This window comes from Numenius arquata, chromosome 5, assembly GCF_964106895.1.
Source record: "Numenius arquata chromosome 5, bNumArq3.hap1.1, whole genome shotgun sequence".
Lineage (NCBI taxonomy): Eukaryota > Metazoa > Chordata > Aves > Charadriiformes > Scolopacidae > Numenius > Numenius arquata.
The window spans coordinates 70,517,966-70,662,144 of record NC_133580.1 but is presented as its reverse complement, the minus strand read 5'-3'; the positions used below and the strand labels follow the sequence as shown (position 1 = coordinate 70,662,144).

The 144,179-nt window shown below is 45.4% G+C and overlaps 3 protein-coding genes across 4 annotated transcripts; all 3 read right to left on the bottom strand.

The window, feature by feature from the left end:
- Positions 1-3,820: 3,820 nt before the first annotated feature.
- On the bottom strand, positions 3,821-9,655 carry AREG (amphiregulin). The gene is made up of 5 exons (XM_074148209.1): positions 9,613-9,655; positions 9,297-9,464; positions 6,276-6,459; positions 5,667-5,825; positions 3,821-3,908 (listed from the first exon to the last, which is right to left on the bottom strand). The coding sequence occupies exons 1-5, from the start codon at positions 9,653-9,655 to the stop codon at positions 3,821-3,823; spliced, it is 642 nt and encodes a 213-aa protein (XP_074004310.1).
- Positions 9,656-26,059: 16,404 nt separating this feature from the next.
- MTHFD2L (methylenetetrahydrofolate dehydrogenase (NADP+ dependent) 2 like) lies at positions 26,060-103,592 on the bottom strand. 2 transcript variants are annotated; one of them, XM_074147331.1, is made up of 11 exons: positions 103,432-103,568; positions 97,190-97,374; positions 95,936-96,058; positions 90,475-90,627; positions 89,601-89,708; positions 84,425-84,517; positions 78,455-78,580; positions 28,296-28,379; positions 27,749-27,872; positions 27,050-27,196; positions 26,060-26,120 (listed from the first exon to the last, which is right to left on the bottom strand). In XM_074147331.1, exons 1-11 carry the CDS (start codon positions 103,566-103,568, stop codon positions 26,060-26,062), a joined length of 1,341 nt encoding a protein of 446 aa, XP_074003432.1. The 2 variants fall into 2 exon arrangements, with proteins under 2 accessions (XP_074003432.1, XP_074003433.1); XM_074147332.1 differs by lacking the exons at positions 26,060-26,120; positions 27,050-27,196; positions 27,749-27,872; positions 28,296-28,379 and adding an exon at positions 68,798-70,541 and having other exon boundaries at positions 103,432-103,592.
- Positions 59,161-66,835, bottom strand: EPGN (epithelial mitogen). The gene is made up of 5 exons (XM_074147333.1): positions 66,799-66,835; positions 66,223-66,312; positions 60,447-60,567; positions 59,523-59,675; positions 59,161-59,215 (listed from the first exon to the last, which is right to left on the bottom strand). Exons 1-5 carry the CDS (start codon positions 66,833-66,835, stop codon positions 59,161-59,163), a joined length of 456 nt encoding a protein of 151 aa, XP_074003434.1.
- Positions 103,593-144,179: the final 40,587 nt, after the last annotated feature.

Below are 144,179 nucleotides of genomic sequence, written 5' to 3'. Positions count from 1 at the left end.
ACCCTTAGAGAAGAACAAGTCTTCTACAAAGTCTGTCCTCCACTTCAGGTAAGGAGACTCAGCAACGATTTCCCTTCCTCGTTACTGACACAAGTTCAAGTCCAAGCCAGGACAATGCCAGCTGACACTCAATTTTTCAAGAGTCCGACCTCCCAGCAATAGCTCAGTTGGGCCTCTCCAGTTCCTAACTGCCTGTTTTTTGGAAAATCCCCTCCTGTCCATTCAGCAGTCAGAGCACAAAAACTACACAAGAGATGGAATTTACAAGTTACACTAGTAGCTTCACTCCTGCTAGGATTTCAAACCAGAAAACTGAGCTGTTTTCCCTCTTCCTATGGTAGCATTGGTTTAGCCTACCAAGTAGAAAACCTGGTATTTACTCCAGAAAGTTGACTAGAGATAGAAGAGTTTCTGCAAGAAGAGTCCCACGGCTTTCAAATGGGAGCTGTAATCCATCCCCAGTCTCACTGGGCTATGGCTCAGTTACCACTGAGATTGAGCTTGTTTACTCCAAAGCAAAAAGCTTGGCAAGACTGACAGAAACAGCTTTTCTTGCCAGAGCTCTAATAGCAAATGTCTGTGGAAAAGCCGCTCAGGGAAGCGCTGTTTACTTTGGTAATGAAGCAAGTTCCCTGGAATGAAGTCCTGCAATCTTCCCAACAGATGTTGCAACACCTTTACCTGTACCTCAGCTCCATACCGTGCAGGCTGCTCTCCGAGTTGGTCTGAGAGCTACCTGGCTAAGTCAGGAGGCCAAGGGAAGCGCATCTCAGCTGCTCTGGACAGAACTAGGCTCTACTCCGACACTGGGTAGACAACTTGGGTCCTCGCTGAAACCGGTTGCTCTTTTTTTCCTCGCCTCTGCTTCAAGCTAAGCCACAGCCAGCAACACCTCTAGAAGATGCTTTTGTAAAAAAGGGCCTCAAAACAAGATTCTCAATCATTATCTTTATAACTGTCTCTAAAGCCAAACTCACCCCCTTAACGCTTTTTGCGGGCAACTCTGAATTCAGACCCCACTCACTGCTAGAAGCATTTAGAAGGAACATCAGCACACAGTTGGACTAATAACTACCTGTGGAAGAAAAGAAACTCAAGGCAGGCTGCAGAGGCCAAGGCTGCCTTTCTATTGAGAGAGTCACTGGCCTGAAGCTATTCTGCTTTTCCTCATTTAAGACCAAGTTTCAAGCCGCTGTCCAAATTCCCTCTGACCACATAGAGATGAAAGACTTTTCCCTCTTCAATATTCCCAGCTCTTTAGTCCAGTGCAAAGGGCTACTTGTTTGCTCCGACTTCAGTTGCAGATTTTGCTTCCAACAAGATGGCTCACATAACCCCTCCCTAATCCAGTAACTAAGAGATTCCTTTGTAGTTGAATTAAATGGACTTCCTACTGAAACAGGTACTTGCATTTGCACATTGTTTACAAACAACTTGCACTCCTGTGAGAGCACGAAGCACATACTTCACATATGGCTATAGTTCTTCACAGCCATATTTTGTGCTCTTAAGTGTTGAAATTCCTGCTTTGAGGACAAACCAAGCTCTAATTTCAAGTGTTTACATGTACTCCTGAGAGCAAGAAAAAATCTTACCATCATTAGGTTATGTAAAAAGTTTAATTATAAAATAAATAAGTTTGTTATGGAAACATTAAATATTAAATACAGTAATAAATATTTACACATTTACAGATATGACTTGACAATTAATGGTGTTTCTCTGCTACCAGAAGAATTCTGCTCTGTTTATACAGAACACATTCACTCTTCCAAGAAGAAACTGAACTCAAATAATACTCTGTGCTCAAGACTGCATGGACAGTTCAAGAAACCAAGGACACTTGGGTCAGAAAAGTTTGAGGTAAGTTGAGTTCTTCACGCCAGAAGGCAGAGCACAAGAGACCACTGCTTGCAGAGTGTCAGTGCATGAATTTAATTCTTCAAAGGAACAGGTTCTTGGTCAAGTTCAACTGATTGGATCTGATGTGAAGCATTTTATACTTTAAGGGCTGCTTAGAGCAGCATCAAGTATCTGGGTAACAGAAGCAGCTCTGTGTTTCTAACAGATGAGTCCAGGCTTATCAGCTGGTTTGAGCATGGATCTTTTCCTTCAGATACAGAGCTTCAGAACTTGCATTTACTGTCTCAGCATCCTGAGGAGACTAATTTGAACTCAGGCTAGCACACAAGCAAATGGATAGCTCCACTCACACAACAAGTCCTACTCAATTCAGAGGTATTACTTTCCACACATACAGTAACAGAACCCAGGTGTGGCTGACAAAGATCTGTCACCAACGCCCTGCAAGTCAGAACTAGAGATGAAGTTCTTTGAAGCTGATATCAACAGGGAGCACAGTGACAGCAGAATGAGGTTTTTCATCCACTGGGGTCTAGGGAGAGAAGCCATACAGAGTTTTTCCCTTTTTAACTTCGGGAGAGGGAACGGATTTGTCTTCCCTCCATCCATTCCTGAAAGCCACAACAAGCTCTCTCCCTTCAGGTTAGAGCTGCCAAAGGAGACTTGTTAACAGGAGAAAGTCCATCCACAGCACAGCAGAGACTGGAGCTCCAGCACCATAGAGAGAGGGCCCAGTAGCAGTAGTCTCTAGTAGATCTTGATAGCAGGTCCTCCCCCCCACAGCGGCAGCTCCTTCCACATCATTGTGCCAAGATGTAGCAGTAACTGTCCTCCCCAGCAAGCGATTCAGTAGCAAGTGGCATGTTGACATCTCCTTGCAGCAGCCTCTGTCTTGATGAATCAGGGCTTAGTGGTAACAGCTCCAGCCCACAGTGTCCAGGTGGATGTGTCAGGTAGCCAGAGGTACCCTGCAGCTTGGCAGTGGCCACATCAGAATTGTTCTGTAAGGGGCAGACCAGGCACGTTAATCACCACCCAAGACACAAGCACTCAGTGCTAGAACCGCACCAAACCTACATCTGAGGCAGGCAGGTTAAGTACATGCACACACCTGAGGACACTTTGCTAGATACTCTTCAGCTTCAAGTAAGCTTTGAGCAAAACATTCCAGTTGTCACTGGACAAAGCCTGGACAAGGTCTGTAGCTGACATGTGGCAAAGCAAAACTCCTGAGTTCCACCAGAACTTCTCAGGACTATCCTTTATAGCTTCCTCCTTCAGCCTGTGGTATAACTCCTGTCCAATAAGGGTCCTTGAGTCTGCTGTTAGGTACACTTTTGCTCAGATGAGACCAACTTGCTTGCTCATTGAAATACACTATGATCCACCTAGGCCAAGGAGCTTCAGCACTCAGTTGCTATGACAGTATGAAACTTGACTGAGAGGCCATGGTGCTCACAGAACTGGCAGCTTTGTCTTGGTCTACAGCCTCTAAGCACCAGAAGCTTCCTGATGCCTTGCAGAGGAGACATGAAAAAGCTCAGTACTTCTCTTACAAGGGTAGATGATCCACTTGGTTGATGCACCATCTTTCACGATTGAAGTCTACCATGGTTTCTTGCACTAAACCTGCCTTTGCACAGATATTAGGGTTTGGGTTTTTCTCCCTTCAGAAGTCCACTTATCACAGTACAGCTTCCTATCCTCAATTTTTCTTCAAGACAGGAGCAAGAAATCTAACAGCACTGCTGAGGAACTCAGCACAACTCAGGTGGCTTTGGGACACCAGAAAACAAATCCAGTCACTCACATGCAAGCTATTTTGGTTAAAGGCACTTCAAGTGTTAGAAGCAAACGCTAACTTTGCAAAATATGCATGCAATTCTTATATGGTAACTCCAGCCTGGAAGGAGGGAAAGGTGTTTCAAATCAGCTTTCATACCTGCTTTCTCCTCATTTACACACCAACATGGCCATTTCTGTTTTCTTGTCGAAGTTTTTTCCTTTCTTCTTTCTCATCATACTGAGGACACTTTTTCCTGACCCTGTGGAATTACAGCATGTTAGAGGTCAGTTTGAACCCCAGCATACATCCTCTTGTTACCAGCCCCCACGTCCTCTGCAACATTTAGACTCATGTCCTTTGAATCCTCAAGCAGCTCCTCAGTACCGGGAAGAAGTTTTAAGCAAGACAGTTTTTAAACATTTAGTATCAAGCAGTATCAGCCTACATCAAGAAGCAGCCAAGTTAGGCACTGGCAGTTTTGCCTCACAGCATCAGGGCTTCCTGTCTTAAGCCCAAATAGGCAGCAAGATGAAGTGGGTTTATTGCTGGAACTGAGCAAAGCACCAGGAGCCTTTCTGGGGAACGGATTTCCTGGTGGCTTTAGCAAGCAGCTGCAGGGACCAGATTGCCTTCCTCCTCCCCACAGCACAGCCCTGTGGACTTCCAGTATTTGAAGTCCCTGTCCCCTTGATGCATCCCTTGAACACATCATAAACAAGCTGCTTTTTGATTTTCTCTCAATTTCTCAGTCTGTTGTAGTAACTGTTCCAAACAGACCATCTAGCCTCTCTGGATGAAGGTACAGATTAACAAACTTCATGCTTCAAGCCTGTGAAGGTTCAGAGCATGAAACAAATGAAGTCTTAGTCCATGGCTTGCTCCAGAAACTAACAATGATCATTTGCTCCTTCAGCACTACAGAAGTGGTTCTCTCTCCTAGCAGAGAGGAATGAGGCAGCATTCAGAGAAGTGTTCATCCCAGCATTCCTCAAGTTCAGATCTAAATATGAAGCAACAGTGACAAATGCACACCTTGTTTCCTGAATTGCAGGAAAGGGTACAGCACGTACCCAATATAGTTGACATACTTCATGAAGATCTAAAATTAGACTGAACTTTTGAGTTTCACCTACAATATCCCAAGCCCTACTGCAGCGAAGCTGCAGTGTCAGAACTTGAGGACTGCTCCAATACTCAGGGAACATTGGAGTCAGGCTCCCCATGCTGAGTATCTAACCACAGCACAAACTCCTGGCAAGACACAGAGGCACAGACAGGCATACGCTGCTGCATACTGCTTGTTAGCAGGTACAAAGAAGGGTTTGATATATGGCCCAAAACATGTACCCAGAAAAGCTCTTATTCACAGGAATAAATTAAACAGGACCCCAGATTCTAATTACCCACCACACAGACCTGTCAGCAGTTGGTTAGGCTGCAACAGTTGTTCCCTCCATCTGACCAGCAAGCACTACAGTATCTGGGACCGACAGAAAATTGTTCTCCCATTTGCTTCCCCCCAGTGTAATTAAAGCCCAACAACCTTCATTAATAAATGGACCATTGGAACACCATTTCCTCCCCTCCAGCTGTGTACCCATCTGGTGGATAACACCCATGCATGAGGCTGTTACATGACTGCTTGCAGGTTCTCCACAAGGATTAGGAAGACACTGCTGTGTCAGTATTAATGCTCCTCCTCCATTTCCTGCTGATGTTCTGCAGCACTGAAACTATCCTGGTTGCGGCAAGAGCAGAAAGACTCTTGTTTTAAAATATAAGGGTCTCAGGCTGCCCATAGCCAAGAGTGAGAGAGGGTAAGTGAACACTCAGTCACTTAGGAATTTCTCAGATCTTGCTTCTGCCCTCAAGACATATCCAAGCTGGGATAAGAACTCAGTCCTTTTGCATGTCTTCCACACAGGTAATTTAGATGAACTATGCACATTTCAGGGCTACTGGACACAAGCCCCACGCATACTTAAGCTAGACAGACACCAAGGAGTATAATACTTACTGCACTATCACTATGATAAGTACAGTAATGAAGCTGATGCTTGAGAGCAGGACAGCTACCACAACCAACACAGTCTTCGAGTAGTCTGCCACATCATTCTTCCTTTGAGTCTTCATGAACTGTTCACCACAGCGCTCACCAAAAAAATCCTGATGACACCTGCAAGTAAACATTAACACAAGTTCTTATCAGCTCCAGTGCTGTCTGGAGCCAAGGACACCCACACACATTCAAACCTGACTTAGACATCTTCTGAGTTTCCCATGAATCTCAAGATGCTCCCTTTAGAGCATGTTCATGAAATGCAGTCATGGCTCTAGCACAAGGTTTGTCAGCATTTCAACAAGTCGAGATTAGTTTGGGCGTGATGTTCCAGGAAGACACGCCTTTTCATTCTTTTGGTTTGAGTTTATGACCAACTGATGAGTTCAGTGGCTTGTTATGCATCTCAGATTCCATCATCACTTAATTTACATGGCAGAAAGATTCTCAGTCAAAATATGGCAGAAGATGGGTCTATGCCAGGTTGACACTGATTTTTCCTCTGAGCCCTCATACGCCACCGGCCCATGCCAATCACACCTCACTCACAAGGTACAAGTGACTTACTTGCAGGTCACCATCTGGAGATGTTCTAGGTATATGCATTCACCATGGATGCAAAAGTTTTTGTATTCCATTTCACAAGGAGTCCCTTTCTTTTTGTTTTTCCCTTTGTTTTTTTTCCTTCTTGATTTGCCAGCATTCTTCTCACCCCCCCTCTTTGTTGGCTTGGGTTTGACCACAGGTTCAACTGAAAAAAGGATAAGATGACTCAGTCTAGCAACACTAAAAAGCTAGATTCTGTGAAAATTGAATTACAGACTTTGGTGAGGGGTATGGGGATGGCCACTGCAGAAGAATCTGTGACCAAGAAGCATACGATGCAAGTGAGCATGCAGCTGAGTATTTCACACCCAAAAGAAAGGCACAAGCTTAGAAGCTCATTAGGTGCAACTCTGCCACCATTAAGTCCTGTGCAATGCAGACCAAAAGCAGTACAAGCTGAAGATCAGAGTTGAAGGACTGTGGCATCTCACTAGGTAAGCTACTCGAGTGAAACTATACAGGTTCAAGCAAAGACCTGTAAAGCACATGGAGTGCACACAGAGCTGAGCCATCCACCAGTTTATCGACTCAGATACAAGGCTAACAGCCTCCATTCCTCTAAACCCTCTATTTGCATCAGTGATGAAAGGCATTACAACTCACTAGATAGTTCTGGGCACTTGCAGAGGCAAGACAGCTTGCTATCCCAGTTAGCATACTTGTTTCTCCCAAATAACCTGCAGTGCTGTCTTCAGCAGAAGATAGTTCACTTCCAGTTCTCCTACTTTGAGGGAGATGCCGAGTGCACCAAAGGAGTGAAAGCAGTATAGTCCGCAAGAGTCAGGTTATTTGTTCTGCCGCTTACTGTCGCCCCTTGTTATCTCAATTAAGACAAACCTCTAGAAGAATGTGGTTTAATATGCTGGTGACTTAGTAGCCTTTGGGTTTAAGCAAGGGCAATCACCTTCCTTTCACTGGGGAGAACAAGCTAAAGTCAGCCACTGACTAAGGGTAATAAGCTCTGCAGCTGCTCCATGCAGCAGTCAGAGCTCAATAGCATTGTTTTAGAGCAAACTGGTAAAACACTGGTTCTCTGAAGAAGCCATCCCCTTACTGCTAACCATAAAGAAGGTCTTCAGTTCAACACTGCTTTTTCAGGAGTAACAGTTAACCAGGTGAGTTTGAACAGGTCTTAAGTGTAGAGCTATTTACAATACTCTTGAATTTCTCCATTGCGCTCTGTAGACCTAATGAAAATAACTTTTGGAGTATTAATGTTTTACCCAGAGCACTATGCATATAGGCAATCACCACAATAGCACACAACTTGATCCAACTACTTCCTAACCCTGTATTTCTAGTGACGAGAAGAGAGCCTGCACAAAGAAACAAGGTGTAGTTTACTGTTGTCTAGACAGCTGATCATTTTAACTTCTAGAGCAACAAGCCTGGCTTGAAGTTACTTAAAAGCAAAAATGCCTTCAGCAACCAGAAGTCTGATTCAAATGGCATAAGCTATATTAATATGTAAATGAGGAACACTGTTCCTGCAGCAAGGTTTCCTGTCCCTAGAAGTGTGAGCTTACTACTGGCAGCTGAGGCCCCTGCTCTGTCCAGTTTGACTTGATATTTAGGTTCACACTTTGATAATTGAGGCCGTTTCCATCCCTCCCTCTTCAAGGCTCAGCTTGTCAGTTTGATCTGTGTCCCTGTCTGCAAACTGCACAGCCAGGAAAGCCATCCACAGTTGAATCATAACAGCTTGAAGGCTCCACAGATAAACCTCATGCCAAGTAGAAAAGCTGGTCTACAAACCAACCACCTTTGGTAACAAATCTGGTTTCTGTGCAGTTATACAACACTTAAGTCACCAGGCCAGTAGTTTTACAGGCCAAACTGCTCAATAACTCTGACATTCCTGTTTCCCCTGGAGGTCTTCAGCTCATGAAAAATTCCAAAGGTCCACAAATTTCCCAGACTGAGCATGGTCCCCCTTCACCTAAAAAGATCCTTTTAATTTCATTCAAGTCTTAGAGTGTTTCCACAGGGAAAATAATAGCCAGATCCCTCGAGGTTAACAGCACCAGCCTACTAACATCTGCTGAGGTACAAATCACTTGCAGGTACTTGGCTTGTGTTATTGTATTAGGCCAGAATCAACAAAGTCCTTCCAGCCCCATAGTCAGGTGGGCTATTCACATCTACTCACAGCTTACAAGCGGACTAATGACAATAAATTCACACAATAGCTATTGACACTGAAGTATTGCCTGAAAGATGCTCAAACTTCCCCACAGCCACTTCATAGGTTTAAGTGATTGCTTTCCCTGGACATTTTAGTGAACTCCAACACAAATAAACCATCATGAGAAAACACCCAGGAAATCCTTGGAGCAAGACAGACAACCTGATGTTAAAACCCACCTTTAGGGCCAAACAGCACACACAAACCCCACCAAGCCTTCCATGGTTAAGTAGGTGGTAGCTGCCCCTTCACATCCCTCCTGTCAGGTTTACCAGAGGAAAGCAGCACAGCAGGCAATCGGCTAACGTGCAGCTCCCACACAGCCCAGTCGCACTCACACTAAGTTTTCACTGCTGACAGCTTATTTTTAATGCAACACTTTCAAGCAAAAGCATGGGTTTGCTCCAGACTCTACAAGCAAAGTGCAGCTGCCTAACAAGAGAGGCAAGCCAGAATACAGCAGAGAGCTCCAGGCCCACCACTGCCGAGCTGATGAGCCCACCTCACCACACCTGGCCCTGGCTCACCTCAGATCAAGCCATCCAGGATACACCGGTGGATGGGCAGTGCCTCCTCATACTAACCTGCCACTTCCACAGAGTCCAGCTGCACTCATGCTAAGTTTTCATCCCTGACAGCCTATTTTCAACACAACACTTTCAAACATAAGCGCTTTTGCTCTGCACTCTACAAGCTAGGCACACCAGCCTGACAAGAGGGGTCAGTCAGAAAGAAGCGGAGAGCCCTCAGGCCCACCGCTGCCGAGCCCACCTCGCCACACCTGGCCCCCGGCTCACCTCGGATCAAGTCGTCCACGATGTACTGGTGGACGGGCATCGCCTCCTCGTACTCCTCATCCTCCTCGTAGTCGGGACCCGTCACGGCCTCGCTCTCCCGCTGTCCGTGTCCCCCGTGCCGCTGGGGCTGGGTGGCGTTGGGCGAGTCGCCGGCGGCGGGCCGGCTGGCTGTGAGGGGGGAAACGGCGCCGTGGGCGGGAGGGCAACGCCAACCGCCGCCGCGCGAGACAACCCCGGCCCCCCCCCCTCACCGCCCGCCCTGCGCGCGTGCCCCCTCAGCCGCCCCGCTCCCCTCCCGCCGGGCCCCGCCACGCACCTGCCAGCAGGGCCAGCGCGGCGATCAACGCCACAGCGCGCATCGGCGGTGCCGAGACGGTCGGGCAACGGTGGGGAAAGACGGACGGGCGGCGGCGGCGGGTCTCAGCGCTCCACGAGGAGCCGCCCGCCGCCGCCGCCCGCTTTATAGGCGGCGGCGGCTCGCGCGCCCGGCCGCCGCGCGGCGTCAGCGGGGTGGGGCGGGGCGGGGCGGGAAGGGGGCGGCGCAGGCGCACCTGCCGCGGCGCAGGGATCCCGGCGGGGGGGTGAGGCGGCTGTGGGTTGCCATGGGGACGGCGGGGACGGCGCACACACACACGCAGACGGGGGTTTATTGCGCGGGCACACCTGTCTGGGCGCTCCGCTCTTTGCTCCGCCGGAGGGACGGCAGAAATGTCCTTCGGCAATAAAGGCGGTGATCGCCCTTCGCCTCGGCCCCTCTACCCCTGCCCGGGCGGCGCATGAGTAACGGCTGAGTAACGGTGGGGAGGCGGCAAGTCTCCGGGATCACCGTGTCCTGGCCGCGGCCGCCTCTCCTCTCACGGCTGTTGCGTAAGAAATCCCGAGGTACTTTTGGGGAAGAAAAACCCGGGCAGCGGGCTGGAAGGTGCTGGGGTGGGGTGGGAAGCCGGAGGAGCCCTGGCAACAGCTGCTGCGGTCCCCACAAAGGCCCTGTGTGCCACGGCGGGGCAGGGGGGCAGCCAGGGCCTCACACCTCCGCACACAAGCCAGTGGCGATGCTGCTGAGCATTGGGAAAGGGGCATCTGGCCCACCTTTTTCTAACAGAGGGGCTGGGATGCTGCTCACAGCTCTGGAAGCTGATGGAGCCTTGGGTCGCGGTGGCTGGGATCCAAGTTGCTCAGTCATTAAACCTTCTCCCCTCTGCCACACAGGCTGAAGGAGGACACGCAGCGGCGGGTGCCGTCTTTGTCCGGTGATGGCAAACCCAAGAAGCGATGCCCAAGAGCTCTGAAAAACAAGTTGCCAAATCGGTCGCTCAGACGTTAATCTGTGACAGGCAGGCCCGGCAAATCTCCGTCAGCCCCTTTGTTCGTAGTGCAATTAAAACCCATTGTCATTAGCTGACGGCTTTGTTGGGTTATTTTTATGGCTGTGTTTCGCCTTGTTCCCCGTGCCTTCTCCCATACTGTCTACAGCAGAGAGAAGGCAAATGCCGCTCAGCCGCCGCAGCCCTGGACAGAGAGCGCTGGGTCCATCGAGCAGCTCCTGGGCTGCAGCTCGGTCACCATTTGCGGGCAGCCGGGGGCTCCACAGGGCCCCCCTTTTCCCCTGCCCTTCCTGCAAGACCCCCATAAGGGCTTGGCATTAGCAGAGACTGAGTGTGTGTGAGCAGAGTTTCTCCAAAAGGAGAGATATTGGGGTTTGGGGCCTCTTCTGTTGAAATGTGGGGTCGGTTGTGTGAGAATGGAGTTTTGTTAATGGGGAGTTTTCCTTCCCCCCCCAACCTGCCATGCTCAAGGCCTGCTCTCTTAATGAGGCACCGCAGCTTCCCTCCTGAATTTCCTTTTTTGCAGCTGTTAAAATGAAATATACCTCCCAATTTTTTATCAGAGATCCACTGGAAATATTTTCAATTATTTTTTTTTTTAAAGTTCAGTGAGAGGAATATACCAAGCAGTTAAATTTTCACTCCTGTGCGCTACACTTGGCAAACTTCTGAAGAGCAGCTCAGCGGGGAAAGGCTGAATGACCCGAGAGCAATTGCCCGTGTTACCTGCGCTGTTTAGAGATCAAACACGGCATATCCAGCGCCTGACTCACGACGTTCCCTCTCACCTCCAACCTCCAGCCCATGGCTCTGCCTCACGGACTGGCAGCAGCCAGGAATTTGGCTCAGCATGCTTCAAATTTTGTCAGGTATTTCACCGACTTCCTCCTGCCACTTCTGAAGGAGAAGGAGCATCCCAGCATCAACCAGCACCGCTCCTCAGCCTGCAGAAAATGCATCAAGGTGGTGATGGCCACGGAGAGGTTCAGGTGGGACATCAGGGGAGCTCCTCCCAAACTGGTGATGTCCTGTAAAGCCCTGCTTGGCTGCTTCTCTGAGAGGACACCCCCCAGAGGCCACGAGTGTCAGGACATTTGGGGTGGGATCCTGCTGCAAGCCCCAGCTCTGCCGTGGGCTGTTGGGGAGGAGGCACTAAGCTTGGCCATGGCCTTCTTCCAGGGCTGGAAGGACACTTGGGCAAAGCTCCTGGAGGATGTCCCCAGGAGCAGTGAAAGGAGAAGCCTTGAGGAGGGGGCTGCAAGGCTCAACCCCTGTGAGCTGCCCCACTGCGGCTGGGCCGGTGGGGCAGGTTGCCGGGCCGGCTAGGGTAGGGCTCACTTTTGGGAAGGTGCTGGTTCCCTGTGGATGCAGAGTGCCACCTACTGAGCCACCGCTCCCGGCAGCACCTGGGGTTTTCTGGCTGGACACCCAGCCTGGAGTGGCTGCCCAAAGTGCCCTTGCCCACTCTGGCTGGTCCATCATGCCAGTCCCAGAGGTCACGGAGCTTCCCCAAAGGCTGGAGAGCCCAGTGGGGTGCCCCTTAGAGATCAGAAGGGAGTGTGTGCACAGAGCTGCACGCACGGGCACAGCCAGAGTCTCTCCTTGGCATCTGCCCTGCGCCAGACCTTGATTTCCACGGGCCGGTGGTGCAGCGGGAGGAGATGGGTCGGTGGTATGCTGCCCCGTTCTTGCTGGGGCAAACGAGTGCTTCAGGAACCAGGCTGGTCCTTCCCGTGCCTCAACCGTCTTTTTGCTAGCCCTGAAAACCTTCCGCACCCGGCATAGGTGGCGTTGGGGCCAACTTTTTTTCCCCTTGTGGTCTCCGGCCACATCTCTCTGGCCACGTCAGAGGGGAGGTTTCTGTCCATTGGTCTGCCTCTCTTCTCCCAGGCTCTTCTCCAGAAAACATCCCAGGGATGAAGACCGTGGCTGTGTTTCCTGCTGTGGAGCAGTGCATCACCTGACTACCTGCAGCCCTGGGGCCACAGGGCCACCCTGGCCAAGGACATGACGTTCTGAGTCAGTGGTACAGCATCTCCCACTCCGTGGCGGATCCCAGCAAATTTGGCTGACTTGACATTAATGCGCTCTCTCCTTTTGCTTGGCAGCTCCTGGGACCTGCTGTCCCCCTCACTGACTGTGGCCTGTCACCTTGAAGTGACTAAAAGGGAAGGATGTGCCCAGGATGTGAAATTGGACTTTGTCAGCTCTGGTTTGTGCTGGGAGCCCCCAGACTGGTAAAGTATTTGAATTATACTTCCTTCCGCTCTGACCCTGGGGACCAAGGTGAAAAGCCACCCTATTCTCACCCAGGACGGGGTGGCCAGCACAGCCTGTCCCGTCCCGAGCCGTGCTGTGACAATCCGGGGCGGGGGCGAAGGGACATGGATGCCGGCAGCTGCCTGGCCTTGGCGGAGCGTGCTCGGGCATCCTGTCTTCCAGAAGAGCCCGAGTGCCAACTGCGATCTCATTATTCACTCTCTTTACTCTTGATAAAACCCCCGAGAAGTGCGTGAAGGGAAACGAAGTATCTGAAATACCCGCCCATTAATTTTCTTCCCTGACATCAACGGTTTATTTTGCAAGGGCGGGCGCAGCTGACCCGGGTGTTTGAACATGAGTTATCCTTTCTCATCCCTCCTGCTGAGAACAGGTGGAAAAGGGCAGTGACTCAAGGCGGAGCGGTGTCTGTCGGGGCAGCTCACCAGACTTTCACTTGACTTGTGAGCTGCAGACACCAGTATCTTCTGCTATCAGCAGCTCCCTCACAGGCAGGCAGGGAGCTTTGAAGTGAGGCGTGTGTGACTCTGGTTCCTGCTGATGTAAACCAAGATTGCTGTAATAAAGAGGATGTAAATGTGTAGCTGGGGAGGAGGAGAGGGGCAAGGCCCAGATACTGCCTTTCTGGAGATCGGTACAGATTTTGCTGGCCCCTGAGACATGCAGACATTCAGACAGCCTTGCATCCCTGCCGGGAAAGCACTCAGTGGATAATTTTTTCCTAAGGTGGTGACGTTCTCCCTGTGCTCCACTCCTTCCCCTGAGACTTAGGCTGAAGCAGAGATTGCGTGAGAGAAACCTGTCCAGAAAGGGAATAACTTAAGCTGTCCACCCTGGGGGAGTCTGCCCAGTGGCACATGTTTTCAGTCACTCCCCATTTGACTGCAAAATCTTTTGGAGCACGTCAGAAGAGAAAACAAAAAAGGACAGAATCTGCTGACCCCTGCGATGACACGATCTGGATTTTTCTCTCATTTGTGTCAACACAAATGAATATAGCCCCCCTGAAAATCTGAGGGGAACCTTCTCAGCCAAAGGAAACTCCAGCAACCCCGAGTATCCCTGCTTCATCCGATGAAACGCCCAGTGGTGCTAAGGCGTTTAACACTACCAAATCACAGCCGGGGGATTTTACACTTGCTTTGCCCAGGCTTTCACGAATGGCAGGCAATGGGGAACAAGGCCCCATAATTTGCAGAGTATCGTGGGCCACGTTGTGGCTCTTGCTGTTTCCTGCTCACTGGCACTAGACAGAGCTGAGCAGGACAGGCTGGGCTGAGTTTTGCATGGGTGGTGGGGAACACATCGTATGCCTGTCCGGGGCAGCAGTCCTGCCACGTGCTGGGAGGATTTTTGGGAAGCTGCCGGCTGTTTACAGGCTGCCCTGGAGCTTCGAGTGCTCCGTTCTCCACACCGCACACACCGAGCAGCTCTCACTGGACCAAACATGTCCTCCAGTGCTCACCTACTCGCTTTTGTGTAATGGCTCAATTTGCAAATGCTGAGAGGCAGATCCTGGCCCCGGCAGTAATTGTAAGGGCCTGAAGCTGTGAGCTGGGTGAAGCAACACCGGATTTACAGTAGAACAGGCAGCTGTCCCCCAGCCAGCAATCTCCTTCTCTAATACCTCATCCTGCCATGCCGGAGACCACTGAAAAATGCTGCCCTTTCTTCCATTTCCTCTGGCAACTCACAGAAACTTCCCCCAGGACGCTCCGGCGAGGGCTGGCTCGCAGGCCTGCCCACGTTCCCCTGAGACAGGCTCCCCACAGCACCCCAGGGCAAAGACACCCTCCTGATGATGCTCGCCCAGCCCCACGGGACAGAACGGGGTAGGGGCTATAGATAGGAATCCTTAAAAAAATGAAGCCAGAACTCAGCTGTTGTAGTCAGTGCCATTACACTGATTTACCCGGCAACAGTGCTGTGGCCTTTGCCGTATGCCGTGTTTCCACCTGCACTGCACTGCACGTTACTTTATATATTCAGCATACCATTGTTAGATGGGCAAAATCATCACATCATCTCTCTTCTCTGGGACGTTTCTAGGATTGCAGCCCAGCATGGTCCCTACAGAGGAGAACACCCAGCTCATCGCTTTCCAAAGGTGTACATCGCTACTGGCTCACTTTGTAACTGCTCCAAAAGTACCCATTCTAAAAAGAAGATTAAAAAAAAACGTTTAAATGTGGAGCTGCACTCACTCAAGGTACAAAAAGCTACATGACTGCTGTTCATTAAGTTTTGGTGGTCTCCCAGTTCGGCCACAGAACACACTCAGCTTTGAGAATATGTGTAACCATGTGTGCAGTGTGGCTGTTGGAAAAGTGATGTCTATACTGGGGAAAATAGAGGCTTTTTTGCCTTTTGTCTCTTAGAGATTGAGCTGAAAACGAGCTGGACCAGAAATCTTTGTATTAAAAAAAGCCTCCACAAAATAAAATGCCACCAAATGGTGTTTTTTAAAAGCTAAAACATGTTTACCTTTAATACCTGGAAAGTTAGCTGTGAATTTACTGATTTCTTCATTTCATGCAACTTCTGGGCAACCACTTTTTTGCTTTTTTGTGACTTTCTGTAGGCACAAGTGCTTTTTGATTCTCACATGCTGAACGCAGCCTTCTTTCTAAGGAGCACTGGGCGCTACAATGAGGACAAACACAACAGCTAGTTTTAACCGTGTAGGAACAACCTTTTGTAGTCCCAAGGCAAACTTCCTTGAGATGGTCTCGTACAGGTGGAGCGGCAACAATTTGGGGTTACCTTTAAGGGTCCCCTAAGAGGATCCCGGCCATGCAAGTCCACCTGAACTAACGCCTGTTGGCACCAAAGAAAGTGGCAGTGGGAAGTTTGAACTGAGTTTGTGAAGTGGGGTGAATAATACATCCCTTTCCTCACCTCAGTGGCTTGGGTATGAAGTCACCTGGGAGATGTGTATCACGACTCATGTGGAAGCACACAGCCTGTGCATAAATTACATGGTGCTGCGCATTTTGAGGGACGGCGGCCGCACACGAGGGCTGGGAACATGTGACAGGAATAGCATGATGTTTTCCTTCTGTCTCGCATGTTATTTCCAGCCGTGTCTGCAGTAACAGAGAAATAAAGGACACGTGAGGATTGTTTGGGGATTTTCTCCTGGCAGTGCAGCCGAAGTCTTCGCTTTTCACTTTATGGTCTTCCTTGCACAGCAATTTTTCCAGCCTGGTTCCCAAGCGGAGGAGCTGGTGAGGCGGGTAAACACACGGAGATGAACACAGCGTGGACGTCCTCCTGCCTGAAAGGATTTAATCTCAGCAGGAACATGCTGTGAGCTGCCCGAATCTGTCGCCTGCGGGAACCCAGCAAAACCCCCTCGGCCAAGAGGGGTCCTGTCCCACCCAAACTGGACGTTTTTTCTCTCGGCACGAAAGAGAAGGCACACACAGCCCGTGGCGTGAGAGAGGGGCTGCCGTTTTGTTGCTGCAGGATATATGTCGCTGCCCCTCTCTCCTCTCCGCTGGGTTTGTTGGTGCTCAAGTCCTATCATCTGAGGTGAGAATCAAATGCAAATTTTAGAAATAACGACATGCCCCTGCTCCCATGTCCACTGTGGTCATTGGGGGTCACACAGCCCCTCCGTCTCCTGCCTGACAGCAAGCGGATCCAGAGCCCGACTCCCTCTGATCTTAGAGTAACAGGACGAGGCAAAGGTCAAATTCCAGCCCAGTGGGGACAGACTGAGCAGAAATGGTGCACGGAGAAGTTCTTGACCCCTCCCTGAGCCAAGAGGAGTTTTGTCTGGGGCTGATCACCTACTCCACCCAAAAAGCCGGGCTGTTGGAGGGACCCTTTACTGTTAGTCCAAGTGGGGCACGGGTTTGCTGAGCTCCCCGCGGCTGGAGCAGAGCAAAGGCTGTTTGGCATAAGGGAGACCCACAGTGTCCCCCTGATGTGAATGCTTTTCCTCCTGATTCATCCCACTGTCAGGAAGAGGAGGACACCTGGTACCGCCTTCCCACAGCTGAGATTTTGCCTAGTGCCTTCCCATCGGCGCATCAGGAGGTGAATTTTCTTTACCTATTTGAAGTCATTTCGTGTGTGAAGGAACAATGAATCACAAAGAGAAGCCTGCAGCAATTAGAAACTCCTTTCCTCTCACCTTTGCCAAAGCTAGATTTTTTCCCTATAACAAAGCCCAGGCGAGCCTTCCTACGCACAGTGGTGATTACGTAGGTCACTCTGGATTCTGGCTTTTTTTCACAGGCCGTGAGCAAGCAAAGAAGCTCGGGAGAACACTCCATTTCACCGGCATGTTTGTTATGCTCCCTTGGAAATCCCATTGTTTGCTGGTAGTGCCTGCTTTTTGGCTACAAGTGCTGAGCCCTCGTGACGTTGGCTGCCTCTAATCGTGCCAGGGTGCTGGCAAATAAGCACAAAGTTTGGCAAAGCGAAAAGCTGCCACTGGAATAAGTCAGTCCTGGTGGTTTGGGCATTCATTTGAAGAGGGATTGGTGAGTGAGTGCTTTGCTTCCCATCACACAGGTCCATGTGTCGGGGAAACAGGTGCAGGCAGCGCGCCCCGTGTCGCCTCGTGTCTTCCTCGCGTTGCTGCCCGTGTCCCCGTCGGGCTGGAGCGTGGGGCCAGCGCGTTCCCAGGAGCCGGCTGCTGAGACACACCGTATGAGTAAGGTCTCGTTTGCATGAAGACTGCACACTCACGCTGTCAAGGAGGTTTCCTAGGCTTTTCCTAGGCTTCCTAGGTTTCCTCATTTCCTTCTCCACGTAGCTTTTGCCTTGTGTAGGAAAAACCCTGTTCATGAAGCCCTGGGGCAGAAACCAGCATTGACATTGACAGGCCACAACACCGTCCTCCTGGCACGTTTGGGTCTGCCCAAGTCTGACTGCACAGAGGCACCCTCTGCCCATCAGAAGCAAAACCGAGCCTCCCCTCTGAGCTGGACTCAGGTACCCCGCTCACACGGGCCGTGCTTTGCTGACCAGAGGTCTCCTTCTGCTCCTGAAAGGCTTTTCATGCCACCAGTGTCTGCAGGGCTCCTCCTCTCCTTGTGGGCTTCACCCAGGAGGCTTCAGCGGGAGCAGAGGTCTGTTGAATGGGGAGGGAGGAACCCAGAGGTGGCAAATGCAGGGCTGAGCGCGTTGGTCCCCACCAGGCAAGGCTTTCCTCGAAGCCTAGAGCCCAGCTCTGTTCCCCGGCCACGGCGAGAGGTAACTCAGCAGCAGCAGCTGAAGCAAACTGGTTTTGGAGTAGTGCCGGAGAGCAGGTCCTGAGAGGAGACCATCTTGATGACAAATTTGCACCAAAATCAGCTGCCTGGCTGGGAAAGAGATCATCGTCTCTCTTCCCTCTCACCTGGGCGATGCTGTTCAGAGCTATGGAAGGGCAGGAGGGATTTATCTGCCCCAGGGACCCCTTTAATGTACAAGGTTTTGGTCACAGGATTTGTGCCCCTCTGCCCCTGCCCGGCGTCTGCTGAAATCTCTATTCAAGATTTTTCTGCTTCACTGATAATGCACTGGCTCATTCATTCTTAACTTTGGAAAGTTAGTCCCAAGCTTGCTGAAGTTGCCTGGAACTAATGTGTTTCTGTTTAAAAAGAGAGAGAAAATTCAATGGCATTTGACTACGCTTAAATTATTTTAGGATTTAAAGACACATTGTTTTAAGGTGCCCGAAACAGGTCACTAAGCATTGCAGCCAGAAAGCCATTTTTTCCCCCACATCAGCAAATGCCTAAGACTTTGTACGAAAGCTCAGCAATGGCCACACAGGGTCAATTCAAGAGTCACGTTTCAAGTGTCCTGACCCCTGCGAGCGCCAAACCCTCGGTGTCGCAGGTGTTACGCACCACACGTTAAGCGGCGCAGTAAGTAAACACAGTAAATGCTTTGGAAGAAACTGCGAGGGGGAGAGCCCAGGCTGCTCGGGGCCCCGCTGACCGACAACAACCAGCGGCCTCGCACTCAGCCTTAGAAATGCCTCCTGCCACGAACTGCCATTGCCTCGCCACCCACGGCTGCCAAATCGCCCCCCACCCCGGCAACCGGGGATCCTGCCATCCCGGGTGTCCCTCGGCGGGCTTAAAATCTGTCAGGGCTGAAGTCGCTGCAAGGTCCCCAGGAGGACACAGTGACTCTTGCGTTCTCAGACCGTGAGCCTGAGCAGCTGATTTGGAAGCCGACGGATTTGCAGGAAAGGCGGCTGCAGGGTGAATAAAATCCATTCCTATCACTTTTAACCCCTTCCAGCCGCCACCGAAGCGATGCCGAGGTTCAGGTACCCGCGGCTGCCAGGGACGAGGCTGCCAAAATGCTCTCGGTGGCTGCATTGCTCTTCGGCAGGATGGTGGTAGCCATCGGTTTGGGAAGAACGGAAGACTTTGCTGGTAAATGTCAGGAAAGCAAAGCTTGCAGCAGTGATTAACCGCTCCCAGGACACGCACAAGAACGATGAGAGCCTTCTAGAGATGCCGGGCATTTCAGATCAGGATTCACCAAAACCACATGAATGCCCCTTTGGGGAGATCTGGCTTTCCAGCTTCCACTTCCGTGCCAAAACAGGGCATTATGCCAAAAACATCGCAATTATTTTTCCCACCTTGGGGTTGGCAATGCTCCAAGTTTTCCATTAAGAAAGCACTGAAAGCCTCAATTTCCACTTTTTTGGATGCATGCAAACATACCGGTTTTTGTAACGTCAGAATGTTCTCTGCCGTTTCGAGGATGAGCACAAACCGCTGCTTTTCCACAGGAAATTTCCGAGCTAACTCCTCACGGCAGGGCTACTGCCACCCTCCATCCCTGCAGCACCGAGCCCCTTCCCTGAGCCCCAGACACACCGGAGCGGGGTGACGCTCAGGGTGTCCCACGCAAAGAAATGGGGATCTGGAAGCGGGGGATGTAGTCTCCCAGGTGACCACTAGGTGGGAATGAAACCGGTGCTGGAAATGCGATGGGGCACGGAACCCTGCAGGAACACCCACTGAGGAACGGATTTCTCTGCTTGACTGGAGCTCATCAGAACAAAACAGCTTGGATAAATTGGGAAAAATCAACCAGTTTTATATATTCCAGTTCAGTTACGCCAGCGGAAAGGAAGAGAAGTTTTCCCAGAGAAGCTGTGGCTGCCCCATCCCTGGAGGGGTTCAAGGCCAGGTTGGAGGGGGCTTGGAGCAAACTGGTCTGGTGGGAGATGTCCCTGCCCAGGGCAGGGGGTGGCACTGGGTGGGCTTTAAGGTCCCTTCCAACTCAAACCATGCTATGATTCTATGAAAACTAAATAGGTGAATACGTTGGGAGAAGAAGCAATCCCAAGTCAGACTATTTGCCTGTTTCAGAACCTGTATTTTCTGAAGCTGCTCCTTGCTCTGCTGTCTCAATGATGTTCTTGTCACGGGTGGGCTGAGCATGTGGACCTCCTGAATGAGCTCCAAATATCTGGGAGGCCCCTGGTGCACTGATTTTGCAAGGTACTGAGTTCTCCTGTTTCCTCCTGATTTCAGTATTGTGTCCTTTCTACAATCAAAAGTCTCACCCTCTTTCCTTGCCCTCATCTAAACCCTATTCCTTCCTGATTTTTCCATCCCCTTATTACGGCTCTTCAGTCTGATTCCTGCCGCCCCCTCTCAGCAGTGACCTGAAGGCATTTTCCCCTGTCGGTGTGTCCACCTCCCATCCTCTTCTCTCCTGATACTAACCTCTATTTCCTTGTCTCTACCGCCTAAATGATGGCAGTTCTGGGAGAGGCAGCTAAACTGGCTTCTCTTCCTCATTTGCGTGGCTTGTACAACCGCCTCGGCTTCCCGTTATAATGAAGGACATCGACAACCTGCCCGACCAACTGGAATGGAAGGAGCCACCACCACAGGACCACTGGGGACCACTGGCAAATGTCCACAGACAAACAGTGCTTCCCAGCTGGGGCCGGTGCATTACTGTTTGCATCTCATCGCCTGAATTCCTACTGGGTTTCCCTGTCAAGAGGCCGATGCCCTCTGGTGACTGGGTCAGAAGGATGAGAGTCCATCAGGGCAGGGCAGAGAGATTTCTCAATATTTTTTGATCAGTTGTTTTAATCTCCCAGTTTGCTGGAAAAGCTTTTAATCACACAGGATGGAATTATATAATGGGAGTACTGGAGTAATTTAGGTTTGGCACCGGCTTTATTAAAATAATGATGACTATTTGTGCAAGAGCAAACTTCTATGTTTACTGATGGAGCACCTGCCATTCATCTGTCCCTCCTTCCATCCATCCTTTCTTCCCTCCTTCCATCTGTTCATTGGCCCATCCATCCACCCACCCATCCCTCCATCCATCCATCCATCCGTCCTTCACCGTAAACACAAAGGAGAACTGCTACTGACCCAGCCCAGATTTGCAAGGAGTCATCTTTGCAAGCTCTCTAAGTCTTTCCAGCCCATTTCACCTCCTCTCTCCCCTCCCTGTGCTCACACCAGCCCTTCTCAGGAGCAGCCCCGAGATGAGGTGCCAGATGAGGTGCAATCCAAGCCTTGCCTCAGCCGTGGGGACGAGGACCAGTTGTCCAAACGTCCTCCGCCTCTCTGATGTAACCCTGGACTGTCACGGAGGCTTCCTCCGGCTCTCTTGTGACACGGCCGGCTGACGCACGCCGAGGAAACCCGCTGGGGGGGACACATGACTCACAGAGGCTGGAGGTTGCCAAAGCACCTCCAGTGACATTGCCACGAAGCACGCAACAGGCAAGACGGTATCTGGAGAGAGAAAGGTCACCCTCCCAAGTCGAACGCATCGCATCGCCGTGTGGGCCACCGATGGAGAGAGGTTTGGGTTTAACCCCCGCAGTAGCCACAGACATTGTGGTAACGGCAACTGCAGGGCTGGTAACAGCGGGCACACAACAGGCGCTGGAAAAGGGTCCCCATTGAGAAGCGATGAGGCGCTGGACGGCTGAAGGGACTGCGACTACTCCCATCCCCATCCCTTCGCAGTTTTGTGGCTGCTGCTTTGGGAAAGATTTTTCTGATGCCTTAAAAAAAAATCAGCTAAATTGTGCCCAGAGGAATTGTTCCCGCTGGTAACATCCGCACAAAACCCGGCATTTCCCAAAGCTTACAGTGAGCCTCACTTCACAGCAGCACCCTCCTTCCACTGAGCACCGGGTGAGGAGTCGCTGCCGTTGCTTCCTGGGCCAGACGGCCCCAGGCCTGAAAGCATCACTTGTCCTTCGCCTGAATCCCAAGGGGCTGGAATGGCTTTCGGATAAAATACACAGACTTGTTGGCCAGAACCCGACAAGGGGGTCACTGACGGGGCAGGTCTGGGATGGAGTGCGTTTTAAAACGAGAGGGAGGTGTCAAAGGGAGCAAAGGGAGCACCGCTGCGGCTGGTGGGAGCTGTGGGTGCTCAGGCCTCCAGAGAGCCACCGGCAGAGCCATACTTTGGTGGCCCCGAGGACACGCAGACGGCCGCGGTGTCAGGAGGGTCTCTCCAGCACCACTCTCTAGCCCCTGTCCCTGCCTGTTTCACGCACCTACTCTGCCACGACGCAGTGTGAGATGGAGGCGAAGGCGTTTGGTGAGGAAGGCTGAGGCAGGGCAGCCCCGGAGGAAAGGGAGCTGCAGCCAAAGGTGACTCCGAGAGTGGGCGGTGAGGGCGAGGAAGAGCCGCACCAGAGGGACTGGAGGTGGTGCCAGCAGAAACCATGGGAAGAATGAGGGAGGTTCGCTCTCCGAGGCAAATTACGCGGGGTGTGTCGGCAGGACCCGGCTGTGTGGTTGCCGGACTGGCAATCTACGTCCAGCCGGCACAAGCCGTTGAGGTGGCAGGCTGGTATGTGGCCCCAAGCTTTGCTGTTGCTCAATCGTGTGCAGGAGTGAGAAAAACACAGGGTCTGGAAGGGCTGTTCTGGGCTGGGAGTAAGATGAGCAACAGGGTAGGTGGAGAAAGCCCAAGCCGAATCTGGAGAGTCAGCTAAAAGTTAAGGAAGATACAAAAAAACCCCCAAACAAATCCTGCTCGGGCCTGGAAGTGGACTATTTCCCTTAGATTTGCCTGACCTAAGTAGCTCAACACGTGATAAACCCCAGGCTGCTGCTGATACTGCAATTTAAAGCTTCTGGAAGGGCAGCGATGGGCACGCGGACCCCAGGGCTGCAGCGGAGAGACGTGTCTTGGGCTGTCATGGCCGCTCGGGTGCAGGGGGGCACTGGAGCTCCAGTAACGGGGCCTCGAACACGGGGGGTCACCATTTACAAATGGATGGACCCCCCTTTTGTGATGCTCCTGCAAAGGAAAGGGCAGCGCGTGGAAGTCGGAGGGAAGGGGCTGAGTGTCTCCGGGCTGAGGCTCTGCGGGGAGCCCAGGAAACGCTTCTGGAGGATGAAGAGGGACCGGCCGGAGCAGCTCACGGACAGGCAGGGAAGCCCGAGGTGGGAAATGAAGATGTGTCACCACGTGTCCTAACTGGGTCACAGCAAGAAGGGAAGGAGGCTGCGAGAATTGGTTTTTGCCCCATCTTTCCACTGGGAAAGGCTGCGCTGCAAGGCGGCTGTGGCTGGGGTTGCCATTAGCTGTCACCAGTCACCCGGCAGAACAGGTTCCCCTGTGACAACTGGATTGCAGGAGAAGGAGAGAGGAAGTGAAAAGCTGAAGAGCAGCTAATCAGGGCCCTGTGACACAGAGTGAACACAATTAACCGGGAATGACCAACCATCCCCTTCTAACTCGAGCGTGAAGGGAGACATGAAGGACCAGGCAGAGCAGGGAAAAATTTGCACCATCCAGTGCAAACCTTAAACACTGACTGAGCCAGGCTGAGGGCTGGGTAAGGGCTGGGCTGTAGCACTGCCAAAAAGGAGTGCTTAAGTCATCTCAGAAGATGGCAGAAGGTAGCCACAGGAAACCTGCACAGAACCAGCACGTCGAGCCCCGTAAACCCTACAGGATAACCCAGAGTTTGAAAAAGATGGGCAGGAGGTCCCATGGTCAGGTCAACACAGGCTGTTCTGTGACAGGCCCCAAGTCACACAGCGAGAGCCACCTTGCCTGCAGCCGTGGAGACACGCAGAGGGGGTCCCTTCTACCCCTACATCGCCAAACTGGATCTGGAAGATTTTCTTGTCTTTGGCCAAAGGTACTTGGTCAAGCTTTCCTCCTGAGAAGTGGCCGTGAGCACAAAGCATCGCTCACGTTGGCTGAGCAGGTCTGGGTCTTGACTGGTTTCCCTGCAGGCAGAAATGATGTGGCGGCTGCGACCTTCAGAAGCTGGAGGTGCATCTGCCGGAGAAAGGAGGTCTGTGGCAACGCAGCAGAGTGAGCAGCACTGAAAGTAACTCAATCCCAGGCCGTGGCCTGGCAACCAGAGCTCGCATCCACCAGCCTGGGGCATCCGGGCTCTCCCGCTGCGCGCTGCTGGAGCAACCCATCATGTGTAACGTGGGTCTGCCCAAATGGCACCCTTGTTTAGCTCAGTAGACATCCCTCCCCATGGGGATGAAAACTGGCTGATTCTGGGCAAGGCCATGTCACACAGCCAGCGCAGGGCACTTGAGCAAGCCCTTCCCACCTCATGCCCCAGCCCCGACTGCAGGGACCCTCCTCCATTCCCGTTCACAGACCCCCTGCTCTCCGGACACGACACCAGTGACTACCTTCCCGAAGACCACTGCTGGCCAAACGGCTTGCCACAAGCAGCCTCCTCCTACCCCATGGCAGCGTGTGTGCGCGGAAGAGCTCGTGGGTTCCCTCTCACAGCAGGTCACGGCCGGGCCTTGCTCGACAGGACAACGCAAGGCAGAGTTAAGCCCCGTTCCCTACAAGCTCAGCTGAAAGTTGTCACAGGACAGCACAGAGCAGAAAAGCACGGAAAGTCACTTTTGAGAATAAGATCCCCCCTTTCATTTGCTTGGTCTCAGAGAATGCTGTGGGGTTGGAAGGGACCTCTGGAGATCATCTCCTCCAACCCCCTGCCGGAGCAGGCCCACCTAGAGCAGGTTGCACAAGAGCAACCTCAAGAGCATCCAATACAGGAGGGCCGTTTATGGAGAGAGGGAAAGAGCCAGTTTATTCCTCCACGAGGGCCTCTGGATGAGGCTTTTGAAAGAGCCCTTTGTGACGTCTCGGGTCCCACCACTCCTCCTCACAAAGACCCCGTGGCACAGGTCAAGAGACTGCAGGTCTTGGGCCCATGAACACCAGGCAACACAGGCCGACGCAGTGCACACCGGCCTCTGTGCTTTTTCTCACATCTTCTGAAAGCGTGGGAAGTGATGGGATTAACGGGGATGATTCGGATGCTGCAAGAATCCTTCCTGTCCATGGGGAGCCACACCCGGGGTGCAACCAAGCCCAGTGGGCTGTTCTATTGTTATTTTAGGCCAACGAGATACCTATGTTAAGCTCAAGCTCAAACCCTTTCCTTTTCCCAGCTGTACCAGACACTACGGCAGAAACAGAACGGGCAGGACTCGAGGGCTGGTGCTGGTTCGGAGGGAGTTTTCCTCCTGCAGCTGCACTCGGACCCTGAGCTGCCATTATCAGCCGCAGAGACCGATCAACCTTTGCTGCCGCCCCCTCGCTGAAATCCAAAGTATGTCCAGCACAACTTTCCCCAGGATATGGATGAGCTGAGATCCATGCTGCTGTCACGCAGCACGTCAGATTTCTTTAAGGCTTCCTCCAATTACGCCAGCTAATAGCTATCTTCGTTGGAACTAAGGCGCATGGATACCTACTGTTAGGGATGCTATGGTTCCTCTCTCCAGAAATACCCGCTGGGGCTTCAAACACCTTCCTCGGCCAAGTTTCGCTTCAATCAAACCACACAGACATTTTGACTTTGTCTAGAACTTTTATTTCAAGAGTAGCATTGTTTTGAGCATATTCACAAGAATAAATATAAAATTACTCTTCAGAGTAAGAAGATGAGCTTTTATAAAAATATATCTCTATCCCACAGAACCACTTAGGCGGGGTTCTCATTAGGAAATATTATTTAATAAAAAAATAAAACACTGAAAATAAAATGCTTGACCTATACTGATTGGATCACCAAACAATTGAAATTTTTAAAAGGATATAAATATTGTAAATATTGTTAATAAAAATAACATTTAAATAGATGGGAAGCCACTGAGTCCGCCCAGGTGAACAGAACACTGCAGGAAGCCGTTTCCTCTACAGGGTCCCAACTTCCTTGTATTCGCTGGCGTTGGTTTGTCTCTTCTTGCTTCGGTACCTGCAAGTCGAGGAGAGAAGCGTGAGTTGTGGAAAGCCCGTTGTTCCCAGCGGCTTTCTGGGGAGGGGGGAGAAGGAAGAAGAAGAAGAACTCTGCATGACCTCCTCAGGTTAGTTTTAAACCTCTAGCAGGTGGGCTCTGTCTGTGCTCATCTCCAGCTCTGGGATCACTTCCAGGCAGGGTCTCATTTCTCAGCTCTTCACTGAAGATTTCATATCTGCATTACGGTCTCGCTGCCAGTGCTAGGTTTGTCTTTGAGACATCCTGCTGGCTCCTTCCCTGCCACGGGGCTGGGCACCTAACCAACTAGGCCATCTTCTGCTCGAGATGACGCGCCAGCGAGTCTTCAGGCAGGGAAGAGGAATCACAGCAGGCACCATCGAGCCATCAGATCTGCCAAGCCCAGCTCTCCCTCTGGGGAATGTTCCACCTCCTCGGCTCCGAGAGCTGCCTACGATTAGTTATGAGCCTGAAGAATGATTCCTGCTGCCTGTGGGCCTGGTAGTGGAGAAGACTACTGTCCTCCCTGGTGAAGCTGATAAGGCAATGCTCGTGATATCACAGTCACCACAGTAACACAGCAGATAAACAAATTAGCTAGTGTTAAATTAGCTCTCCAGTTCCTAATGACTGGGGAAACGGCATTACCAAGAAAAGGAACTAGAATTTTCCTATTCCCTGTCTGCTCCCTCCTTTGTCTCAACACACCCTCTAAGGGAGACGTGAACTGACCTACACAGTCCTCCCTCAGGGTTAAAAGAGGGTACTGTTGCCTTGCCTGTAATTTGGGGTTTGCTACGTACTCAGCACACTTCCTTTTTTTGAACACTAAGTGCAGTCAAGTGAGTGGAGGTGTCCCGGTCCCTCTGGGATTGCCACACACACAGAGCTGACTTCCCTTCCCGAGCCACGAAGAAAACCTTTCTTACCTTCTGCAGATGTAGTAGCTTGTGAGAGAGATGGCGACGAGGAAAAGCAGGACGATGATAACTGTCAGTGCCACGTACTCCTTACTGAGGGGTTGCCTGACAAGTTCGGAATGCACACACCGCACCCCGGAGAAGCCCACGTCACACCTGAGGGGGAGAGACATCGCCGTGGGGTTACACTCCAGCAGTCCAGAGGGCATGTTATACTGCTGGCCTGCTCTTTCCTCAGGGACGAGCAACCTGAACTGATGTAACTCAAGCCCATAAGGCCCTAGAAACGGGTGCGAATTCTTCAAGTAAATGAGGAATACCCTTAAAAACGCCTAGAGGGGCTTTATTTTGTAGGCTGAATCAAAGGAGAGGCCTCGCTGCTTCGCCTGAGGTCTGGATCTCACGCTACTGTAAATACAGCTGAACTGGGAAGCACATCAGAACGAGCGTCCCAAGTTTATGTCGGGACGGTGACTGATTTCAGGTGTCTATGGCTCTCACCCAGGTTTCACTGGAGCCCGCACACGTGCCTAACGCTTGCTCAAATGCAGCTGAGGTGTATTACAGATATACTGCTCCATCTTAAGTTCTGGAAGCATTTAAATGCTTTGCTGGGATGGTGTTCTGCCCAAGTGTCAATACCACGTGTGGTTCACCCCCAAGCCCACCCCGGGGAGGTCTGGGGGACGCACTGCGCCCCATCCATACCTGCAGTAGTGCTCGTCCAAGTCCACGATGTATACACACTGTCCGTGGAAGCAGTAGTCCTTCATTTCAGGCTTGCATCTCGTTATCCCGACTTGAGCCACACGTGGACTGTTCTCTGTCTGGACTGCGAGGAGATTCTGTTAGCACCTCATCAGCCTTATTTTCCCTTTGCGCTTCCCAAACAACATACAAGCTTTATAAGTACAACTAGTGGGAGGTGTCCCTGCCCACGGCAGGGGGGGTGGAACTCGATGATCTTTAAGCTCCCTTCCAACCTAAAATGTTCTATGATCCTATGATTCTATGACTAATACTCTTGCTACCAAGAGACCTTCGATGCAGTAGGCATTGAAGCAGGAGAGCCTTCTGATCCAGGAGACGATTCTCCCAGGCCAGAGCTATCCTGAGATTTCCTTCAGGAGTTCCACATAAAAAATTTCAGCTTTTCAGCAGAGTTCTCACCTAAGACAGAGCTCTCCTGCTAAAGAAGCAATATTAAAGGAAAGGCAGGCTAAAAAATGGTTTTTTGTTTGACAAGTCCACTTACTTAGTGCTGTGGTGCAGTTCTCCATCTCACCAGGCCCACATAAAGGGATCACTGTTGTGCCCAGGACTGCCTGCAAGAGGTAACCTACGAGAGAATAAAAAGAAGAGTCAAAACTAGAGGCTTTTCAAGTATAGTTAAGTATTTCAGCTGGTGTAGTCATGACATTAATACAAGAAGAACAGAAGATTTTTATCTTAGCAGGAAAAACAGTGTTGTGAGATAAAAAAATACAGGCATGAGAAATCTGTGCCCTATCTTATACAGGCAGCCCAAACAAATATTTCTGAAATACAAAATTTTAATGTAGAAGAGAGATCAGACAGAAACTCGGTGTCCGTGACGACCTCCCACCTGCTCTCTGAGTGAAACCGGGCAGGAACAGGCTGGGAGAGACTACACAGGAGAGGCAGAAATTAGTCCCCCTCGATTATGTTGGGTTCCTGACTAGTCTGGCGCACCCCTGCAAGGGACACAGCCGGGGCTCCACAATTAACCAAGACAATCCAGCATTCAGCGCAGGAGGAGCTCTTTCAGTGATCAAAATCAAGATGTCCTTGAGTCACAACCATCCACAGGGAGAGGACTTCCTGGGACTCAGCAGGTGAGTGCTGCTGGTGACTCAGTACGGCAGGTCTGACCCAGGCTCAGTGCCCCACCACCGGCTTCGGAGACCACAGACTGCTCCTCCAGGCAGGCTTAGCACCAAAGCTGCTCTTGAGCAGCAAAGAGCTTCCTCAGCTCTCGGCTTGCTGTGACCAGACTGAAAGGCTGGACATTTCCTGCACTAACACCCACTCCTGAGTTTTTCAGTCATAAGCCCACTGGCAGAGACAGCAAACACCAGACACCCAGCCCTCTTCACCCGGGCCCTGGGGTGAGAGGTTACTGACCACTTAGAATCACAGAATGGTTTGGGTGGGAAGGGACCTTAAAGCCCATCCAGCGCCACCTCCTGCCCTGGGCAGGGACACCTCCCACCACACCAGGTTGCTCCAAGCCCCCTCCAACCTGGCCTTGAACCCCTCCAGGGATGGGGCAGCCACAGCTTCTCTGGGCAACCTGGGCCAGGCTCTCACCACCCTCACACCAAAGAAGTTCTTCCCCACATCTCAGCTCAATCTCCCTCTTTCAGTTTAAAAGCGTTACCCCATCCCCCCCCCCCCCCATCTCTCCTGGAGCCCCTTTAGGGACTGGAAGGGGCTCTAAGGTCTCCCCAGAGCATTCTCTACACATCACAGACCCTGGGACAGTGTTACTTTTCTCAGCAGAACCCCCAGAAGAAAACATGTGCATTTCTGTCCTTCCTTCACCATCCCCTGCGGCTCAGCAGGTCTGATGGGCACCAGACATAAGAGGAGACTGCACCGGGTGGGCTGTACCGAGCTGCACAGCCACAGCTTTTGGGTGTTCTACTAGTCAAAGGAACGATTCCAAACAGGATTTGAAGGCCAACGCAAGCACTTGTAGCTTCCTGGCTACCCATGGGGAACAGCCAGTGTTTGCCCCAGCTGGCCATGAAATGCACTTGGCTAACACCGCTGCTGTGGTCACAAACTAACCTGCTCCTGAACTGCTTAGTCACCAGCCCCATTCCACAGGAGTCTGTAATTTGTGTCTTTGGGCTGTTTGCCCCTATTAACTTGTCAGGTCATGCATGTCTAATGGAGGGAGTGTGCCCTCATAATTTCTTGATCACTCTAATTCAACTCTGGTTATTAGAAAGTTTCATTATGTCTCAGAGTTAAATCTAGTAGTGATTTATGGATTTCCTGCAGCTCATCTATTTCTGGGTGGTTAGTAGGCTTCCTTTAGCTTTATTCCAGCTGGAGACAAGAACAGGAATCTCCATGTCAGAGGGACAGGAGGGGTTTGTGTTTCTTTAAAAACACCATTCCTTCTCCACCGCATTCCTAGCAAAGCTAATAAGCCAGGTTTCCATCGCACTTTAGAAGGAAAGAAAAAGACTAGGTCTGCCGAAGAGAGAGCCGCGGTAAGAGGCCAAGGATGCCGGCATCGAGCTGGAGACCAAGCCGGAGACACCTGCGACGCTGGCGTGACTCAGCAGGACCTGCCTTTCACTCCAACAGGGCAGGACCAGTGAGTTTACTTTCAGGGTGGGATTTTTTTTTGGTTTGTTTTTTAACCAACACTGTGCTCACTATGGACTTCATCAGAAGCAGGAGTTTAACACTTCTGTCAGGAGAATTTGAGTAGAAGCATGTGAAGGATGAGGCCACCAGCTGATGGGCGGTGGCAGCTCAGTTACTGCTGGAACATCAGGCTTTGGACCGGGTGTCCCAAATGATGCCGGGAACAGAAGATTTACGGAGTCGGTCCTTATTCCCAGGAACTAGAGGGACATTCCAGGAGTGCTCCGAGGACTACGCTGCTCCCTCGGCAGGGAGGACAGCTCTGTCCCACTAAGTGTACGCCCTGTCACTGCAGGAAAGGATGCTGAAATCCTGAGAGCAGCGAAATCCGAGGCTCCCTCCTGTTCCCCACCTACTGCTGCTATCGTCTCCGTGTGACGTGCCGTGGCCAGATTTGGTCTGGGGCCACGTGACAGCAATGAACATAAGGCAAGGCAAAATATGCCAGAGGTACCTGAGACACCCATTTTTATCGTACTTAGTTAAGCAGATGGATAAAGGCAGCCGGCCATCTCTGTTAGCCCAGTCATTTCTGTTCCCGCTTGCCTACTTCCTCTCTGAGCAGCTGCTTTTTAATCTAAAGTTCCCGGTTCCAGAGTTACCAGAACCTGGCTTTTTCATTTGAGAAACTCAAACCTCAGTAAGTGCAGGAGATGGGTCAGCTCTTCTCTTGGCTCCAGGAGGCGGCACCGCTCTCCAGCAAGAGGAAAGCCCAAAATTCAGACACCTGCGAGGGACAAATTAAAATACACCTCCTCCTACAGCACTGAACAAATTCTTGCCCCGTTCCAGCCATGTGCAAGAACCGATAGCCTCCTGTGCCCGACTGCCGGCCGGAGAGGCTGGAACGCAGGCGTGGGTATTTGCTGACACCCAGCAGTATTTTCTGCGTTCGGGCAAAGTTCTTTCTGCTCCGCACTGATTATATTTTGCCCTTCCCCCCATGCACATATTTCTCCTCTGACATCAATGGGAGGGGGGTCCTGCAGGAAGGTGAAGGATCCACAGGCCGCAAAGGCAAGGAGAGCCTTTCCCAGGATAATTACCAGGCGATATATACCGACACAGGACCTGGGATTAGACTGACCTACTCAGATTTTTATTCCTTTGCTGATCCCTAAGCAAATACTCTCCAGAGTACAAGATAACAATACCTCCTGGTGCTGCAGGTGTTCCTGTGAGGTTAACACCGACAGCAGGTATTTCTGGACCAGGAATAACGCTGCTGTTCACTCGTCCTTCCATGAAAGATGAAAGGAAAACGAGGGGCAGAGACTGGCTGCCTTGGCTTCACACAGCCTTCCTCAGAGATGACATGCAAGGGCTAATTACCAATTCTGCCACTGAAAGCCAGCTATAGGTTCCGTTTACTGGATGACTGGTAAGGATGAAGGATGCATATCCAGGATACACGTAACTGAGAACTAGTCTCCTTGCAAGATTTACACCCATTTTAAAGGGGAATTGTCAGGTTTCTGAGAGGGCAATCATCATTTGACTTGGCTTTGCCTGTCATCCAAGATCACTAGTCTTGTACTGAAGAAGACCCCACAAAGCTACTTCACATTTGGCGTCTCCGTAGTCTCTGTGCCACAGAGGTAGTGCCTACACTTTTCCTGTGGGTTGCACTTCCAAGAAAATGCTAAGCGCAGAGGTGTCCCAGTGACAGGCACCCAGAGGATCTCAGCCCACTTTAATTCTAGAGACACATCAAGGTGTCTCTGGACCCATCACCTGATTTGTGCGTGTCTGACTGTCTAAGGCCTTCTTTGTGTAGACTCAGGAGGAAACATGGAAGTGAGCCCGCCTGCCCCGTTGCCTTTGTGAGCATCCCTACTACCACTGCCTAACTCCAGTGCCTCACCTTCTACGTCTCCCTGCTGCTGACCTCCCCAGCTAGCCACAGAAGCCTGCAGGCCGTCTCAGACAACGCAAGCGCCTCTGGCAATAAAGGCTAGGTGGGTGGTTGTGCTTCAGATGAGGATCACAGCGATGCAGAGTTAGCCAGGAAAGCCTTGCAAACAGCTTTGCCTTACTCAAGATTTGGCTGTGCACCTATAGCCCTTGCTCACATCAACCACAGCATCTCCAGAGCTCAGGTTATCCACGTAGACTGAACATTTTTTCCTGGGAAAGGAGAAGTGGTCATTCGAGACAGTTTTAACCACCTCAGAGAAGGCAGACCTCCCCGTCCTTGCACTCAGGAGACCTCCTCTGGTTTCCTCTTGCTGTTTCGGTTAGGATGTACCTGGTACCTGACTGTGCCCACCAAGGCAGGTGCCCAACACTCCTCACCCATGTGAAAGGAGATGCTCTCAGCCCTTTCCACCCCTCGTCCCCCTGTGGTCTATGTATGCTTGGCCTGTTGTCTAAATGAAGGCACCGGAGTGGTGGTACCGAGAGAGATGGGCTCGAAGGAATGACCCAGGGCAGCTGGACAGAAGGGTCTATACATGTTTCTTGGAAGGAGCACCCAGGTTTCCCCATCTCAGGTTTTGTACCCGTGACTTCAGAACTGCCAACGCAAAGTTGGATGCCCAGGACCAGGCCAGAGCATCCCTATGGCAGCCCTGGAAACACCAGCCTGTACGGAAGACTATGGCTCCAAAACTGCTACAGCCCCACGATTGTCTTCCACACTGTGCCAGGACTTACTCTTAAGCAGAGATAATGCAGATAATTATGTATTATGCACACCCAATCATCTCAGTACTGCTTCCAGCCCTGTGGGACCTACACACCAGTGATCTTTCACATGCTCCCCCTGTGCCACTCTGCTCTCCACCACATGGCAGGGGGCAGAGGTCCCTACTCCACAGAAGAGGCAGAAATCCATTATTGCTCCCAGCCAGACACATCAGCCACTGATGTTTTCCACATCTCCAGACTCAGCGACCTTCATGTTCAGCCCATTTGCTGATAGCCAGACAAACGTGACGCAGGAAAACATACGGTCAGCAGCTCCTGAAACCGTCCAGTGAGCCTGGATACCCGAGGCCTGCCCTCCCCACCCACTGGGCATCACGGTGACTGCAAGGAGACCGGTGGCAAGGCTCCTTTCCTGCAGTAACTCACGGGAAAGGCAGGGCCTGGGCTTGGCTCCATCACCCTGTGGCTGTCACAGCACCCTGGCTCCTTGGGGGTGAGCAACAGCTCTCTCCCACCACTGCCCTTCTGCCACATGGTCACCAAGCTCACGGTAGCCAGGGTATAAAGCTGACAATGACTGTCACTTGGGTTCAGCTTCAGCAGGGAACCTCTTAATGCCTGGCACAATGCCACCTACAGACAGTCATCCCAGCGTCTGCCAGTGGCACCGAGTTCTGCTTACACTGCTGACCTGGGAGGGAAAGGCAGCAAAGTGCTCCTGCCACTCGTTATGATGCCATCACGCTATGACTAATCTACCCCTTACTATTAGATTTTGTGCCTGCCCCGGAAATAGATAAATCCGTACACAAATCCATGAAGACACACCAGTTCCTTCCAGTGCCAGTTTTGTGCAAAGTGTGGCTGAGTCACAGACTACAAGATGTTCAGCCCACTGTCCTGGCAAGCGAGATGCTGGGATGGAAATACCTGGCCGAGAAGAAAGACCGAAACTCCCGCTGCAGTGGGCTGAGCAGATGAGGGAACATCCGCCCCAAAAGAGAAGTCTTGGGAACGGAGCTTCCCCATCTTTCCATCAGAACCGCGACCCTGAGCCCAACATCACGAGTGTGAGAACTTGCTTTGCCGTTAAGCGAGAACGCGACAGGTCTCGGGGCTGCCTCGAACCCCTGCTGCCCGCACAGTTCAGTCACCCCTCACAGGGTCAGCTCTCGGCAGCCACTGCCCGTCGCTGCCAGCGCCCAGGGCAGGTGTGTGGCAAGGAGCAGTTGTTGCTTCACAGCACACCCAGGCTCCAGGACTCTCCATGCTCTAAGGATACACGTGTTCACTCTGGACTTTCAGGTCGCTTATGTCATGCAATAGAGTAAGGTGCTGCCGGTGAGGAGGTGGAGAAGTGTCAAACAGAGGGAGGCCACAACCTGTTTTGTTACCACAAGGAAGTCTCTGCCGCGGGGATTCACCTGCTGAGCTCACACATAGCGTGGCCTGGGTGAAGGCAGCAGGAGCAGAAGACCAACAGGACAAAGTGGGAGAGAACAGACCGTGTTGCTTTGAGCAGAGCTGGGGAGAAGGGGAATGAACATTCACCTTTGCTCAGTCACAGGACACACCTGGGCATCGCACAAGCAAGGAGACGTCCCGTAGCAGCACGGCAGAGAGTAACACCCGTGTGCTCCGCTCCTCCGCTCACGCAGCCACCCGGGTACACCCATCCCTGCCCGAGACTTCATCGCAGAGAAGGAACTCGTCGCCTTCACCTGAAGGCGAGCTGACCTTTACCTCTTCCCAGAGATTTTCCAGCAGCTAGAGAACGCCCCAGCCCCGCCACTCGGTGCCCGGTCCCCTCCCGCCCCGGGCAGGGAGCCGCCGGCCGTCGGAGCGGTGCCCGGCGGCTCGGCAGGGCCCGGCGTCGGCACTCACCGAGGAAAAGCAGCAGGCTGCGGGCCCGCAGACAGCCGGCGTCCATCGCCCTGGCGTCCCCGGGGAGCGGCGGAGGAGCGGGGAAGGCGGCGGCGAGCGGCGACGGGAGCGATGTGGCTGCCGGCCGCGCCGCCCCGCACCTTTATGGGCCGGCGGGAGAGGCGGGGCCGCCGCCGGCCGGTGATGAAACCCGGCCGGGCCCGGGGCAGGTACCGGCCCCTGCTGCCTCCTCGCTTCCTGCCCGCCGCCCCCGGGGTGGGACGGGCCGCCCCGGCCGCCCTCCAGGGCCGCCCGCCCCGGGGGCGGCGGGCAGGGTGCACCCCGGGTCGGTGGGAGGCGGGGGGCAGACCGGGCCGGCCCGACCCCCCTGGCTGCTGTCCGGCTACTTTTGGTTTTCTCTATTTTAGCAAGAATTACCGCAAATAGTGCGGGGGGCTGTAAAATCACCTGTCCCCTCTGAGCGATCCGGCCAAGGCACCGATGCCCGGGGGTCCGCGGGGTGACGGATACCCGGGGCTGACCGGCACCATCGCCTTCTGCTTGCCTCAGTCCATCGGTGCGAGGTGTAACGGTGCGGGACACCGACACCACCACCACAGCGTGGACCCAAAGCCGACCCCTGCCCGGGGGGGGCTCTGCCTGCACGTGAAGGACCATTGCACTGCCACCAATGCCGCCCACGCGTAAACCAAAGTTTCAGGGAAAACGTCTCAGGGCAGGCGGCCAGAAACCTGCTGCCGTCCCCAGCCTCCCACCTCCTGGCATTTCTGGAGTGATCCTCGGCACACACATGCCGCTGCCAGGGAGCAGGGGGCAGAAACGCTCCATTAAGTTACAGCACAGGCTGCAGGAATGCCACCACCGTGGTCTCTAGCTCCGTGGGTGCTCACCCCGCATTGCTCCTCCAGCCCGTGGCCTCCTCGCAGCCCGGGCAGTTCCCTCTACCAATATATCTTTCAGTTACTTAGACACCAGTTGACTAATTATGGCTACTTTTTAAAAAAATTCCTTTCAAGCATCTTGTTGAAGCCCCTGTGCTCTGTCCTACATCAGACAGCGCCTTGTTCAGCGCTCACATCCCACCATCAGATACCTTGGGGGTACCCCACCCCCAAATCCCTACTATACACGTCTTCCTGAAATAGAGAGTGTGCTTTATCTACACAACCTGCTCAGCAATGGCGGGTGTTTCTTTTCCTTTCAAAGCAAAAACCTTCTTCTCTGCTCTTCCTCTGCCTTACCACTTTCCATCGTCAAAAAAGGCAAGGTGATACCCAATTACTGCAGGGCTGATAAGCTTATCTCACAATAAGGAATTTGAGTATTGGTGCAGTTTAGCAGCTGATGACTCAAGTATCCATAGTTTCTCCATTTTATAAGCGGTTATTGATACAGGAGAGTTGATTGCAGGATATACTACAGAATACGATATACTACATTCTCCAGGCTCAGATTGCAACGATAAGTAACAAACACATTAATCCAGGGAGCTGGAATAGATCTGGTACTTACAAATCATACTCCTCCTTGTTTTGGGAGCGTTTTCTTAGCTCTATGGAAGTGTGGAGATGCTGAAATGAAGAAAGGCAATGTGTTACTATAAAATTGTATGTCAGCAACATTTATTAATTATCCAAATGGTACGAGAGTTGGCAAGATAAAAGTAAAGATCAGTGCAAAAGTAGCATTTATATTATTATTTATATTTATATATTTAGTTCATCCTCCACAAGTAAGTGGGACATGATAAAGCTGGAATCTTTTTCTAAGCCTTCTTTTCCCCCCTCCAGCATCAGGGCCATGGCTTACCCCATACAATCAGTGTAACGCTTTAAGATTAGGTTTTTTTGATGCCACATGACTGTTTTCGTTGCTGCTTTAATTTGGGCTGATCCCCCTTATTAAGGATTTTATTGTCTGCTCTTTCAAGGATCATAATGAGTAAAGGAAGGAATTGCAATGATTAGTAGAGTGTTTCTGTGTGTGGGCATACAGATGCCTTAAAAAGTAGCATCACTGTAGAACTTCCACTTTATAATTAATTTCACCCTTAAATTCCTGCATGATTTATCTTCTGAAAGACAGCATTTAATTATAGTCCTGTACCCGTATCCAGTTACCAAGTTACTCTGACACAATTGGAGCAATTCATTGGAATTTCCTCTTTCCAATTTGAATATATGGAAAACAAGTATCACACACATCTTTGCTTCACCTTTCATGCAACGTTGTGTGTCCCACAGCATGTGATCCCACATCTGGCATCCCTGCTGGCGGCTTTCACCATCCTCTCCTCCACGTGGAAGCCGCCTCGTTCAACAAGGCTGATACACACCTCCAAGAGGCCAGTTTTCCCAGAGGATGTTCACCCCGAGCACCGATGGGTTGACTCCACGGCAGATGCGTGGCATCCCACAGTCCTGCGCAGGGAGCGACGTGTCTGCGCAATGCCGAGAGGCAGCACCCATTGGGCAACAGAGCATCATGGGCGCATCTCGGCTGGTGGCCTCAATTTCTGCTGGGGTGAACGGGCACACCCAAGTCAAGTCAATGATGGATTTATGGCACTTGGCATCGGAGCAGCGAGGAGCCCCCTGGATGCTCTAACATTTCAGGACCTTCTTCTTTACTAAGTGTAACAAGTACAGGAGGAAATACCTTAGGAACTTGTGCAAAAGACTTGCTTTTATTACCTCGCAATGGCTTAATCACAATCTTTTTAAAAAAACCCGCTATTTACTAAGTCCACAGGCTCAACTCAAGCTGAGCTCATGGGATGGTGGGGTGTGGGACTTAGGAAGGACAAGCAGGGACATGAGGATGGGGTGTCGCCCTCTGTGTCAGTGACCAGCAGGAGTGCATGGAGCTCCACCTGGGGATGGATGAGGAGCCGACTGAGAGCTTATGGGTCAGGATTAAATGGAGGGCAGGGACAGGTGACATTATGGTGGGGGTCTGTTACAGGCCACCTGACCAGGAAGACCAAGTAGATGAGGCCCTCTATAGATAGACAGGAACAGCCTCAGTTTCATAAACACTGGTCCTCATGGGGGACCTCAACCACCCTGCTATCTGTTGGAGGGACACCACAGTGCAGTATAAGCAATCCAGGAGCTTCCCGGAATGCATTGATGATAATGTCCTTCTCCAAGTGACAGAGGAGCCTTCCAGTACCTAAGAGCGGCCTACAAGAAAGCTGGAGAGGGACTTTTTACAAGGGCATGGATGGATAGGACGCGGGGTAATGGTTTAAAACTGACAGAGGGGAGATGGAGCTGAGATGTGGGGAAGAAGTTCTTTGCTGTGAGGGTGGTGAGAGCCTGGCCCAGGTTGCCCAGAGAAGCTGTGGCTGCCCCATCCCTGGAGGGGTTCAAGGCCAGGTTGGAGGGGGCTTGGAGCAACCTGGTCTGGTGGGAGGTGTCCCTGCCCAGGGCAGGGGGTGGCACTGGGTGGGCTTTAAGGTCCCTCCCAACCCGAACCATCCTATGACGAAGGCCATGTTACACTTAATCCTCTTTCAATGTCACAGGTATTCATCTCTCTCTTTTTTTTTTCAGACAGAGCAGCAGATTCACAGCCGTGATTATTTCAAGGGTACGGATTGAGCTTTGTCTGTTAGCTTGTGTGTCACTGATGACACAGGACTTTCTATGAACAACATACCCTTTTCAACTTAGAGAGGCAAAAATACAGGTGAAATGTACATTTTTCTGTGCTTGAAAATACTTTTCCGCATGGTGATTTGCTGTAGAAGAACACATGTGCTCATAGCAAGGAACTACCACTTTATATATGTGTTTTTACATAACTAAAACCATACATGGCAAGTGACTATACTACTTACTTCAGCTGCTTTCTGTAGGACCTGCACTCAGTTTTAAGCAATGCCGTTGTGGGGCTGGATCTGCATTGGTTTTGTCTGCTGAGAATAAGACCTATTTGCAAATTCAAAATATTTTGTTAGTAAGCATTTTCGAAACTGGAAGAAAATCGTTCCCAGCCTTGCACTGAAGCACTTGGCACTGTTACACACACAAAGTAACAAAAAGCAGCATTTTCATAAATTCTTGGGAAAACAGGGCAGCATTTCTGAAAACAGCACGAGTGCATACATTAGTACGTAAGACAAATTTATGTATACAGAAACCTTTCTTAGCACAGCATGAGAGATCCTCAAGAAATACTCTCAAAAGGTCAGACGGCTACTTGGAGTGCAGCTCACTTGACAGCATTTGCATTTCGACTACAGAAAATTAATATTGAATATGAAAATCATAAGTGGTAAAAAGAACAGGGCTCACATATGAGCACAAACACCCTAAGAAGGGAATACATTTAAGTGGGATACATAGGTGAGATAGTCTGGAGGAAACGGAGTAAGGAAAAACCTTGAGCCAAACTTACTCCATCTAAAGGTCAGTTTTAAATCTGCCATGTATGAGGGATGAATTAGGTCAAGTGTTCTTAAACAACCAGGCTTTCCTATAAACTATGAGAGTTCAAAACGCTGCCCCAAGCCTGAAAGTGGCTGATGCCTCTTCCTGTAAATGCAGGGTGAGGTCAAAGCTACAGGACAACACAGATGTTTTTCTGTTTTTTAAAAAAAACAACAAACCCCCAAATTTGCTGATTTCTTAGCCAACTTCTGAGGTCAGCATTAACTAGCAATTTATAAAAAGAAAGAAAAAAAACTTTGCAAACAGCTAATTCCCATCCATCTCAACGTGTTTCAGAAGATGGGGATGGAAAGGCAGAGAGATCTGCCAGTCCATGCCGGATTGCTCCCTACAGGGCAGTTTTTAAAGCTTCATTCTTCTGGCTTGTATGACATTTCCACTACTCTCCCCTGGGCAACTCCTGAATGGCTCAACACATCTCACTGGCAGGAAGAACTTCGTAACACTCAGCTGGTGTTTTCCCTTTCCTAATTACAGCTCAGTGCTCCATGCTCAGTGATTTCTTAGCCTCCAAGGGGTTTGTAGCTTTTCTCATCTGTGGACTGTTTTCATGGCTTCTGCCTTTACTTGCTGCTAAACCTGGGGAAGCATTTTATTTGTACCCTTGTAAAGGGTGTTATCAAACCAAGGCCCCCCCACATCCCTGTCCATCTATCTAGTAATTGTTTCTCCTTGCTTCCACTGATTTGTTAAGCGTATGAGAAGGACCAAGGTGGGAGAAAAGTGGTTTTTCCCACAGCATGTAGCAGGTTGCAAGCAAGCTGGCAGAAGAACACCAGCCCCTTACCCATCAGTCCTGTGTGCTCTTCTGTCCATTGGCACCTCTTTCCCGTTCATGAAGTCATCTCTTCAACAGTATTTCTCATTCTCCAGGAAGATGAGAGTTAACCACTGTGAGAGAGAACACATGTAGATACGAAGACTGCCCTCTCTGATGGTTCACCACGTGTACATGCGGGAGCAGCACTTAGATCCCTGACCAGCAGCAGGTATAACCGAAATCATTAGGTGAAAGCGTGTTCCCAGCTGACCATGTGGCACAGCCGCTTGACAGCTCTGTCGTGAGAGTGACATCCATGTCGGAACAGTGAAATGACAGCAAGAACCACCAGCGTGGGGATTGGTGTGACTCACCGGGCACTCACCGGCTCCTGTCAGGCTTTCACCTCAGCAGTCAGTCCCCGCTCCGGGCTCTCCAGCGCTGCCTTCCATTCTTCTCCTCTGCCTTCCATCTGGGCAGCTGGCACTAGCATGGGGGAGACAAGAGGAAGACTCTGTATAGGAGTGCCACTGTCCGCGGGAAGGGAAGACCTGCCTTGGGCTGGAGCTAAAGCCTAAACCATACATGATGCACGCAGGTGACGCACATCTGCCTCTCCTCTGCTCCTTTTGGGAACCTTGGCCACCACGCAAGCCTCAGCTACAGTGGCTCCAATCCCTCTGGCAAGTGTATTTCGCCCCTTTCATTGATGCAGCGGGTGAGGAGATAAAAGCAAGGCAAGGGCAGAGAAAAGGCTGACTTGTGGGCTGCTTCCCAGCCTTGGAGTTCCTGCACTTGTCCTGCTGAATGGGAAGGAGCAGCACCAAGCTGTGACTCACCTCGTGCTACAGGCCCTGCGCTGCCACCAGGACTTCACCCATTTTGGCTGCACCTCAGCGGTGACTGTCACCTGCGCACGGGGAGCTGGGGCACCCTCTGCATGAGGAATGGAGGAACGTGTCATTAGGGACGATGGAGTAAACAGCCATTCACCTGAAACCAGCTTAGCCAGCACACGTTTCAGAAACCAAATCTAGGAAAGAGGCATGGGTCCCTGGTGTATTTGTTTGGCTTGGTAACCAGTGCTAGGCATGGGAGCAAAGGCACTTAGTGGAATTCCCCCGTCCACTAGCATTATGGGACACTCCCATTACTGTCCTGATAATTGCTGTTAATCATTACTATTACTGAAGTGACCAAAAAAAAAAAAAAAAAAAAGCTGTCAGGATTAGGCCTTTATTGTGCTGGCTGTTGTCATGCAGAGGCAATGAGACAGCCTGCCTCAGGGAACCTATAAACACGGGAGCCCAACTCATCACCGCAGTCACATTTCAAACTAGGACACTGTGGTCCCCAATGAAGCTTTCCTACAACTCCAGGCAAAAAAAAAAAAAAAATAATAGCCAGGCACTCCCTCCTGCTCACATCAGCTTGGAGCCAGGCTGCTCATATCCTGCTCTCTGCTTGCTGAGATGCAGCTAGAGGGAGAGAAGCTGATCGGGAATACTTTGGGGTTGCAACACTCAACTAGACGTTCCCATTCAGTGTTCTCCCTGTCTGGGCCCTGCCTGCTACAAAACTCCGTATTCTTTGATCTCCAGTGAATTGAGTACCACCAGCTCCCAAGAGCCGCCCATGAGTCACATGGTACATGGAAACCTCTGGGGTTTGGTTTGGGGATGACCCAGACTATGTGAAATCATCTTCTAGTCACCTTCTCCTCCCCATCCATGGTCTGAACATCACCTCAGGTATCCAAGCCTCCCCGGATACCATTGCTAGGTCACAGACTGAAGACACGGATTAGCCAGCTTAGCCACAGACTGGGTACCAACAGGGAGCCCCAGGGAAAGCCTGTAGGCCTCTGTGGGGCTGAGAAGGGCAGAGAGAGCTCCAGCACAGGTGGAAACATTGATTTTTCCTCCCACATAGGCAGGTCTGGGTGCTGTAAGCCCCCAGGAATGGACAAAGACCCCAGTTTTGTGGTCAGAGCCGGTTGTTCCCCAGCCCATCTCAGGAACATGTTTGGACCCTGCATGTTTCTCTGCTCTCTCAGCAAGGAGTCGCGGGCTTGCTCGAGGGCCAAGGGGAGGCAAAGGCCCCAGGAACTCATTCCTACCTCTCCACCTGTGGGCAGGGAGGGTGCTGGTCGCCTGCTGCATGCATGGGAGAGGGGACAAGAAGAGGAACCTGCACCTGGATGTCCCTGGGGAGAGGTGGCAGCAGCCAGTCAGCTGACCATGACACTTTCATGGATAACGCCTCTGTGTGGTAGCTACACATCCACCCCCTCATCCTCGTTCCTGCAGCTTGATGTTATTTAAGAGATGCAGGAGATTTCCTTTATGACACTGGGAGCGCATGCGTGTAAATCAAGTGGGACAGGACAAAGGCCAGGGCTGGGCTTAATTAGATTAGTGTTGGTTGTTAAATTAAGAGCAGCACTAAGCTAGGGCTGGCAGTTCTTGGATCAGTGCTCCTGCAGCTGGGGTCTTTGTCCTTCATACATGAAATAAAGGACTATTGATAAGGGTCAATCAGCCAAAGCTGCCAAAGACAAGTTAGGTCTTTGAATCTAGTCAAACCCCTCAATAACAACAGTCTCTCTACAGGGCTTTCAAAGAAAAGGCATCCCTGAAAACTACATTTTTGTAAGAGTCCGAATAGAGGCTGCCCATGAGATGCTGAGGATGAGACACCTCTGGCCACTGACTTGCAGCATGCCTACGGCAGAGGTCACTCCTTCATACATAACACACTGGCGTTCCAGCTCCACACCCGGATTAACCTACCCTGCCCAGACCAGGCACACACAGCCCGGTATCTCCCAAAGCAGAGGCCACTGACCCAGCACAGGAGACGGCCTGGTTTAGGGGAAACATGCCTGATGTGTGAGCCCAGGCAGAACATGGCCCCCTCTGCTGTCTCCGTCCCTGCTTCTCAACCTTTCCCCCCATTCCATTCTTGTAACCTTCCCCTTTGTGAAGCAGGAGGGAGATTTCCAGGAAGGATCTGCTGTATGCAAAGCTCATTACCCATCTTTCCAAACCAACCACTTTAAAGGGTGCATAGGTTAACTAAACGGAAAAAAAGAGGTCTCTGTGCAAGTCTCTTTCCCCGATCTCCTGGAGCTTTCTTATGCAATGCGCTGCTGCGTGCATTTGATTACAGTGGGACAGCTTTGATTACCATGTCACATATCATCAGAGCTGCCGACTGCATTGCAAATGCTGGAATTGTCTTTTACGTAGATCTAAATAACATTGGAGCCTTTGGGCAATGGCCTTCGATTGTTTACAATGGCTTTCATAAACAGGATATTAACAATTTGTAAATATCCTGCTGCAAACCCCTCAGCTGTACTTGCAGGCTCACAATGGACCAGTTTGATACATGCCCATCTGCAATCAGTGTCTCTCCGTGAAACTTCACTGGTAACGTTGCACTGCCGTTACTGACCACAACAACTGCCTCCAATCCTATGTACCAATGCTTCCTCTTCACCGCTTCTACAAACTGTTTGTGGAGTTGACACATCTTTGGAGCATTTCCTGGGGAAATATAAATCATAGAAATAATACATTATTGTCGTCATCATCTTCCATAGGCTTCTGCTGTGTAGTTCTCATTCAGGTAGAGAAAGCAAGGGAATTACATTGCTCTCAATTCTTGTTGCTATATCTTACCTAGACGTAGGGCTTTCTTTTCCCCTTCATATAAACTTCTACTCCAGCTGAATGAAGATGGTAACATACATGTACACACAGACACATGCACACAGAAAAAGGTAACATTTTCTTGTGAATTCCTTTGGTGTTGCAAAATAGAGTGTTTTGATGGTCAATAAATAGATACCTGTCCATAATCCTGCAAATTTTCTACAGTAAATCTAAAAAATACCTTTCAAAAAGAAGTCATAAGACTAACCTCTCGTGTTTAAGCAGTCCACCTCAGAGAGAGGCCAAAAGTTCCTTCTACGCTAAATACTCTATTAAAAGCTATGTATGACTACCCCGGTGGGCACACATTTAACTGGCCAGGTAGCTAGCTCCGGGGGATAGAGGAGTTGTCTTCACGCAGAGGGAAGCTCCAGAAAAACAACAGTAAGAACCCTTGGTGTAGGAGAAGTAGAAGCACCAAGCTGTATCGCTTCTGATCCACACGTGAATAACCCACTACAGGGAGCGCTGATGCAAAGTAGTGTGACAATACTTCCTTAGCTCCGAAACAAGTGCCTTGAACTATACTATAGAACAAGAACTCTAACTCCAGGCTACAACTGTGCTAGCCTAAGGTCAGATGCCAGTAAAGCATTTAAGAAATAATAGTTGACCCAGCCTTAAATACTATTTGGGCAGGTGAGGGAGTCCTCATAAGAACGCATGTTATTGCTGTCTCCAAACATGTTGCATCTAAAAGAAATCTTGCTGCAGCTATCTGGTGCCCTTTGAAGTTAACAGCTATTTCTTACTGAACCCCTGGGGTCAGGACGTTACACAGATCCTAACACTGTCCTCGTGGACTTCAACGTTTCAAGTGAGTCAAGCTGGTTTCCCCCAGCTCCCACATCCCTATCTCTGATGTACCCTTGACCGGAAAACACATACATCTCCCATCCGAGATGCTATCTGCCACACAGTGATACTCAGCCAAGCCGTGCACTGCAGTAAAAGCTGTCTGTCCCAGCCAGCCCAGCTCACTGTCCCCGCTGAAGGTAGTTCTGAAGGTAAAGAGGGCATAGCTTACCATCCTGCCCTCTTCAGAAGGGCCATGACATACCCTCAGCTACATCTCTGTCCCTGAACTGTGGCTGTATTGTGTTGCCCTTGCCTTGCAGGCTCTTCTTGTGCAAAGCATTCCAAATCCTCCAGTGGCATGCTGCAATCCTCGCTGGCTACCAGTTGGGCCCACTCTAAAACCCAGCCTTTCTCTTCCCCTTGCTCCCAGCTAGGTGCTACACAGCCCATCTCCCAGTCTCACCAGCACATCTCCATCCTCTCCCATCTCCCAGTTCCAATTCCCTGCAGCCATCACCCTCGTTTGCTGCTTTGATCACAATCCTGATCAGCAACTGGGCAGAATGGTAGCGCATAACACCAAGATTGCCCGGCACAAAATACACGCTGGCACCTGGAAGTCTGGCAATGATTTTTCTTCCCAACAGTCCTTGGTACATATCAGAAAAAGGCACTGGACGTGCATGTCTTGTTCATCCTGCACAGAACTCCAGGGAGACTGAGATAGCCTTCCTACGTTTCGTGCCCTTCCCACCCTGCACCTCCTCCCCCCTGCACACACACTTCCCCCAGACTTTGGTAAAAAGGACACGAGTCACATGCTGTGTCACAACCAAGAACAAACTGGCTCATGTCTCATTTCAGTCTGATTCCCAGAATAACCACAGTGGGATTGGTGTCACCAAAACCTTCTTAGATAGGACTGCATTTTCTTCTCCTCTCCTCCTGTGCCAGTCCTTGGGGTGAAAGGAACGGGAGGGCAGGAGAGATGGCTCCTGACATCCTCGGAGACACCAGGAACCACCACTTTGCTCTCGCTACAAGAGCTGCCCTGGCTGTACCAACGTCGGGGCCCAGACTGCTCTGGTGTCATTCCTGCTGCCACCACAAGTGGGAAATGTTGGGCCTGTTTTTCACACCTCCAGCCCATCATCATCACCACCCGAACACGGGCACCCGCACCTGAAAGCGGGATTTGCTGTAAACGAAGCGATCATAAACTTTGTCTTTAATTATAACAATGCGGGAAAGGCTGCGGTGTGAAGTCCTGATGCTACTTGTTCTAAGGTAAATCACTGTATTGGACTATGAACTCAGCTGGGCTTCAGATTGCTTTGCAGATAAAGCAGGAGGAAACTGACTTAACACCCACTACAAGTGTACCTACAGCTAAGGAATGAGATAACTAAATGCCCTTGGGGAGATATGAAAGGCATTTAAAGCATAAAAATTGCTTACCTTTCCCTTACCAGGTAAGCAGATAAACACAAACGTCTCTGTTCAATAGTGCCTGAAAGTCTGATGCAAGCCCTCAAAAGCAAAGGAAATAAAGGCTTAGAGGCAACCGTGGCGCAAGGATGTGCAACCCCAGCAACAGAACGTTCCCCCTCAAAAATGAGCAGCTCCTGAGAACTGCACGAGTTGGCAGAGATCGTGGGCAAAGCGAGTGTGGGAGGGCAAGGGCTGGCACTTCCCTGCTGGACACAGAGCTGGGGTGTTTCCCAAGGGCATTCCCAGCTCACCAGGTGCTGAGCCGTATCCAGGCTCCCAGTCACGTGCCTGCTGGGACCGACACTGCTCACCGCATGCTAAGAGAGGGTGGGAGCAATTTGCTTTACTGTTCCTGCCAAAAGCCTCCATTAGTATATGTTATGAAAGCTCCAGAGAGGCAAAACATTCCTAAAACCACTTTATCAAAATTAGCAACACCCGAAACTCCCCTCAGTTGTTTATGGATGGCAGGGCTGAAGGAGCCAAGCAGCGAAAGAAGAGGCAGAGAAGCCTTCGCTTGCTCTGCGGTGTGACGGGCCAGGGCAGTCTCCGTGTAATTTCAGCTGGCTGCCGACACGCTGCCTGCTTCCCCCACAGCGCACGCCGAGGGCGAGACCCGTTTTCAGTCTACAGAGGCAAAGTGTTACTTAAGGACTAAGTATTGGTTTGCCAACCCCCAGCACCTACGAACTACCTCCGCAGCCTGTAATACTTTCATCCCTGTTGCTATTTTGACGCTTCTCTGATGGCAGCAGGGAGGCAGGCACAGCATCTGCAGCTTACCCAATGCACACGGGGAGGCAGAGACTGATACTTGCATCTCCTGTGGTCCAGACTCCTGCCCTCCTTGCAGATGCCTTCCTTCAGGGATGGTGAGCTGGAATAGTGCTGGCTGCCTCCCAGACTCCTTTTCCTGATCCTACAGCCCCGATCCCTGCTGCAGGAGAGTGAACATTTAAAGCTGACTGAATGAAAAGTAAAAAGAGATAAATTCAAGAGTGGCAAAACTGTCAGGTCATTACATTCAAAGGTGATGACCACTTTGTCCCTTGGGGCTATTTACTGGGCAAACCGGGACACGTCAGACACTGTGCGTGGTGGTCTCATCATCCATGCTTTCTTCCCTTTGCTGCTTCCTCACCCTTCGCACAGGCCAAATAAACTTCCAGCTTGTGTCTTGTCCCCGGGCAGCCTGTTGCTTTACAAAAGAGAGAGGAGATTTAGAAGGTCTACAGTTTGAGACGGACCCATGTTTGAGCTCAAGCTTCTGAAATAATGGGCCTCCTGAAGCAAATGCAAGCTTCCTTTGTGCCATCTAATTCCTCATGGGATGTGGAAACACTTGCTTGGGTTTCTTTGGCAGTGACTTGCATTAAATCGTATGGAATTGTGATTTTGTATTGTTTCTATCAATCATCATTTTTTGCATTCTGCATAGGACTATAAAACTTGGAGGAACTGAATGTGTGGGAAGGACTGGACTAAAGCTTTTGTGCAGAACATGAAGATTGTGCAGGCCCTGATCTATACCTCTTTGCATCCGGATCTGCCACAGCAGAGCCCCCCGCTCCAAACACCCCTACGGGCTCAGGAGGGACACAGCAGTGGGTGTGTGAGGTCCGACTCTCCCCCACACTGCTGGGTCTTAGGTGTTCTTTTTTCTAGCTGAGTTCTTTCAAGAATAATGGGATGTTTTCTGCAGGGCTCTCTGCACATGTACTGATCTGCGTGAACCCAAGTTCTAAGTTAACAAAGATTATTTTTATGACAAATAAAAGACAAACTTGCTGTTCGACATTACTAAAACACTGCAAATCCAAGGCAGAGCCTCAGCTCCGCATTAGCACAAGGCACGATATGCACGTGAAAGTCAGATTTTCTATCGTACACACAGGGAACCTTTGTCAATATTTGACTATATATTTCCATGTCAACTAGACAATGACCACAGAAAATGCCATTTGACATAACAAATTCTGCGTGTGGAGCACACGGCTAAAGGGCTGAAGAAAGAAGGAGCAAATAACAAAGCAATGCACATTAAACAAGTGTAGTCAAATGTTTTGAAGACAAAGGGAATTTGGCTCGTATCTGTGTCAAGTTTTCTTTCAATACAAACAGATACAAGTATTTGTATTGAAGGAGAGAAGCATTCTTGCTTTAGTTCGCTTAAATTATGGATAATGCGCACAGTCTCCAGAAGCCCTGTGGCAGGCATGAAGAACGGATGGATGGCTGATATAAAAATCCTAGGAAAATGCACAAAGCCTAATTCCCACTCGGTCAGGTGTTCTTCACAAGTCACCGCTCAAAATCGACAACGTTAATCCTGCTACAATTTCATCTGCATGCACAGGAGAGGCAGCGGCCCAAACGGGACTGACACTCCCAATTCTCCTGTGTCACAGGAACGCTTGTGGTCTGCTCCAAAGCCTAAGGCAGCTGATGGAAAAACACCCAGGATTTCAACAGGCTCTATCCAAACTGTGCCCGTATGTAGTCAAGTGCCCCTGAGTTTTGTCCTCCGCCCAGGGAGGACGCCTCCACCTTCTAGTAATGTTCAAAGCACATTTACGAGTTGCTGTTACTGAACAGCACATTAACTTCTATCTCTTACCTTGCTCTCCCTGTGTATCATGGTACTTCTTATTAAAGGAAACAGCACAAACGGGAACTTTTAAGAATCCCATAGCACTCAAAAGACAAATGCCTAAATACCCAGGGACTCAGATGGTGGGAGTAGCCCAAGTCTGGATCCACTGCAGCCAAGAGAGGTTTTACTGTAGCCTGCAGCAGGGCTTGGAGCTAGGCCAGAGCTAATTGGGAAAATCACAGTTCCCTACTTTATGATTAATTCTCTTGAAAAGCCTTCAGTGGAGGCATTCCATTGCTACATTTCACAAATACTTCATGGTTTAAAAAGCAATCAAATTAACCCTACCTGGAATCCAGTGCAAATGTGCCCGGAGTAATAGGAGAGGGAAGGAGGACCTGCTCCATCTTCCCTCCCAACTCCAGGAGATCTCTTAGTTTCTTCTCAGTGGGGTACAGCTCAGCTGTGGGCACAGCTCAGGACTGGGGTTAAAATTGGGGTCTCCTCTGTGTCCTGTTCATGGGACTGGTCTCCACACGGAGCAAACACAGGTGTTTCCCTTCTGCATTGAGCCACTTGCTCTTGGTGGGAAGAGGGGACACATGCTTTGGGCAGGCCAGGAAAGATGAACCTGAAAGGAACCGTGCTAGACCAGAAGGAGAAGGTCAGGGAGCAATGTGAGGGGCCACACAACTCGGTCTGACTACCCCCAACTCCCTGTGGTTTCACTGAGGTCATGGGCATCTCTGTGCAGGTATCAGAGCATGTGTGTGTGTCGGTGTAAGGTCATGTCCTTCGCCTGCGTCACTCCTCATTCTTCTTGGGAACAATCAGGAAGAAACTCCTGGTGATTGTTGGCTCCTGCACACATTTTTCATGCACAGGGGAGCACTGAGCCCATACAGAACATTTTTTTGCTGCTGTAATCTTGATGGAAAACGTAGTTAGTGATGGAGGAAGGAATTCAGGAGATGCCTGAGGGAGGAGAACTTTCAAATGTATGCTCATGAGAAGTTGTGAACGTGCCACCAAAAAAGTCAAGAGAAGTATTAACAAGGCAAGGGGAAAGGGCAAGAGAATTTCCTGTCTTTCAGCAACTTGGGAATCCTGCCTGCGTCTCGGTGTGCTGGGTCACCCTGGGAAACCCGGACAGCCGGAAAGGGCACTGCTCCCAGAGTGGCAGAGGACACCACAGAACTCATCCACGGGCAGTCAGGGCTGTAAAATTCCCTATAGCTGGGAAAGGAGCAAGCTTTAAAAGTGCTTTAACCTCCAGCTGCTGGACACATGCAGGAGCTCAGGCAAGTGATACCCAGTTATGAGAGCACACAGTGAGCCACAGGCACTGCTCTAAGAGGGCTAACTTTGGGCCTGCTTGGCAACCAGAGCAAAATCAGATGTGCCTTTGCTCAATCAGATTCTTTACACCACCAGCTCAAGAGCTACTGCAGAGGGGTTTGCAACACAACTACCAAAGCCAGCTCTTCTGCTGGGACCTGTGTTCACTTCACACATCCAAGAGGGAAGGTTCGTTTAGGCTATGCAAGCCGAGCCCCTACGTGCTCACGCTCCCATAGAGGCTACACGTTTTTAGGCTGTAAAAGCATAAGCGGGAAACCAGAACCCAGCTGAACCAGAGGCTGCCGCAGTGAGATACGCATCTCCTTTGACTTTCCACAGACCTGCCATTACTGGAACCAGTCAGCTGTCCCCAAACGTAGTTCTGGGTCTTGAACTTTGTTTTGCTTTGAAATACTCTGTCCTGTTTCTTTTGACCTGTTTTACAGGATCAGGTCGGAAGTGACTGATTTTACAGGTTCATTAAACACAGTGCCTTCCTCCAGGCTCACCTTGCCTTCCTCTTCTTGTTCATGCTTATCTTGAGATTCACAGTTCTGCTCCCCACCGCCCCCCTGAGAATCAGGCAGCAAGAGAAATTAGCAGAAACTCTTCCTCAAAGGTTTTCACAGCCACCACTCTGTTAGAGCCACCAGGTATGAAAGGGTTTGCTCCTGCATGTGGACCCAGGTCTGATCTTGAGTCGAACAGAAAGATGAGGCCCCACAGCCCAGTCAAATGGGAAGTGGGCATTCAATTCGGGTAAAATAACAGTATAAAGACAGGCTGGCTAGGCTGCATTATCCATTGCAAGGGAAATCCTCAGTGCTCCCGGACCAATACCAACACTGCTAACAACAGTAAGGCTGCATTCACTGAAAGCAGCCAAGGTTGGGACCAACACACACTTAAGTCCTGTTCATCTGGACAGGGCAGACCCAATGTCCCCGTTCAGAAGCCCAGCAGCAGCATCTTCCACCTTCACCAGCAGCTCCTCTCCCTCCCCTTGCCAAGCTTCGGTGCTTGCACTTCTAGAAGGTAGATTAAGCTGCCAAAGTCCACCAACTGTCATGCCAGAGCTAAAAAGACTTGTACTCAACAAACCAACACTTTAGATTTTAAGTTTCCAAAAATCACAAACACAGATAAGAGACAGAAGGCAGATTAAGCTACCAAAGTCCACCAAGTGTCATGCCTGAGCTTCAAAGACTCATAACCAACAAACCAACACATAAGACGCTAAGAGTTTCCAAAAATCACAAGCACAGATAAGGCCACTTGGGGGCCTCCTTGTGTTTCCCTTCCTGAACAGCATCCCTCCAACAAGCACACATGAACGTGTGATGCTGTAGCCTTGAGGAGAAAAGGCACAAAACTATTAGCCAAATACTGTATGTTATCGCCTAATGGCATGGCCTGTAACTCGAGGTCCCCCCTAGCTGTCCCTGCCTGCCCCTGACTCATCTCAGCCTGCTTCACCCACCCCTGCCTCCCAAAGCAAGGATGTACCCAAATACCCGGGTCCTCCCCTTGACGTAAAGCTGTCACAGCGCCCTGCGAGGCCCATCTGTTGCCCCGCAACCTTTAAATTCTGAATTAGTATCTATTAAGCCAGCTTCCTGGAACAGTGCTCATATTCAAATCTGCTGCTGGGCTCTGTCAAACAGCCAGCAGGAGTCAATAAAATGCAGTTCATCATGGGATTTGCCATAACAATGGGACACAAACAGACTTAGTCTTACGTATAGAAATGATGTCAAGCAAATTAGCTTTGCCCGAGTTAGTCAGATGCTCTTGCAAAGCACGGCCCTGTCCTCTCATGGCTCAACCCTGCTTGTGCTACTTGTCAGATGGAGCTATGGAGTGTTCCCTTTGCACACTTGGAAGACAGAGGAAGGGTTCTTGCATTCCCCCCCCTCGCCCCCCCAGTAAAAAAACCCAAACAACAATCCAAAAAAAAGCAAAGACCATAACATACTTCATGGAACGACAGTGCCAAAGCTCTAACACTCCCATCCCTGGATGACAACGTGGCTCCTTGCCCTGGGAAGCTGAAGGTGATGAGGTGATGGCAGATAAATCTGCAAAGAGCAACAGCTACTCCAAGACTGGGCTTCCAGGAGCAACGTGGGTCTGAGGAGCAGGTACAGGCACTCAGCTCGGGGCTCACAGATGGAGCCTGCCAAGGAAGCCCTCCCACACTGGCCACCCTGGGCTGGGTCCCCATTAGCCCGTCTCTGATCAGTCATGACCAGGAAACACAGCTGGACATTTGAATATTCAAACTACAGCAAACAGTATTTTTGCTTATTAACGGGCAAAATACTGTTGAAAAGCAACATCACCAGGGAATCTTTACATGGAAACTTGCATTCACCAGATAAACACCAACTTTTAATGAAAACTTCACGTTGAATTTAAGTGACTCAATGTTAGACATGGAATCAAAACTTCTCATCTGAATACCTCTGACTTTTTTGAGTTGGAAAACTGAGCCCAGAGCTACAGCTCAGTTTCACATATGTCTTTATTTCCACAATAGGGCAAAAAAATCCCCAAACCATCAGATGGAAAATTCCCTCAAGACAGCTATGCAAGACAGGCCTCAACTCCCAAGTTCAGCTGACCTTGATCTGCTCCACAACATGAGCATTTAAAATAGTTTTTACCCTATTTGTCTGTGAAACTTTGTCTCAGACTATTTTCACATTTAAAAAAAATAAAATTAGAATTTTAATTTGATTTGAACGACCCAACAATTGGTTTAGACCAGCTATACAACAAGCTCTATGTTGTGATGTGAACTGTTGCTTCTACATGGACTTAATAGCAGGACATGGACCATAACTAATCTTTAAAAATCAGCTACACAAAAAACTCCACGACAGAAGTCATCTGAGTGCTATGCTTATTCCTGTGTGTCACTCACTGCTTGCATTTTGACTTCCTTTTCTATATGAACATTTACCAATTTGAAGCCCCAGCAAGACGGACAAAAAGATTTAGACTTTGAAGCTACTAATTTCTATCCTTCCACTGCACCAAACCCAGCAAACGGCACTGTGGCTCTTTCCAGGCCTTAGGGTCAGGCCTTATTTCCCTTAAGCATAAAAGTAAAATGTTGGTCTGCAAACAGGAGAAGGATCCTGGATGGGCCAGGGTCTGTGCCAACTTAGATAAAGCAACTTGCCCTTTTCGGTGCCTCTCTTTCCTCCTGTATTGTTTCATCTGGCCTCCTAGAAAAGAGGTGTTCCCCTCTTCTCCCTGCCATTATCTCTCCTCTAAATTAAGGTGTCTGCTTGCCCACACCGGCACTGGGCTTATATACCGAGTCAAACTCTGCTCTGCACCAAAACCAGTCTGCGCCCCAGCTTCTGACCCCAGCAGCCACACAAGAGCCTGCTCTTCCCATCTGTGCAGCAACCAGTAAAAAGGGACAAGCATTAACAATGCTCCCAGTAACAGCACAATAAACATCTTCCTCTTCTGCACAAACCAGTGCTGTCACACCTCCTTCAGCTTCCCAAGAGCTGCTTCCTACAGAGCCTGCTCTTGCTCCCATTCGATTCAGCGAGAGTAGGAGCAGCCCAGAGTCTACTCACAGAACAAGATTTTATTGCTGTCATGGTAATTAATGACTACTTACACTGAGGTTTTAATGAGTACCTGCATTTTTTTGTTTGTTTGTTTGTTTGTGAACTGGGTCATAAAGAAGGAGGCCCAAATGATTTCCTGGATTTATAGTACAACAGGGACCTCTACAGGCGTCTCCCTCTTTGGAGCACGTCCTGTACGAGCAGCCACACACGGCTGCAGATGCCACCAGAGCTCTGCAAGCAGAGACACCACGGAGCGCTGAGCTGTGCAGACAGCACCTTCAGTCTCTCAAGTTGCTCACTGGTACCTTCAGGCCACCGAAATGACACCACGAAATACAAGCAATAACCACTGCATTCTCCCCCACTCCTCATTTTTCAATTATTTTTTTTCTAGAGGCTGGATCCAGCTACCCCAGTGCCAGGAAGCTGTGCGGTTCCACACCAGGAGGTACCGAAATGAGCAGAGTTATTGAAAACACTTCCTACGATGGGCTGGAGTTGACCGAATACAGTCTTCAGATTATTCACCTGCATCATGCAAATTGTCTTATTTCAAGCACTTACATTTTTTTATGATACTTTTGGAGCTATTCGGAGAAGTTAAGTCACAAACCAAAAAAATTGCATTCACGTCATACAAAATACAGAGCTGAAATGAATATTCAAAAAGAAACTCTTGCTCTTTGCCATCAAACTTTCATTTTACCAAGACTGATCCCTCTTTCCAAACTACTAGAGTGTTATTGATCTACTAGAGAACCATTTCTTAAAATAACTCAAAGGAGAGAAGAATGATCTGTCGGCCACAGCACTATGTGCAGGTTTGAACAGTTTGATGCCTCTCCTTCCTGTGACTTTAATTCCTCCCTGGCTCAGTTCTGCCCAGCACTCCCTCCCCAAGCACCGCCTGGCTTCACAGGGCTGCGCTAAAGGCAAATCCATTAGGGACTGCAAGCTGCAGGGGTCACGGGAGCTATTCTGAACTTGGTTAAATCAATTATTTTGCCAAGTTGGCTTTCTTTGTGGGATGCTTTTCCAATTGCAGAGTATTCACAAACCAGAAATTAAATAAAATATATAATGGATGTAAAGAATGACAAAGCTATAAAATTTTGCTGAGAGCCACATGATTTTTTTGGGGTTTGAATTTTCTTTTGTTTTGTTTGAGTTTTTTTGCATAAAGTCCAGAGTCACCAGCAAGCAACCAGTTTCACAGCTAGTTCTTAGGCCACAACCCAGTACTCAGACCACGTGCTAGTTAACCTTGTGTTAGCCACATGAGCACAAGTCAGTTCTTCGCTTTTAATGTGCACTGGAAGAAACTGGGCTGCCCGGGTAAATGGGAAGGAGAGAAGCCCTGCTATGTTACTATGCAAAACGTACTCTTGGTTACAGAGAATAAGAGAAAACCTTCTCTGGTGGCAAACCATCCCCTACCTGCCTGCCTGCCACCAGACCTCAAAGCCCTTCTTCGGGAACCTCTGGCACTCCCTGCAGGCGCTGGCTGGCTATCGGACTAGTTGGGCCAGTGGCCTGGCTGCTCAGATTGCTGAATCGGCTGTGTGCCACCACGGGCACCGCTGTTCATCACCAGTGCACCCCATCAGGCAGGGAAGACAGGGATGCTGTGCACTCCCAACATCAGCCATCAATGCACTTCCTTACACCTCCTGCCAAGATGAAAAGGGGCATTTTGAAAGGACAGTCACTTTTCCACAGGCCTGCATCTCGCCATTTTAATAGACCTTGCTGGGATTGGGTACACTGCTGGCCACCCACACACTTCAACAGAAAATGGGTGTCGAATGCAGGGGAGGTATTGGAGTCCCAGCCAAGCGTCAGCACCAAAGGACACTTGCAGACGCCAGCGAAGCAGGGAGAGGGCTGGGTGGCTTGAGGGCAACTAGGCTAGAGAGATGCGCTGCAGGAAAAGCCGGTGTGGTTCCACCAGCCAGGATCACACACAAGGCAAGCGCTCAGTCCTTTAGAAAGGCAGGTCCCAGTCTCTAATATCTCTCTCAGCCCTGCTGAGCCGGTGCCCCAGCAAAGCTGACACAGGACTGCCTAAAAGCCACACAAACTCAGGGGCTCCTCTGGAAATGACAGCTTTTGGCACGTGCAGCTAATAGGAAGCAGAAGCTTACAACTCTTAATTATGCCATTACGGAAGGAGTCTGAGCCTGATAAATGAGCCAGGAAAGACGATCCCCATCCTCTGACGGGCCAGTTCTGCAGGAAATTCAGCACTGTAAGCAGCACCGCATCGCACTAGCCCAGTCGCATCTGTCACTTATCAAGGCAGGGCTCGGCAAGGCTGACTCCACGAAGCAATCTGAGGCAACGCAGGCTTCCTCAGCCGGGCCACTACATCCAGCAGCAGAGTGATTCACTCACGCAGTGATGCCTCAAACACAGCTTGGGCCTGACGAAATCCCTTAAAACTGCAATGACAACACTCTTCTCTCACATGGGCTACAGCCTGTAAACGCTGACTGATGGAGAAAGCCGTCATCTGCGTTGATGCCACCTGCCCTGGATATCTAAGAAGCTGGCAGCCTGCTCCGAGGTTGTGCCTCAGCACCCAGGAGGCAAGGAACCCGTTTCTGGAAGCCTCAATAGCACTTAGAAAAAGAAAACTAAAATGAAGCAAAGACCTCCTTTCCCTTCCTTCTTCCCATCTTGGTCTTTCCATTTTATTCTCACTCTGCTCTTACAAAGTCTCATTTTGCACAGCACAGACTCATCTGCTGTTTCACTCTCGAGCTTGTCCTTCACTAGCAGAAAAGTCTCAGCAAACTTTCACTGGCAGCCCTTCCAAAGCTGCCTTGGACCAGAAAGCAAACTAGATAAAAATATTTTCATGTTTAGTCTCCTGTTAAACTGTGGCCTTGAAATAAACCTTCGAGTTATGGTTAATCAAACATTAAAAAAAAAAAAAAAAAGGAGGTGACTGTGTGTTTCTATAGGCACAGGTGTCTCACTGCAATGAGTAAATACTTCTGAAGCAGCACTCGCATATCCTGCAAGGCACCCAGCAGGTAAAAGGTATCAAAAAAGGCAGTAAGAGGACATGCAAATGGTTAAAGCCAAACAAAATCCATCTCTCTCCAACAGCTTCCTTTGGACAAGTGAAAGTCCAGTTGTTCAAGCTCCTGCCCTTAGAACTCCTTTAACAACGGCACATACACCCTGAGCGAGTTGTGTTACTGCGTGTGCCTGCTCCAAGACGCAGCCTCCGTGATGCAGAAGGGTCGGTCCCCTCTGAGTGAATGCGACGCTCACAATGTGCGTGCAGGAAGAGTCGGCTCACTGTGGAGAAGGAAATTCACTCACAGGACAAAAGCTTTGAGGCTTTTCATCCTTTGGCCTAGTAAAATTTGTTCCGTGATGAAGGAGAAAGATCTCTTCCCTGTGTTTTCAGAATGACATGCCTGTGTCTAAGAGGTATTTCCGTTCAGACTGTCCAGCGTGGGCGACGGGTGGTTTTTGTGTATCTGTGTGCAGATGCGCAGACCGTAATTCACATCTAACAGCATTTTCACTACACGCGTGGGACACGGAAAATGTCAGGGCAACTACTGAAAGCTGACCTGAAAATCATGAAAAGCAGAAGTTGTCTCTTAGTGGATACTAAGAAAAAGGTCAGAAGAAAGGAAAGGAGCAAATACAGAGATCTGAAGACTTAACTTGAGATGAAGGAAACAAAAAGGCTGGGAGTTGAAAAATCAGTTCAGTGGCTCTTACAAAACACTCATGTCAATGCAAAGAGGAAAGGACCGGCATCTGTCTCCATCCAGCTCCTCACCAACAATCCTCTCTGTGTACGCACGTGTCACTTGCTCCACTCTGCTGCACGGGGACTCTGACCAAACAGTGTGTGACATGTTTTATTTATTGGTATCAAATGGAGAGCCAAGATGGCTCAGCTACTGACCAGGATGCCCCTGTGCGAGAAGCCCACTGAACTTCAGGCCGCTCGAGTGCCAAATGTACATTTACCTTTTTATACACATTTCAGCATTATCATTGTAGTCTCACAAATACACAGGTTTCTTTTCAACAAAAGACATGCATTCTGTTGTGAAAGTTGACTCACATAACAAAGAAATGGAGCTTTCCAGCAGGGCACCTAAATTTAGGAGCCTGTATCACCCCATAAAATTGCAAAGTACCTAACTGCCTTTTTCTCGCAGATGGCTAAGCACAGGAGACACGTCTACAACGTACAACGGCTGAAATGAAAATCTCTTAGAGCCATTTCCAGTCTCATCAGCACTGGCACATACTCCAACTGGCAGTGAGAAGTCACAGTGCCACCCTCTTCAGAACCATTTTTCTTCCCTTTTCCTTGAACAAAATCTTTTACTTCTGTGATTCTTCATAGACAAGATGAAGAAAAACACGCATCTGATATGTAAGGTGTTTGTCCAGGGTGGAACAAAATCCCTGTGGTCATTTCTTTCTTATTTGAGTGGTGACATTGTGCACATAATGTGAGAACGGAATAAAGAGAGTCCGTTTCCTGGGCAAAGCTATACTGAAGTTTCATAACAAAATTCCAGCTCCACCAGCAACTGAAGTCTTGTGCTGAAATCACGGTGCAGCAAGGTAATGTTCTGCCTGAAGTTCCATGAATCTGATGATGTCAGGGAACAGCAGAGTTCTTTGTCAGGAGCACACTCAATAATCCATTTTGAGAAAGATGTCCCATTCCTTGCTTAGGGACACAGTAAGAACTCGCCACGCCCAGAGGTGCCATGGTCTAATTTTCCGGGAATTGCTTACTCTCTATTCCTAAGTTCAAGTAAGCTTTTGAGAACCACCCATTTTCCTCAGTCCAAAGCATTTTACGATTTTGTCCTTTATGGCAACAGAAGCCTACGCTTTGCTGAGCACACTGAAGAGAACTGCTGTGCTGGAAGAAGGCTGTTAATCCACACACACAGGCAGCAGACGCCGAAATTAGAACCCAAACGGTTTCTTGTCAGCACATGATGTTCAGAATACAACTCCACTGTGAGACAGGTTGTGTTTTTCCTCCAGAGGAGAAAGAAGAAGAAAATAAAAAAGACAGAAAAGACCAGAACAGAACACTGTATTACGGCTTGAAATGACTGAAAACAGCTAAAACCAACCAGTCCTCCCCTCTGCAAATACCAGCCATGGGAGAGCGCCGAGAGGGCTGCAAGTATCCTTAGCTGTTCGGACCTACTCATCTGGCAGCCTTTACTAAAAAGAGGAAGTCTTTCTTCAAAAGCGGATGGAGCCTGTCGGTTCTGCAGGAGTTCCTTTTATTTACTTGCTCTGTCATTCCCTTTGTTTCACCTCATCAGCAAGGCTGGGGTACCTGCCAGATGGAGTGGGGTGGCCTTCCCAGAACTTCCTCTCCTTTACAGGCAAACTGGTAAGTGTCCCAATGCCAGACCTTCACAACGCTGTCTCGCCCATGCAGACTTTGTAGGGTGATTTCAATTTCCGGCATCTAAAATGGACAACAGCATGTTATTTTAATCAGACAAGTCTAAAACCACAGCAGTCTGAACAGAACCCAAATCTACCTGCATAACTAATTTAGGCAGCCCCAATGAAACCCATGTTTCAGACAATCGCACCATTTCACCCAACTGGCAGATCAGAAGGCAGGGCTGTAGTGTCAGCTCTTTCAAGATCACACCACAGATCACTAACAGGCAAAAACACACTCCCAGTGCCCTCAAAACTCTGCACAGTTTCTTCCTGCCCACTGTAATTCAGACGAACGGAATCAGAAGGTTACAAGTCTCCCATACCTCTTTCTCACGTAGCAGTAAATGATAGCAAGTATCCCACTTGTCAGTATTCCCACACCGATTCCCACAGCAATGTAGCGTTCATAAGAATTATGTGCATATGAATTTAGTGTTAAGTGTTCACACCTCTCTCCATTGTAACCTGCAAGGCACCTACAAAATAAATACACACCGTGCAAAAATTATTCACAACTTCTTATGCTCTGTATTTCCAAAACACACGTTGGTTTTCATCAGTTTTAAACAATTTAGAACAAGTCTGAACGAGGATGGACTGAATCTAGTTCTCGGTCAGTACTACTTCACTCCACCAAGGCTACCAGTTGCCCCAGTTTATCTAGTTTAAAGCTAGCTAAAGTACTGCAGCCGCAGCAGCAAACGCAGCCCTAACATACCCTCAACGCGGAGAGTGTGGATGAACAGCACTGTGCTCTGCTGATCCTTAGCTGCTATAATGTCTCCAAAGGCCAGCGCTGCCCAGCGTGGACCCTCAAAAACGTTAAGGGCACCACAGTCCCGACTGGTGTGTAAGTAGTTGCGGAATAAGGGAGTTGCAGCTGACACCTTGGGAGATCCTTCCCTCTTCATTGTGCCCACCGTGAAAATTTACTTATTCCTCTACTACTGACTCCAGCACCAGTTGTGATTTGAGATGCCATCAAGGCAGTGACCTACAAAGCTGTTAATTTCCCTCTCCCTTCGTTAGTATTACGCCAGCACAACACCACTGCCTCGTTAACAGTCCTGAGCCACCACAGCACTCAAGCCTCTGCCAAACTTTAAGCCTGCAAATACCCGACTGGCACTGGAAAGTTGTGCTCTGCTGAAAATTACCCACATTACATTAATAATATGTAGCAGACCAAGAAACAACGCTACTGTAGTTATTTTCTATAAAGGATACTTATAAGCAGAATTCTTTACTTGCATATGGGTTTCCTCAGTTCGCTGTGGAAAGCGCAGAGCCCGTTGATACAATAGCTGTGGTGCTCCTCGAGGCAGGTCTGCATAAGCTTCAGGAGCTTTGGCTGCTCTGTGTAGTCTACTGTGAAAGGGGAAAAAGTCCTGTTATGTTTAGGAAAAAAATATCATTTGAATGTATTTTCAGAACTCAAGTTGAACAGATACTGCCTGCAGAAGACACCTAATGCATAGATTTACTGTGATCTCTCATGAGCAGATTCCAACACTGCTAAGCAGAGCAAGCTTCGAAGACATCCCAGCATAGCTTTATAGAAAGTACAAACTGTAAATAAATCACTCGCTCTTGAGAAGCGTGTATAAAAGCCATATGGGAGATTCATCCAGGGTAACGTCAGCACTATCCAACCTGCAATCAATCAGATGAACCGTCCCAGGAATATCAGGGGTTTAGGACACAATGAGAACACTGAATTATTCTCAGGATGCTTCGCATTTTGAATTCAAATTATTAGCTAATTCCTTTTGAATTTTCCTTATCACAACACAAACTGCTGCATTTCTAATACTCCTGCTCTGCAGCTACGAGTGAGCTCCCTCCATCCATTCTCCATGGTCTAATGCTAGCAGAGTGTCCAATTATGCTTGTAAGCACCCAAGACTGCCCAGATGGTCTTCCCAACAAAAGTATGGCCCACAACTACTAAGTTTCTGAACCTGCACAAAATTATATGCATCTAGGCCAGTAAGCACGCTTCTGCTTTGAAAGCACAGAAAATGACTACCCGATTCCCAACCATGGGAGGTCAAACAGGAACAAAGAAGTCAAAACTGTCCTTGGGGATCTCGTGTCAATGCTACATACCGACAGAAGAGCAGCCAAGCCCAGGAGCGAGACACCCTGCTGTGTAGAAGGAGTGAAAAAGCCGGCATCAATCTGTAACTCGGGAGCAGGGGTGCGGCAAGCCAAAAGAAAGCATAAAAGCTTCACCATCAAAGTAAGTATCTGTTTGAACTGGTCTCTCTACGCAGTTACAGGAATCACTGGTGGGGTGGGGTGTCCAAGCAATGTCTTACTATTTCAGGGGACTCTTGTAGTGATGGCTGATGGCGATTTCCTCATCGAGCGTATGTCAACACCAGCTTTCAGTTATGACCACAAGAAAAATAACATCATGCCGGAAGGTGACAAGGTCTCCTCAGAGTGACTACACAATGGTACAGCAAGCAGAAACCTTCCTTTCTGACTAAGTGCTGAATCAAAGTCTGGAGATATTACAGTGGTGGAACCCTTGTCACAGATGTAAACCTCCAGCTGTCCTGCTGGCAGCTCAAGATCCCACGACACATTTTTCAGGAGTAGCACCACCAACCCTCTAAACCCCCGATCAAATTCCAATTTGAGTCATTTAATGGCAGGAAGCCCCCCTGTGTGCTCAACTAAGCGATTTTTTCCTTTGTCCTTCATGCAGCTTCATGGCAGAGATGACACGTGATGGCACACAGCTGCTCTGCTCCACGCCTGCAATCCCGCTTCAGCAGGGGAGTTGGACTAGATGATCTCTATGGTCCCTTCCAACTCTAAAAATTCAGTGAAATTCAGTGATAGAGCAATTCACAACTTCAGTTTGAATCCTGTGGTTTGGACACCTAAGAGGCACGATGCTATCACTGTTACTCAGATCAAACACCACCACTTTGAAAATAGTGCCCTCTAATACCTGACAGAATAATCAGACTTCCAGCTTACCGGGAGACTAAGACAGAACAAGTAACAATTCAAGTCTGCTTGAAAAAGAACATGTTGGTTTACTACACTTTCTTGGGAAAAGCGGGGAAAAACCTCTTTTCCCCTACAGAGGTGGGGAAAACAAGCTCTGTCTCTTTTCTGTCTGGCTCCGAGAACCTGCTGATAAGCTCCAGGGACAGGCTTGTTGGCTGAGAGCACAGTCAGCACAAGACCAGGCCTTGCAGGGACAGATCTAAGGAAGAGAAGAACTTAAGAAAGGCCAGATTTCAGGAAGAAAAGATAGATTTTATGACAAGGGGTGGATGGTAGTATTTTCCGCACAGGAGGACTGTACGATGCTCACTGCTGGGGAAAGCGCAATGGAAAACAAAGCACCTGGTAAACAGGGCGGCAGGGCCCAGCGTGCCGAGGAGACCCAGGGTGCAGGAGACCTGCAAAAGCTCACTTTCACTTAGGCCACAGCTCTGCAGGGAAGAGTTTCAGAAAATAGGCAACGGCACAGTCATGCTTCCCCTGTGCCTCTCCTCAAACACTTTGGCACCAACTGTTCTAATCACCAGTTCAGCCCAAAGGGCGTTGAACAGTGCACTGAGAAACCACTAAACACAAACACTCAACAGGGCCCTTAAATGTGTGTTTTCTGCAGCCAGAAGTACTACTCTTCTACCGGGCCCTGAGAAGATGTTTGCTGAACATTTTGCTGGAGCGAGTGCAGAGGAGGGCAACGGAGCTGGTGAAGGGCCTGGAAAACAAATCCTATGAAGAGCGGTTGAAGGAGCTGGGACTGTTTAGTATGAGGAAGAGGAGGTTGAGGGGAGACCTCATCACTCTCTACAACTACTTGAAAGGACACTGTAGAGAGGTTGGTGCTGGTCTCTTCGCACAGGTAATTAATGACAGAACGAGAGGGAATGGCTTCAAGCTCCAACAGGGTAGGTTTAGACTGAACATTAGGAAACAATTTTTCACAGAACGAGTGGTCGGGCATTGGAACAGGCTGCCCAGGGAGGGGGTTGAGTCACCATCCCTGGATGTGTTTAAGAGCCCTTTAGATGTGGTGTTGGGGGATATGGTGTAGGGGAGAACTTTGTAGAGTAGGGTAGATGGTTGGACTCCATGATCCCAAGGGTCTCTTCCAACCTAGACGATTCTATGATTCTATGAACAGCTTTAATACTTCACTTGTATCTCTGCCATACAGGGTAATAAATAAATAATAAATAAACAAGGAAGGTACAAATCTACACGCCAGACGCATGAAATCCCCAGCCAACTCTTCTCAAACTTCCACCAGATGGGTTCAGGCAGCCAGAGCATCCTTCCTTATTTACCCCACCACCGCCGAGAGGTGGCAGCCTCCCACCTACCACCACCTGGAAGAAACCTCCCTTGGTGCAGGTTGGAAAACTCTTTCCCTGGGAGCCTGCAAGTTAGTACTCTCATTAGAAGAAAGGTGAGCCCAGAGCAGAAGCCTGCCTAGAAAGGGTTTCAGACAAATATCTTGGCGACAAACAACACATTCCTCCCTCGTCAGGAGCAAGAGCTTTGTCCGTTGTGGGTTGCAAGATCAGATCTTAAACGTACACACAAAAATTCTCAGTGCTAATTATTTTGACATTGCAAAAGTACAAACTACCTCTGAAAGCATGATGAGTCTAGAAAACAAAAAGAATGATTTTCTAACCCATCCCAGAGCATTATGCTAATTCATATCATATTATCCACCTAGATACTAAATAAGCTGTTGAATAAACACATCCATGTGCCCTTTTATGTCACGTGAGGGAAGAAAAGTACGCTGCGTAAGCACTTGACAGCTGCCTACAACTGAGTCATTCAAGCAGATACACTTGGCAAGATCTGACATGAAATCAAAACTACAGGTACTTGGAAGCCTGGGCATGCCAAAACCGACAGACCGGCAACAAAAAGAGTCAGCCACTGAGACCAGGACAGCTCAGCCCTCGAGTATGGTGCGTCGGGGAGGAACGGGAAAGTCACAAAGGGGAGGGAAGGAGGGGGTCAGCCCCAGGTTCAGGACCTCCCTTACCGGCTGCATGGAAGCAGCAGCTCATGACAATGAAGGGATCTCATTTTTTCCCCGGTAAAACCAAGCCCTTCCCTACTCCTGGCTGCCCATTTTGCTGCGAAGGCTCCCCTTCAGCCCAAACAGTGTCAGGGGTTCTTTATCCCTGCCATGTCAGCTCCCAGCCAGGCAGCCTCTCCATCACCCTTCCCTCCCAGCTGACCACCGAGCCTGACATTTCCTAGCCCCAGCGCCGGTGACAAGTAAAGCCCATGTAAGGCAAAATAAGGAAACAGGACATCATCTTATACATAGGAGGCAAATGGACTGACCAGAAATTAATGGCTTTCCACAAACTGCACCTCAGTCCCCAGAGGACTTGCAATCCCAGAAGAATCTGCCAGTTCCTCCAGTGATATTTAACCAGGAATTCATTTTCTTAGGATCCAGTATTACTGAACCTTGGTTATAAACCTTACTAAAAACTTAACTTGCATAGGACTAGGAGCTACAAGAAAACTTCAGAAAGATACAACCAGGTTTTTTTGGCAACTTTTTAAGCATTTCTTTTCAATCTTCTTTCTGGAAATGCTGTTTTCTAACTTTTCAGTGGCTTCATAAAAGGACCACCACTTTTAATTACCCGTGTAAACATGTGTTTGTATGTTTGTGAATTTGCTTCTTCCTTTGAGGGAAACACCCTCCCAACTAAAAGCACTGGTATCTAGTTGACTTGCAGAGCCACAGCTAGAGTAAAGGTACACAGGACAATTACAGACATGGCTGTGGCCCTGTAAATAAGCCTCTTATTTGTTAAAACACGACCCGTAACTCCTGCTTTCTAGAAATAATGCAAACAGGATACTTAACAGGTCACAAGGTATTTTTTCCTCACTATACTCCTATTTGCTGTATGCAGCTCTGGAAGAACTGTGTCACAGACAAATCCACTGCACCAGACCACAGCACTGCACTGAGAAACCAAACTACTACAGTCAAAAATCAACATCTTCTTGACTTCACATACATATGTGCGCATGTATATATTTTACATATATATATATGAAACACACATACATAATATATGTATGGATGAATGCATATCCTTACGTATCTATAACACTACCACTATGAGAAATTAGACAAAAATAAAACCAAGAAAAGTTTGACCTGTTATGAGAAAAAGAAAAGCTTATGGACCTACTAAAAGAAGCTTGTAAGACATCCTGTGATGACTTAAAATTAAGAGATGTTTTGTATGCATGTTTATGTTCTTTTTAAAGTACAAAGACATTAATAAGTATCACAGTTAAAATCCTTTCCTCCTTTACTGACCTGCCAAAACCTCAGTTCCAGATCGCACAGTTCTCCAAAAGTAATGACATCATTAGCACCTGAAGTAACATCAAGAACGCAGCTTGCAGGATAAACACAGCGCTCTGGTCTCAGGTGTTGGCAGGGAAATAGCTTGAGTTCACATTTCAGTCAGAAAAGAAAAGGGAAAGAGAGTGCCAGTGCTCTGAAGAGGGCTGTGGAAGCTGCGATAGCCGAAAGCAAAACTGCAACAAAGAGAAACTACTGAGTAACAGTAATGAGAGGCATCACTTGAAGTTATGCTTCTGGTGTGCACAAAGATTCCCACCGAAGACAGCCAGAAACCATGCACTAGTTAAAAGTAACAGAAATGGCCATCAGAAAGGCAGATCATCTATCCCAATTAGCCTTAAAATACCTTCTTCAAATTATAACTGACTTTGGATAAACGATCCTGTAGCTGAGCCTACCCCAGGTGAGTGGCAGCTCCTATTGCAGAGAGGTTTTTGAACTCTCCATGAACAAAGCAGCTCATCTCACAAATAAAACACAAAATTCAGTAGTGTCCAAGTGAAAGGAGCATTTTAGCAGCTATTATAATAGATTTTGTTGGGGTTTTTTTGTTTCAGTTTTTTGTTTGTTTTTAAGTGAGAGCTTAATAGAGACAAACAGAACAAAAAAAGAAATACCTTCAGCATTGTTTTTGGTCCAATTATTCCATAAGTCTGTGCTGAGGGATGAAACGGTAACAGCTGACTCTTCACTCAGTGCCCCCATTGCTGTGTAATGCAAATAGATGCTTACTGTAACAGAAAAACTCAGTATATCTATTCAAGGTTCATTTCATCCAGAAAATATGTACCCACTTCATACAATTCTGATACGATAACAACTCATTTACAATATTCTTGCCTCAAACTTTCTTTTCCCACAGCATAATTATGATTGTGAGGAAACAAACTGTTGTTTGCAAATTTCCAAAATACACATCCATGCTGTTCTCCACTCTATTATCTTATGCAACTTATGACACAGATACCTGTAATGCACTACAGTGTTACACTTATTTACCAGTCTAAGCAGCTTCTGTTCAAAGAGTCTAAATTATACTCTATCAGTTAAAACTTCACCCAGGTTTAAAAATCTCCGAAGTAATCCTGCTTTGCAATGCCTTTGCATGCTTCCCACCCCTGCCGCTTATTTCAGAAAGAGTGAGCTATTGTTCAACAAAGCCCTGTACCTTGAAAAGCCTCCTCCAAACCTACCTTTCAGCAAAATATAGATGAGCATTCCGAATGCCATGGCAAGCAGCTGCTTTAACACCTCCTCAGCTCTTCTCTCCGGATGGCTCACTCGCTCTGCTTATCTGTGCTCCTGTGTTTTCTCTTGCACTTATATGCCACGAAGCGTCATCTGCTGTTCTCACCAATCAAAAAAAGGTGCATCTGGCAACAACCTCAACCCCTGGGGCAACCACACATTTATTTAGGAAACTGCTATTATCTAGCAATGGGATCAGGTTTTCTTTTGAAACCCTGGTTTCCTATTACCTGTGGGCATAATTGTGCATGCAAAGATACAGTTTTGAAGAGAGACCTGGAACCTGGCAGAGCAGATCAATGAAATACAACAAAACAGAAGTGAGCAAAATGAAAAGTGACGTATTGTGAAAAGCGTGATCTTTCTTTCCCTTGGCAACGTGGGTCTTGTGTTGATTCCAGAACAGCGAGCATTAGGGTGCTGCTCTGGAGTTCAGGGCCCAGGGCCCAGCCCCTGCTTTGCTCGTGTCCCTTCCTTGGTCCTTGGTGTACCTCAGCTCCCTGCCATCCAGAAGAGGAACTGCAAGAACTGCTGGTGCCGAGATTAGGAAGTGATCAGACACAAAGATAATGGACAACGTTCTCCATCAGTGACTGCCAGCAAGAGCCCTTTGATGACAGGCTCCGGCGAGCCCGAGGGGCATGCTAATCACTTTTCACCCAGCCTTCCCGTGCACATCTCTCTGCAGCAAGGCAGGCACCGGCCCTGCGCTGGCTGGAGCTATGTGTGGTTCTGTGGGGCAGAAATTGAGGGCTGGCAAAGCACGGACACTGAGAAAACACAGACTGAAGGAGCAGGTAAGCTGCGGCCTCCTTGATTAGTTGATCCCTTCGTTAGGCCCACCACTGCACTGCCATAAAAGCCCATCGCTACCTTCTCAAGGGACTGGGTGCGCATGAGAACAATCATACTTTTGACACAGAGTGTTTGTAGGTCTCCAAGACATACCTGTCACCCACATTTCTTAAACCACCCTCCCCAGCCCCAAACGATGTCCAAATTCCTTGGTCACTGGCAGCTTGGAACAAGCAGGACCGGTCTCCCTGAAGGGTACTTAGGCAGCCAGACACACGAGAGATCATCAGAAAGGCTCAGGTCAATAACCTACACACACATTGACGACCTGACTCTCACTAAAGGAGAGCTACGAATTTCACCCCAGCAATAACTTTCTCAACCGTGAGTTCGAAGCAACAAAAGCATTTCACAATTTTTATAATTCAAAACCAAAAATCTTCTGATAAATGCTCTAATAACTCCGGTCAGCTGAAGTTCTCCCTCTACATCACGCTCTCCTCAGTGACCTGTAGGATTAAATCTAACCACTTCAGATGTTACGGGAAAAACACAAGCTCGTTATGCACATTTTAATTATGGACTGCATTCCAGGAGGCTTTTCCCTTCCTTTGCTATCCAGAATTGCTGCATGCCTGCACACTGACCCAGTGCAGCTTGCGCACTCCCTGGATCCACAGGAGTGTTTGTGCCTACCTGGATAACCTCTGCTATCAGTCCCCAGCAGGGCTAAGTCTCATCAGCCTTGCTTTCAACACACGTCTACACAATGGCAGCTTAATCCAGCTTGAATCCGAGTGGTGGCTTTGTCATTAGGCAACGCAGCTGGGTGCGGTAGGTCTGGGAGAAGGCTTCGGTGGATAAGGCTGTGCGTACTTGGACCGGACCTGACCAGGTCTAGCACACGACCCTGCTTTTTGTGTAGGTAACAGGCCCTTCCCTCTGGACACTCCTTCTGGATGTTCTCCCAGCGGAGAAGGCTCTCACCGATGTGTCTGGCAGCTCTGGAAATAGCATGTCGTTGAGTGAAACCTCCGTCTCACTGGCTTTTGTGTAATGCTAACCCATTCATCACAGGTGATGAGAGAAAAAGCTTAAGGTGCACAATAAACTGCTTGCAGGACATGAAAGAAGCAGGCTCCCTCAAGTGATGTAAGCAAAAAGCCATAAATTGTTATTCTACCAAAAAAATGCAGATATAATTTAAATCAAAGCAAACAAACATCAATCTGGAACAGCAATATAAACAGATGAAACAACGCAATGACCGAATATGCAAGAGACCTCCATTTGCTCCACTCTTCACACACAGATAAAAAAAGAAAACACACAACCACCCCCCAAACTGTATTAAAATTTTTCACCACGACTAACATAACAGTGAACAAGTTTTATTCCATCTTAGTCAATGATGGGTTGATCAGTCTAAGCATTATCTCCACAGGCACCTCCTAACATTCGTACTACTGCTGAAATTTAAACAGATAAGCAAGTGTCTGCACTATTGGCATTATATATTTAGTCATGATTCTGACAACCTCTTCTGCAAACACTGCATTAAACACAACTCTCAGAAAGTCCATCACAAGAACAATCGGCGGAGCAGTGATGCTCCATCTTGTTTCTTCTACTACAGTAAGCACATTTTTTTGTTTAATGGCAATAATATTTGGCCACAATTTTTTTTTTGCTTCCCCTTTCAAGCAGCAAACACCTAAGGCTCTTGATGAAAATAAAAGTTATCCCAACTGAGATAAAAACATGAAGATAAAAGTCCAAACTGGCTCCCACTGGCTTCAGTGGGAATCGGGGTAGGCTCTTCATGCCAACAGTGCAGACACTCAGTTCAACTGCTCCGCTCCAACTTTTACATTGCATGAGACTATTTTATATACATCTTTGTAACTAAAAGTTTTGGGATAAGAAATGTACTGATCTTATTATCCCACACAGTCCTCTCTAAGCAGCAAAACATTGTAGCCAAGGATTCACAGGGCTGAGCCCTACATCACAGACTGAATAAACCCAACCCTTCATGCAGTTTCAGAAAATAAAGAGAATAATTAAATGGCTTAAAATTCCAACACACGTAGTAGTTTTACCTACATTCTACCTAACTGAAGTCCAATCCAGCCCAGTCATCTATTCAGGTTTTTTGTGAGATGAGGGTATTATGCACCAAAACATTCTGTCAAAGAAATCCAGATATGGAAATAAAAGAATTCTGGCCTCGATTCTAGCTACTTTTTCATGCATATACCTCTGGCATATGTTTAAGGTCAGCATTTCACCAGTGTTCAAGTTTACATGACTATTTTAAAACATGTACTGAACATCTGCCTTCATGTCAGTGTTGCTGCCTGGCAGCTGAAACAAAATAAATTCAAGATTTCAAACTACACCCAGAGTGCTTCACGCCTTCAGAACTTAGTTTTTATACTGTTTGAAAGATGTGCTTAAAAGATCTTGGTAACGGCACCCCATCCCCAGATACACAGGTATTGTTGTTATTCATGCTTCATTCTTCATTTTCACACACATAATTCACCACCACCAACATATCTGCATAGGCTGCATCCTCCAACCCACTTTTGCTCACAATAAGTCAGTAGGAGGTAACACAAAGTATTTTAACATTTTGTAAACCATCAGGTTTAGCATACTTGACATGAAAAAATAAATACAATGTAGAAATAAATATCTTTGTAGTAAAAAATAAATGTTTTGTGTATCAATAAATAGAACAACTTGGATTCTTCTTCCAAGGTAGCCCGCTTGCTCTAGTAAAAGAGCTTTTTAGCAACTATGAGCGTGTTCTTCAGAAGCATTGCAACAGTCATAGGTCCTACCCCTCCTGGCACTGGAGTGATAAAGCCGGCCTTCTTCTTCACTTCTAGAGAAAAGAGAAAAGGGTATTGACTAAGAATGTTTCCAAAAACTTTTATTTTTCCCTTCAATTGCTCGCATAAAGGGCTGCGACTGGGCAAGCACTGGACAATATGGGAAAAGTTAAGGCAGAAGTTGTATTACAGCCACAGCAGGGACAGGACACAGTCAGGACTGGGGCTGCAAGGTTGTTTTCTTCATCTGAATATTATTACCCAGGGGCTAGTTCTGAGGCTGGGTTTCACAACCTGTTTGAGCTGATCTACCTGCAGCAGGCTGCCCTGTCCTTGTGGGAGCAACAGGTATTCACGGGCCCTGTGGTCAGACACATACTGCACCTTCAGTACCCAGGGCAGCTATAGAAGTGGGGATCTCATTCTGTAGGTAAAGAGATGCCCCCACCCCCCCAAACTGTGTGTGCTCCTGAGGAGCGGGATGCAGAGCAGGAGCCTGCTGGAACCATCCAAACCAACACCAGCAGAAGTTGTCACCCATTCAGCCTCTTTTCCCCTGCTCTGGCTTGCGGCTTCCAACAAAGCTATTCTACAATCAGAACGGGCAACTTAAGAAAACTGCAGAGGGAGGAAGTACAGTTTCCTGGCAGATTCGTTTTTCTGCTTTACCATACAGACAAAGAACAAAAATGAGAGTTGTCTTCAAGGTAAAATAGATTCTCATGGCAGTTTCCAATGCAACTTCAGCCATAAACACTTAGCTCCTCCAGAGAAGGCTTTTTTCTTTTTTTTTTTTTTTTCCTTCTTTTTTTCCTCAAACCAGTGTCACTAGGGTGCCTATACTGAACTACAATTTGGAGGCGCAGATCTTCCCGAAGTCTCAAAGAGAAAGGAAACTCTTACAGCTGAATTAGCTCCAACCACAAACCACGTCAGACTATCCAAGGTCAGTACACACCTTGAATGCTTGTGTTAAGAGGTAAATACATACGTATATTTTTTTAAGCATTTAACACCTGTCAAGTTAACCTCTTTGTAGAAGCAATTAATATAACGTAGCAATAAATCCTGACTTGATATTCTTATCTCCTGTTGCAAAATGCAAACAACTGGAATTGCAGGTTACTTGCAAAGGAATTACATGCAACTGGCTGGGAACTCGTTGCATGACAAACTGTAATGAGCAGTTATTTGCTAATAATGGTTAGTCCAAATGGCACATTACTAACCTGATTACTACAGAGGTTTTTTCACTCAAGTGCCACTATAAGAGGTTGTTTGTTTGTTCGGGTTTTTTTTGCTTGCTTAGAAATAATTTCTTGGCAACTCACCCCCCACTTTTAAAATCATAGTTTTTAAAAAGGCAGAGACAACATACACAGGAGAAATCTGAGCAAGCCTAACTCTGACACGAGCACATGCATTTCCACTGAAGTCACTCCAGAACAGAATCTATACCTGGCTACGAGAAGAGCTCAATGGATGGAAAACTAGGCACCTTGATTTTGGAACAAAACAGATAAATATGCTTAAAGCAGAGGCAAGTTATCTTGAATGTATGTGGTGCTTTACTGTTGAGAATAACAAGGTCTCAGAAATATTAAAAGCTAATTTGAAAAGCTGGATATTGGGGTTTTTTTTGACAGAATATTTGTTGGATTTTAAGGGGGGGGTAAGTGAAATAAAAAACCCCACTGCCTGAACTCCCCAAGGCATGGGCCTAACAAAAGCATCCGCAGAAGGTAACAGCAAATACCTCACTGAACTGAAGAACAGAAGACTGAGCCTCATTGAGGACAGACGGCAATTACAACTGTGAGGATTTTAATTACTCAGTTGACTGGTACCACCAGATACTGTTAAAATATTGGGAAAGGTAGACAAATTGCAATGCATTTTTTCTTTTACATGTAAATTGCAACAAATGAATTAAGATCTCATATGACAGTTATTCTTCATATTCTCAAATACAAATAATTTGTCTTTTTAATAGTTATACTATTTTGAACTACCCACCATTTAAGATTGGCGTTTACGGTTAATACAGTTACTACAAATTTCCCAGATTAGCCTCATAATTATTGAAATGTACCCACATCTGAAGTAAACACAGTAATTAACATAGAAAATATTTTAGGCATTTTAAATTGAATTAAGTTTGTTTCCAAGGCAATGTTACATACCTCTTTTTGTGGTATTATTCAAACTACTCCTATCTTACTTACAAAGAGGTAGAACCCGCAACCAGACCATGCTACGGAAAGCCTTCTCATGAGTATCATGTACAGCATTCATCGCCTCTAGTGTCAGGAACCCTACTCAGCAGCAAACACACAGCACACTGTTTTCACAAGTTGTTAGGGAATTTCTCTGCCCATACTCTATCATTATGGAAATCCCTGGGGGTCAGTGTGGCAGAAGATGTATTTCCTATCAGTTAGCATAAAACCACCCAGAGAGCTTATTCACAAAAGCTCATCCAGACTTTTAAACGCACAGCAGGTGCCTATGTTGGGGAAACTACCATCTGATAAGTTCCCACTGTAAGAGTAAATACAGATATGGTGAATGCAATTTTCCAAGATGAATACCAGCAACAAAAGGGGGAAAAGTAACCTGGCCCTCAAAAACGTAAATAGATTTTCCTTTCCTCTTGAACTTCAGTAGGGCAAAGCCCAATTCTAAGACGGTACTTCAGTGTGACCTATCTCACGTCAGCAGGTAAACTGTCGTGCTGTTGGATCCTCCAGAAGGTCTTGTTTCTGCTCTTCAGCAAGAGCGTAACTTTCTCCCTAGCTGTAACTCCGCTTTCTTGAGATGCGTGCTCTTCTCTCAGGCATCTCTCTGCCGAACTGGTACATGTTGGTATACAAATTAGGTGCCTATGGGGGAGGAGCTGCTCTTTTGCAGTTTCTGTAGAACCTTAAAATCTTCCTTTGATTCTTCAGAAGAAATGAAATGTAGATTGTTTCCTTGAAAAACAGGACCCACTGCTTTGGAAACAGCCCTTCATTCCTACGTTCCTTTAAAGCTAAGGACATCAGACACCTAATAGGGTTAATCACACAAACCACGGGCAAGTCTCAACCTGAAGGCAGTTCTGGGTCTTGTGCATCTGCATTAAGTGATGCAGAGTAATTCCTGCCTAAGCACTGTTTCCCCACAGCTTTATTAGTCGCTGTAAAGCTACTTGGGATCACTGCATCCCTGCAGCACCACATATGTGCGAATCACGTGCTCGCCAATCACCGTAGATATCCCACGTTCTGCTCTACAAATTCTAGGATTCTTCTCACTACGCGCTGTGGGATTCTGACCAGCAAGCATCTATCCCATTTTGCACTGTTGCTTCTTTTTGATATTATGCCTGTTTCTCTTAACTGCAGCTATTTTAACAGCAATAGAAAAGAAAACCAAGGAATTAACGGACTAGTACTGTAATTCTCATAGCGCATACGTCTTTCCTCCTCCAGTACCCCTAAAAGCCAAGCAACAGAGGCATCTGGGGCAGAAAAATCCAGCATGTAGTTAGGCACAACAGCTTCTTTGCAGTCAGCTCATCAGCACAGACAGGTGGATGGGCTATTGCTGTAGCCTTGGGATAACGAGCAGTGGCAGCCGAAATTCAAGATATCAAAGATTACTTACTTAGACCCCTGCACGACATACTCTTCTGCAGAGGAGTACTCTTCTGCAGAGCAGCTTAATGCCACCAGTAAGGAATCAGTCCATCTGGCCTCCTGGTAGTCACAGATTTTTGCAGAGCAGCAATATGGTGACCAGTTTACACAGACTGGACTTTTATTAATTGCAAAATGAACACCAGGTCTTCAAAATCAACTGAGAAATTAACTAACTGAAGCTATCGTAAAAGCAGCAGGAACATCCACATTCTAGTTTCACAACCACTGTTTGGAAAAGCTGCACAGAGAGGTAATCTGGATAGGATTCAACAATCTGAAGAGGAGCCTACAGCCTGGAAGGTAACACAACGAATGCAAAGCGTCACCAAACAACCATCAGAAGCAACTGCTGTCACAAAGCCTGGATTTCCTACAAACAGTAGTTAAGATACACCATTGCCATTAAGAAACTGGATTCGAAGATTATCGTGGTCAACCTCTTAAACTACATGAACAAATTTCAAGAAACTTGTCAGCTTGCCCGATTACTCTGTAGTCATTAGTCCTGCAGCTGATGAGGACAGGATACACTTCCCCGGTTTTCATTCAACCAATTCTTTCTTTTTGGTACACTTGGTCTATCCAGAAGCGATACATCAACCTGGTCCATTCTCCACCTTAACACCCTGGTTTCCCTGCAGGCACTAGGTACAATATCCTTCAGCCAAAGGAAATTCATACTATAAGCCCAACATCCTTCACCACTTCATCACTTGCTGAGGGAGCCTTTTCTGCTATTCAGTGCTGGGAACCCCTCCCTGCTCCTGATGGCACCCATTTTCCAGAATCTCTCTTACATCGCCGAGACTGTGCAAGATAGACGAGTGGGGAGAACAATTCTCAGTGATATGCCCTCCACCGATACAACAACTGTATCACCTATGAAAGTCTTACATAAAGGATTTCTTTTCTATATAGGCATCCAATAAAGACTCTAAAACCAGCATTACCATCTGCTTGTCAAAGATGTGGGAAGAATCATTCAAGTTCTCTACACTTTGGTTTCACAGGCATTTCCAGTTCCAGTTTCAAAGGTTAGCTACTACAATGGCGTGTTACTACCCTGCTCTACCAGTCAATCCTGGAAATGGTGCTCCACCCAAAAAAGCTGTTCCAGTTAAATGCTCTGTGTAAGTTGTTGCTTTACTTCATGTTCCTGGTCCTTGTAGACCTCCTCCCCCTTTAGCATTATTGCTGTGGCAACAAAAGCCCTATAAAATGGGGCCAAGTACACCCACACACGCATTACCCTGTTCATAGAAACATGTCTCCCTTTCTGCGACTGAAACTTGCTGCCCAAAAGCAACTGAAGTGGCGCTGGCAATAATCTAAGGATGACACCGCTTCTCCTCCTCCCTGTCACTTCACCCTCCCTCTTGTGGTTCCCGGAAGCTACAGAAGGGCCCCTCCCTAGACCATACATTTTGACAAATTCTTAACATAAACAGGGTTATATAAATGGAGATAGGCACAGACAGTTTAAGATGTCCTAGCAAGATCAGGCTGGGTACCTCAGTGCTTCATAGCTGACCTCCTCCACTGTGCTTTCCTCTCTTGCTCTTTTAGATGCCTTGGAACTGCTCAGTAAACTATTCTGGACAAAAAAAATAATAATAAATTCCTTTTTTGATGTGGACATAGTTTGGAATGTCAAAATAAAGAGGATGTATGGGAATGGGGGAAATCACAAATACTGGTTAAAGACATTCCATAATACAGCCTGGGATTTTTGCCCAAAATAAACAGTTAAGCCTGACAAGCCCAGAGGAACCCCAATGCCACTGCTACCAAGCCAGCCATTATAGCAGCCATAAAAGTGATACGCACAGGTCTGACACTGTTAAATTTCTGTAAGTAAACTAAGCATTTTTATTGTTCCTCCTCATTTACTGAGCTTAAAAGACAGCCAAAGTGTGTTCCGTGGCTTGAAAGTGTGTACACACGCCTGTGCCGGTGCTCAGCCCGCTGCAGGAAGCACTGTCAAGGGCAAGGTGTCTGGCTGCGGGGGACTGCACACAACTCTGCTGCCTGCAGCAAAAATGGACAGGACTCAAACAAATGCAGATTTTTAGAATGGATTTCAAACCTTCAAAACTCATTTTTTGAGCAGCTATCAAATTCTCTTGGCCTGTGGTAGGAATTTTTTCCTCCAGGCATTTTTGACATTGAATTCAACAATGAAAGACATTAAAAAAAGTTTTGAAATGGCATCCTTTTGTTGTTCAACAGATAAAAATAAACTTTAGTGTCTAGCCTAGCCCCTAGAGATTAGAGTATGGCATCCAAGTATTGCTAGGATATGACAACTGAATCAAAACAGTTTCCACCCATCTCATAAACTTAATTTCCACTATGGGAGATTTTCAGTCAGATGACCTGGTGAAGTAAGCCATTCCCATCTATTCCTTATATATCAAATTTAACCTCTGATTGCCCAGCTAAATCTCTGCTCTCCCATGGCCACATTTTTCTAATTAAAGAAGTGCATGATGAGACAATAGACATTGGTGGGCTATATGATGTTCAAGAGGTGCTGCCTGTCATGCCAACCATTTACGTACCTAGCCTTAACCTGAAAAAATCATTTTTGCTTAAGCTTAAATATAAATTCAGTCAAGTGATCAAAGGAAGGAAAAAGATAACATTATTTGCTACCTGAATACACTAGCTCGTTCCATTTCCTAACTGCCAAATCAAATACTGCACAAGGGTGATTTACTTTTTAGTATTTAGAACTGTATACACTGGGATGGGTTTTTTTGTTGTTAGAGATTTAGTGAAACCTTCACCGATACCAATGAACCAACAACAATTTCCCTTTGGCAATGTACAGTGAAATGCTACTTGCAACTGTAGTGGCATAATCCAAGTTGAAGTTCCTCCCTCTTTTTTGGATCTTCCCTCCCCCCAGGTAAAATCCTGAGAACAACCCACAGCAGACATGATGAGACATATACAGCGCATTGCTGAAACTCTGAATCATGGCCTTGCCATTGAATCTACACCTATATTACATTCAGAAGGTCTTGCATTTAAAGAAAAACAAACAAAGAGGATACAATTTCGTGTTTCTCAAAGTTATAGCTTTTTTCCTCCCATAGCTGCTAAAGCAAACAAAAAAATCCTGAAAACTCTCTCAACTTCAGTTCTGAAAACAGAAAATATAAGCTTTTACTTGTGAGAGTATAAGAAGGATAACAAAATAAACAAAAAAAACCCCAACAGTTGTACTCAAAGTATTTTTCTACTGGAGCTCTACTGTACATGTACAGTTATACATTCCGAATGCCTGCCAAGACAATCGCTTGGCTACACTCGTGCGGGTAATTTCATTGACTTTAACAGACAGGTATCATGTACGATAAGTAAAAGAAGCAGGAACTAAGGGGGTGATGTAATTACAAATACATACAGCTGGCTAGAAACATTTTCAATATAATTAAGCTTTGAGACATTATGCCAGCCAAGATGTTAATAACCATGAAAAAAAAACCTGTGGGTGATTTTCATACTTATCAAAATAAGGAACTGTAGAGAACCATTAATAATGTGGGGGAATGCTGTCTAAGCTTCCCACACTCAACTCTGCCAATAAGCTTTAATTTTCAACTGCAACAATCCTGCTATTCCAGTCTGGAGCTCCTCCAGAGCAGAGATATTTAATCAAGTTACATTGTGAACTTGCTCTGCAACACATTAAACATAAAAAGATCAATATGTAACATGAATTTTTATCTGTTAAACTTGCCTGGACCAAGATTTTTCAACAGCTTAAGACGAATCCACGTTAAACCTTAGCATAAAGGATACTTCTAAAGCAGAATGAAGATTTTCACATACAAGTGTAGAGTGAGAGTGCAAAAGGAAGCTTGAGAAGGTGTGGTATAATAATTTTTGCTAGGAACAGTGGGAGACCCTATGCTTGCACAAGAGCAGAAACTCTTTTCATTGCTTACTCTTGAAACACTTCACAGACTCACAAAGGATTAAAGAAACCTGGGGACAAGTGTCTTCTGCAACCTCACTGCTGTAACAGCTCGTCTGCATCTCTTAAAGGTTGCTGGGATGTGTAATCAAAAGTAACACTTCCTCTCTTAACATACCATTTCTTAAGGGCAGATATACGAACATAAAGTTTGTTTTCTCATTTAAATAAATTAGAAAAAAATCCTGCAAGTGTTATCTCATTTGAGACACTGGCTATTCCAAGTATTTATCATGAATGAATCCCACAAACTTAACATATTTATCCAGCAGGTTTGTATAAAGAATGTTTCACTGACCTTCAAAGTCCACATCCCCAACTAATTTGGTCTTTCCTGTAAGAGGATCATGGATATGGTTGATGCCTACGTCAATCACAGCTGCACCTTCTTTTACCATATCAGTTGTAATCAACTTTGGGATACCTGGAATCATCAAGATATATTTGATTAATATGGCCAGGTAGTCTCAGGTCATCAGCTTCAAATTATATCAAGGAGTGTGCATGCACGTGTACGTATGCACAAAACCAAAGGTAATTCTTTCACTTGAATTTGTCTTGACACATCACACTCAGAAAACAATTACTCCTCAGTTTCACAGTGTCTGTAATTATAAGAAGAAAAGGTGATATTTGTTCATTTTGGTTAAATATTCTTAGCTAAATCGGCGGTCACATAGTCAATGACCTCAGCGAAGGAAGTACTTGCTGATTTGTGGCAGTAAGTCCTTTTCATAGCATTTCCAAAGAAAGGCTGGATGGTAAAGATGCTCTGCGAGCCACAAGAAACCACTTGTATTGACAGGGGTCTGCTGATCCAGAAGCATTGTCAACTGCTGAAGCAAGCTGTGTATGTTACCTCCACAGCATTTTCTTTAATCTTTATTTTTGTAATACCTGTATTGGACACATGTTACTCTTGACTTCTCTGATTTCTCATATACTGTACTTGTTAGCTGCATGACATTTCAAGTAGTCACTTAAATAATGAACATGAACTACATGAAATACCACTGCTACAAAAAAAAGATACAAAATACATACGCTAGCATGGTGAGCGAATCTGATTTATCCTGCCTTCTTATTTTAGATTCCTGTCATTCATAAGCAATAGATAGACAACAAGAAAAAATAAAATGGCCAGCTCGGATTTAGCCATAATAAACAGCATCAGCTCAATCTGTGGAATAGAAGCAACTGCCTTTCAAGTAAAACTTTCTCCACCTGATCTTCTCATGAGCGAGCAAGAAAAACGTACTACATAGAAATCCAGCTGGGTAATTGTACCCAAGTAAGAGGCTCCACTGGTACTTTATGAAAACGAAAGTGTGGGCAGAGGGAGCACCACAAGGGCCAGGTGTTTGTTTATAATGTTAATGGCACGATGGCAGGGATCACTTATTATCTACTAGTGGCATAAGGCTCAGATGACACAAAGCTGGAAGGAACTTTAAAGAGACTAGCTTAGATTTCAAGTGCCATCGGAAAAAAGGAACAAAGGATCAAAAATCATTTGACGTTGAACAGAGGAAGGAAAGACACCACATTTACGTACAATTAATTACCCCTCACATAGGCAAGACAGCAAACAACTGGTAAGGCAGTAATTTTTTAGAAAGAGAATTTGAGACTAGATCCACTGAACACAAACTGACACAATCGTGCTACTGCAAGACACACACAGTGTCTGACACTGACCTTTCACAGGGGAGCTTCTACAAAACACCATCTCCTGCTATTTATAGCAAACTGGGAGACCCCACCACTTGATCAAGGAGGGCCTGGCCTCAGTGTCCCCAGGTTTGATTTTTTTGCTGTTAAGAAACCCCAGCTAACACAGTGATGTGACAAGCCATCTCAGCTCTATCATAGGTACCATATTTCTTCAGCGCATTTAAATGTAAGGCATCTTGATATTCATCAGGAAGATGTTCAACAGTCAGTACGGAGAAAACCTAAAAGGTCACTTCAGGTTCCAGACTAAGAGCTGAGTCAGTGGCTCCATGTTTCCAGTCAGCAGAGCCGAGCTATCTATATACATAGCAAGAGATACCAAAACAGTTATTTAGGTATTGAAACAACTGAAGTACAAAAATGACAACTGAATTACACACAAAATCTGACCTGGGTCCTACTGAAGGGGAGGGGGGCAAAACACTACTTTCTAAGGCAGTAGTCCTGGACAGTTAATGTCTTCCTCTTTGTAAAGATCACTGCTGCATGGGATTTCAAACTGCAGGTAGCACCACACGTGTACTTTGAGGAGCTCAATCTCACCCAGCTTCCCCAGTGTGCTGAAGCTAGAGGTAAGACTTCTATGGGATGCCAACAGAATCACAGAATTCAGCTCCACTCGGCGCACAGAAAAGACCTCCCTTTCAAGAACAGCAGCTCAGTAGGATCCCACTTTGCAGAGAGCAGTTTTAATTACAGGAAAGGCTATCTTAGAACAAACATACTAGCACTGCTTCACAAAGAGCAGCATCGTGTATGACCAGACATCTGAAAGTTTATGCCTGGAGAGTCACAACAAATGAAGCATCTCCTGGAATGTTAAGGCAAAGCAGTATCTGAGACCAAAGTCACTGTGTGCTATCAGAGAGCCAAGAATATCAAGTCCTTACTGAATTTCACTGAATTTTTTTTTTTAGAGTTGGAAGGGACCATATAGATCATCTAATCCAACTCCCCTGCTGAAGCAGGATTGCTTAGAGAATGCTACTCAGGACTGCATCCAGGCGGGTCTTGAAAATCTCCAAAGAAGGGGACTCCACAACCTCCCTGGGCAGCCTGTTCCAGGGCTCTGGCACCCTCACCGTGATACATATCGTCTGCATTAGTGTATCATACCTTAATTGCAACAGCAGCAATCTCTTCTCTGTATTCACTTTAAATGACTTTCTAAATTTCTTTCCTACCGTGCAACCTGCAACTTTGAGTGACAGGAAATTCCAACTTCAGAATTACAGTTCACCTTGCTTCTTGAGCAATTCCCCCAGTTCTACATTCTGTGAGCAATGTTCATCCTAGTAATAGAGTATCTCCAAAGGGGGAGTTCTAAACTCCCCTCTCCCCACCAAAGCAGCTTTTTCTCAGGTGGAGAGGAGAAAAAAAATGGCAAAGAAAGCAAATCCCTATGGTTTGAGACTGTAGTTTTATTGGAGGCGAGCCCTGGTATACAAGGGCTTTGGATTCATTTAAAGCGCTGGATCACAGCCAGTTAATCATTTAGATACAGGCAATACAAGGACGTTCTTTGCTCTCTATTTCTCACTCCCCCATAGGACACAAGCTTGAAACTCTGCTTCTAATGTTGAGCAAGCCAAAACCTCAAATTCTTTCCTATGCCATTTGATAACATCTGGCTGCGTCTACTTCATTGCACCCTTATGCAATCAGCTGCAAGCTGACTGGTAATTGGATAATGCCTCAGCCTTATGGGGGTAAATGATCTGTGTGCGATAGGAATGGAAGCATATTAACGGAAGCTGCACAGTTACACCCTTTGTAAAATGGTTTGATAATAGGCCAAATACTTAATAACAACAAATAAACTAACCCCCAAACCAAATGAGCAGATCTATTTACTTAAGCCTACTTTACATACCGAGTAGGAAGAGATAAGCGTTCGAGCAGCTATTCCTAAAATGCACTGATTGAAGAATGTGGGAAAATCTTTCATTGGTAATTTTTGTAGAAAATGATGAATCACATTTTAAATAAGAGAGAAACAAAGCCCTACCTAATCCCAGCTTAGGTACAAGGACTGTAAAGCAGCCAACTCCTGAGAAAGCTAACCAGCCACTATCTGAATAAAAGGGTCTGACAAATCAGCAGTTCCTATACAAGAGGACCACAGATCATGCCTTGAGGGGCAGCACAAGTAGTCCCAGAAGAATTTCACCTGGCATTTGGCACCCCTGTTCCTTCTCCTCTTTACCCCTCTCCAAACCCAGCAGGCAGATGAGTCTTTTCTCTCCAGGCAGACTGGAAAGCCAAGACAGCAGAAGCCTCCCTCACTGCCCTGGGAGTACTGTGTGGCCATACATGCACCACACCTAAAGCTGCACTTATTCTTCTACTACAGGACTGGGCTGATGGCAAAAAGAACAGACTCGGTGGGATGCCTGTATAGGCAGGGATAGCAGGCAAAGTAAGGAAAAGCTATGGTGGGATGCGAAGTGTTGCATGTGCTTAGGAGAAAATATTATGCTTTGGCTAGAAATGCAAAAGCTGTGTGGTATGGAAAGTTTAGGAAGCTCCACCTGGAAGCAGAGACACAGATTTCAGGGAGGGGTAGGCTGGACAAGAGCAGCATTGTGATCCAAGGAGTTGGGAGGGAACAAGAGGGAAGGAATAAGCTGCATGGATAGTTACAATCAAAGTAAGCAGGAAAACTGGGGTCCCAAGGCTGGGGGCGAATGAGAAAAAACTTAAGAAGAAGGGTATTCTCAAACTTAAGAGTAAACCCAGAAGCACCTGATTTGAAGCATTAAAAGCGCCATGAATGCAAGTAAACAGGAGACTCCTCAGAGACAGGGTACCACATCAGAATGAACAGACTCACTGCAACAAGCCACCAAACCAGGAGCCAGAACGCAGATGCTCTTCTAAAAGTAGTACATGGTAAGAGGAGAATGAGAATAGGGATCTTGCTCATACCTGAAGACACACACAAAAAGCTGTTTTCCATTTGCACATCTTACGCCAGCAGCTGTTTCTACCTGGCAGGGTAGAAGTTAGCTTTTTTGCAACACTCACTGAACAGGTCGCACATTTCTGGGGACTGCGTGATCCCAAAGGTACAATGTGCACGGTTCTCAAGTAACAAGGGGAACCTCAGAGGGATTCCACCTTTCTGAAGCGTAATCTTCCCCAGAGCATCCACTGGGGCAGGGCCGCACACTGTTTGCACAATCTAGCCCTAGGTTTTTTCATCATTCCATGTATATGTCATGTTGTGTAATGAGTGTTGTATCATGCTCCTGTTATAAATGACACACGGAAAATAATGTGAAGAGCAAACACAGCTGAATTGCTACTGAACCATTTAACTACAAGTGATGACAAACTGTGTTCAGCATAAAAATCGGAAGTGATGATTAAATTGGAAGCAGTGAATTTGGATGAAAAGTTACTAGTTTATTTCCAATTAGCGTATATATTATTACTTTTCATTCACAGCACGCGAATTCTGGTCAGGCCCACAGTTGAGTAACCACATGTGGGACAACTGAGCTGTTTCTTGTTGCTGACCTGGCATGAGAAAGAGATAGTGCAGTTAAGCCCTGAAGCAAAGGACATCTCGCTTCAACAGGAAGTGATGAGCTTTAGACAGGTACCTATCTGTCTTCATCTAGAAAATAAGTTAGCAAGACTTTGCTCTTGAGGATGAGGAAGAGGGAGGAAGTGAGCAGAAAAGAGACACAATTCTCTTGTTGTCCTCCAAAACGATATGAGAGAAGGAGGATATTCTGAGCTGTGAGAAGACACAGAATTTCACCAAGTTTTTTAGTAAGTTGGATTGTTTGGTTTTGTTTTTTTAAATTAATTTATATTTCTATTTATAATACCCGTAAACAAAAACCAGAAGTCGCTCAGAAGCGGTTCTGCTTCTTTCTTTGTTCTAGGCTAGTCAAACTGCAAGTATTTCACTCTACATTGCTTTAAGAATACAGACACTGATCTTTCAAGACCCTTCCTCTAGGCAATTACCATTCTCTTCCTCTCTACTCGATAATTTTAAAAGAAAAAAATAAAATAAAAATTCAGCCATTAATAATGTATGTTATCAAAACTACCAGTTAATATGGCAAGGTTGCCCTTAATTCTAACAGCAAGGGAATGATACCTTTGTTTTATGAATGCAGCCTCCAGCTGATTTACAGAAACCTTTCTGTCAAAATTTAAATGACTCATTATTTTTGCACTGCAGAGAGAATGTTTTAATTTACATAATTATACCTGTATAAACTATGCACTGACTGGTTCCCAATCTTGAGTTCACTCTAAAGTCTCCCTAAGGGAAAGGTGTCACATGTGACAAACAGTTTATGAGTCTGCAAATGTGAAGGGCAAGAACAAAGAGCCAAATCACTTGCCCTTCTTACAACAAGAAATCCTACTGACTGCAACACTCTCAGCAAGCACGAGCACCAATTATTGGGTGAAACGTGAAAGAGCTAGTAGTGCCACCAACACAGACAACAAAGTTTATTTTTTAAGTTTTAAACACCGTGATTGGAGTACTAACAACAACTAGTATTACCTGCAGCTACTATTACAATGTCAGCGAGTTGTGTATGGATCTTGAGCTGCTCTTTCGGTGTGTATCTGTGAGTAATGGTCACTGTAGCATCACCTGAAATGAGATTATCAATTAATTGTCACATATAAAATGCTTGTATAGCATTTACTTTGAGGTGAAGAGGACTTACTTTGGTACGTTAACAGCAGTACAGATCACGAGCAGATTTGTCACGCAATGCATCATTTATTTCAGCATAAGCAGAACTCTCACAACACCTGCTGCTCACACATATGAAAAAAGCTTACTCTTAAAAATTCTCACAGGATGAATTCATTTCTACACTGTGGACTAACTTATTCCTGAATCAGCTTCATTACGTTTAATGGAATTACACGGAGCAAACCCAGCATGGAATCCTGTGGCTACCTTATTAAGCACAATTTGTACAGTGTGCCACAGGACTCAGTTGCTTGTCACAAACTAAAGCATTAAGTACAAGATCATCATGTTCAGATCTCTGTCCTCAATCATGTTTATTGTTCATCTGTCCTGAAGCTCCCCAGATGCCTCCCTTGACATTCTGTTGTATAGACAGGAAGACGACAGTCTTCCTTGTACCTGTGACCTAACTTCATAACAGCATTTCCTTTGAATCAAAGTTTAGTCTTTGGCCCACGTTTTTGACAGATTTTGAGTGCTTGACGAATAACTGGTAATTCAAGTTCAGCGAGGGGGCAGTTTTCTTACTGATACTCCCCCTCTCAAGAATTAACACGATTGATAACCTGGCCAACAACTGGAGATGACAACTGCAGCTCTTCTCTTTGCAGGGCCTGATTGCGTAGGGAATGAGACTCATACCTATGACAAGGATGCCAAGGGTCTTTGCTTAGAAACCCTGCTGATCAAAAACAGCATGCAAGGGTCAGAGAGCAAATCCCTCTCTTGACTGGAACGGTATCAGATTTCATCAAGGAGAGGCATTCTTGAACACAATTAACAGCAGCACCAGTATTTACAAAATTCCAATTGAATGGATCTGAGAAGGTTTATCACCATAACCACTTAAGGGATCAATACATCCAATGCATGTATTTTTCCCCACACACTCAAAGCATTCCAAGTTATCATTTTAAGTAGCTCAAGCACAACAACAGAAATTGAAAAGACTGGACAAACAGGTGCTCAAAGTTTTGCAGGTGTCCTACCACCTCTTGTATCTCCCAGTAAAAGAAAAACAGCTGAACTCTTACATGATACCAGAGTAGGAAGTGTCTGAAGTTCTCACAAACAGAAGCACACATCCTTATGGGCAAATTCAAAAGCTATGGGGCCTGCTCCTGCCTGTATCCATGTTGCTTGGCAAGAGGCTACAAATAAACCTTCCAAGACATGAAAAACCTTGTGCTGTTTGATGGAGATGCTGAGGAGCAGCCACTACACACAAAGTGAATTGTCATGGGGATAGGGACTGAAGTCTCGTACTGCATCCAACAGCAAATGCAGTGATCCATCAAGAAAACGGCAAAGACAATAGCTATCAAAAGAGACTCCTCCCAACACTTCCCCTGTGAACTATTTGTACTGGACAAGCATTCAGGTGTTACATCCCTTCATCTCCACCTTCCACTCATCAGAGACTCCTAAGCCACATTATGAACCATTAAACTAAAAGTTTTTGCCATCTCAGATGTTAACACCACATCTGCTTCCTCTGGAATGTGTCTGACCGATCTAATCTGTGCCTCCAATCTCATTAACTCTCTTCCTCAAGCATCTCATCTTCAACACGTCTGTGCTCTGACTTCTGTGCTCTTTCCACTCACCTTTGATCCCTCTTCTCCTTCAGTCTCTACAGCGCATATCTCTCCTCAAAGAGAAGCAGATCAAGACAGTTTCAGGTAATGAGAACAGAAAAGTACAGATGTGCGTAAGCAATTCCATGAAAGGGGAATTGCTGTCTCTCACCAACTTTCTACAACTTCCTATGAATTTAAGTGCAAAACTTGTCTTGCCCAAAATCACAATCATTACTTCAAAAAATATATACATAATGAGATTCTTTTGACCTCTTACCCTGTGCCCAGCAGACAGGCTGAGAAAAAACAATGGATAAAATTCAAAGATACAAATATTCACACCTTCTGAGAAATAAAATCTGTGCCACTTTCCTATCGAGATTTTAGCGAAGAATGTGTCTGTAGTCAGCTCCTGAAACCAAGTAACTGCTTTCACTATCAAAAAGAAAAGGAGAAAAAAGGGGAAAAGCCCCAACCCGAAACCCCCTACCTTCAGAATAGCGGTCCAGAAGCTTACAGACACCGATGAAAGGGTAGGTTTTCCATTTACTTGTGAACACGCCAAAACAGAAAACAAACAACTATTTTTACACTGCTTTTTCTGCTGAAAGAAAAGGAATACACCTAGCAATTACAGTGTATGATACCACTGAGAGAATTCACTAGCTTATAAAACAAGTCTCTTGACCTGCCTACACAAAACACATTTAATGTTTTGTAAAGGTTCAGATGGTTTTCCGATCTGATCAGATATTGCCACCTGCAGGACATGACTGTTTCTACATACAAAACATCACAGATGAAGACAGATCCCAGCTTTTCAGTTTTCTTCATAATCTGTAAAAAAAGCAACAACTAGAACCTAGAATAAAAAAAAAAAATAATAATAGTATCACACCTCTCCCCTTGCATCACTTCTCAATAAAACTTACTTAATCAAATCAGCCCAATTGCTGATAAAACCCTATCCTGACTGATAACCTGAGAAAGTTCTTTTTCACCACTCAACTGTAGGTCTTGTCTGGTCCCCATGCCCCCGAATAAAAAAAAAAAAAAAAAGAAAAAAGAAAAAGCTTCCATTTAATTTCTATTAACAGGTTTAAATCATTCAAAATATGTTCTTAAGAAAAAAGCCTGCCTTTGTTTGGTAAGAAATAAAATTAGCAACTCTTGACATGTAATTTTCAACCCCAAAACCTACTTCATCTAGAAACTTAGCAGACTTGCTAAAGCTACCTCATCTTGTATCCTGGCAGATGTCTCTGATCACAATGAACAAATTTTGCCCTGCTATTAGCCAATACGAAAACAGGTGGAAAGGATTAGTCCATCTAAGCTATAATTTTTATTATGTTCACATTTCCAATCTTTTCTTCAGCTCCACCTCCTCGATATCATTGTACTTTAGCTTTCACTGTCTAACTCACCTTTATCTCAACTGCCTTCAGCTTCTTCTCTGTCATAATATATCCAGAATATATATATATATATCCAGAATATATATAATAAGCTGAAAGTACCACCTAGCCTGCCTTCCCCACGCTCCCCCCCAACACCATCCAGGCTAGCCTCTTGCTGCTCAGAGCAGAACCAGAAAAGAGCTAACTGCAGAAAACCAACCAGAAGTTCAAGGACAGCCCAATCTGTGAGTCAGGAATGAAAACTATACTAGACTACCTGACTGCAAAAGTATTTACCACCATGTACATGACAAATACATACTTAATGCTAATTTATTGTGAAAGAAGTACAAATGTTCCTTTGTTTTCTCATTGACAGGTGCTTTATTCCACTTGGCAAATTGGAAAAAAAAAAGAATAACTACCTTAAAATAAAATCCATTTCTTCAATGAGTTAATTCAGTGTCACTGTCAGTAAGGGAATATTTGAATGTTTTTGTGTCCCCACATAGAATACTTGACGTACATAGCATCAATGACACCACCAGTAAATAGGGCTGCCAGTGAAGTAATGTGTATTATGTCAGGAATCAGAACACGGTCAGGTAGGCAGATGACCATTAAGCACAACAAAGTTCTTTCCTAGGCCAAAAAACTCATGGCCAACCCCCAAAATGACATCCCCCCCAAAAAAACCACCCCAAGTCACACTACCAGACAGTCAAATAACAGCTAGAAGCCCAAGAACCAAGTGAACAAAAAGCTGAGCCATGGATCTAATTAACTAAAAAGCTGAAAGCTATAAAACAGTGCTTGGTTACCCCTAAAAAACTTCCATTCAACTACTCTGGGTTTCGTAGCAAGTCACTGAAAGAATCACAGGTCACCAAGTTTCCCCATTTCCAACTGAGAAGCATGCAAGTAGTTTGCAACAGAACTCTGTTTCAACAACTGAGCTGCACTGCCAGTAGTATAAATAATGCAATATTTGCAGCAAATGGCAGAAATGCTACTAATTTTCATGGGAATGGGATGAGACCAGAACTATACACTGATGGTAATTACAATTTAAACACTGAGAGAAGTTTCAAATAGCAACTTTCCCACAGAGGCTGAATGGAAAAACCAACTTTATGATTAGTAAGAAACTTTTACTGTTTTATTATATTAATAACAGATTTCACTCCACTCCTATTAAATATGCCTGGGATTAAACATGAATGTTTACCTTGTTTGCACACACCACCTTGGCAGTTTCTAACATCAAAATGAAGTTGCAGAAGGACAGTATTCTATTTATATTTGTTTTTCTTTCTACAGCACAGTTATAGGAGCACATGCATGCTTCTGTAATCAGAATTATTTAAAAATATTTCCATTACAACCCCCAATTTCCAGGGGCATATAAACTGCACTGCAGAAAAATCCCCCAGGTCAACATGTAATATCACAGAGGTCACACAGAAAAGTTGCTGGTCATTTAGATATTTTCATAATAACCACCTAACTAACATAGCACAACAAAGGAAACATGTCACATACTTTTTTTAATATATACATGTGTATGTGTGTATGCATATGTATATATGTGTGCACATGCATGTGTATGAAAAACTTGAAATTAATATTAACTAAGCATGAGCATAAGGCATAAAGCTATATTACTTATTACTTTGTATAAGCATCACATGAACCTCTGTAGTTCTTTAAGGCCACACCATCAGGTAATACCCTCAACGTTCAGTGCTAAGCACGTTTAAACAGTAGCTGTCTCAAATAGAAGACAAAATAATGACATAACACCAGAGAAAGTCAAGTCCAGAAACTGCTCTAGAGAGAATATGTCAGGAAATAAATTTGCTAATGTATTTCCCTTCTCTGGTTGCAAATACTGTACAAGAGACAAAAGCTTTCTCTTTCTATCTGAATCCTCTGGTCAGCTTTATTTTGATGATTTCACAATTGGGTACTTTAGTATAACATTCATGGACTTACCTCCAGGCCTTTCATGCTCTCCATCAGTATGTAAAAGCATTGAAATAGGCATTCCAACATTCTTAGATCTTCCAGCTACAACAACATTTTTTCCAAATGTTTGTATTCCTTATAGAGAAAAAAAAAAGAGAAAAAAATTTTTTTCAAAAAAATTGTATTCCACTATTTTGATATACCTAAACCCTTCCTCTTAAGCCCCAAGATATAATTATTTGCTGTTGCGGACTGATGACATCAACTTGACTTGAAAAACGCACAAGGCTGAACTTGAGGAATGAATCCACAAAACAATTTTTAGCTTTCACCTTAGAGAAACAAAACTGGCAACTCCTTCAGGTTGTCTGAATCACCCTTTGGAGAGACTTAATTTCTTTTCTCTGACCACCAAGGGAAATGGAAGCTCTTGTATCTACCAATAAGAACATGTATGTTACACTTATAAAATGACAACTATTGAATACATATGCTTTCTTTTCCCCTTCTAGTACTGAATTAAATGTCCCGGTTTTGTTCTTTTTTCTTCCCCTTCCACCAGAAGAGCTTACGTGTTCAAATTTTGTATTTGATAAATAATCAGGCGTTCAGCAATATTACAGAAAATTCCTCACAACATTATCAAATGCAGAAAATAAGTTACCAAAGTGTTTCACCAAGTATTCTACGCGGACTACTGTCTACACTTAATTAATAGTTCTGCTACTGGCAAAAGATCTCATCTATTTGGCACCTCCTCATTACTTAGATTACTCCTCTAAACGTTTGTTCTTCAATCAGCCCAATCCATTTAGATAACCTACGCCTTTTAACTCACACCTGACTTAATTCTTCATTCATTTTCTGAAATAAAAAGTTTCAATACAGTTCAGCTTCTTACCTGTCCGCTTTATGATTTCCCACACGGCAGCAGCAGTGGCAGGTATGACAGAAGGCTGATCGAGACACAGACGTCCAATATTCAGAATGTGAAATCCATCCACATCCTTTTCAGGTGCGATAGCATTACAAACTGTTCGTTCATCTATGTGATCTAGGAAACACATTGCTTTCAAATTACAGCTCTTTCCTTTGTCAGGTGTCATCAATTCTATCTGAATCATTACACAGAAAAACACAGGAGTTTGGTCTAGCTGGGGTAATTATTATTATGCATTATGAATAAACTACACTCTCCCCCTAACGGCAGCAGTCACAACTTCACCTTTTGAAGTCATCTACTGAAAATTAAATGATTCAAGTTTGTGACACTGCTGATACAACAGACTAAAAGCAAAATACAAGAGGATGATACTCAGCTGAGAATGACGACTTAGTAACTATAAAAGATAAACATTTGAGCAAGACATTTCAGAGTCTCTTCCGTATTCTGGGAGTGTTAATTATCAAGTGGCTAAAAAAAAAAGTAGGAAAAAAGTTATTGTGCATGTTACCTGTCTGTAAGATCACAAAGGATACACAACCTAAGTTTTAAACAAATGTATGGAAACCCTAAGATGAAATAACTTTGCAGGTCTAGCTTTCATTTTCCTTTTTACAACAATACAACTGTTTTTAGTAATTTGCTAATCAGCAGGACTAAAACATATCCCACTTCATTGGAAAACTGTGAGAATGCACAAAATTGTTCGATATTGATGAGCTCAAAACACCAAGTATGCCTTAAATGACGATACCTGCACATAATTTATTATTAATCTCTCTTTGTATAGAACATTTTTCATATGCACTATTGATATCAGATAGGTCTGCAACTGCTTAAAACTTATACTGCATAAACATTGGTACTGATTAGGAAAAAAAAATGTGTTAGCCAGTCCTACCTCCTCCTACCTCAGAGTTACAAACCCAAGGTTAACGCTTGCATGTTTATACGCTCCAGAGGAACAGCTCTACAAAACACCCCCATGCTGTCCCAGAAAGCAAACTTGGTTTAATAAATGTATTTACCCAGTGATACCTCAGTCATAATTTTAGAATCACAGAATAGTTCGGGTTAGAAGGGACCTTTAAAAGGTCATCTCATCCAACCCCCCTGCCATAGGCAGGGACATCTTAGTCTTCACTGTTTAATAAGGACTCAAACTGCTTCCAGGATTACACTTCCAGCTTTTCCATCACAGAATGGTTATTTTTGCACCTTTTATATAACACTACAACACTCATTCTAGGCTAGATCCCTGTCTGAACTCTGTGACTGTGAGAAGACATATCTTAATGTTCATTTCCATGAGCGTAACAGGATGTTTAAAAAAGCCAAATAAAGGCAAATGAATGTTGATTACAAAATTCAGACATTCCCAGTAAAAATAATTCATAGACATGTATAGGATATATAGGGTGTTTGAATTTAGTAGTCAACTTGCTCTACTCTAGGTATTTTGTGATTTTGCTGTAGAAGGAGCAAACTAATTAAAAGATATCACACACATTATAAAACTTAAAACAGGATGATCTCTTGTTAAAAGATTTCCAATTAAAAAAACCCATAGAGTTAAACCAGACTGTTATGATTTACAATTTAATTCTCCATATTCTGACGGGAGGAAGTTTCCTTCTGAATGCTAATGAGAAAGGTCTGTGGAAATTAAGATGTTAAGTACATTGATGGAAGAGTCTCTTAGAAGTCATAGAATGGTTAGAGTTGGAAGGGACCTTGAAGATCATCGAGTTCCAACCCCCCTGCCATGGGCAGGGACACCTCCCACCAGACCAGGTTGCTCAAAGCCCCATCCAGCCTGGCCTTAAACACTTCCAGGGATGGGGCATCCACAGCTTCCCCGGGCAACCTGTTCCAGTGCTTCACCACCCTCACAGGAAAGAATTTCCTCCTAATATCTAATCTAAATCTCCCTTCTTCCAATTTAAAACCATTACGCCTTGTCCTGTCGCTACACTTCCTGACAAAGAGTCCCTCTCCGGCTCTCCTGGAGGCTCCCTTCAGATACTGGAAGGCTGCTGTGAGGTCTCCCCGGAGCCTTCTCTTCTCCAGGCTGAACAACCCCAGCTCTCTCAGCCTGTCTTCATAGGGGAGGTGCTCCATCCCTCTGATCATCTTCGTGGCCCTCCGCTGGGCCCCTTCCAACAGGTCCATGTCCTTCCTGTGTTGAGGACTCCAAAGCTGGACACAGTACTCCAGGTGGGGTCTCACGTCAAGTCAAACTAGCCTAGTCCAGATTGAAGGCAACCATCATCTTGTTCTTATTAAACATTAACTTGGGGAATAAAAAAAAAAAATTAAAAAAAAAAAAGAAGAAATTTGAAGTAACCTATTCAACAGTTTTTGCAAAAGAAAACTTGTTAACCTTAGGCAAGTTAGTTGTTCATCAAACAAAAACCTGGCAGCTGTGCTTTTCCTTGTGCCTGGGATAGGACAGAACACTGCTCTGACAAACACCTCCTCATTGCTGGCTGGCTGCAGCTTTCCAGAAATAGACAGAAAATAGATCCCTTCATGTAAAAGAGAAAGAGATCATGCTTTACATGGATATTGTTTTTCCCCACCCAAAACTGGTTTGCAGAATTTCAGAGAAGGGTACATATTACCAGGAAGAACCGCAGCTGCATAGCTGGGGACACACAGGCTGACGGAGGCCTGAGAAGAGAGGATGTGGACACCTTCCCTCCCTCACCAGAGACACTTCTAAAGCACTATCGTGGCTGGGTCATCCCCAAACCAACAAACAAAACCAATTCAAACTGTATAGACAGTTACTGTTACTTAATGAGTGGATCTTATTTGCCTCAAGAAATGTATTTTCCTGGTTTGTTTCCACTTGACTGCAGGTAGCCTCATTTATTTCCAGAGGAGCAAAATAATTGCTGAAGCAGTCTACTGTCAGTCTCACAGAACACGCTTCGTCTCCTCTCAACTGATATTCACACAAACTTACTTGCTGTCATTCCAAGCTACTCCCCGTGCCAAGTTCCATGCTGCACTCACCCTTTCACTTCTTAACCAAGCTTGCCAGGCGACAGTGGGCATCTCTTGCCCAGCTACTCTGCCATGCACAGAGAAACTCTTATTTACACGACAACCAACATGTGCCTCTAATGTTGACGTATGAAAAACAAAGACTGGTTTTCAAAAGGGAAGACTGGTGAAAACAAAAACACAGCACAAAAGGGATTTGAAAACATACCATACAATCAAAAAATACAGACACAGAGCAAGGAGAAAGCTGTTGAGCAGCAGCAATGAGCTCCCTGGAAATAATTCTGAGAAGCTCTATTGGGACACCACTATGATTTTAACACAGCTCCAAAGCAGGCCACACTTTGGCTGGCACAGTCTTTCACAACAGAAGGACATCATGTTTCTACTCATTCATCTCATGCTTCTTTGCTGTTTACCACTAAGAAAATTTTGAGGTTTTCGTATTCTATCTCAAATAGACATCTACCATTTCATAGCCATCTTCCAGGCAATTTAAAAAAAGATACAGGAAACTGTCTGCAAAACCATTACCACATCAGAGGTAATGAACTCAAAAGGCGCACAGAAAGGAAGTTTTCCTCAGGCAAAGATGACAATCCTCAAAGTTAAGTTGCTCCAGCACAGAAGTGAAAGAGAACAAAGCTGTTTTCTGCTTCTATTTTTATCCCTGTGTTGATCAAAAGCCACACCTGTGTGTGGTTTACTGCAAAAAAACCCAAAACCCCCCACAACAACCTCAACTCTGGAATCAGCAGCATTCACTGATAAATTTTTCACAACTTCTAGGCTTTGTCTCCTTCCATTAGAATGTGAAGCAAAAGAATTTTGGAAAGTGAGCTAACTTAGCTTTCTGCCCTTCTGTTTCTGAAATTCCTTTGGGAAAAAAAAAATAATTCAGTAATCAGAGTTATATCTGACAGCAATTATGGAAAGAACTTCCTGAACATTTTCAGTTCATGATAACTTGCATATTTAACTTCACTACACAGACAATGCAATATTAAAAAAGTTCTGCTATTGATTAAATTACTTTAAGGTTTTCACTAAGGCAGGCAACAGCCAGGCCTCAATCCACCAAGTTTTACAGGGCAGAGGAAGGCTAGTTAGTCTTCATGTGGTTACTGTAACCATAGTTCTTGAGAAGGATCTTCAGCCAACTACTTTAGGGCTTAAACATTTCAGTGTACTAGCATCAGACATTTGAATCCACACAACTAGAATTACCCTCATGGGTTTTATCTTTTCAAATGTTGAACAGGTTTAAATTCACTAACTATTCACGAACTATGTATTGACGAAGGAAGACAGCTCAACGGTAGACTGTAATGACCTGATTTCCTTCTCATAAAAAAAATTTCTTTTCTGCAAGAGGTACCTAACAATTTTACCAAGTACTCACACAAGTAAGACAGTGTCACATGTCACCTCCCAGTTCTGGGGAGCACAACAGCGGATTGGGAGTCCAATTGATGAGTCTGTTTCCTTTGCTACACGCTTCAGACAGAAAGACTTCCATCCCTAAGCTGTCAGTGCTCCATTTTTTGCATGAGTTCTCACTACTGAAATGAAAGTTTGTTACATTACCTGTTTCCCGTAATCTCTTCATAGTGGGAGAGCTGTTTCCCGTAATCTCTTCATAGTGGGAGAGCTGTTTGTTCAAAGCAAACCAACCACATTCCATCAGCTCCCAGAGTTCCCTACTTGGTGTCCAAGATCAGTCTCCTGACTTGTGATATACTTCCACCTTGTGGCCAACTTATTTCAACAAGTGGCTGATTTCAGTTAGCTTTCATATCATACGAAGCGCAAAACTTCCTAATCATGAATGTCAGGTGTTTACTACAAACACATTATAAACATCATCAGATGTTTATTACAAACACAAACAAAGCACCTCTTCCTCTATAACACTCAGCACCTGCCCCAATTTTTGCTATTTCATAGATATAAAGTAAAGGCAGCAAGAACTGTCTGAAAGTGAAGACCAAGACCAGGAATAAAAGTGGAAATAAAGAGCTTACAAAGCTTCAACAAAGCTTCAACTTCACCATCATCAGAGACACTTATAAGCAGTAACCCCTGGAGTCCCAGCTAGTGCTAGAATTCACGCCTGTACATGCCAAAAAGAGAGCTCCTCCCCTTCAGAGCATACAGTATAAATGTATGATAAAAGACAACACTTGGAGACACAGAGCTAGGGGAAACCCAACACGCCAATCAACTTATTACGACAACTCCAGTAATTTAGGTACCTCTCCATTAGAAAGCATACAATGGTTTAACTAAATTGACTTATGTAGATTTAGATGAAAACCGCAGGTTTTATCACTGCTGAAATACCATTTCAAACTCTTTTCTCTTACATTGACTGCATATGAGGAGTGGGACAAAAGATGTCACCTACCTGGGAGAGGTAGCTGAACTAATAAACCACTAACTGTTGAATCCTTGTTGAGTTTTACCGTCATATCTAAGAGTTCTTCCTGAGAAATGTCTTTAGGCCTCAGTATGATCTCACTAGAAATGCCTGACGAAAACCAAAAACAGAAGACACGTATTAGTATCAGGAAATTTATCTATGGACAGCTCAGTCATTTCATCTAAACATCTGTCTGATGCTTAACAACTGTCTTAAATAAACATGAATGACTTGCTAAAAATTCTGCTTTTGTGATCTGGTCTTTAATGCCGTATTTCTAGATGTCAAGTAAAATCTTACAGTGAAACACACAGAAAAAATTAAATAAATCTATAGTTGGACACAGTAGCTCCAAAACTAAACAACAGTTTAGAAATATTTGGAAAATAAACCATGCAACTTTTCTTCACAAGATTGCAGTTTCACTGATAGCAACAACACTGAAGTTCACTGTTTAGGCTATGATACTCTTTCAGTTGGAGATGAGATGTTGTAGTGACTGGGCTTTATCCCAGGTAATCAGTCACTTTGCTTTACTGTTTGATTTCATTATGTCTGAAATTTTGCCCTTCAGAGCTGTGAAGCCTTGGTTTTGGACTGGCTTGCCTGGCTCTACTGTGGACCTAAAGCATGAAGATGGACATTATGAAGAAAAAGGCTCTTCTCACTATCTTCCTGTGAAACTGGTTACTTAAACACTATTCCCATCAATGCCAGGGTAGTAGGTTTTGCCACCATAGTTGGAGGCAAGTTGAAAAATCCACATATAAAAGAAGGAATGTAACATGTACTGATGAGGCAAGCTCTTAAGCAAATATTTCACATTCAAAAAATAATCGAAGTGTCTTGCAGAAACAACTGAAAACTGACTTAATTTCTCTCTGATTATGTTTATTCATCAAGGCTCTCAAACCAGTTAAGACATTTAACTGTCAAAAAACTTCCCAAGTGTTCTTCAGTTTCCAGTTTCTAACAGTAAGGGTGCAAACTGTTTCCTAACAACATTTTAAGATACAGAATTGAACTTATGGCTACCATTCCCGTGCCATTAAAACTAGTTTATTCACATGTCAATACAACTTCTTTTCTTTAGGTTCATCAGAGAAGATGAGGAAGAAAACAGTGCAAAATTAAATTAATATACAAAGCCCCCCCCCTTTTTTAATTTTTAAATAACCACATCCTGTGCTTACCAAAGGATCATTTATATCACATGTATATCACATTTATAACACATACCTACAGCTGCAGCTGCTTTTATCTTGTTTCTGACATAGATATGACTAGCTGGATTGTCTCCTACTAATATGACAGTGAGATGAGGTCTCTTGTTTCCACAGGATATCCAAGATTCTACATCCCTTTGAACTTCTTTCAAAACTTGTTTAGCAAGCTTTGTCCCTGAGATAATGGTTGCTTCATCACTATAAAGACAAAAAGATACACGATATTTAGGTCTAAAATTTCATAAACAAGACACTTTTAAGTGTTTGATCTACTGCGTTAAATACTTGCAAATGCTTTGATTAGTGAATTTGCTATTATTTCAAGTATTATTTGAAAGACACTAACGCGCTACAAATCCACCCGGGAACGAAGTGTTTCCCCACTCCCTTACTAGAAGAGCAGGAGTGTGCCATCAGTGCATACGGAAGAGGAGCTCACCTGCCTTGTCCCACCTTCCCAACACACATAGCCAGCCAGGCTAAACATATCTATGAACTCCTGCATTTGGGAACAGAACATGAGAACATTCTTATGCCCTTAAGTTTTTCACTTTTAAGGAATTTTTACCTACCTGCCTCCCCAAATTTCCTTCAAAAATCTATTTGACATGGGATTATTCATGCTATTCTTTTGTACATGCCTAGATGATAATATTTCTCATATAAGGCAGCGGTGACTAACTCATCAGCTTCTGTCAAGCACTCCCACTTTTGTCCTTTCAATTCCCTGTCCTTCCAGTAACCTCACTCTGTCCTCAACAAGCACTACAGCAGACAGACATCCTGCTTGGGTGAAGGGCCCACAACCATTGCCCTACCCATGTAGAAAAGCACTGGAAAACTGAAAAAGTCTTATGCCTTGAACTTGTCCCAGAAGTCCTCAGTCCCCCTCTTTCCCTCTATCATTGCTGTGATCATCACCCCAGCCAAGCATGTGGAACCACACACATATTCCACCAACCCACAACAAATAAAAAACCTCCAGCATGTATAACTTTCAGAAGCTAAGATGTCAATTCCTTTTGTATCAGACAAGCAGCCTTTATACTAACTTCATTGCTTGGTGCTGGTGGTGCTTAGAGGGGAGAAAGCAGAAAGAGACAGAAAGCTAGAGAGCAAGGAATTGTATCACTGAGCTGGTTTAAAACCTGGTACTCTGTAAGATTCAAAATCATAACTTTAAGCAGCCAAAAAGAATAAGCTGCATTTTATTTATTCTGGAAATCTGTGCAGTTTCAATAATTCTTAGTAAATCGTCACGACCAAAGAATCTAAATGCACAAGGGTGAGGAAGGTAGGAGGGTAACAGCAGTGGTGACACCACCACCACACAGGACAGGAGAACCTCAATGAAGACAAAGTACAAGGAAAAGAAATCTTCAGATAAAACTTTCAGCCTTTGCTTTGGAGATTGACTACAAATGACAGAGCAACTGAAATCACCAAATAATTGGAAAATGGAGCATGAAAGGTTAGCTTTGTATCTTAGAGTTACAGATGACAAACCTGCCAAGTTACAGATGCACCATTCCCTCTTTTAAGGAAGGACATAACAGCAAATCTTGTGACTCTTGGGATTTCTGCCCCCACCTCTAAATTTTACTTCCTTTAAATTTTACTTTGCTTCCCCCCCATCACCTGCTCATAGTTGATGACCACGCTCAACCACCCACAGTTTACCAATATCAGTACAATGTCACTAATGCAAATCTTTTTTTGGAATGTAGCTAACAATTTTTATAGTGATTCAGAAACTAAGTGTCCCAGTTGTCACGAGTCCCAAGCTACTAAAAGCACTCCAAATATCCACTAGGTTAACTCTGCATTGAAAAACACTATCACTGTAACCAAGCTGTAAATATTGCAACTGCAAGAACCACCACTTAGGTTGAAATGTTCATCATTTCCTTATACACTTCCTAGCAGAAGTTTTCACATAGATTTTAAAGCTTATGACACCTTCATATACAGCAAATAGTTTCACCCTAAATTAGCGAGCACCCAAATTTTTACAAGTCCAACGTCAAAACCATGGGTAAAACACACATTACATTTCTGAGAACATAAAGATTATTGTGTTCTTCTTTTACACAGTTATATATTCCACAATTAGCAGCTATTAATGCATTACCATTCTGCCGGTCTACTTTATTAAATAAATAAATAAATAAGAACACGAATAATCAGTGTTTACACTTAACCATACACATTTCAGTTACTCAAATTGAAATCTCAACACCTCGATAGTTGGCACAGGTGAAGACTAGAAATATCCTAAAACAAATAACTTCAGTCTTGATAATGATTTATCTCAGCTGGTCATTATTACAGCAAGACAAGATACTGATTTTAATAAATTACATTTAATCACCATAATTAATTACTTCATTCCTATCCCTAGTGTTTGGCTACTTCAATTTTCGTTGCTTGAACTTTGCTTGACACATAAAATAAACAAAGTACGTGATGGTATTTTACCCCTATTTTCTAGGAAGATAGAAGTGTTTATTATTTCTCTTGATCATTACTAGTTCTAGTGGCTTTACAATTTCATCTAGAATTTTAAGGCAAGGGTACAAATTCAGTATATATAAACATGCATTACCTATTATGGAACAGAAGTGTGATTTTAGTTCCAAAGAAAAACCTCCCTGGAAGAAAAAAAAAAAATACACAAAACAACAAAACGACCCAGTAGATTAGAAAGATGTTTGTTTAGATAGTAAACGAATAAAAGCTTGACAACCTTCCACAGTAATATTTCTTTTAGCCTGACTACCCCGAACCTCCAGAACTAAATCATTTCAACACTCTGCAAACACATATGCTTGAAGCTTAATGTCTATCTGTACACAAACACGTAAATAACATTGATGTTTAATGTGTTTTGAGTTAATTTACCATGATGAAAGTAGTTCAAAGTCATCTGCAAAAACAATAAATCTTTCTGGGCTTATGTTAACATTGGACTGGTTTTCAAAGCGCTGCAAGTCTGATCAGTTGGGGTTTTTTCTGTACATTATTCTGGGGGATGAATATGTCCACACCTAGAACAACATTCAGGAAAAAAACCAAACCACCACGCTTCTGAGATGGTCTAATGCCAGCTTTGCACTCTGTCTCTACTATACAAAACTACACAGTTGGAGTAAAATAACATATGATTAATGTTTTGTTATATTAATAAGATGCATATTTGTCTGTTTATCAGCATACTCAAACATGAGAATTGTTTAACAATTCAACACACAGGAAAATATCAACACCATATTTATTCAGAGACATTTGTTTAAACTTTATAGACATATGGATGGTACAACATGAAGGATTTTAAAATATTACCCTAACAGCATATGGAAGAAATACATAGCGGTGAGTTCTGAAACAACTTCTTTCCTCTTCTAGTCTTTAAGATGGAATAAAAATAATAATCCTAGAAGCACAAGCAAACTGCCAGGAGCATCATCCCACTCCTAACATACTTCATCCATTTCTTGGAAAGAACTCTTTGCTTAAGAAAGATCATATTTGGAAACAGACAGCTGCTGCCAGCACTTCTGGAAAAGAAACCAACTGTCTCCACATTCTAACTGCACCCAAAACCCCACCACAGTCTTCTTGCCACTACCTACCAAGTTACTTAAAGGAACTTGTTTAAATGCCAGGGACTAAAAAGCAGAAACCATTCCTGGGTTTAGATGAAAATACTAAAAAGGAAACAAATCAGGTGGCAATGCATTGTCATTCACCATTCCAAATGGAGAAGTTTCTCCTCCTTCCAAGATTATTCTGTCCTTTATATCCTTTCCTGTCCTTTATATCCTTTATATCCAGGAATTACCTTCCCAAAAGTAAGAAAACAGTTGCGCTAACATCACTTTTTATGTAACATAGATGATTTATTTTTGTGAAGCATATTTCATCAAGAATCTACATTCTGCTAAATAGTCACCATCTACTCATACCCCATTTTTAAAGTCTCTGAATTTACTCAACAAGCATTAAAGCTTTGAGCGTTTCTCCAGATGCAATACGTAAGGTGCTGAGAGTTTATCAGAGAAAGATGAAGTAGCAGCATACACCTACAACCTGCTGCACAAATACACTTAAATTCAGCTTGCCTGCCAATTCTAACAACCTTCTGAGCAACCAGTTTTAGTAAAACAAAGGTCACCTTGAAAACATCTGTGACTTCCTGAATACAACTGTCATTTGTCTTCTATGCATCAACTAGTATTTTCATATGTGAAATAAACATCAAGAAGAATACTTTACTACAGCTCAGTGAATACTATAACATTTGTTATTTGGACCTTCAGAACTCTAACTCAGACAAACCTCCCAGTTATAAAATTAACTCTCACAGAGAAAACAAAAAAAGCCTAAGCTTTAAATATATAGCTAAAGAGAAAGTTCCAATATCTTGCCATTCTCCTTAGCTGCACTATAATGCTCTTCAAAGTCTTTCATTTATTTTTTAAAAATACTGCATATAAAACTTTCTCAAGTAAAGAAAATTTTTCGTAACTGTCAAATATAAAAATAGCAAATGTTATAGTATATCAATGCTTCTTAGGTTTAGAATCTCGATAGTTTAAGTCCTTCAATGGACGTATTATACAAGAACTACATGAAAAAAGTAAAGCATCAGCTGCAGAGGAGGGTTGCACTGCAGCAAGCTATTCAAGACTGATATTAAGAAGTGAATTATTATTTTAAATTTTATCCACATGAAAAACTTGATCAGGCGTAATGAGAGATTTAATACTTGTTCCTATGCCACCCTGTCCCACTCTCATCCTACCCACTCATGGATGCTCTTATTCTGAACCCTGTGTGAGAACAATTCATGTACTTAATCTTTCTTGTTAGTGCATCCAGTGACTTGCAGGTCATTACAGAAACAAAGATGTCAGCTGCTATTTTGGATCAACCTCTCCACTAAAAGCCCAAAATCATACGAGGCATCGCAATGGAACCTTCTCAGTCCCATACATCCCACATGAAAGCCTCTGTAAAATCATTACTACAGAAGCATCTACTTTTCACAGAACTGGAAAAAAACCAGTTACTAGCGGTGAAGAAGAGAAGTGGGCATGCACGATTCTAGAAATACAGCTATTTGTGCCAAACCCAACAGAATCAAATCCTCTGTTATACAGGATGTGCCAGATACCTAGAAGGTCAGACACTTATTTCAATTATCACAGGCCGGCGTACTAATCCGTTCACGCTTGAAAACACAAAGCAAAGACAATTCTTCCAGTGTAGGCTACTCATGACCTGCGAAACCGAGCAGACTTTCAGGTTCGTATTTAAGACAACTCCAGCATAAATTAAAAAAGAGCCTGGCTGAAACCCTCCCACTCACACCCAGGACCTGTGGTGGCCATGGCTCAACACCGGCACGAGAGGCTCGGTCCAGCCAGCACATTAAATGAAATACAGGGAGTGACAATGCCAGGAGACTGGTCCTCGCTGCGTCAGAGTGTGTCCTGCTGGCCCAGGGACCTGGGCTTCCAGCTAACGCTGGCAGTGCTGCATTGCCACCTGAGCGTGACCACATGGGCTTTATTTATCTATATTATTTTTATTTTAAAATTTGTATTTTTAAAATTTATTTCTTTTTTTCAGGAACAATGGAGTGCGGCAGTATCACACCACCCGCTTTGCCGGGTGCGGCGAGGGGCAATGGGATGGGCTGTCACCATCACAGGTCCCTTCATGCAGGCAGTAATATTCTTCAGCAAGACTAAAATACCCGCCTACAACCCATCAGCGAAAGTAATCACAGATGCCAAAAAAATAATATATATGTTAGTTCTGTGTAAAACAACTGAGAGGCTCATTAAGGTACCAGGAGCCACTAAACGTTTAACCACCAGACCCCTCTGGGGGAGAAGGCAGGAAGGACACCAGGGCCCCCCCCCATTCCACTGCACCCCTTAAATCCCCACGGGACGAGCACCCCCCGTGCCGCAGCCCTCCTCCCTCCCTCCCGGTACCTCTGCCCGCTGGCTCGGACCCCGCGGAGCCCCCTCTTCCCGGGGGGAGAACCGCCGCCCGGACGGGGCAGCCGCCCCTCAGGCGAGGGCCGAGGGCGCCCAGCCCGCCCTTCCCTTCCCTCAGGGCTCCCCTCAGCGCGCCGCGCGCCCAGCGCCACCGTTAAGCGGCAGCGCGCGGCTGGCCCGCCGCTCCACAGGAGGAGGGGGAGGGAGGATGAGGGATGAAGATGCCCCGAAGGGCGCGGCCTACCTGGCGGCGCTACGAGGGGAGCTGCTGGTGCTGTAGCCGGGCCGGGGCGCCGGGTGCGAGAGGGCTCGCCATCGCCTCAGCGGCGCCAAGCCCGGGCGCAGCACTGAAGAGGAGAAGGCGGCCGCCGCCGCCGCCATGTCGGTCCCGACGGACGGAAGCGCCGCCGCAACCGAGCGACGAGGGGAGGAGCCAGGGCAAGTAGCGGGCCCGGGGCCGGGCGCGGTGCTGAGGGAGGGCAGGGCGGGGCGGGGCGGCCGGGCGCTGTGACAGGGCCGGCGGGCCTGAAGGGAGAGAGGAGCTCGCCGCCCGGCAGCCCAGCGGCAGCGCCGCCAGAGAGGGCACGCCTGTGGGCAAGCCATCACAAGGAGCTGGCAAACCGGGCCCGGGGCTAGCAGCTCCTGCGGGTCTGTGTGCTGAGAGGACGAGCGGCACAGCCCCCCCCCCCGATCTCCTTAGGCCGTGCCACCCCTCAGGGCCTCGAGGGCTTGGGGCTGGAACCGCTGCAGATGATGGTGCAGAAACCCGTCTTTTTTTGCGTCCTTTGGCTCTTACGAAGGGCCGTTCCCGCCAAAATCCCGTGTGGGCGAAGCTGGCACCGAGTCAGAGCTACACGGGCACCAGCGAGGCCTGTGGTAATTCTCAGCTGCAGCCTCCTGTTTTCCCTGAGGAAGTCTCTTGGACTGTCTTGCTACTCGCATATTATTAGTGTTTTCTGTCACGGCAGATTTTTTCACTTAAAAGCATGGGAAAATGCCTCTCTGCAGAGGGGATGAAGAAAACAAACGGAGGTCTGAAATAGCATAGACAAAGCATGCCAAAATAATAACGGCAACCTTACCTGCAACGCTGCGCCTCCTGACAGTTGGAAAGTTCCTTTATGAAGCTGGCGAAAGCTGTGAAAAGATGCGTCGAGTCACTGAGGCTGCAGTTTCTGCTATGGTACTGGCAAATCTTTTGATCGGTTAGGTGTTTGTGTAAGGAATGTGGCTCAGGTGCTTCCACGGACAGTGTGCGTATTGTTTTTTAATGACCTGTCCTCCTAGAATCTTATTATCTTCCAGTATTGTAGATATTATGTAAATCTTCCCCTTTAGGTTGCCATGTCTTATTTTATAATAAAGTAGCAACACTAAACTTTACATACCTTCTACCACATCCGTACTGCATTATTAATAAAGCTTTTTTTAAAAAGGAAAAGATTAATTGACACAGTTATAGATGTTGTTCCTTACTCCTATGATTATTTCTTGTTACTATCCTGCTTGGAGAAAAATGAGCATGTGAGGATATAGGAAGTCCTGTCAAAATTTACAGTCCCCAACAGATAGTAGATCTTTAAGATAGAACAAAAATCTAGATGCTAATCTATCCTATGCAGCTTCTAAAGAACCAAAGATTATGAATGTAAATTGAATATTTAAGCTCATTTATATAAAATCTAGTCATTTTTGGAATGCCTTTTTTTTTTTTTTTTTTTTAGGACTGTCATATGGAACCATTATATGGTTCCATAAAAACAGAGATGTTCAAATACAGATAGACTAACACTTTATGTGGTGGTGGGAAAAAGTATTGCAAGAAATTCTAAAAAAGGGAGTCAGTTACTTGAAGGAAGTATATATAGATCACAAAGAATAGGCAAGATATTAAAAGAAAGAAAAAGTGAAGAGGATAATAGAAAGCAGGATGGGGAAATGAAAAAAAAATATTAGTCCTAAAATTGGTATTACAGAGAAGGGAATTCTGTCAAAAGTTTCTTTTTGTCTAGGGTGAAAAATGTTGTCTGCTCATTTTTTTTATGCAAGGTTTGTATACTTGACTACAAAACTTTGAATTGCTGTTGTTAAAATATTCCACAAACAGAACATCCACCACATATTTATCTACCAAATTAGTACACTAGAAAAAAGAAGTTGTATTATAAATGCTTTTGATAAATTTCGCTATGCAGTTGTGACTGAAGAATTGCTTTACCTCAATACATCAGTTACAAAATGTTTGGCAAATGTAGGCAAGCATATTCTTTCAGTTAGTGATGCTGAACACAACAACAAAAAAAGTTGCCTGTTATCTTTTATATCTTTTATGCAAATTCCCCTTTTGTACCAATTAGATTGCTGCTATTCATTCTGACCCCTACAGACAAATAAAAATATGTTTTCAGTAATAGGAGGATGAATCCTCTTTTCTTGTCCTGAGTTAACTGCTTCGGTTTTAGATCCCATTTGAGTTTGGAACTTAAATATCACAACCTTAACAAAAAAAACCACAACACCACAACATTTTAAATTAACTTTCACACCAATCAGTTTGCACCATCCTGGCAACCTCACGTTTGACCTTGAAGCTACGTGTAGTAAAGCATATTTAAAAACTTGCTATTGGTATTATTCATTCATACCAAAATAATATACTGCCTTTTCATATCATTCCTGATAAATACTATCTTGGGCATTAACAATCCCATCAACTTAACATTACCTCTCACTATTTATTTGTGTGTGAAAAGGAAGTCAAACATGGTTCAGTAAGAAGTGTTGTTCTCTCATCTTGTGAAAACCTGTATCAGGAAATGTTGCTTTACAAAAGATTTTGTGGGTAATATTTTATATATATATATGTATATCTCCTGGGAGAATATTACATCTTTTTGTCCACTTCTCCACTTTTTTCTTCTCTATTTTGCCTTCCCAGCTGCTGGAGGGTGTACATTTGTATGAGACAAAGAGGTTGAGAAGAGAGGTGAACCACCCTGTATTTTGCATTCATAGTTTAAGGGAAAAATGAATCTTAGTTTAGGGGGGGGAAATAGTTCATGAAAAAATTAGTTTAAGAAAAAAAAGTTGTTACCCTTGGGAAGGTTTGTATTTTAAACAAATTTATTTGCTGGCCTTTTTTTACTTCCTAGCAGTCCTACCCTCACCCCACTTCTATTTTTGGACAGCAGTATTGGGGATGAGCATAGTATTTGGGAGGAACAGGTTACTGTATTTTAAGAAACCGCGCTCAAGATCCCATGATCTGGCACTTCCAGCTTTCTGTTTCTACAGCAACGAACTGTGTATAAGACCTGGGCCCTGACAGCAGAACACTCGGCATTTTTGGAACGTGAGAAAAACTGAGAGTCATGGCTATTGCTGGAGCTGGAAGAGATACTAAGATGTGTTACCGATTTACTTAACAGATAAATATTTTGCATTTTGGTCCAACATCCTTCACCTTCTGTTCAGAAGTGCTGGTTCACAAGGGAGAAAAGAAGGCAGCACCGAACATCACTGGGAGACGGAAGGGTTTCCCTTCATCAGAACGCTCCGGATTGTGTCTGTGTGTGCACGTCTGTTATTATGTGCCGTCACTGTCTTAAAGCGCGCATCAATAATCCGGGCTGTGCCTTCAACTTTGACAAAGGCAAGTGTTTGCCCTCCCGGGTTTGCCCTGCCATATGGGAAGCTAGCCACCAGGAGGCACTCATCCCACACCTTGGGCTGGCCTCCCACTGATTCCCCCGCTGCTGCCGTCTTGCGCTAATTGGGAAGCCGCAGTTCGGTTTGAATGTCACGACGATCATTAGCGATGGCCTTAACTACATCTATCGCGATGTAGTCAATATTCTGGAACGTAAAATAAGAGCCTCCAGTCACTTCACTTGTTTTAATATCTTATTTTCCCCGGATGATGGTGGCAGCAAACGGGAGCACGAGTTCTCTGCACCATGGCTGTCAGTTGAAATAATAGAGAACACATATTAAATTGTTCTGTAGGAAATGAGAGAGAACTAGATTCAAGGTGGAAATTCATATTTAGGATCTTGAAGAGAAATATAGACATCGAAGCACAGGCAAACTTTTAAAAACGCTTTTCCTATGTTTTTCATAGAACTATTGGGAGTCCTCAGGCTACCAGTCAACACTGTTTGTTTAGAAAAATCCTGGCTCAAATACACCATTTTAAGGCATGAACTGAAGAAATAAATACCCAGCTGAGTCTGTTTTAATGAGAGTTTTTAATCTCAGTTTTTTTGGCATCCCTCTCTACAGATGTCAAGGCAGTAAATCATTGGTCTCAGAGTGCTGAAGTTTATGGATAGATCCATGTTTGATTAATAACTAGCATTTATTGTCTGGCATGGTCTGACTCTGAAATGTCTTCTTAAGCGAGCATAGTATTGGAAGCACTGATGTGAGTTAGGTAGATGATGTCATTCAGTAACAGCACATCCTATTCCTACAGAGCTCCTAAATACTGAATGTGTTTTTTTCTCAGCTTTCTCTAGAATGATTAAAATAAATTAGGTTTTTCCTTTTCTCTGCACCCTGTCTAAAAACCTTACAGTGGAAACAATAAAAAGTACCTTTTTATGTGAAAAAGGAAAATTCTAGCATTTGGTGTTGGATTGAATTTGGAGCAAAGGGGCTGGTATTATTTTTAAAAAGTAAACAAAATAAGAATCATTAACCGCAACAATAAACATTTATAATGCCTTTCAGAAATATTATTGGATCCTTTAAATATGTGTTTTCATGGAGAAACAAGGAAATTAATTTGATTTGGTTTTAAATGAAACAACATTTTGTGTTATTACAAAATCATTGGTAGACAGTAATGACTGTTACTATTATTAATAGTAACAAGCTCCAAACTCTGTAATATATTTGCATAAGTATGTAATATTTTGACTTTTTCATTGTTTTTCATTATTAGTCAAACAAACCAAGTAGTCTGTTTGAATTGCAAGGAATGTAAAATGTGCTCTAAGTTTCAGCAGATTCTACTCAAACTGTGTCATTTCCCAGTCAAGTTAAGATTCGTTAAATTTATAATAGACCGTAACTCATTACAGAATTCTGCACAAGTGGAAATGAGGTAACTATTTGGTGCTTGAGCTCTTTGCTAGGAGTACAACAGCAGGGAACATGGATTTTCAGCCTTGGGGAGCTTCTCTTGAGCCTGATTGACATATCTTAATTGCATTTATATTCTCTTTTAGCTTATTCTAAAGTAATTATTAAGAATTATAAACATTGCCAAGACTTTTGGCATGTAATTTAACCACACATTACAAATTATGTCTGATAAAGGAATCTTCCCGTGGATCTTGTGTTAAAGCTTATTCCATTAAAAAAGAAAACCACAAATGAAAATTATTTTTCTGATAGCATATATCAGCAAAACATAAACCCAGTATTTTATGTTGCTTTTACTTTGGTATGCAGATACAATTAGCACTGCTACTGAAGTCAACAGAAGATGTCTTTATGAGTTTAAAACAAAGTAAATCCACACTGAAGTTCCCAGCAAACCCATACTAGTTACCTTCGGTCCTGTCACTTGCCAAACCATTCTTCAGCTGTCTTTGGTTTTGACAGATCTACTCACTAGATGACTACTTTTTTGGTAAAACACTCATTTGTAGACAGTCCCAGAAAGTAACTTAACTCCAGTTAATTCGTATAACTAAAAAGAACCTGGAAATTATATAAGGTCAGGCTGTGATTTTCAGTATCGTTTTCATGTTAAAAATTCAGAAAAGATGTTGTATTGCCAGTGTTCTCTATGTGAGATTCTCTAAGCTCATTACATTTTATTGAAAATGTGTATTGTCCCACATCTTCCTGAAAATTATGTAGACTCCGAAATAGCTGTCATCTATTATTACAGTTGCTATTCCCTTCTATATTGTCACAATTTCACCATACTTCTTTGTGGGGAATTAGAGACATAGCAGCAGTCATGTGCCCCTGGTGCAATGTTCCCATCTCTTCATATCTGATATCCGGTGTTTTTTACAGTACAAAGTTTCTGTACAATAGACAGTTGAAATTCCCTACCTTTCCATCACTGACTTTTTGTTCTGTGTTTTTTCTTTCAGGCAAGGACAGATGGTTCCTACCCAAGTTTTGCTTCTGGGGGCTGAAGACGTGTTTCATTCTGAGCCAGTGGTGGAATACTGACGTTTATGGCTGAGGTGAGCAGCTGATTGAACATTATGAGCAGAGCTGTAAAGGGCTGATAGTCCGTAGGAAAAGCTACAAATACCTTGGTGGGCTGGGGAAAGACGGGTAGATTTGTGTTAGTTTGCTCTGAGCACTCTTCGTTTTGGAAGACGCTTTTCTGACGTAGGTTGGTAAATTGGTATTCAGGGTCTTAAGGGATTTGGGTGTGTCACTGTTGGAGAGCCAGTGTGCTGTCTAGGATCAGCAGGAGAATTACAGAAAAAATGCTTAAATGAATCTATGAAAATGTGTAGTTGATCTTGGGTCTAGCCTCTTGGAGAGAAGAGCATGGGAGAAAACTTACAGAGAAATGTCTCTAAATGATCTAATTTGTTTTAGCTGTAGAAAGAAAAAGAGTCCGTTTTGCATGATGGTGTAGTAGTAAAAATCTAGTTTAATACCCTTGTAATGAGGAGTGCGGTGTTGTTGGAAAGGAGAAGATGCTGGTCAAAATGAAAGTGCAAGTAGACGTTAGAAAAATCTGCTATGTTACATGAACACAGCAAGCCCATGTTCAACACATTTCTCTGGATAAATCTAAGTCAGTACATGAACTTTACTTATGATGCCAGATGTTTCACACAGAAAACCTGCATGCTGTTTCTTTTTTGTGCAGAGCCGTTTCTGTGCAGGGCATAAGAACCTGCCTTTTATTTATCCTGTCTGTGGAAACTCCTTGAAATACAGCACCTTCACTGACATTGTGTTCACCTACTTTATTCAAATAGTACTGAAAAAATAAAACCCAAACCCTACAATAATTGTTTCTAGCTCGACAAGTGAGTTTCTGAGTGCGCTCCTGTGTGGAAGAGGATAGTGAACTTGTACCCATGCAGCAAGATGCTTGGCTGTGTCTTTGCTGAAGTAGGTGTGCCTCTATTTTCAATGCTAAATGAAGCATACTTTTCAAGAATTTTTCCTGGCTTCCCACAGAGGTCATTGCAAACAACTGACATGCTCTGCAGATAGTAATGGTCATCATCTTTGAGTACCCTTGTAGACTAAGCAATTTCTAATTTCTCCATGAAAGCATTCTGCTTCCACATTCTGCAGCTATAGAGATACAAAGCCATTTCCTAGCCATTCCTCTAAATATCTGATAAATGTTTCCAGTTCATCAAGTTTATTACAATACAGCACAAAGGCTATTATGCTAATCATTCAAAGCTGAAACTTTACATGGAGACTCTTTCCAGTTCCATTTTTTATGCCAAGAAAAATAGTTGCACGGGTTAAATTCAGTTTTAAATTCCAACGATAGGCTTGATGCGACTGTGTACATTTGACTATCTATAGGCATTCAGATAAATAGGCATTTATCTGAAGCTTGTAGGGTACTGTCAAGCCTAACTTTTTCATGCTTAGTGTTTTAAAAACTTCAAAGAACTGATGACAAAAAGTCCTAAGTTCCATGAGAATATTAAAAAACCGAGAGGCTTTTGATGTGTCTTGTTTTACTAGCGTTGCTTGTTGGGCAATATACTTCCATGCTGAAAATTGGATGGGAGGCAAAACTCCAGAGTTGCATAAGAAGATATTTCCATTGCTGTTTTAGTAGATTAGCTTGCATCTGAAGAAAAACATGACATAGAGCAGGAGGGAAGAATTGTAGCAGTCTTCACTGATCCACAGTTTTCAAAAACAACATATAAAACAGGCGTCTATTCCAGGAGGTATATCACGTCTTTCAGCTCTTGAGGGAAACTGTTTGTTGTCAGTGTTTAAGTCCCAGTCTTTGGTGTGCACCGGGCAGTGAAGGTGAAAATTCTGCTGTGGAGACTTGGGATTTTGCAAATATCTGCTGCTCTGGACAAGTGAAACCAGATGTAGCTTTCTCTGGAATCCACACTATTCCTGAAAAAGACGTGTGGCAACCGGACAATGTGCTGACAGTGGTTTCTGATAGACACCGTCCCCTGGAGGAAATCCATTACGCGTGCAGATGCACTAACGTCTGTTGAGTGGTGGCCAGTGCAGGAGGGACTTTCTCAAGGTTGTGGAGAGGGAGCAGTAACTTCAGATCACCTGTAAAGGGCAGGAAGGGAAAGACTGGGAGGGTAAGGGAAGAACACGTGTCATACTATCTATCCACAGGTGTGTTTTGGTGCTGCCAAGGTCAGGGACAGAGGTTGCTTACCTGCAGTAATTCCATAGTGCCAGTGCCAGTGAAGGATTCAGTTTTTCATATACCGTAGTTTGCTCTCTTCTGGTTCCTCAAAATGCAGAGTGCTTTGTTGTTGCAATGCAGTAAGACACCACCTATCCATGTGGCTGTTTTCCACAAGAGAGGTGAGGAGGGTAAGGGATAAATCCAACTTCTCCCTATAATGGTAGATTGCAGAGCGAAGTACACATGACTTTCATAAGAACAGCCACTCCAGGTGAGACTGAAGATCCAGCCTAGTTTCCTGTCCCAGACGATAGCCAAAAACTTACTTCTAGGAAAGAAGACAAGAACAGACCAGGCACATGGCAGTAGTTTCCCAGAATTGCTCCTGTACTGCCAATGATTTGTGTTTCATGGACTGCCTGACCTAGACAACAGCCTTTGGATTTTTTGCCATATGGCTGCACATTATCCGTAGGAGACTCTTGTAAGTTCCTAATATTTACAACATCCTTTACTATGACTTAGCTACAGGTTATGTGATTAACCACCTTCCTTTGGTTTCCAGCCTGTTCATTGCAGTCAGGCAGCTATGTCTGTGCAATCCTGAGGCATTAACACACAAGAGATTAAATGTGGGCCACTTGGTATAATGGCTTCTCACTATAAATACCTTCATGTAGCAATTGCTCTAAATAGGATGTACTTCCTTCTCCAGTCTCTCCCTGGAGAGCCTTATTTGTCACTGTAACCTAAAGAGCTGGATTTTGGGCATTTCTGCCCCTCTTGTGATTAACCAAGAGGACATTCACACTTCTGATGTTGAAATATATGAACTGTACAGTGCTATTGACTTAACTGCTGCCTGTGTATGAGGAAAGATTTGTGAGATGATGCATAAAACATGTCAGGATACTTTGTCACTGCTACAAACTTACAAAGTATGAATGTCAAGGATAAAAATGGTTGTTGAGGCACAAGTTAGGAACATAATTCATGTTAGCATGTTCTTTTTTCTAAGTTTGAGTCTTGGTGTGAGGTGGAAAACAGAATTTTGGATTTTTTTTTTATTACAAGGGATGTTGACAAATTATTTGACTGTATTTGGATGTAAGCGGTTATGTGAATCTTTTATTTTGCTGCTTGTGGTTACTGGCTTGTGGGGGTGGGAATAATCCATTAAACACAGCAGGGAATTTGCTGTAGAAACTGGCTGAACTCCTTAAAGCCTGCTCCTGCCATACAGGGAAAGAGTTATTTGTACTCGTAAGGTCAACCATGTGATTGGGTGCCATTTGTGGGCTTAAACCTGAAGTGCTGAAGTTTTCAGAACTGAGACCAAACAACACTTAGAAATATGAACTGTAATGGTAAATTTGGGGCAAGGGTGTATGCTGGGGTAGATTAACTAAATGTAGTGGAATTCATATTCATAAAGGTCTGTAAGTTTGCATAAAAAATACTGAACAGACACATTTACATGGGTGTGTGTTCTCTGTGTAGTTTAAAAATATTACTTGTGGAGAGAAGTGTTTATAACATGAGCCATTTATATTAAATCCCTTCTGAGAATGAATTAGAAATGTTCTGAAATATTACTGACCTAATTTACACGGACTGACCACAGTAGGTATTTCCAAAAAATGCAGGTATGGATCACCTAGACAATGTTCCGCTCCCGCCAGCTCTGCTATACCTGGGTGCACTTTTCTTGACATTGGAAAACTCGTTTGTTTCATTATCCATGGCTTTGCCCGTGAACATCTGTTCTCCGTTCACTGCGTGTGTATGGTACAGTTAAGCCATTAACATACAACAGCAAACTTGGCCTTATTTAGAATAGCTACCCTATAAGCTAGTTAGGTAAGAATTCACCTTTCAATTTCATTTCTAATTTCCTGGCATATTGCAGAAAAAAAATGTTCAGGTCACACTCATTAAGCAAATTATCAACTACAGTTGACCTCCAATTAGAAACTGATGAAGATGGCTCCAGCCGTGTCATTGCCTGCGGGGCTTAGCTGGCATATGCATATTAGCACCTGTTCTTGTTCCTACCTCAGCCTTCCAACCTCTGCCAGTCTTCTGGATCTCAAGAAACAGCTGAGAATGTCATTTCCCAATAGCTCTGCCAGCAGAAGGTATGGTAGCTCTTTTAGTCTACTTCAGGTTATACTAGCGGTATTATTTTAAATCACTTTCTTCAGCCTTGCCAACATTTTCGTAGTGGCAGGGCTTTGAATAATGTGCTGTCAATTGCAAGATCCTTTCAGTTTCCCCTTGAGAAGGCAAGGGCAGACACAGCTGCAGCACGAGGCAGTTCTAGCAGCATAATTGTAGGGGCATAAGCCCTAACATGCAGACAAGCTTTTAACTAGAGGGCTTCCAGTAAGTGAGGTAGATGTGCTGACAGAAAAACAAATGCTCCTTGCGGATCTGCATTCTTCGCTGTGGCTTCTCGCAGAGCAGCTTTCCTGGGTAGCCTTCTAGTGGGATGCAAGTCATGCTCCAGTGAACCGCTTCATCAAAGATGCAACTTGCCCTGACAACATAGCGTTCCTCATCTTAGACAGTTCCCAGTATAAAATAAACTGTCTTGGGAAAAAGAGTGCTTTTTAAAAGAATCTGTTTTCACATTATAATTTGAGTTACATAGCTGTGTTCCTAAATGACTTAACATTTTTTTTACCATTCTGAATATAGATAAAACTTAATGTTTGCTGATACGGAAAAGAAGTCTTTTCCCCTTCCTTACACTGTAAAAACCTTAAGATTTTTTATGCCACTCTTTAATATATGTTTTAGCAGTACAAAGAAAATCAACCTGAATTGCAGCTGCTTCAGCTGACCTGAATGTCAGGCAAAGGGTTTTAGACAGCTATAAAGATCAGAATAGTATTGATATGATTTATTCTGCCCTATATGAACTTAGCCAGAAAGGAAATACATTCTTAGGTTCTGAAACCACAAGATACTTAAAACATGAATTTTTTTCCCTGAATTTGAAGCATACATTCCGTGTCAATACATCAGGCTTGAACATCATATGCCGTGTCCCCTGTCTTATTCCTGGCTATGTCTTTAGTGCATGTGGTGCCCTAGTCCCCTTTGGGAAGGAATAAAAAAAGCTTGTTTTATTTATTGTTTGTACTTGAGTTCTAAAAATACATTTACAGGTTTTTAATTTCCCTCTAGGTGCTCAGGCAGTAGATGATAACTGTTTTTCTAAGCTGTTAACCATTATGTAGAATTTTGATGAGTCTGACCCTCTTTGAATTTATACCCTTCAAAAGAATTATCTAAAACTTCAGACACCAGCACCCTCAAATGCTGAGCCAACCTAAGATTTTCATGCAATTAGTAAATCTCCTTAAGTTCCAAAAGAAGCTGAACTTTAATGTCCACATCTAATAGCGCTGTAAAAACATTACTTTTCTGAAAGTGACGCTTTGCTTGTCTGAACAGGGAAATGTGAAGCCAAACTAGAATGGTGTAACTGTAATTACAGTAATTGTATTGGTATTACAATAGATGTGAAGACTCGCCTTTTTTTACTTGCAAAGTGGTAAGAATAAACTGGGAAAAGTCATTCATATTTAAGAATAAGTGCCCTTGGCAAGTTTTACCACCAAATGCTACTCATATCTTAAATTCGTAATTTATGAGCTCATTTAGCCACATAGATTCTACTGGCTTTCAGTGTGACTTGGGCATTGGCATGTTTACATCACTTCTGAAAATGGCATTTACTCTAGGAAATGCGTATCTGAAATCACAATAATTTCTCATCTTCATTCCCCGAGCCATCTCCTTGCTAGGTTGTATTTTTTTCTAAGTAGGTTTTTAAGATGTGTCTGCTGTGATATTGTTCATTTCAATCTTTCTTGTTTTTCATCTAACCATAGCATTACCAGGGGGATATGTGTGTGTGTGTGGTATTTGTACTATTTTTTTTTAAGATAAACCAACTCATCTGTCATTGAAAAGATGTGACTAAAACTTTCCATACATAAAAATCTTCCAGAATAAGCCTGGGGACAATTTCATCTCAAAAATAATTTGTCTAAGAGCACTAAGAGAAAAGTAGAATTCAAGGAGAGATTATAGTCAACCTTGATCATAATGTGCTACCCAGTTCCTGCCCAGTAGGGAGTTTAAGGTATATAATGCCTTCCTACCATTGCAATATACTATTATTCATGTGCCATGGAAGGAAAATGTTGCTAATAGTTGAGATGATGACTAGTAAATAGGGTGTGCCTTTGGAAAAACCCTGAAATGAAAAATTGCTGTTGCACAAAAGTAGAGAGAACTGGTATTTTCCATGGTTCAGTAAGCTATTCATAGTAAATACTCATGAGTTCATCCACAGGACAAGTATTTGGATGCACAGCATTCATGAGGCAAAAGCATCTGCAGGCTACATTCATCTGTAGTGTAATTCTATTGGCTGCAGTGGAGCGACTTCTAGGTTGAACTTTTCTGTTTAATACCAGTGTAAATATGAGGTTTGAGACCATTTTCTAAAGATGCCAGTTTAACTTTTCACACCTTGTGACTGAGATACGTCATTTCAGGTAGGGTGGGACAGAAAGTTGTTGGCAAAGTAGACAAGTAATTCAGAAAAAATCCCCATGAGATTTAAGGAATCTGAACTTGCAATCCTTGCCATAGCGCAGCTACTGAAGAAGAGCTCTAGGGAAGCCTTTTTCGTTAGCACCCCCCCTTTAACTACCCAGCTTTCCTTCACAGGGTCTGAATACAGGCTGATAGCGTAGAAAAGACTGTTCAAACCAGCAAAGGCCTATTGCTATTTTGTATGGAAAGGAGGGCTAAGCTACAGTTCTGGCACAAAACAAAAAGGGCAAGACTTTGCTATAGTGCAGTCTTACTGCTAGTAAAAGCTTGCTTGTCAAACAGAGTAAGAATTAAAATAAATGAGTACAGATGTTTGGTAGTGTACATCTTGTTATGTGCTTTATTGTATTTTTCAATAAGAACTGTTTTTACCATTCCTCCCAGCTGGACAGTATGAAAAAATACAATGGAAGAGTTTTGTCTTCCATTTAGGCTGAAAGAATTGGTAAAGAGCAGATGTTTGCCTATAAAATTTTCTAACTGTGTTACCACGATGTTCTGTTTTGTCGACAAGAGAATTTGTGTCTGGAGGATATTTTTGTGTCTGTAGGAAAGATTCCTGAATGTAGTATTTTGCTGGGAGGATAATCCTTTGGCATTGTATGGCTTTATAAGGGAGTTCTGGGATATTTATTACTTCAGTTTCCCCACCGTTAAGCCAGGGGTGTTAATAGGACATTACCTCCTGTAGAGCAGAGACTCAGTTCCTCACTGAAGGCGGCTCTAAATTGAAGTATTTGTTCCTTGAGGAACTCCATTGTTGTACTAATGTGACAGAGTGAAATGTGGCCTGCAGTACACAGTGATTTGAGTATTGTTCTTGAAGTACATCCTGAGCTTTCTGTCAAAAAAAATACAAAACTCCACTGGACACTTAAATATGCTGGATATTTTCACTATATAAGGAAATATAAAAGTGTCATGATGAAGGCTTTGTGGTCCATATACTTATTTCTCCCACATAAAGTATTTTGTCTAATAAAGCTATTATCATTACCAATAACTCTAATAAAGATATTATCATTGCCAAGAAATCTTGTCTTTCTGGCCAATGGACATCTGCTCCCTTTTGGCTCAGAATGAATGTGGCCATTTCAAACCCCAAATGCTGGTATTCAAAACATCAAAATAGCTAAAAAAAATCTGTCTCTTTTCTGATTTTGACTGTGCACATGACTGAAGAATTACATGCAAATTCACCATTTTAATTTAATACTGAAAGCAGGCTATTTTTATTTAGCGTGCCACAAGCCTCAACAGGTGAGTTTTTATGGATACATTATTTTCCTTGCGGTGAATCAGTATTTCCCAGATAATTTCCTACATCTGGCAACAGAATGGCACATTTCCTTCTGACATATGGTGACATGGATAATAATTATGAGCGCCAAAATGAAGGCTGTAATGAATCAGGCCAGTGCAGACAGGAGCAGGAAGATTCCACACCCTCCAAGGAATTTTTACTATTTCATTATTTTCCAGATTTCCTTTTTGTTTCCTTATCCATCTTTCTCTTCCTTTTGGTCTGGACTTGTCCAACTGCTTTCCCCTTGGGATCAGTTTTCCTCATTAATCTCCTGTTCAGCTCCTCATACCAGCTCTTTCTGTGGAACCTGTATTATCTGAGCTGGGAAGTAACACGTAGCTGGGAAGAAGAGCACCCTAGAATTAGAGGCCTCACATGAAGCCTGTGGTAGGAGGTAAGAAGGCTACAATTAACTTGTTGGGGTTTTGATCTCAAGACTCGTGCAAAGGCTTTTAATGCAGAATTACCGGTGCTTTCCTGGATCCATTTCAGAATGCTGACCTGCTTCCTTCGCAGATAGCTCACAACCATTGCAGAGACCACACAGCCTTTGAATGCAGAAGTCTTCTGGTGACCACTTACTCTTGGTTTTCATGGAACAATTTCTCCTGTAATTCACTGAGAAAGGATCATACAGCAGCTCACCCTTGTTAAAACCTCAAGCTACCCAAAGATGGCGCAGAGTGCAACACCAATGAGGAAGCAGCATCCTAAATGTGGCTTTACAAAGCACATGTCAGCTGGTTGGGTCTGAATGTGATCTCAGCCTGGTGCTATGCACTCGCTGGCAAATTCCCGCAGCAGTGTTCAGTGTGGTGGTGGCCAGTCTTACGAAAACTTGGCATTAGGAACAAGAAAAAGAATGCTAGGACAAGAAGTGCAGAATTCAGACTCTGCGGCTACCTCCCTGTACAACATTGTGGCAGTACACAGATGACGCTGTATTTCAGGCTCTTAACAGTCCCGTTGGAACTGTGGTAAAATGTACATTTTTATTTTGGCACCATGTAGTGCCAGTGTGAGCAAGTGTCCGAGGAGCTGTGGCTGATTGTTTTCATTCACCACACTGATTTATTCTAGCACCAATATAACCTCATAACCTGGCCTTGTTTTTTGGTGGTTTCAGCTCGGTGACAACATTATGACATTACTCAGAATGTGCAGATGGAAAAGATGCACTGAGATGGTGCGGACAATGTTTCCTATTTATCATTGGCTTTTTATAACCCTGGATCAAGAAAATGCTTCGTGAGAGGTTAAAATTGAGCAGAAAGTCATTCAAAATGGGCAAAGCTTCTCAGGGAAGACTGAATATAGCACTGCTATCCCATGTTGGAATTCATAATGATGAGCAATTTTTTATTGCGATTGCCATTTGATCACTTGGGGAAATCACAGTGATGCTGCTACGGCAAGCACAACAGAACTGCCAGGGGGAAAGTCCTCCTCACTGACTCCCAGGAACAGAGAACAAAGCAACAGGCCATCAAGTGCCGAGTCCTCATTCACTGATAAATCAACACTAATAAATGCATGTGTTAATCAGATAAATCATATTAAATTGGGTGGTGGTTCCAGGAACAGGGAAGCCCAATTCAAATCAGTGGAAGAAGTTTCTGAAATGGTATGTTTTCCGTAGTTTACTGGACATGATTAATTCAAGCAGAATTTATGCACCAGTTCTAGCATGGTTCTGGTAGGCAGTAATGGTGTAATCTAAGACTATAGTTACTCTTCCTCGTCATGCTGTGAAGTTTCTAAATCCTGCTTCCACAGTGGAAATTATAGTTTCCTTTTTTTCATGCTGACATCGCTATTCCTATGGTCAGCCGGGGATATGAGATCAGCAACATCAGGCTCAGGAGATTGACTCAGCATACTTTGTGAAACAACCTGCTGTGTTTTATTGCCTCCTTCAGCTTCATTTGGTGCGTATTTCTTCAGCAGCTCACAAAACACAAGCCAACAGAGGCCTTGTTTTGCATCCTGGAAACTCCATGACATTGCAGGGCCTTAGGACAAAGGGCATAACAACAGCAGTGTCACGTCTCATTACAGGTTCACCTACAACAGTATCTTGGTACTCACAGAGACCAGTAAAGAATGCTTGGGAAACATATAAAGATACTTTAAACTATTATTTTTCCTCTACATTTTTCCAGATGCTGAGAATTTGAAGTTAAGGAACTTCTTGAGCCAAAGATGGCATCTTTGTGTTGAATAGGCCTTACAGGATCTTCCCTCATTAATTTGGCTACTCACTGCCTGAACCCCCAAAACTTTTAATATTCACAAATACGTGTAGCAAAGACACCCACAGCTTAACTATTTGTTCAAGAAGAACATATTCCTTAAGGTTCCGCTGAACCTACCAGCTGCTACCTTCATTTTTTGTCCTGTTTTTCTTTTGTATTGGAATCAGGGACCGGTCATTCCTTGCTCTCCTTATGCATGCCATTTGCAGCATTACCGAATTTTGTCATGTTCCCTCTGTGATCTCTTTTGCAGGCTGAAAAGACTTATTCTGCTTACTTGTTTCTCATCCTATAACTCATACTATCGCTGTTGTTTCCCTCTGAACTTTATCTCATTCTACTGAACAGACATCCTTCCTCCTCCCATGGTTAGCTGGATCACCTCCCACCTCCTTTGGAACCTGGATACTTCAAAACTGTTTCCGTGGTTTGGCTTGTGCCTTTACTCAGTTGTAGTAAGATCCCTGCCTGATGATAAAAGGGCCATCAGTACTGCTTCTGCTGAAATCTGCTCTTATGTCTAGATGATTGTCTACAGTGCAATTAAACTGCGGTGCAAGCAACCATAGCAATCTGTTTTGTTAAAATTAGGCCGCATCGTTTCATGACAAGCTCTGTATTTTACCTGAAAGATTGTTATTAGTGTTTGAGAAAGATTAGCTTGAATCAAAGAAGAGAAGAACTGAGAGTGATTAGAAGACTAAAGTATTTATATTCTGCAAAGAGATAGAAGGGGTCAAAAAAGACTATAGGGGCTTTTTACAGATACCTTATTGGGAATGGAAGGAAAGACCGATGTATGCAGGGGGATTGCAGTGAAAAGACATCGAGAGAGTTTTATTAACTCTGGGCAAAGGTAGATTGGAAGTTAGAAGATCTTTATAAGTATTTGAGGAGTAAATTTTCTGCAAGAATTTTTGCAATGGCAGATGTGAGGGCAGGAACCTTAATTCTTTTTAAAGGTGATGCCCCAGGGAGGGGCAGTGACATTTGGCTAACAGGTACATTTTTGTTTCCTAGAGGCTTGGAAAGCTTAGATTCATTTGCTGTGCCTCTGCATCGTATTTACGTTGTATTAATCCTCTGCATCAATGCAGTGACTGGCTGGCTGCAGAGACAGAAATCTGAATCTAAGATAGCAGGTTTGGGTTTAGCATAAACTGCATTTGTCAGACATTTTTCATTATCAACTCCCTACTACAGTGTGCATATGTGCTCCCAGTACTGACTTGGTATGAGTGTGCTTTTGGCCAAATAAACTGCTCATAAAAGTTACCTTATTTCAGTTAAAACTGAAAGAAATATTCTTTTAATCCAAATACTGATAAAAAGATCAACAGTTTTGTTTTTAATTAATTGACTAGATCAACATATTTTTCAATATATTTGGAAGAAAATTCTTCTTGCAGACAATACTTACTTTTTCAGTTCCTGTAAGTGTAAGGTCTTAATGGAAAGTCTGGTTTGCTTTTGGTTTCATTTGGTTTGTTCTTTTGTTTACTAAGTAGTCAGATAGTCCTTAAATAGCCTCTCATGCTACACAGCTGAGATATCGTCTCTCAAATGGTTTGGAGACCTACAGTGTTAGTATTCGATGATGATGTTGTGATCCCTTGTGTACATAAGAACCAAAAATGTGCCTGTCTTCAGATGAGGAACGAGCGCTTTTCATTTTGAAAACAAGATAGTATTCAAATATGTTATTTAAAGGAAAAAGGATATGTATTTTAGCAAAACTGATTACTGAAAATAAATCTAAAGTCTGGTTTATTTTCTTGTTAAAACAGACAGCAATTCAGAATATTACCTACAGTCTTGTACTTATTGTAAATTTTTATTTACTTTGCAGCCCCTTGTGCACTATGAATAAACAGTTTGCAGGCGGCAAAACTCTGAGCATGTTTGAAAACATTAAAGATATTTCACACACATTTTCTTCACATTTCATTTACGAAAAGTTGAATTGATTGCTTCTAAAAACCTTTTTTATGGAAGAGTGCTTGTGCCATTGATAGCTTGGTGACAAAACCAGAATTACTATGACCCTGCTGTTTTAAGGTTAGAGGTATATTTAATATGCATAAGACCAAAAAAACAGTTTTTAAACACTGAAATCTTACAGCATTGCTTCACTTCATTGACCATATTGCCTCTAAGCAAAGTTTTTATTGATGTCAGGGAATTCCTTTTTCCCCTTTCTTTTCCTTTTTAATTGTTTGGGGTTTTGGTTGTTTTTTTCGCCTTTCAGTAAGAATCTCCTCTGGTTAATATTTCTTTACTTGAAAAACCACAGCCCTCTTAAATTAGACAAAACTGTACTTCATAGTGGTTGAGAATGAAGCTGGGAGATGCTGTGGTGTAACTCCCAACACAGGGAATGCTGAACCTGTGCAGGTGTTTCCAGCTGACCCCCCAAGGCTAGGGTTGGGTTAGGATATTGCTTTAAAAGCCTCTGCAGTTAAGAACCGTGTAAAATTTTGCCATAAAATACAAGAGTCTGCTGGTGGTATGGCAGCCTGTTGAGCCCAGCAGTTTCCTTTTGCAGATGAACAAACTGTGCACCGAGAGCAGTGAAGATAAAAAAAAACTAGAGTGAAATTATGAATACCCTGACCCTGGAGACACTTAAAGGCTAAGGCTTTTCTCTCTGGCTTTCTCTTGCTTGCTGAGAGGCCTCTGGTTCCTTCACTGACGCCGTTTCTGGGATGAACTGTAATACGGATATAGTAATGAATTACAGCACGCACAAAACTGTAAGATTAATTTACAAACATCAAAACCAGACAAAACCAGATTCGCTTTTACTGGAAAGTAAAAGAGGTATTTTCTGTTTCTTTTTCAGTTGAATATTTGTTTAATTTGCAGTAGGGAGAAGTCACTTGAAACTATTCTAGAATAAGTTTGCCCGGAATGCTATTGTGTGTAATTTATCTCCGAGGAGATACACCCACCCACAGACACGGGAGAAGCTTGGGCTAATGACCATCCTGTCTCTTGGGCACACAGCTGGCACAGGGCAGTGCTAAACAACACTTCTTTATTGCCTCCAAGACAGTTCCTCCAGGAAGCCCAAACATTGCCCTTGGCAATGCGGAGCTAACACAACCCCAAGGAACCCCGGATCAATATACTCGTTTGAAAAGTATGACACATAACAGATTGTTTGTTCGTTTTAGATTACTGAGATAAGTCAGGTAGGCCTTGCTTCTGCCTTGTCCAAAGATCAACTAAATCTAGTCCTCCTGTATTCCTACCCCTGCGCTACTCAAATGGGTCTCAGGAAAGAGCACTGAAGATTGCGCACACGTTGATGTTTATACTGGAGAAAATATGCCCTTTGGTGGAATAATTCCAGTCAGTAGGTAATCCTGGCAGTTACCTTTGTAGAATCCTGTTAATTACCATCTTCACCCATTTAGCCTGGGGATCTAAGCAGATTTGCTGGCTGTTCTTCAGTGTTGCTCTGCAGTGGAATGAACGTTTCACTTTAGTTAATATTGGCACCTGAGGAGGTCAGAGGAGGGTGCAGACAAGGCTGAGGATTGTAAGCTTAAAGGCAGCCAACCCTTCAGCATTTGTAAGCCATAACTTCTCTTGCTGCTGACTTTACTTACATGATTTCCACGGTGTTGCAGTGCGGGCCCTTGGGAATGATTTCGACATTGGCCAGGTGCTTTGGCAGCATTATTCCTGTGGCAGTCTGGATGCAGTGACACCGCAGCTCCGCTGCCAGCATCACCTCTGCGAGGAAAGGAGAGGAAAGCTCATAATGTCTGCAACTAAACCAGACTAACAATGAAAATCTTAATTAGAGAAAGCAAAAGGGATAAAAAGTTCATGCCTCAAGGTATAAATGAATTGCTATTCATGGGCTTAAGGTAGTACGTTCACTGAGCAAGATCAAGGCATTTGAGAGCTGCAGACTTTGTACAGGTATCAATTTATAAGTGCCCATTACTACTACAATTATTTTGGCATCCCACAACATCAAGTGCAATGAAAGACTGCTGGAAACTTGGGGCTCCTGTCTTATGAGAGGAAGAAAAGGCTACCTGAAGAGGCAGACGACAGCTCCCCATGAATACAGCCTGGAGGGGAAACCTGTTTGAGCTAAAATTCTACACTTGTACCTGATTTGAAAAAGCCATGAAAATATTCAGCTTAGAAGCCTAATCAAGATGCTAGAAAAGGTATGAGTGCCTCTGAGGAAGCAACTCTGGGTAAGTTCTGGGAGCAAGAAACCCAGCAAGCTTTGGGATGGACTATGATCAAATTCTGCCACACATTGTATAGCAACCAAGTCCCTGGGTCCTTCCAGACCCATGTTGCCCTAGTGAAGCAAAAAATAATGTTATCCCAGCTTTACGGGTTGAGGACAGAGTACCAGAGAGGTGACAGAAGTTATCCAAAATCACAAGCCATGAAGCCCAGGGCTTTCCCAGCTCCACCCACTGCAGACACTGGGATATCTTCCTGTTTTCAGGTCAGGTATCACAGTAAAAAAGCACAGTCACAACTCTCACATTTGTCCAGTTTTCCTACTAAGGAAAAATCATTATACCTTCAGCTTGAAAAGCTGAAATTCCTGACAGTTGAAATGTGGAATATATTTAAAAGAGGAGATTCAGTGCTTTGAGGGCAGTACAAAGAAGAAGCAAAGACAAGCTCCAGATGAATGGATGTGGGGCACACAGACACTCCGAGATGAGTAGGGCTGCCGGAGCTTAAATCCCAGTCCTCTCTTGACATCCCTTAAGACCAAACAGCAAACCCCTTTAGCTCACCCTGTGATAGTTCATTTACCTTGATATGATCATCCACCTATTTCCCTTCTTCACTGACCTGCCCAGCTGAATCTGCCGGTGCTTCTTTTGGCTGACGGACACCTCCCTACCTACCTGACCAAAAGCACAAATAAAGGGACTCGAAAGTCAGGCATTGGGAAGCACAGAGCATCACAGCAGAGCAGCAACATCCCATCTGCAGGCTCAAGAGAAGAAAAGGAGAGTCCCAAAGGCTGTGCCAGGGCTTCAGTGCAGATGTGTGTAATGGTATGACATCCTGTTAGCCAGTTGTCCAGCCTGGAGGACAGCAGATGTTCTGGCTCAGGAGAGACTGCAGATGTGTGTCATCCCGATGTGAAGCCAGGACGCAGTAGGAGCAAGCATCCACGTGGTGCTGAGGCTTGGAAGCATTCCAGACCCCTAAACTTGGCATACTTTCTGCCCACAAAATACTTTTTGGACTTTCCCAACAGAATTTGTTCATTTTTTACCATCCTGCTTCTCAGTGAAGAGTTCTAACAGATGGCTGTAGATTAGAAATAGATTGACTGAAACTAAACTGAATATTCCAAGCTTTCATCTCACGGCCATAAAAGCAGTATGAAAAGTGATAGTGGTGCAATACGCCACACGGTTATAACAGGGTATCACTTCTCAGGCCCTGGTTATAATCTCATTTTTCTCAGAATATTTAAGGGACAAATTCACCAATGTCAGTGAATCTTCACTGGCAGAAGAGTAATAGGAGACAAGAAATAGGCCCACTCTGACAGTCCACAAGTGTGTTTTTCTTGACCTGCTGCCTCAAAGACAGTGCGAGTATGAAAATCCTCCACACCTTGAAAACATTCTGTTTAGCTAATCCATATTGTAGAAGAATTGTAATACGAAGGAAAATAAATTGAATTTTCTTACCAGGAAAGTTGCCCATAAAAGAGAGAAGGAGGAGGGAGATTACGGTCTTGCTATCCATGTCTGCTCTCTGTGCCTTCTGCTGGCGAACTGAGAACAAACTCTGCTGTGTCTTCAGACCCACACGGGACTGCTGACACTGTTACACTCCAGGATTTGCTTCACATGTACATACAGACAGAATTCCTCTCGCTCCTGCCGATTGCCACAACCAGAACAAGCAGCGGGAAACTCTGAGATGAAACAGCTTGTGCTAACACACCTGAAACTGAGCAGCACGTTGGAGCCACTCTGCTTACTGTGAATCCTTCTTAACTCCAAGAAAACAGTAAAATACTAAAGGAGAATAACATGCTGGTTAAAGCAGTGAGAGAGGGCTTAATCTTCGTTGGTTGTCATCATTTACAGCTCGGTACTTGCTTGATTTTCTCTCAGTGCTGAAATACAAGAAAAGAATCAACTTAATAATAGACCATTGGCAAAAATCTAGGTAATTGTGTTATTTAGGATGAGGAAGTCAGAGCATTATCACATTATGATAATGATCTTTAAGAATCTCTTACATACACTTATCCACTGTCCCATATAATGCCCAGCAAATCCACATGCTAGAACAGACCGGGGAGTCTTCCTGTGGCTGAGGACATGCCTGTCTGTCTATGGGCTAGCTGTAGGGACAAGAATTGCCACTCCACATGCTCTGATGTCCAGAAAACAGCTCCTGACCTCTTGCTTTTATTAATACTGTATAAAGATAAAAATAAAGATTTTAAGAAGGTTTGAGTTTTCAACACCTCTGAGTATTAGGCAGTGTTTCAGAAAGCACTTAAAGCTTTAACATAGTCATTCCAGCTCCCATTCCTTTGAAAGGGAACTAATAATGTGTGGGTCCCAATTTTGTTTAATGAGGATTTGAGTTACTTGTGCAACACCACACACACACAAAACCCAGCTGTGGAAATGCTGGGAACAGCCACCATCTCCTCATGTTCTATGCCCTTAGCCCTCTTTGGTTTTACTCTGTTCTTCTCAGTCAAGGACAATTTAATTGCTTCTTGCAAGTCCCTTGAGATTTGCAAGCGCAAAGAAGCTGTCTCTTACTACGCTTTTTCATTTAACCCTATTGAATACATCTCTTTTTTCCAGATCTCTTCTTCCCACTTCTTTCTAGGTGTCTCTCCCGAGAGGAAAATTCAGATTTATAGTAAAAAAAATGCATGGATTTGCTGCACCACTGGTCACTGTCCCCTGGCCTGTGACCAGATGTGCTCAGTGCAAGCTGCTTCCCAGCCCAGCCCTGCCTTCTCTTGTAAAGAACTGCTGGTAATTTTCATATACCTAAAATATTGTATTCAGAAAGGATCCCTGAACCTGAGGCACTGAATTCCATCCAGTGGACAATACAGAACTGTTATGTGTTGTTATGCAAGTGAGTGGTAGCTCACAAAATGAACAGATATTTGTGGGTTTGTGTGTGTATTTGCATATTGTGAAACTGGTCATTTCATTAAATGACTAAAATGTTGGTAATTTTAGAAAATGACAGAAAAATAGGTAAAAATGTGAAGAAGTATCTAATGACAGTATTCTGGATTATTAAAAGTACAAGTAAGAATGTTTTTTCTGAAGTATGTATTTAGAAAAGCATTTGCTTTCAAAAGCAGTAAAGCTTGCCGCTCTACAGTCCTGAGATTGTTTTGACAACTGAGGTTATTTCACAAAACAATGGAAAACTTGAGGGTTTTTGTGAAGTGAATAGTTGACGGTAGAAAAGTATCATTGGTTACTGTGAGGACTGGGATAAAAGAACTGTTCTACATATATATATATATATACCTGTGTATAAGTCTTGCTGAGAAGCTGCTAACATTTCCTGCAAAATATCCCCTCAGCTTTGGTCCATATGTTAATTTGCATGGAGTTTGACTTCAGTCCTCTGGAAATAATGTGGAAGCACGTAGTTTTGCATTCTCTGCTCTATCTGAACACTTCTGTGACACTGTAATTCTTGCATTTTTGTAATCAATGGAGGAACCAGTCTTTTAGCATAAATTTTAAGAAGGAATATGTTCTCAGGGAAGACAGAAAATAATCACTCCACCTTACTTAGCAATGTGGATTGTGGGGGAAAACTCTGAAGATTTTTGTCTGACAAATAGTATCGCAGTCATTTGGAAGCTGCTGGTTTTCCTTACAGCCAGATTTCACCATATGGCTGAACCAGTAACACCAGTCATTTAAATACCTTCGACTTCCAGGTAGTTCCCATTATGACCCGGTGGAATAGCCAGTTGGGTATAGAATATCTATCATTTGAGTCATTTTGTGATTTCATAATATGCAGTTGATCTAAGGAGACCTGTGCGTGTGTGTATTTATATATATCTCTATATGGTTGTCATATTGTAAATTCCGCCCTTTGATAGACATTTTATTTATTTAATTATATACATATATGTAAGTAACCCCGCCCATTCCCCGTTGCTTTTTGGCATGTGGTTTTGTCCAGCTTACACTCTCTCCTAATTTCCTCTCTCTTTAATGTTTGTGAAGTTGCATAATTGGATTCATTGTTTTTTCTCAGATGTAGGACATCTTTGTAGCCCTTTCCTACTCTAAATTTCTGCACTCATCTGATGGATAAGTCAGGCAAAACAAATCCTTTTCCCTAGAAAGGTTTTTAATATAGTAAGACTTTTCCCCTTCAAAAGCGACAGTAGGTAGATGGTATCACGAAAAAAAAAGAAAGAATAATAGTATTTTCTCCTTTTCTGAGTGAACCACAACAGCCTGAATATTGGACTTAAAAATTCTGACATTACAGAGAGAAAATCTATTTTATACATCAAGAAGTTTTCGAAATTTAGTAAGGTTTTTCCCTATATGTCCACAACTCGAAAAAGTAGCATCCAGTTACTTGGTAGGTAAAGAGGAAGAAATGAGGAACGAGGAAAATCCTTGTTCATATGAAATTGTTTTCTGATGATTTCTCTCAAAGAAGAGCTGGAACATGTCCCGAGGATGAGCAAGGTTTCTGCCAGTGTCACAGAGAGCAGTGTATGACTCTATTGGTCGTGCCAACAAGGCCAGGACATGTTATACCTTCAGGTAAGGTTCTACTGAATTTCATGAGCAAACAGCAATTTATTTTCCCGTCACTAAATAAGTACTATGTACCTAGTGATTGAGTATATTGTTTGCACTAGAAATTTGCGCTTAAAAAGAATTCAGAGGTGGAGATTCTTTCTTTAGAAGGTGTCAGGGCTCCTTGTTACAACTGGGACACGAACAATTTTTTTTTCTGGAAACCAATTTGCTGTTGTGAACTGTCATGATTTCTTACCGCAGCAGACACTGCTGCTCCTTCCAACCCAGCAAAAAAACCCACACAGTATATTTTTCAACACAAAAATGTTTTTATTGCATTATATTTAATTACATTACCATTTCATGATAAATCCACCTTTTTATGTAAATACATTTTTCCAAAGCAGAATAAGGAAAATTACTTATTCTATATGAATTATGGCAGTATGTCATACAAGTAGACATAAAATATCCAAACCTCTTCAGAAGATTTACTGTTCCTTTACATCTTGTGCATAAATACCAAATAATTAAATGTAAACTCATGTCAAACAAACAAACCAACCAACCCAAACTTTATCTTGTTAGAAACCAAAACAATCTCTGCATGAAACCCTGTAATTTCATGGAAAGTCTTAAACTCTCCTAAGTATTAAACAGAGTGAGACTTTAGGAGTGAGCTTTTTGTAATTTCATTGTACAGTACTTTGTGCAAAAAAAGATCCTAGGCATCCTACAGCAAATGCAAGTAAGTTATAGCGGGGAAAAAAAGGATTTAGTGAAACGTTGTGAGCCCGAGGCTCATTTAGGCACCTGAGGCAGCAGATTGAGGATGGCAGCACAGTACTGTGCTTGCTTCAACCAGCTTTTATTCCCCTGTCATCCTGAACGGGCACCAAGATGCTCAGCACATGGACAGCACTCAGACTTGGCAATCCTGTTATTCCTGACAAACAGATGGATTACCCACTGTCACCAACGCTACCCACTCAGACCTCGGGATGGCGGGCTATCTGCAGACAACAGTCTCCATGATGGACCCACCTTCTTTCCAGATATTAATGCCACTTATAAGAACTTGTTGGCAAATAATATTTGGAGAGAAGGAGCTTGCACAAAGTGGGGGCTACTCAAATTGTGAGAACTGCAGCCACATCGCCGAAAGGAACCTAGCAAAGCCCATTCAGTCATTTTAACTCAGTCAATAAATACATACGAAGGAATAAATGGGAGGGGAGAGTCTTAGAGGAGTTGAACATAGAAGAGTTGGTCTAGAAACCCATCACAACTAGACAGTTGGGCTATTATCTTCTCCCAGCATCCATTTCCCGGTATCTTCTGGCAAACATGGCTAGCTTCAGCTGGAGCTGTTTCTTCCCTCAGAGCTGGTTGCGTGAACTGCAACAGGCAGAATTCAAATTATAAAGCCAGTCAGGACATCTTTCCTTAAGACTCACCGCATGGCCCAGATAACAAGTGCCATAGGAGTTGTGTCTTCTGAAAAAGATGCTTGATGGTAATGGTGGGAAACACCAACCCGGTACTGTGGCTAGATTTGCATCTAATCGGGCATGTGCTGTGGGTGCTGTACCTGACCTGCAGAGTTCCCTCTTCCGAACAAAGAAGCCACTTCTTGGGCACATTTGTGGTATAACAAAACAAATTTCCCCAAAGAAGTCAGTGGCAGAAGGTGGCTTGTTCTTGCTGCAGCACCAATACCAGTTTCAAGCCGAGCCCAAAAACTAAGCTTGGCCTCAAAAGGAGCTGCGTTAGTGTCCCCTGCGTGTCCCGCATCCCATCCCCGCACGGAACGCAGTGGTACCTCTTGAGGATCCTGGTGAGGATGAGCTTGACCCAGGGCGCGGAGGGGTTCAGGCAGATCGTCTCTCCCTGCTTCGTCGTGGCGCTGCGGGGCGAGGAGGGGGTGAGACCGGCACCGGGACCGGAATGGGACCGGGACCGGGCTGGGGACCGGGGCCGGGCACTTACATGACCTCGGGCACGGCGCAGTGCGGCCCCTCGGCGAGGAGCTCCACTCGGGCCAGGCGGCGCGGCGGGATCATCTCGGACACGGCCCGCGGGCAGCGGCAGCGCAGCTCCCCGGCCAGCGGCGCGCCTGCAGGGCGGGAGGAGAGCTCTGAGCCCCGGCCCGGGACCCCCAACGGCCCCCGACCCGACCCGACCCGACCCCCCGCCGGGCTGTCCCCGGCCCCGCTTACCCCGGCAGAGAGCGGCGGCCAGGAGGAGGAGGAGGAGGAGGCGGAGGCGGAGGTGCGGGCTCATGACTGGTGCTGGCTACGGGGCTGCGGCGGGAACCGGTTGTGCCGCCTCGTTGTCCCCTCGGATGCTTTTATCTCCCGCCGGGAGCTGGAGGGCAGGAGAAACGTGATTCACACGCTGTCACGCATCTTTCTCTCCTCCCTGCACATCCCCGGTCGGCTGCTGCTCGCCCTCATCCCTGCCTGTCGGTGCGTGAACGGACTGCGGGGTCCGGTTCCGTGCCCCGGCCAGTCTCCCTGACCCACCACATCTGGCCAGAGGTGCCTGCTCAGCCTGCTCCATGTACTGGGAACCCAGCTGTGCCAGGCAGCCAGCGGTGGGAACTCATACAGGAACCTACTGTCGTTTAGACACCGGAATTTGGAGGTTAAATTTAGCCCAGCCCAAGTTTTCTTGGAGTTTGTAAGACTGAAAGGTGCTAGTGGGAAGCGAGACTTAAAATCCTTTGTCTTCTGCATCGAAGGATAAGTTCATGTTTAATTTTATCACCTGGGTTTTTCTGCCAAGCAGCCAGTAACTTAACTGTGAATTTAGTTGTTAGCTGAAAAGCAAGGAGTTATGCAAATGTTATGCGAAGCAGTGATGGTAGGGTCCCTCTCCAGCTGGCTGTCAAGATGTCAAGGCTTAAAGTCTGCCAGAGGATCCAGGGATGGCTCTGAGCTGCAGGTGCAGTCTGGAGGTGCCACAGCCATCCCACCCTTTCTTCCCAGTCGTTGGAGATCATGCACTGCTTTATTTCAGTCCTCCAGCTTTTCTTTGGACTGCTGTTGTGCTTTCTGGGACAGTGAAGAGTGATTAAAATTTTTTCCCTAAGATCTTTTCAAAGATGTAATAATTGTGTTAAAGTTTTTTCCTTGGTCTGGGCAGCAAAGGTACCAATTCGATATTAGGCAATGGACACCTCATTTCTTTTAACTTGAGCAGGGGGAGATGACAACACAGACTGATTTATTAGTGCAGTGTCTGCAAGCTTGTAAATCAACCGTCTGCTTAATTGCAAAATATTTCTGGGAAGAGGGAAGCCGAGAACAGAGATAACTTTGTGTTGACAGTTAGTCCGTCAGGTATTGCCCTGCACACTGACCAATTTGACTGCCTTGCCAGTAATAAGCTGGCTTTTCTCCTCTTGGGGCTAGGTGTGAACTCACTGATTTGGGCGTTGCCAGTGCAGTCTCTGTGGCTCCAGGTCAATCAGATCTGTAAGCCTTGGGGCACTCCACTACTTCTTGCTTTTGCCACCCTGCGGGAAACACTAAAGTAACCAGGAGGGGAAGATCTCAGAGCAGCAGGGTTTGTATTTCTCTCAAAAGTGCCTGCCTCTCATTGTGCTTGGTCTGCTGAAGGGTAGGGAGCAAACACCTAATTCCTACCCATCTGTAATTCCTTCTGCCTTGCTCATGAGTTTCCTGAAAGAACTACGGGTTCTAGCCCAGTAGGTAAGCAGCAGCTATCAAACGTTGGCCTGGGTGCTAGTCCTTGCTCCACTACACCAAAACTCAGCTACAACCCTGCCTATTATTGTGAAATTTCCTTACAGGGTGCCAAGGGAAAAATGACATTGTCATGCTGGGAATCCTGTTTCTGCAGTGCAAAAATATTCAAGAGTAGAACCTGAAATGATATGCCAGGTATGCCAGATGCAAAGGGATCATAAAGACACGGACTAGCTTTAAAATGCAAGGAATATAGTCTCTGTGAACTGTTTTCTGACTTTTTTCTCCCCATATTTCAGGTTCCTCCCACCCCCCTGCCCCTATATAAACTAACATTTCCTGGCTTGTGGCTGTTTATAAGATATGGCATTATGTGCTGGCTTTTGTTTATTTGGGAAAATCTTCCCTATGCTCTCAGTTTATTTTTCTTTTTGTGGCAACGTTATGTGCCAACAGGCTTTCTGCTTTGGAAAGCACCAGCTCAGTAGCAGCCTGGTTCTGAACTCAGTTGTCTTGGATTTCAGGGTAAAGGTGTCACTTGTTGCGTGAAGTCCTCATCACACTGACGTCAATGGTAGCTTAGATGAGGCTGGCTTTTCATCGCTGACTCCAGTTGCCACTTCAAGTAGATCAGGTATAGAAGAACAAATGGGGCTGACCTGCATTTTACCCCTTTTTTTGAGCAATTCATGAAGCACAGTAGTGGCTGGGCTCTTAGAAAATTGCTATGGATGGTACGTTGAGGGCCACCTGTCTCATGGAGGAAAAGGATTTCTCTGTTAGAGTGGCCAATACCTCACGTCACACAGAAATCTGCATTAACAGAGCATATTTCATTAGAGTAACTACTTTGGTCTTATCCAAATCTCTTAGGAGGAGTTTATGTTCAGGAATAGGCTGAGCTAAATGAAATATATAGCAATATCAATGATGACATTAGTCTGGCAGCTGGTAAAACAGCAGTGACAAACTCCCCACACGGTGAGAAACTCTTCAATGGGCCTTCTGTCCTGTGGGTTCAAACTATCAACTCCAGCAACAGGATCTGAAATTACATTCCTTTCCTTTGCCTTCTCAAACCTCTGGAAAGCTGCTTCCCAGTCTTTCTTGTCTCCAGTGAGAGATTTCATAACAAATAATCGAGAAGGCCTTAAAAAAACCCAAGCTACCTTCAAGTAAAGCTCTGCTTCTTGTGAACTGGAAAAGCTGTTTTAGTAGAACAGTCATGTTCAAAATCTGGAGGACAGATGTTTGTGGGATCTGGAATTTAATCTGTTCAGGGCTCATAAAATCAACTGGGCAAAGTGCCCATGTTCTCCCGGGCCTACCACCACCTCCCTGTGCCAATACAGTTTCTTTTCAGAGCAATCTGGTTTCTTATTCTTCAACTAGGCAAAGTCATTCACATTTGCCACTGACTGGTCTTGATGTGAGTTATAACATGATTCAGCATTAATTCAGCAGAGAAGCTGCTAAGTTATATTGTTCTTAAAGGCCGGTCTGAGCGTTGAGCGGCTCATAACAATGAAATAATGATGCATTGGGGAAGCAGAAACTCGCTGCAGAAAGAGGTGAAGAAGCTCTGAGATTGCTTCACCGTGCCAAAAAGGAAATACTTTTCAATCAGCAAATGTGGCTTGTTGACAAATGTGTAAACATCTGTAGTGCTCATGAAGAAGCTTGTGTGACGTTCTCAAGAACATTTACTGATGGTCTCTAATGTCTTAATTCTCTGACAAGTCAAACTCTTCAACAGCTGGCCTGACCTTTAGCCCAGGCTGGGGTTTGGGGAAAGTCTTGGGCAAATACGCACCATACCAATAGAGTGAGAGGAAACTCGAGATGTACAAAGACTCGAAAAAATGTCTCATGCCCAGGAACATTGCTCAGTCACTTCCCTTTAATCAGTGCTACGCAAACCCTACACATCTGGCTCCATCGGGGTACACTCAAAGCAGTACTATCAGGACCATATTTTAGAAAAAAAGACAATAAAAAGTCAGATGAGCATCATTTATTCTGTCTCTGTCCCTGTGAAACAAGAACACCTTGTGCTGTTCTCACTGGTGCTCAGAAGATCCTGCAGCTATTCCTTTGTATTGGAGCCAATACAAGAATCTTTAATGAAGGCTGTGACTAGGAGGCAGCTGAAATTATGAATATGTGGTCCATGCTGTCACTTTTAGACTCTTAACAGAGTTAAGAGGAAAATCATTCAGGATCAGCCCAAAGGAATGAACTCTTTCAAGGATTATGCCCTGGGCAATTAGCTGAATTTTGCAAAGAGGATCAGCCCAACCTCTGGCCAGACTTTTTCGGCTTCGGGGAGATTCCCCTCCCTTCTCTAATTGACACAACTAGTTGGCCACACTTGGTCATTAGTTACAGGGTCACTGGTGAGAGATAAGAGGGGCTGACTGGTCCACTGCCAGTTAGCGTGATTCAAGGCCATAGGAATGCTCTCCTCTGACACTGGTGCTTCTTGGAATTAGGGCTGAGAAAGGGAGGCAGATCAGGTAATTTTCTTATGCCAGTTGAGTATGAATCAGGAAAGCCCAAGGAGAAGGAGTAACTTTAAAAGCATTTATCTGTGATGAGGTTAGTGTGTCAAGAGATCTGTCTGATGACACAAAGAGAAAAAGAATACGTGTTGTAACGTAAGGAAAATGTGCAATCTGCACAGCTCATCCTGCCGTTCTGCATGGACCAGACTTTTAGGAAATGGAAGGAATGCCCAGTAACATTAACCTCTCCTTGACACTGTCATGGTAGATCTGACCCTTGCTCCCATGAGATAAGGACTATTGCGATGGATAATTAAAGTGCTTTGAGCAAGTAAGTAGCAGAACTGATGAAAGTGATTTCCGATGGACTTGAGTTTTGTGATTGGATTCTCTGATGTCTATTTAGGTACACAATCTAACCAAGGAACTTCCTCCAAGTAAGGTATTCATAACTTCTCTTTCCCCCTCTGCCTTAAGTTCTCTAGTATGTTATGAGATTATGTTTCGTGCTTACGCTGCAGCCTTTTCCTCAGTGTGAGCCCAATGGCAATTTCTACAGCTACCCGTAGACTTTCAGAAAACATCTAAAAAGTGAATATCTTTGATTGTAATACTTTGAAAATGGCCAAGACTCAAAAGTTGCCAGGGGAACAGAGGAATACAGAATAATCAAGGCAGCTTCATCACATCATAGACTTTGTTTGCTAAGAAAACTAGGCTAGATGCTGCCAAACAGATGTGGAACTGGATTTCAGTACTGTTCCACTCCCAGGCGGTCATCCAAGTAAAGTAATCATATTTGCAAAATAGCTGTGCAGACAGAAAACCCCCATGTTTTCTGTGGCAGCTACAGACATGCAGCAGGGGTGATGTGGAAAGGATATCCAGCCATCCCAGACCTGCTTAAAGATGTGTGTACTGAGGAGGTGGGGGGGCAGGTAAAGCTGGAAAGAAAGATACTCAGATGGGGACAAAAACGCTGAAACCCTGCTGCCTCTCTCAAAGTGAGTTGAGAATCACAGCCAAGCTTGTGCTCTCCCTCAGTTTGTCCTTCGCAGTCTCCTCTGGCCACGCAGAAGTGCCCCAGTAGCCAGAGGATTCCAAAGGTCCCACAGGGAGCGCTGGGGCAGCTGCATCTCCTCTTTGCTCCACCAGACAGCTCTGGAAATCTGTCCGCTTTGCTTCTCTGTTGTGAACTTTCTGATCTCCAGCCTTTTTTGACCGATGTACGTATGAGGAAGGGGGGAGCGTGCCTCCCTTCCCTATTGCAGCAGCAGAATTTGCCTGGAGCAGTGGCCTCACAGCCAGGTTTTTGCCAAGGCCATGTGTGTGTGTCCCAAAGAGGGACAGGAGCCTCAGGGCAACATTGGGTGACTCTGACTGCATGTCTGCAGGGTGGATTTGTTGCTGGAACGACTAGGCAATTTGCAAGTTCTGTAGACACTTTAAAGTCCACATTCCAAACCACTTCCCTTGTATCAAGGACAAGGTCCAGCCCAGTCATGTTTTTGACAGAGGCTGTGAACTTCTTTTTGAAGCCATGAAAAATGCCAGCATGACCGGTATTTACTTGGGAGAGAGTTTGCCTGCGGAACAGTTTTCTCGTAACCTTGCTAAGGTCTGAGCCGTTTGGCCATATGAAACCTGTGCTTTTCCTCATTTCAAAAGGATCCAGAAACTGGCACAAATGTTTAGGGGGATGTGTGGGAAAGAGGTGTTTCTTTGCTCCGTGTCCTGTCCTCTCTATCCCAGTTTTCAACTTGTGGGTGACTGCAGGGAAATGGAAGGGAGGAAAATGGAGCCCTGGTGCTTTTCACATCAGCTTCCCAAATAATTTCATTTCCCTTCAAATGGGACCAAACAGAAGAGGCTGAGCCCTACTGCTCTCAGTCCAGAACTCCCATTAAGGCAGAGGAAGGCTGAGGACTGTAGTTTTGGACTGGTGAAAGTGTCTCGATGGGCACAGCTCACACAAGCCGTTAACTAAACCAACAGGAGTTGGTGTTGTAAGATCTTTTATGTTAACACACGGAAACAGACACCAGGCAAGTGTATCCAAATATTTATTTTTCAACAAGCAAAACTCTGTAACAAGGGAAAAATTCTTAATTAGGAAACATATATAGTAATAAAAACATTAGGAAAAAATCTTCCATTTGATTTACAGGACCTTATTACAGTTATGCTGGATGTACAATGATACCTCTACACAATAATTATACACATGTGATTATGAAGTTTTCTTCAACATTTTGGAAAAGGAGTAGATGAATAGAAATCATATGGTCTCACCATGATGACATTTAAATACTAGTATTTTAAAGTGGTTTAGATCCTCCTTCTTTTTAATGTTCTGCTGGACAGAAATATGAAGAGCAGAGGAAACACCAAATACACAATTCCAAAAGGAATTTGGACTAGAGTAAGTAAACATCCATCACCACAACAGCACGTTCACTTACATACAACATTATACAAATTGTGACATTATGCCATACAAAAAAAAAGACATGACATGTCTAAGGTTGCAAGGAGCAAAGCCCACCGGCTCCCTCAGATGCAGAGGAAGAAGGTGAGCAGCGCTGTGCGGAGCAGGGCTTCTGGCAGCAGAGGGGAGCCAGAAGTTCTGCCGAACTTGCGTTGAGGAGTAAACCTTTGGCTGTGGCACAGCTTTCCCACAGCAGCTGGGAAAGGTTTTTTTTCCAGTCATGTAGTCGTACGACGTATAAAACAAACCGAAGACGTGTTCTGGGAGGCAGCAGTTCCCTTCTCGGCTCCGAGCTGCTATGTACAGTAGATGTTTCAATACGAGTTACTCAAGTCCTTACAAAGGTGTGCAGAAATACTGAATGCTGATGCTGAAGCCTCATCAGTGGTTTGCTGATGCTGGAGCCCAGGCAATTTTTTTTTCTCCTGTGAAAGAATTCAGGGTATTCCCTGTATTTCTTCTCCTGCACAACACCCCAAAACAGAGGATTTAAAGGCAGTAAATTAGTGCATTACTTAGAATTGTGCTTTTCAGACAATGTCCAAATTAAAGATACATCCTGCGTAGTACTTGCAATATTTAAATAAATACAATAGGGTATCATTACACTAAATATGTAATATTTAATAATAAATAGGCTGAGCTCAAACGCAGTCCACTTCAAGAGAAGAAAGCCCCGAGGCCTCAGGCTGCGGGTCATCTCCCCTCCAGCGAGGTTCCTTCCCCGGTTAGCTCTTCTCTGTTGAGCTGAAAGCAAAACCGCAAGGAAACAGAGGTCAGCACTGCCTGCCATCGCCCACTGGTCTTCATCGGGGTACGGGGCGGTGACAGAGGCTCCCCCCGCTTTAGTGGGGGGGTTCTGTGCCCGCGCTGCCGCCGGGGCCGCCGCCGCCCCGCTCCTGCCCGGGACGGGACGGGGACACCGCGGGTGAGGGTACCTCTTGAGCCCAAAAACTAAGCTTGGCCTCAAAAGGAGCTGCGTTAGTGTCCCCTGCGTGTCCCGCATCCCATCCCCGCACGGAACGCAGTGGTACCTCTTGAGGATCCTGGTGAGGATGAGCTTGACCCAGGGCGCGGAGGGGTTCAGGCAGATCGTCTCTCCCTGCTTCGTCGTGGCGCTGCGGGGCGAGGAGGGGGTGAGACCGGCACCGGGACCGGAATGGGACCGGGACCGGGCTGGGGACCGGGGCCGGGCACTTACATGACCTCGGGCACGGCGCAGTGCGGCCCCTCGGCGAGGAGCTCCACTCGGGCCAGGCGGCGCGGCGGGATCATCTCGGACACGGCCCGCGGGCAGCGGCAGCGCAGCTCCCCGGCCAGCGGCGCGCCTGCAGGGCGGGAGGAGAGCTCTGAGCCCCGGCCCGGGACCCCCAACGGCCCCCGACCCGACCCGACCCCCCGCCGGGCTGTCCCCGGCCCCGCTTACCCCGGCAGAGAGCGGCGGCCAGGAGGAGGAGGAGGAGGAGGCGGAGGCGGAGGTGCGGGCTCATGACTGGTGCTGGCTACGGGGCTGCGGCGGGAACCGGTTGTGCCGCCTCGTTGTCCCCTCGGATGCTTTTATCTCCCGCCGGGAGCTGGCCGGGAATTTCCCGGGCGCGGAGTGGGGTCGGGGAGGGGCAGTGCCTGGCCGGGCTCCCACCTCCTCTTCCTCGGTGGGGTGGCCGGTGACCCCTTTCCACCGCCGGTGTCGGGTGCTGAAGCAGCGGGGCAGGGGGAGAAGGGGGATGCTCCCTGCCCCGAGAGGCTCCCGGCACAGCGTGGGTACGGGAGAAGCGCGGCACCGCACAGAGCCGAGCATCCCTCAGGGTCTGTGCCTGAGAAGGCTCACACCCTTCTCTGGAAAGAGCAGAGGCTCTTTTTTGGGCATCGGGATTTGCTTTCAGCTTGTCTGGGTGCAGGGTGCCCAGCCAAAGGAGGGTTTGGGCTTGCCTTGCTGGCTCACCCTGCGCAGCTACATGGGGATTGCTCCCTTGAGCACCCCTTTCTTCACCAGCCTTTTGAAAACCACAAGTCTGTTTTTCCTGGGAGAAACTAAATCTCCATACCTACACTCAACTAATACAAGCCGCCTGTTGCAGTCTTCTGCACAGACAGGTCACTCTGTCTTCATGGTTGTCAAGGCATTTTGCTAACTTTTGTTATAAAGCAGCAAAGACCCAGTTTTCTAGGGGTTTTTAAAGACAATGAGGTGCAATTTTTCTGAGCTTTATTTACACATAGGTTCAGTTCAAATATGGTCAAAGCACTTTCTTTTGTGATTCGTTTTGGAAATAGGATTTTGCACGTCCGTTTTTTTGCAGCTGATCGTTTTTCTCTCTCCCACATACTTGAGAACGTGAGTGGAGTTCAGCAAATCAAATTGTTCCTGGGACAGGCTGCCGTGTGTCTCGCCCCAGCGACTCAAATGCCTTGTGTCTCCCTAAAGCTTCTAGGTCATTTCTTTGTGCCATGTGGCATGTGTTGCTTTGATCTATGACATGTTTATGGCTATGCAGGAATTTAACATTTCCAAGTGTGTTCTTAGATCTCCCTCCCCCTGCAACTTTCTAATCTTTATTTACTTAATAAATATTTTTTTTTGCTGTAGAATATACCTCTGAAACTTTAAGAGGTATATTCTTTTAAAATTAGATTTCAGTGAAACATTCCTGGTTTGTGAAGAAGAGATCTGCTCGTGAATCATTACTAGAATGACTTGAAACCAAGCATAGTTCTAGTGACTGTTTTGAACTGGCTTGACTTGATTTGCAGGGAAAAATTGACATTGTTTCCTTATAAGAAGACTGTCAGCACAGACACACTTTTCTTGGAATTGAAGTACGTAGATTATATTTACTTTCTTTTAGAGACAAGCCAAGTAGTCTTGTATTATAATAACATGAACAGAACGGAACAGGAATTAGCTGTAGGTGAAACTATACTGGCAGGGATGCCAAGATGGAAAGCAAAATAAGATGATTTTTGAAATTACAAGGATCACAGTATGGTAATCCCATTAGAAGATTTAGTGTCTGAAAACAAAACCGAGTCAGGACTCGCAACAGGTAAGATGTCACAGGTGAATCAGTCCCAGTGAGAGCTTAATTAGGTGGCAGCTTAGTGGTACACAGAGACTCTCATTCCTGAGCTTCATTGTCCACAGATTAGGTAGTTCATGTGGGGGCTGGATTAGTCTCTCGGGAGGTCAGCTGCACGGGAAGGTTGTATGTCATAAGCAAATGGCAATTGCCCCATGTAATCAGGAAATATCTAATGACTAATTTGCACCCCTTACCAATTGCAGTTTGGAAATGTCATCCTTGGAAGCTGCTGGCTTGTAGCTTGGTCTTAAAAGGAAATTACATGATCAAGGCATCTCTCTGTCCTGCTCTGTCATTCCTCCCCTCCCCAGTTTCACCCCCCCCCAGTAAAGTTTGTATCATTTGGCCAACTTCAGAAAGATTTGGCAAAGGGCTATCAGCCAAGTTAGTACAAGTTTGTGCAGAGTCTATGTTGGATGGGGGGAGAGAGAGCACCGAACTGGTGCTGCCATTGAGTTTTTAGTTGAAAACTAGTTAATTATTTTTGATGAAGATGAATTCTCCACTGATGTGTATATGAAATTGTGCATAAAGCTGATGCATCATGCGGCTTGGGCTTCTGTCTTCAAGACAAAACTTTGTGGCAGAGGTGCTTTTCCAGGCTCTATTTTTGCAGCCTGACTCACCCTTCTAAGCAGTAATAGTAATAGTAGACCCTGGTAAGTAGAGTTGTATGGTTTTTTTGAAGCCAGTAGAGTGGCAACTGAAGAGGCTGGAGCCAGGGAGAGGCAGGGGCATGCTTTCCTTGGAAACTGGAGAGGTTCCTTAAGAAAACCATAAGGAACACAGCTGTTAAGAATGGAGGGTTGCCCACAGGTGCTTGGGGGCAACCACTAAGCAGAAAAGTTCAAAACCTTCCCTGGGATGCCATGAGATCATAGGGATGGAACCGGCATTCCCTCCAGGCTATAGCACCACGAGCATTGCACTGTGAGTTCCTGGTACAGCTACCCCAAGGAAGTGCCATGTTCTTTTCAGGACAGCACTGATGAACACAGATTTTATTTGCATATGTACATTACCATGTTGATAGGAACACACACACTTGAGTCACCTTCATCTATGGGAATCAGGTGCCCTATCCCACCCTCATAGACCTCTGTGTGGCCATAACTAGTTTTCTCCTAAACACAGCACTCAAGCTGAACAGCAAAACTGAGGCTTATGCTGTATTACCAGGAAGAAGGATTTGCCCAGCTGTAGCAAACTGAGGCAATAAACGGGATGATGGACAGATAACCCCGTGAGGTCATTGAAACTATCACTAGCAGATCCAGCTCTGAATAACTGTGGAGAGCAGATCTGTTGAGTAAGAAATTGTCACTCATACACAGTCAGATTACGTGTTGTTCTTGGACAGTACACGTGAGTAAGGGCCGTTTACGTGACAGCGCTCGGTTTTATGCTTGAGTGATTGTTCACAATATCTGAACAGTCAGACTCATTCGACAGTGGTTACTGCTGAGGAAATTCCAGCAGAAGTCTCCAGGGGTGGGAAGCACGAGGCTGTTGTGGACGCGGAGCAGCAATGTGTGGAACTTGGCAGTCAGCTCTCTGGCAGAGGCATGAGCGAGAGGAGCAGCAGTCAGAGAGGTCGTGGGCATGCTGAGATGCAGTAGGCACTGCAGAGCTTGATCTGTGCATCAGGCCTGGCACAAGGCTTCCCTGTTCAGCCTGGAGAAGAGAAGGCTCCGGGGAGACCTTAGAGCCCCTTCCAGTTCCTAAAGGGGCTCCAGGAAAGCTGGGGAGGGACTCTTGATGAGGGAGGGAAGTCACAGGATGAGGGGGAAGGGTTTGACACTGAAAGGAGGGGAGATGGAGATGAGATCTGGGGAAGAACTTCTTTGCTGTGAGGGTGGTGAGAGTCTGGCCCAGGTTCCCAGAGAAGCTGTGGCTGCCCCATCCCTGGAGGGGTTCAAGGCCAGGTTGGAGGGGGCTTGGAGCAACCTGGTGTGGTGGGAGGTGTCCCTGCCCAGGGCAGGGGGTGGCACTGGAGGATCTTTAAGGTCCCTTCCCACTCAATCCATTCTATGATTCTATAAATGGGTCTGTGGGAGTATTTCAGAAGGCAAGACCATCTGCCTGAGCAAGGCAGATGTACCTGCACACTCCCAGATCACCTCTAGCTACCTTCCATGTAGGCTCTCTTCAGTCCAGGTGACAGCAGCAACAAGGCTGGGCTGTAGATGAACTCTTCGGGATTCTACCCTTTCCTCCAGCTCCCCTCACCACCCTTGGTGCGTTTCCTCTTGAAAGTAAGGAAAAGACAGGGAACAGATAGCATCACATCAGCCAGAACTTAGAAAGCCGAGTTCTTCCCTGCCTGCTGCTGTATGTCCTTCATTACAGATAAGTCTGTCGTGCATTGGCTGCAGGTGGCATAGATGTGCTCGAGTTAAGTTTAAATTAGTTATGATGAGCGGTGGCGTCAGTATAGCTGTGACTGAGCTCAGCAAAGTGTATTTGCCTCGTTGAAGTTACTATTCATGATACCCACCTTCCTTAGGTTCTTTGGCTGGAGCTGCTGTGTGGAGATGCTCTGAAATCCCTCCATGTCCTCAGCGTGGGCCTCGGGGTTACTGGAGCTTAGGCAGGCCCCAAGGAGACACATCCAGAGTATTACTACCCACATGACTTAACCTTCTTCACGTTAGGCAGTTGTTAATTCATGAGAGGCGGGAAGTGATTCCGTTGCTTTGTTGCCCGTGTTGGCTGCCTGCCTTTCCACAGCAGCTATTTGGCTGGGTGTCCTAGTGAGAGCATGCCCTCACTGGAAGCAGGCCCAGGAGAGCTGAAAGGCAATTAAACAGGAGACAATATCTCTTTTCAACAAGTGAGGACTTCTCCTAAGTGCCCAAAAATGAGTTTGGAGGATATGTCCCAGGCACAAGTCTTGGGTCAACTTTTTAACATTGCCTCGAAACCATTTAACTTGGGCAATCTGGAAGGGGCAGGGGTGTTTCCTCACAAGTCAGGTGTTTCCTCCAGTGCTTTGATTAGCAATTAATTATGTTCTGATTTGTAAGAGAGAGCTAGAAAAATGTCCAGTCGTGTCTGGAACTCGTGCTACCTACTCGTGTCTACAGTCAGAGGGTACATACTGCTGATATCCCCTCATTACTTTCTTTTCCTATACCAGTACTATCTTCCATAGAATTCCCAAGCTGTGACAGGGTGCTATTCCCTCTGACTCCTCCTGTGGATCCAGCTCTGTCATGAGGGACAAACGTATAATATCTCTGCTCGCAGAAAGCCAGTACTTTTTAATCTCTGGGAAGAGTTGCTGGAGGTTGTAGCCGAATTCCAGTATCATGCTACAATTTTATGCAAAATATGTGCTATATCTATCAGATGGTTTATTTCCTTGAATTTTCTTGTGTGTTTCTCTAGTTTTGAACTGTTTCCAGTCCATATTCCCTTGCAAATAATACCTGAATATGTAAGAAATACAAGTGTTTCATTGTTCAGCCTGTGTCAGGAAGGATCTCAACTCAGTTTTATCAATTGGCACACATCAGACACTGTTGTGCACTCGTTCCTTTAATACCTTCTGACATGTTAACATTTGCATTTAAAATGATGATCTATAGCAAATGATGGTCAGTGTTTTGTTACCTGTCTTCCTGGATCTTCACCTAATTCTAACATTCTGGAGTCCTTAGGTCTGTCTTTTTCCCCTCAACAGTTAGAGGTTCTCCTTTACCTGTGCTCGCTGGTGACTATAAAAGCCTGAACAAACACTGTTATTAGCTGCGAAGGACTGTGTTTGTGTTGCTCAGGCATTACCTTAGCAAATAGAAAGGGTTGGCTTTGACATGAGTTCCTTTGGTAATCATTTCTCCCTTCTTCAGTTTCAAGTGCCAACTTGCCCTTTCTGAGAC

Bases quoted from the DNA above. Each gene is read 5' to 3' on its own strand.
- EPGN (XM_074147333.1), bottom strand. From the start codon at position 66,835: ATGGCATTCGGAATGCTCATCTATATTTTGCTGAAAG. The intron at 60,568-66,222 runs GTATTTCTTTTT...CCCCTTTCACAG, and splicing joins GACCAAAAACAATGCTGAAG to TAGACTACACAGAGCAGCCA. The intron at 59,216-59,522 runs GTATGGGAGACT...TGTCCATTTTAG, and splicing joins TACTGCTACGTGAGAAAGAG to ATGCCGGAAATTGAAATCAC.
- MTHFD2L (XM_074147331.1), bottom strand. From the start codon at position 103,568: ATGGCGGCGGCGGCGGCCGCCTTCTCCTCTTCAGTGCTGCGCCCGGGC. The intron at 97,375-103,431 runs GTAGGCCGCGCC...TTGTCTTTATAG, and splicing joins TCCCCTCGTAGCGCCGCCAG to TGATGAAGCAACCATTATCT. The intron at 27,873-28,295 runs GTAAGTGGACTT...ATCTCCTCGCAG, and splicing joins GAACTGCACCACAGCACTAA to TCCAGACAGAGAACAGTCCA.
- AREG (XM_074148209.1), bottom strand. From the start codon at position 9,655: ATGCGCGCTGTGGCGTTGATCGCCGCGCTGGCCCTGCTGGCAG. The intron at 9,465-9,612 runs GTGCGTGGCGGG...CCCCCCTCACAG, and splicing joins CGCGCTGGCCCTGCTGGCAG to CCAGCCGGCCCGCCGCCGGC. The intron at 6,460-9,296 runs GTGAGCCGGGGG...TCCTTTTTTCAG, and splicing joins CGTGGACGACTTGATCCGAG to TTGAACCTGTGGTCAAACCC.